The 144,179-nt window shown below is 44.2% G+C and overlaps 4 protein-coding genes across 6 annotated transcripts; 2 read left to right on the forward strand and 2 right to left on the reverse strand.

The window, feature by feature from the left end:
- Nucleotides 1-9,491: 9,491 nt before the first annotated feature.
- LOC130294963 (embryonic protein UVS.2-like) lies at nt 9,492-17,375 on the reverse strand. Its single transcript, XM_056545119.1, has 11 exons — nt 17,348-17,375; nt 15,767-15,901; nt 15,275-15,392; nt 13,605-13,783; nt 13,445-13,520; nt 13,192-13,319; nt 12,936-13,051; nt 11,998-12,223; nt 11,229-11,347; nt 10,097-10,307; nt 9,492-9,496 (listed from the first exon to the last, which is right to left on the reverse strand). The coding sequence occupies exons 1-11, from the start codon at nt 17,373-17,375 to the stop codon at nt 9,492-9,494; spliced, it is 1,341 nt and encodes a 446-aa protein (XP_056401094.1).
- Nucleotides 17,376-26,279: 8,904 nt separating this feature from the next.
- LOC130294964 (embryonic protein UVS.2-like) lies at nt 26,280-59,870 on the reverse strand. The gene is made up of 12 exons (XM_056545120.1): nt 59,534-59,870; nt 58,368-58,427; nt 45,113-45,247; nt 44,604-44,721; nt 43,240-43,418; nt 43,074-43,155; nt 42,822-42,949; nt 42,562-42,677; nt 40,405-40,630; nt 39,621-39,739; nt 33,721-33,931; nt 26,280-26,485 (listed from the first exon to the last, which is right to left on the reverse strand). The coding sequence occupies exons 1-12, from the start codon at nt 59,868-59,870 to the stop codon at nt 26,481-26,483; spliced, it is 1,716 nt and encodes a 571-aa protein (XP_056401095.1). The 3' UTR covers nt 26,280-26,480.
- Nucleotides 59,871-65,328: 5,458 nt separating this feature from the next.
- LOC130294965 (embryonic protein UVS.2-like) lies at nt 65,329-83,032 on the forward strand. The gene is made up of 13 exons (XM_056545121.1): nt 65,329-65,409; nt 66,421-66,448; nt 68,463-68,507; nt 71,035-71,169; nt 71,261-71,378; nt 75,462-75,637; nt 76,520-76,601; nt 76,727-76,854; nt 78,141-78,256; nt 78,549-78,774; nt 79,453-79,571; nt 80,526-80,736; nt 82,862-83,032. The coding sequence occupies exons 1-13, from the start codon at nt 65,329-65,331 to the stop codon at nt 82,864-82,866; spliced, it is 1,470 nt and encodes a 489-aa protein (XP_056401096.1). The 3' UTR covers nt 82,867-83,032.
- Nucleotides 83,033-90,324: 7,292 nt separating this feature from the next.
- On the forward strand, nt 90,325-121,072 carry LOC130295480 (embryonic protein UVS.2-like). 3 transcript variants are annotated; one of them, XM_056546287.1, is made up of 14 exons: nt 90,325-90,753; nt 93,940-94,018; nt 95,585-95,797; nt 96,822-96,849; nt 100,060-100,194; nt 100,340-100,457; nt 100,991-101,169; nt 101,261-101,342; nt 103,659-103,786; nt 103,897-104,012; nt 105,023-105,248; nt 107,165-107,283; nt 116,475-116,685; nt 120,350-121,072. In XM_056546287.1, exons 3-14 carry the CDS (start codon nt 95,711-95,713, stop codon nt 120,352-120,354), a joined length of 1,434 nt encoding a protein of 477 aa, XP_056402262.1. In that variant the 5' UTR covers nt 90,325-90,753; nt 93,940-94,018; nt 95,585-95,710; the 3' UTR covers nt 120,355-121,072. The 3 variants fall into 3 exon arrangements, with proteins under 3 accessions (XP_056402262.1, XP_056402261.1, XP_056402263.1); XM_056546286.1 differs by having other exon boundaries at nt 95,659-95,797; XM_056546288.1 differs by lacking the exons at nt 90,325-90,753; nt 93,940-94,018; nt 95,585-95,797; nt 96,822-96,849 and having other exon boundaries at nt 100,066-100,194; nt 100,368-100,457.
- The last annotated feature ends 23,107 nt before the right edge of the window (nt 121,073-144,179 follow it).

Consider the following 144,179-nt stretch of genomic DNA (forward strand, 5'->3'; position numbering starts at 1 on the left):
AAAAATGGGGAAATCTAAGGCCCAAAAGCAGCCAAGGATGCCAATATCCTTCCAATGGACTTTTAACCTATCTATGTTTATTTTCATTTTGTTGGAGAGACTTGCAAAAAGGTCAATGCAGGACGTGCTAACATGGCACCTTAGTCTGACTCTTGTCCCCTGGCACTGGAACTGCAGAAGATGAGCGCTATATGTTGTACTAATCTTACTCAGCACAAGTTAGCTCTGGTGACATTACTCCCTCCTCTGCAGCTGCTGCTGACACCCGAACCAACAAAATGCAAATACAGAGACTCTTCACAGAAGCTGAAAGAACAATATCTGGTAAGGCCATGTTCACATGTCTGGAATTTCCGCATCGGAATTCCACCATAAATTCCGCAGCTGCAGTCTCATTGTTTTTGGGACGCAGAAATTCTGATTTCCGTGTCCACAGAAAGAATTAACTTGTCTATTCTTTCTGCGGAATCTGCACAGAATGCATTGCTATGGCGCTTCCCCGTGCAGTCGTAGCATCAATATACCGGATGTGTGAAAATATCCCAAGGCATTACTGCCTCTTTACTCTTTTCTTGATGCCCGGTCTTCCCTCTATATTTTAGGAGTCTGACTCAGTGCTCTGGCCCCCTCAAACCCCATTTACCTCTACAATCCTGGGACTCCTCTTTTGAGGCAGACATACTTGCTTTACAAGGGCATCCAGAGCTCTCCAGACATTATTGAGGGGACAGAACATTACAACTGTTTGATAGGCTTTGCACTTACTACTTTACAAGTAGAAAAGTCCAAATTGGGCCCAAAGTGTCAATATTTTGTGTGGTAATTTTTTTTCAGCATTGTCTTAAAACTTTTGGGCATGGAGTTCACCAGAGCGTCACAGGTTGCCATTAGAGTCCTCCTTTAATACTCCATGATGACATAATGGAGCTGGTGGATGAAAGAGACCTTGCACTCCCCCACCTACCATTTGAGGATGGCCCACAGATACTTAATAGGGTTTAGGTTTAAGACATGCTTGGCCAGTCCATCATTTTTCATCTCAGCTTTTTAGCAAGGCAGTGGTGGTCTTGGAGGTGGGTTTTGGATCATTATCATGTTGGAATACTGCCCTGTGGCCCCGCCTCCGAATGAAGGGGATCAGGCTCTTCTTCAATATGTCACAGTACATGTTGGCATTCTTGGTTCCAGTTGAGTAGAATATTTTTTTCCACTGGAGTACTCCTTTAATCAATTGAACATCACCAGTGCAAGCAGCACTTAATGCAGCCCCATACAAAGACACTCCCCCCACCATGCTTGACTGTAGGCAAGACACACGTGTCTTTGTACTCCTCACCTGGTTGCTGCCATGGACACTTGACACTAAATGAGTTTATGGTTGTCTTATCAGACATGGTTCTGGTTCCAGTAATTTACATTACAGGACATGGTTCCAGTAATTCAAGTTCTTAGTGTGCTTGTATTCAGCAATGAGATGCTATGTAATGCTATGCTGGCAGAGCTCATGCACACGCTGAGCATGTGTACTTAACTTCTTTTGACAACTATGGCAAGACCTGTTCTAAGTTTAACCTGTCCTGTGAAACTGCTATATGGTCTTTCCCTCTTTCTGCAGACTAATTAAGGGACTTGACAATCCACTTATAGCCTAGACTGTCTTATTGTAGAGCAACAATTTCTTTTTCAGATCCTAAGAGAGTTCTTTGCCATAAGGTGCCATGTTGAATTTCTTGTGACCAGTATTAGAGTGAGTAAGAGCGACACATGCTCCCCTTTCAGACCTCAGACTTTGTAACACTATTAAGTTACATGACACTGGGGAGCAAAAATGCCTTATAAGGCCCAATTTGGACATTTCCACTCAGGGGTGTGCTCGGGGTGTGTGTTGAGTTATTTTTAGGCGAAACAACATTAAACTGTCACGATGCCGGCTGGCAGGTAGTGGATCCTCTGTGCCAGAGAGGGATTGGCGTGGACCGTGCTAGTGGATCGGTTCTAAGTCACTACTGGTTTTCACCAGAGCCCGCCGCAAAGCGGGATGGTCTTGCTGCGGCGGTAGTGACCAGGTCGTATCCACTAGCAACGGCTCAACCTCTCTGGCTGCTGAAGATAGGCGCGGTACAAGGGAGTAGACAGAAGCAAGGTCGGACGTAGCAGAAGGTCGGGGCAGGCAGCAAGGATCGTAGTCAGGGGCAACGGCAGGAGGTCTGGAACACAGGCTAGGAACATACAAGGAAACGCTTTCACTGGCACGATGGCAACAAGATCCGGCAAGGAAGTGCAGGGGAAGTGAGGTGATATAGGGAAGTGCACAGGTGATAACACTAATTGGAACCACTGCGCCAATCAGCGGCGCAGTGGCCCTTTAAATCGCAAAGACCCGGCGCGCGCGCGCCCTAGGGAGCGGGGCCGCGCGCGCCGGGACAGGACTGACGGAGAGCGAGTCAGGTACGGGAGCCGGGGTGCGCATCGCGAGCGGGCGCTACCCGCATCGCGAATCGCATCCCGGCTGGAGGCGGTATCGCAGCGCCCCGGGTCAGTGGATCTGACCGGAGCGCTGCAGTGAGGAGAGTGTAGCGAGCGCTCCGGGGAGGAGCGGGGACCCGGAGCGCTCGGCGTAACAGTACCCCCCCCCCTTGGGTCTCCCCCTCTTCTTAGAGCCTGAGAACCTGAGGAGCAGACTTTTGTCTAGGATGTTGTCCTCAGGTTCCCAGGATCTCTCTTCTGGACCACAACCCTCCCAATCCACTAAAAAAAAGGTTTTCCCTCTGACCTTTTTAGATGCCAGAATCTCTTTGACGGAGAAGATGTCCGAGGAGCCGGAAACAGGAGTGGGAGGAACAGATTTGGGAGAGAAACGGTTAATGATAAGTGGTTTAAGAAGAGAAACGTGAAAGGCATTAGGAATACGAAGAGAAGGAGGAAGAAGAAGTTTGTAAGAGACAGGATTAATCTGGCACAAAATTTTGAAAGGACCAAGATAGCGTGGTCCCAACTTATAGCTAGGGACACGGAAGCGGACATATTTAGCGGAGAGCCATACCTTGTCTCCAGGGGAAAAAATGGGAGGAGCTCTTCTTTTCTTATCCGCGAACTTCTTCATGCGTGATGAAGCCTGTAAGAGAGAATTTTGGGTCTCTCTCCATATGATGGAAAGATCACGAGAAATTTCATCCACAGCGGGCAGACCAGAGGGCAAGGGGGTAGGGAGGGGGGGAAGAGGGTGACGGCCGTACACCACGAAAAATGGGGATTTGGAGGAAGATTCAGAGACTCTGAAGTTATACGAGAATTCGGCCCATGGTAGAAGATCTGCCCAGTCATCCTGGCGGGAGGAAACAAAATGTCGTAAATAATCACCCAAGACCTGGTTAATTCTTTCTACTTGTCCATTGGATTGAGGATGATATGCAGAAGAAAAATTTAATTTAATCTTGAGTTGTTTACAGAGAGCCCTCCAGAATTTAGACACGAATTGGACGCCTCTATCCGAGACGATCTGCGTGGGCAACCCGTGAAGACGAAAAATGTGTACAAAAAATTGTTTAGCCAACTGAGGCGCTGAAGGAAGACCAGGAAGAGGGATGAAATGTGCCATTTTGGAGAATCGATCAACGACCACCCAAATAACAGTGTTGCCATGGGATGGGGGTAAGTCAGTAATAAAATCCATACCAATCAGAGACCAAGGCTGTTCGGGGACAGGCAGAGGATGAAGAAAACCAGCGGGCTTCTGGCGAGGAGTCTTATCCCGGGCACAGATAGTGCAGGCTCGCACAAAGTCCACAACATCCGTCTCCAGAGTCGGCCACCAATAGTAGCGAGAGATGAGTTGCACAGATTTCTTGATGCCCGCATGACCTGCGAGATGGGAAGAGTGGCCCCATTTGAGGATTCCGAGGCGTTGGCGTGGAGAAACAAAGGTCTTTCCCGGAGGAGTTTGCCTGATGGAGGCTGGAGAAGTGGAAATCAGGCAGTCAGGAGGAATGATGTGTTGCGGAGAGAGTTCAACTTCAGAAGCATCCGAGGAACGAGAGAGAGCATCGGCCCTAATGTTCTTATCGGCAGGCCGAAAGTGAATTTCAAAATTAAATCGGGCAAAGAACAGAGACCACCTGGCCTGGCGAGGATTCAGCCGTTGGGCAGACTGGAGGTAGGAGAGGTTCTTGTGATCGGTGTAAATAATAACTGGAAATCTTGATCCCTCCAGCAGATGCCTCCATTCCTCAAGTGCTAATTTAATGGCTAGAAGCTCTCGATCCCCGATGGAGTAGTTCCTCTCCGCCGGAGAGAAGGTCCTAGAAAAAAAAAACCACAAGTAACAGCATGCCCGGAAGAATTTTTTTGTAGAAGGACAGCTCCATCTCCCACAGAGGAGGCATCAACCTCCAATAGGAAGGGTTTAGATGGGTCAGGTCTGGAGAGCACGGGAGCCGAAGAAAAGGCAGACTTGAGCCGTTTAAAGGCGTCTTCCGCTTGAGGAGGCCAAGACTTGGGATCGGCATTTTTTTTGGTTAAAGCCACGATAGGAGCCACAACGGTAGAAAAATGTGGAATAAATTGTCTGTAATAATTGGCGAACCCCAAAAAACGTTGGATAGCACGGAGTCCGGAGGGGCGTGGCCAATCTAAGACGGCAGAGAGTTTGTCTGGATCCATTTGTAGTCCCTGGCCAGAGACCAAGTATCCTAGGAAAGGAAGAGATTGGCATTCAAACAGACATTTCTCTATTTTGGCATAGAGTTGATTGTCACGAAGTCTCTGAAGAACCATACGGACATGCTGGCGGTGTTCTTCTAGATTGGCAGAAAAAATCAGGATATCGTCCAGATATACAACAACACAGGAGTATAAAAGATCACGAAAAATGTCATTAACAAAGTCTTGGAAGACGGCAGGGGCGTTGCACAGGCCAAAGGGCATGACCAGATACTCAAAGTGTCCATCTCTGGTGTTAAATGCCGTTTTCCATTCATCCCCCTCTCTGATGCGGATGAGATTATAAGCACCTCTTAAGTCCAGTTTGGTAAAGATGTGGGCACCTTGGAGGCGATCAAAGAGTTCAGAGATGAGAGGTAGAGGGTAGCGGTTCTTAACCGTGATTTTATTAAGACCGCGGTAGTCAATGCAAGGGCGTAGAGAGCCATCTTTTTTGGACACAAAGAAAAATCCGGCTCCGGCAGGAGAGGAGGATTTACGGATAAAGCCCTTTTTTAAATTTTCCTGGACGTATTCAGACATGGCAAGAGTCTCTGGGGCGGACAGAGGATAAATTCTGCCCCGGGGTGGAGTAGTGCCCGGGAGGAGGTCGATAGGACAATCATAAGGCCTGTGAGGAGGTAGAGTCTCAGCTTGTTTTTTGCAAAAAACATCCGCAAAGTCCATATAGGCCTTAGGGAGACCGGTTACGGGAGGAACCACAGAGTCACGGCAAGGGTTACTGGGAACCGGTTTTAGGCAGTCCTTGGAACAAGAGGGCCCCCAACTCTTGATCTCCCCAGTGGACCAATCCAGGGTTGGGGAGTGAAGTTGAAGCCAGGGAAGTCCAAGGAGAATTTCAGAAGTGCAATTGGGAAGGACCAAAAGTTCAATCCTCTCGTGATGAGGTCCGATGTGCATTAGAAGGGGCTCCGTGCGGAAACGTATGGTACAGTCCAATCTTTCATTGTTTACACAATTGATGTAAAGGGGTCTGGCGAGACTGGTCACCGGGATGTTGAACCTGTTGACGAGAGAGGCCAAAATAAAATTTCCTGCAGATCCGGAGTCCAAGAAGGCCACAGCAGAGAAGGAGAAGGCAGAGGCAGACATCCGCACAGGCACAGTAAGACGTGGAGAAGCAGAGTAGACATCAAGGACTGTCTCACCTTTGTGCGGAGTCAGCGTACGTCTTTCCAGGCGGGGAGGACGGATAGGACAATCCTTCAGGAAGTGTTCGGTACTAGCACAGTACAGGCAGAGATTCTCCATGCGGCGTCGTGTCCTCTCTTGAGGTGTCAGGCGAGACCGGTCGACCTGCATAGCCTCCACGGCGGGAGGCACAGGAACAGATTGCAGGGGACCAGAGGAGAGAGGAGCCGGGGAGAAGAAACGCCTCGTGCGAACAGAGTCCATATCCTGGCGGAGCTCCTGACGCCTTTCGGAAAAACGCATGTCAATGCGAGTGGCTAGGTGAATGAGTTCATGTAGATTAGCAGGGATTTCTCGTGCGGCCAGAACATCTTTAATGTTGCTGGATAGGCCTTTTTTAAAGGTCGCGCAGAGGGCCTCATTATTCCAGGATAATTCTGAAGCAAGAGTACGGAATTGTACGGCATACTCGCCAACGGAAGAATTACCCTGGACCAGGTTCAACAGGGCAGTCTCAGCAGAAGAGGCTCGGGCAGGTTCCTCAAAGACACTTCGAATTTCCGAGAAGAAGGAGTGTACAGAGGCAGTGACGGGGTCATTGCGGTCCCAGAGCGGTGTGGCCCAAGACAGGGCTTTTCCAGACAGAAGGCTGACTACGAAAGCCACCTTAGACCTTTCAGTGGGAAACTGGTCCGACATCATCTCCAGGTGCAGGGAACATTGGGAAAGAAAGCCACGGCAAAACTTAGAGTCCCCATCAAATTTATCCGGCAAGGATAGTCGTAGACCAGAAGCGGACACTCGCTGCGGAGGAGATGCAGGAGCTGGCGGAGGAGATGATTGCTGAAGCTGTGGTAGTAACTGCTGAAGCATAACGGTCAGTTGAGACAGCTGTTGGCCTTGTTGCGCTATCTGTTACGACTGCTGGGCGACCACCGTGGTGAGGTCAGCGACAACTGGCAGAGAAACTTCAGCGGGATCCATGGCCGGATCTACTGTCACGATGCCGGCTGGCAGGTAGTGGATCCTCTGTGCCAGAGAGGGATTGGCGTGGACCGTGCTAGTGGATCGGTTCTAAGTCACTACTGGTTTTCACCAGAGCCCGCCGCAAAGCGGGATGGTCTTGCTGCGGCGGTAGTGACCAGGTCGTATCCACTAGCAACGGCTCAACCTCTCTGGCTGCTGAAGATAGGCGCGGTACAAGGGAGTAGACAGAAGCAAGGTCGGACGTAGCAGAAGGTCGGGGCAGGCAGCAAGGATCGTAGTCAGGGGCAACGGCAGGAGGTCTGGAACACAGGCTAGGAACATACAAGGAAACGCTTTCACTGGCACGATGGCAACAAGATCCGGCAAGGAAGTGCAGGGGAAGTGAGGTGATATAGGGAAGTGCACAGGTGATAACACTAATTGGAACCACTGCGCCAATCAGCGGCGCAGTGGCCCTTTAAATCGCAAAGACCCGGCGCGCGCGCGCCCTAGGGAGCGGGGCCGCGCGCGCCGGGACAGGACTGACGGAGAGCGAGTCAGGTACGGGAGCCGGGGTGCGCATCGCGAGCGGGCGCTACCCGCATCGCGAATCGCATCCCGGCTGGAGGCGGTATCGCAGCGCCCCGGGTCAGTGGATCTGACCGGAGCGCTGCAGTGAGGAGAGTGTAGCGAGCGCTCCGGGGAGGAGCGGGGACCCGGAGCGCTCGGCGTAACATAAACACTGTTATACAGGCTTTGCATCGACTACTTTACATTATAGAAGAATGTAATTTCTTCAGTGTTGTCACATGAAGACATATAAAATATTTGCAAAAACTATGAGGGGTGGACTCATTTATGTGAGCTAGTGTATGTGTTTCGGCTATTGGTAAAGAACAGGTAGTGTAGTTGACACTGACAGTCACCATATTTACCTGCTCTCGTTCCATACTCCTGTTCTTCCGCCATCTTCCTTTGTATTTACTGACTTGGAGCATGGGCGGAGCTTCCTGATGTCACTGCTGCTGCTTTTCTGCTGGGTCCCGCTGCTAGCAAACAGCAGCGGTGATTTCAGGAATCTCCGCCTATGCTCCAAATCGATTGTGGAATAGAAAATACAGAGGAAGATAGCAGCATGGAACGGGATCAGGTAAGTTTGGTTGTCATCAGTTTCACCTGCTTTTCCTGTCTGCACCGACAGGTTGGTGAAGGTGATACTGATGACAAATTTCCTTTAATTCCGTTTAAATAGATTTTGTTTTGTTTTACTACTTAAACATTTTTTTTTAGGAAAATGAGTATGCTTAATATTGTCCTGTTCTGACCCCCATAACACTTTTATTTTCCGTATACGGGGGGTGTATGAGAAATCATTTTTATACCATAATCTGTAGTTGTTTAAAGGTATCATTTTTGTTTTCATGGGACTTTTTGATCACCTTTTATTCATTTTGTTTTCTGGTATTTGTCGGGACCAAAAATCTGCAATTCTGTTTATAATTTTTTTTTCTTCTTTACATTTGTGTAATTTATTGTGCATTATATTTTACTAGTTTGGACATTTCTGCACGTAGCAATGCCAAATTGTTTTCATATTTATTTTAGTTCACATAATTGAATTTAAAAAATGGGAAAGGCTGTCTATGTTGTCTATATTCAAAGAGCATAAGATTGTGTGTGCGCGTCATACACATGCCCCAGGAAGCCAGTTATTCGGAAATAGTTGGTGTATGCAGCTCCTCAGCAAATGATCCCTTCTTACAAGGTAATGTCACCAACATTGCTCTCTACCCTCAGAGTGTAAAAGGAACCAATCATTCCGCCCTTCTCACCATTCCTCCCCTGCCTCATCATTCCCACCCTTTGTCTCATCATTCCCCCCCCCCCCCCCCCCCCCCCCGACTCATCATTGCCGCGCTCCGGCAGTCTCAGGTCAGGCGGCGGGTCATGCGGGCTGTGCGGACAGTAAAAAATGCTGAGTGACGTCCTCTGCCAGCTTCTCTGCGTGGCATCCGGGATGTTACTCGTCATTACTAGAGACTGTTCTAAAGTGGCTAAGGCCGGGCTGCTGAACTTTAACAAGCAGCCGGCACTGTGGCCACTCTGTCCAGCGGTGGCTGCACGGAATGACAAGAGATGTCCCTGATGCAGTGAGCTTGCAGAGGACATCACTCATTATGCTGGAAGGTAAGGAGAATAAAAAGCAGAGCATGAGATAAGTGTTGCGTCCGAGCCCACAGGAGCCGCCACTGGTCACTGTTTTAAAGTGGCCACGACTGGGCTGCTGATCCTTAATGAGCAGCAGGCACTGCGGCCACTTTGATATATCTGTGACCAGCACATTTATCGGAAAATGCAGGTAGGGTTTTAGTGTGTGTTATACGCTGATAGATATGGTATATTGATGCATTTAAAACAACTGAATATGGGACAAAATATTGATCCAATAAGAGACTTTATTAGAATTTTCTTCAACAAACTACACACGTGTATAAGTAACCGAGAAATCATTTGGAATCAATTCTTAATATCTAGGTCCTTTTCAACTACAATTCACTAAAGTAAAAGGAAATCCAGATGAATATTCCATAGGTTTATCCTCAGGAGTGATGTCCAGTCATTTCTTCAATCAACTGTTTGAGATAAATAGTTTTCCGGGGTCTAGAGACCTTCAGTTACACTGTAAAGAAAAATAAAGACAGAGAAAGATGTATTAGAAAATCAAATACATCCAATTCTATAGAAATGTGTCATGGTCAGTGACATATTTTAAGATTAAAAGATAAGAAAAGAAAAAAAAGAAGAAAACTTTTTTAGTTTTGAATGTACAGTATGTATAATAGGGGTTGTCTTGTTTAAATAGATAGACAAAATGAATACATTAGGTAAAATAATTAATCCTACAAATATAGAGTATATATATATATATATATATATATATATATATATATATACACATCCTCTAGGACCATGTGATAATTTCATATGGATAATAATATCTAGCATACAACTGCAGTCTATAGTTTAGTGATGGGGCCCGGTTATATGTGAATTCCTCAGGTATTTAGCCCTTCTTGCCAGAAGCAGGGCTAAATACCTGAAGAATTCACCTGCCCGGCGGGCCGGATAAATGTCCTCGGCGGGCCGCATGTGGCCCGCGGGCCGTAGTTTGAGGACCCCTGCTCTAGGATAATAATAACATTTTCAGTGAATTCTTACATACATTGTATAATGTGCTGTGTATGTGAAGACTATATAAAGATCAGGCTGTAGGACTCACCAAATGTATATGATGCTGTGAATCCTGTCTTCTGATTGAATCCATCGCTACGAAAGGTCAGCTTCATGGTATTGGACTTAGTTTTAATCACAAATGGGTTACGGTCACCACAAAATGGACCTCTTGAGACCGTCCCATCCAACCACCTTATGTTGTCATATATGCAGAAAGGACTATCCTCCAGATGGAAATCACTGAAGCTCAGGGAAATCTGTAAGGATTAGACACATACATGATAATGTTATTATACACCATGGTAATACAGGATAGCTGATCACATTATGACAATTAATAAGGCAGACATGATAGAAACATATAAAGTATTTATGACTTTGAGGAATCATGTGGATATGTCACTCAATGGTTTGTCCTATCCCATTATGACTAGGCATGCCTGCTGTTTTGGGGTCCTGTTTGGCTCAGATCTGTCCCTATATTTACTCCTGTATACGTTTCTGTCACTTGTATCTCAAAAACCATCTCCAGAAGCCGCCATTTTATTGTTGTAAAAGAGCAAAACCTCTTATTGTTGTATTGATTCATTCTCGCCTTGAATACTGCGACTCATTACTATTTATTCTCCCTACATTTAACTCTTCCCTCTCCAGTCCATTGTGGATGTCAGTCTCTGCGTTGGTTTTCCTTCCAGTATAGAATATCATTTACACTCCTTACTCTCATCCACAGAGCTCTCCCCAGTGCTGCACCTCCCTACATCTCCTCCTCATCTCTATCCACCACCATACCCATACCATTCATTGGGAAAATAATCCCCAAAATCCAAACCTCACATTTCCCTCTCCAAGACTTTTCTAGAGCTGGGCCAGTTTTCTGGAGTTTTCTCTATGGATGATGGGATTATTCCTAATATTCTCAGTTTTGTATTCACACATACAGGATCTGCTACATATGTGATGTTGTGTTCAATCATTTAGTTACATTGATATCTGCAACATTAAATCTGAGGCAGAACCTGTATGTACTCCCTATCCATAATAATATAATATGTTGTGATCGATAAAAATATTGATAATGATAGTAAAGATAATCAGAATGGGGATAGATAAAAACTAAAGTTAAAAACGAAAACCCTTTTGGCGTCTTTAGACAATCTTATAAGAAGAATCCTTACCGTCTTGCCAGCAGGAGCCGCGATTGTGTAGACGCAGTTCAGATATGGTCCATAGTTATTGGGATAACCGGGGGAAGTAAAGGATCCTTGGGGCATATAGAAGGTTCCTCCACATTGCACTGTAGGTAACAGTTTTAGTATAGTGAATGAAGTACACAAATACATGTATACAGTATCTTATAACATTTTTGAATCTTTTTCTTAACGGTACTCTTAATATAAGAAAAAAAAACCATAACAGCAATAAAACGGTGTGCTAGACAAAGTGGCATCTCTACTGTGTTGTAAATGGCTGATCCTATTGCTACAACTCATTTCACATTTTACCACAACTACATTAAAGGGATTACCGTGACTTTCCATAGGATAGGCTATTATTCGCTAGTTTTTTGGGTGCCAATATCGGGCAACTCCACTGTTGGCTTGTTTATTGCCCAGCACTATATTGTGAACGGGACCAGAAGCTTAGCACCATTCATTTTATACTGCTTGCTCTAGTTACTTGTGGCTTTTATGAGAGTTGAGCTGTAGTTGCCTGGTGCCACCACTATACAATGAAGGGCGCTATCCTTCCGGCCTCAATAACTGTATAGTGCAGCATGCTGAACAGATGATCAGTGCAGGGGGTGGGGGGAACCCCTGTGTAATTGGACAATAAGGATAGGTCATCATTGTAAATAATTGGAAACCTCTTGATTTATAGCAATGAAAAATTTACTAAATTTAAAAATATATAATACGAGGACTAGAATGTACCGTAATACTGTACCTGTGCTGTACACAGCTTTGAACCCGACCCCAGTAACACTGCTATCACTGGAAAACTCAACCAATAGTTGGTTAGTAGATCCAATAATTGGAGGAATCAACCCAGTCCCGCAGGTTCTGTCCAATAACAGAGGATAATTCTTAGTGGGTCCATTATAAATCCTAATATAGTCCGACATACAATTAGGAGATGACTGGACATCAAAAGCCACAAAGTTCAATGCAACCTATAAAAAGTAATAAAGAAAGGCATAAATAAAATAAATAAATCCCTTTTAGTGCTTAATTCACATAGAAATATCATTCTTCATTGTAGAGGGACCTTTTGTTACATCAAGTGGATTATAGTAGAAATGTTAAAGGCATAAGACCTGGGCATCAACATTATTAACAAAAATATAAAAAATTAAATAACATCAATGTGATGGATAATATGGAAATAAAAACAGTATAGATATAGATGTGAATAATATATAATATATAACCTGACATATTTGTTGGGTAATTTGGGATCAGTAAGGACAGGTTTTCATGTGGGGCCGACCCTTTAGGGGCAATTACTTTTCCTAGCTCTAGGGTAGGGGCAGTAGGGATTATATTAGGATTATTTAAGTATCAGTTGTTCCTTTTGTTACCTACTTAACCTTTACACATAACTATTCTTCCCAACAGGACAATTTTTTACAAGGACACAAACCCTTGAGTATTACTTTTAAGTGATTTTCGTCAACCTTTCTTTATTAGTCAGGAAGATGAATATACAATACATATATTTTTTTTTTATCTTGTTTTTACAAACTATTTACCAACTAAGAAAACAGTAGATTATAAAACTTGATAATGGTGTTTTACATTGTGTGTTTTTTTTTTTTCTATCCTAAAAAATCACTGGTGCTTTATATGTAAAGGTGATTTAAAAGTTAAAGGAGTTTACTTTACCTGTTGTGATGGTGTTCTTATGAGCCAGACACAGCTGGCATTATTTGGGTAGGCTGATGGGTAGTTGGCTGAGGTCAGGCTTCCGCTGTTATTATTCAGTAAATTTGTACAAACATCTAAAAAGAAAAAAAAGTAATCAATAATTAAAATGTATATGTCTGAAAATGATCTTTATTGGTCCAATATGGTTCCATTGTGTTGATGAGATAGATCTGGGACACAAGTTCTTAAAACCTCTAGACCTGTAAGAACTTACCACATTGATAGAGTTTGTTGATCTTAGACATATCTAGAGGGCTTATTCCATCTTTTTGTCCAATTGGGACATTTGGGTCAGGTTTGGGCACAATGGTGGGTTGTCCTGAAGTGTTACCGAACGCATAGCTGTCCGATACGGGAGAGAGGAACAAGGTAAATGTCCAAGATGGTGGCAGAATAATATATCTCAGAAGAGTAGTAATAAAATATTATTTAAAAAAAATATTAATTAAACAACAAAACAAACTTACTTGTCATAATGCATCATTGGTCCATACTCCAGACCAAGATTATTGCTGTTTGCTTTGTTAAAATTTGAAACAACACCTATAAGATAATACATTTTAATTAGACTGGATTTTGTAATGTTTAATAGAATATTTAAATATGTATTTATGGCGGGGACATTACCTGGTGAGATATACTGGTACATGATGGTGACATAGTCATCACGGTCACTTCTCGTATGTTCATGGTAGAAGCCCAGGGCATGGTTTATCTCATGCTGTATAATTCCTCTGTACATGCAACCAGCTGAGTCTAATCCAACCATCTGACCTCCACCTATTCCTCCTAAATAAGCTACACACCTGAATAAAGGAAACAAGAAGAAACAAGACATTATTATAATACTCCTATCAGGACATTGGTCAATTGAAATGATTTGGTTTTATAGTCAGGAAACAAGATACCGGTAATCCCTGAGATCCTCCTGATAATATCGCGTCATACGGCAGAATGGGTCATTTCAATAAATGTTTTGTTTCTTTTTTTTTTTTAATCCGTCAGGAAAGTACCATCTGTCAATCTGATTTGACAATCTGCCATGGACATAAGTTCTGATTCTGATCATTTACGCTCCATGCAGAAGATAGCGGATCCATTAAGTTAATTGAGCATTAAAAATTTTACAGAATTTTCTCTGTGTGAACATCCCCTTAGGTATGAGAACCTTTACTCCCCTCCCCAATATCAAAAGATTAAACTGTGTCTTACAAATAACAAGTATAAACATAAAGTATAAGGCTCGTAATTTAAATCTTTCACTGCTTAAAATCCTTTGCATTTCCACAAAGAAATCCGACAGCAGAAAATCTCACAAGATTGAGCATATTTGATGCAAACATTATTCTTCATCCAAAGATGTTTGTTGAATATTCTTTGCATTCTATTTTAATCTTTAGTGTTTCTGGAAACAAAATAGTTTTTTTTTTAAATAGATTTTTGTTTACATTTAGTTGATATTTTTGTCAAAATACTAAAGTCAATAATCAATGTCAAAGGCTATCATTGTCTTGCGTTTTGTCCCATGGTGTTTGGTCAATTTGCTTGAATTGGCTGTTGGATTAGATTTATATTCAAAAGCCCATTTGGGCTTGGCAGTGCCTGACAGGAGTAGAGACTCTAGTCTTGTACAGAACTAAACTGCTTTATACATTGACTAGATGGTGCCAAGTGCCAAGTGCCAAGCCCAGCTAATGTACTTGTATAGAGGAGCAGAGGCTGCTGCTTTTGACAGAGGTATTTGCTTCTGTATGTACTTTCTGCTGGGCCCTACATTATAGTTATAGGGTGCTAAGCAAAAAAAGAAGTACAGGAGCAGGGACTCCTGTCAAAAACAAGAGTCCATGTATATGAACACTGAACCGCAAACATACACTGTATCTCTTGTCTTAGAGTAACAGAACCAGGTGCTGAGTAATCAAACCAACCAATGTGGAGGATAAGTCATGATACCAAAGCATGGTCACCTTCTGTACCTCCACTAAGCCACACACATTCGCTGGGCCATGATCTCTGTATCTGTGTCCCAGCAAATGTTATTTAAGGATTGAGTTCTACAGTTTTTGCTTTGACACTCAGTGTACAGATACAGAGACTCATGCCTTTAAAAGGAATCCCTGCTCCTGTATGCAATTCAAACAAAACTAATCCTTAAAAATCTGATTTTGATGAAGTTGATATTTTTGCGAATTTCAGAATGAATATTATTTTTTAACAATTGATTTGGTCATTTTAATCTATAAGCATTTATAACATTCTTCATGAACTAGCATAAGTGTTATTTCAACCAAACTTACCCCTGTGAAGACATTATGTTGAGGAAGTCTTTCTCTGTTGTCCGGGGCATAAGCCTCACACAGGTAAGTGTTTCATATTCCTCGAAGGTAGTCTTAAGTAGGTTTAGCTCCCAATCACCTGACAAAGAAAATGTATTAAGTTTTATGGTGAAAACAAAATACAAATAGTGCACGGTGCTTCAACTGGTGGACATCAGTTTGGCGAACATTAGGGTGAGCAAAAGATTTTATCTCACGATGATGTCCCACAATAGTCAACAATAAGAATCAACAACAAACTATTGGGGAGGAAGAGAAAGAAAAGGGAGAAGTAAGGGGGAGGTAAGAAATTATGCCAGAAGGAGAAGGAGATCAATTAATATAGAGCAGTACAGAAGCACTCCAATAACCGCCCAGTCACATTGAGGAGGGGATAGGGATATTCCTAGGTGCAGGGATAGATCAAGTATAAAATATATTTATAGGTATATCATTGTTGGACATAAACCTTACTATAATTTGAGGAAAAAGAGTAGGGCACAACAACCATTCCATTTTCAGCCTTGGGCCACAGGCATTGTGTACATTTCATAGCACTGCGTCCAGGAGTTATCAGCATGTCATCTTCCCGTAAAGCCCAGGTATTGTCTAAATGAAGAAGACAGTGACTTATGTTTATTTTCCCAACAAATATGTATTGCAATAATAATACAACTATAAATGCGTAATCTAAGATATTATCAAGTCTTACGGTTTTATGAACAACACAGAAAGGCAAATCAATGGTCATATTGTAAAGAATGATTGAAACTTTATTAAAACTAGAATCTTATATAATACCGTTGTACATTTCTTTCATTTGACTTGTTAACCGAACTCAACCCAGAGATGTTTCTGAATTCTTAGTAATAGATTACTAGTAAGGTGCTGTAATATTTTCTGTCTATTACTAGATTTAAAGGGGTTATCCACCATAAGGTGATTTTAGTACGTACCTGGCAGACAGTAATGGACATGCTTAGGAAGGATCTGCGCTTGTCTTGGGGCTAAATGGCTATGTTGTGAGATTTCCATAACACTGTGACTAGCTTTTTGTGAACTTGTTTTTCCTGTTTAACTTTTTTTTTTTTACTACAAATCCCACAATTCCATTTTCCTCCCTCCCACACATCAGCCACCCCACCCATTGAAACATAAATGAGCTGCATCCATTTATGCAAGACCTGTGGTTTTCAATCAGGGTGCCCACAGCTGTTGCATTAGTTGCAGATTGATCTCTCTCCCACCAAGCGATCCCTCCACCCATTGAAGCAGACAGAAGGGGGTTGCCCATTGTTTATCTCCATTTTATTGAAAGTGCTCAGGCTGAAAAAAAAAGCAAACTGTATTCAACAGATACCCCACCACTGCTGTATGTTTAAAGGTGTTCTCCAGGCTTTTCTTTTTATTGGTGGTATATTTTAAGTAATGTTGTAACTTAGAGTAGGAAATGTCGGCTGAGAGGAAAATAAGTGTTGCAGTGCTTGCATAAGACCTGCAACCCCTTCACTCATCTGATTGGTGGGAATGCCAGGAATATGACCTTCACCGATCAAATATTGATGGTCTATTCTAAGGATAACTGAATTGAGAATCTTCCACCATTTTTTAGCCTATTTGTGACCAATTAACTTTTATTGGTGAAGTCTCCAGTGTAGAACATGGTCTGCCAAATGTGATCTCACTAGAGTTCTATTTAGCTTTATAAAGCATCAGAGGTAGAAGAAGTATTGTGGATGTTGATGAATGTCATACGAATGGCAGTAAAATGCCCCAATAATTCTGATAAAGCCTCTCTGTTAATTCTGTCCTCAGCACAGTATTGATCTAAACACTTATCTATTTATTTTTTTATATACAGAATGTTACTTAGGACAGATCAAGCTTGATTAAGGCTAACTTCAAGCCGAAACTTTGCATTTGGGAACCAATAAATAGCAGCTCTTTCTTATGCAAAACTGAGTTTTCCATTTTTGGTGCAGTGACTTGGACTTCTTTTGTATATCACAGGCCGGGATTTTCTCCCAACTATCATGAGTCAGATTTTTTTTTTACTTTGATCAGACTTTTCAATGTTCTTCATCTCGTTTAACTTATTTTCTGTTGAAAAAAATGAGAAAAAAATCATAATTCCTCAAGGAGAAAGCACTTATCTTTTGATGACAAGAAGAAAATGCAGCATGTGACCAGCACGGCTACAATCTTGTATGCTTTCTCGCTGTCTTTATGCCAATGCAATGGTTTTATAGATCGGAGGTACCTACCCGATTACCTTTTGTAAGCATTTCAACTGATTGTTGTTTGTTACTGCACAACTGTTTATTTGTTTCTCTTAAGGAAAATAAAAATTTCTACTTTAAAAAAATAAATAAATACAGGGCACCATGAAAAATCTATTAATTTCCAGGATTCCTGTACAGATTTACTGTCTGAACAACTATGACCGTTATGCTTGCATGCAACCTCCAGGACTTCAACCCCCACCTCTCTTTTCCACCCAGTGTTCTTTTTTTTAGGTTTCATAGATCTAAATGTAACTACTGTAAATTAGAGCGTAACCATTTAATATGCCTTCTTATTGGCATGAAAGGAGCAAAACAAAGGTTTTTCCTTTTTTTTTGTAATTCTTAAAATTATTTCTAATAAAAAGAATTAAAATGTAAAAAAAAGAAGAAAATGCAGAAATAGTGAAATATTAGAACATTATATAATAGGAGAGATCAAGTGTTTCCTTCCTTATCATAGTACTATCTGAGTACCTACCATTGTCTAGTCTTCCTACATACATTTTTGAGTAAGAGAAACGGCAACAATGACAATTATGTCCTTATATCATGTCCTCATATATTCAGCTATTTGTAAGTTGGGCTGCAGCATTCATACATATATACATCTTTCCAGTCTGACCACAGTGCTCTCTGCTGACACCTCTGTCCCTGTCAGGAACTGTCCAGAGCATGAGAGATTTGCTATGGGTATTTGCTCCTACTCTGGACAGTTCCTAAAAACAGACAGAGGTGTCAGCAGAGAGCACTGTGGTCAGATAGTAAAGAACTACACAACTTCCTCTGTAGTATACAGCAGCTGATAATTACTGGAAGGATGAAAATTTTGATATAGAAGTAATTTACAAATCTGCTTAACTTTCTGGCACCAGTTGATTTAAAGACATTTGTTTTCTACTGGAGTACCCCTTTAATCGCTCAAGTAAAGTTTGAACAACTGTATGGGCCAATATGGACTAAAATGTGTATGACTGTGTCAATGAAACAATCGTTCTGTAAACAGTCCCTTGTTAAACAGTTGTTCAACCATCAATTATCTAATGTGTATGCCCACCTAAAGACTCGAGAGCATTTCGGGCCACCATATTCCTTAAAGATACAATTTGGCTAAATTTAAGAATTTTTGCTGCTACATAACATAGTGAAACAAACCATTTTCTATGCTTTTTGCATTATCTAAATCATGATCAAAGACCGGAGCTGTGCTCCTCAATCAGTGGCTTGGTAGCCCCCCCTCCCCTCCCCCCCAGGTTATTTGGGCCCCTACTTATAGCTTTACTTATAGCTTTACTCTACATTTTTTATGTTGTCCACTAAAATAATTAGAAATTGTTCCTGGAGTTAAAAATTGTATCATAGGCAGTTAGTGCTGGGGAAAAAGCCCAATGAATCGCTCTTGTCTTTATTAGGATTTATTTTCTGTTAGATATGAGTTAAAACCATAAGTTAGAAAGTATCTTTAAAAGTTGAAAATCATCAGAATTAGAAGATCCTGCACCAATTTTTTAAATTACATATTTAGTAGAATCAAAAAATTATGGTAAGTATACAGTAAATGTTTTGAGCTAAGCCATTTAGTTAACGTTCTCTCTTACGTGCTGCCTGTATTGTTAATAGGATATATAAAAAAAATAGAAATATTATTAGTAATTATTTTTATATGTAAAAAATAAACATGGCAAACTATCTGAATTATGGTTGTATCTTACAGTAGCAGTAAACATGTACGTGTAAAATCAGAAACTTTGATAACAAAAACACTTTTAGGGCATGTTCACACTCAGCTGATAAACAGCAGAATTGCTAAAGATTTGTTGCTGATTTTCACTATTAATTTCAATAGGGAAGTCAAAATCCCCAGTTAATCCCCCCAAATTTGCAACAATCACGTAGCTTATCCATCATATATGAACATAAACCTTAAGAAAATGGAAGAGGAGAGCGCGTTTACCATATTCACTTACCGTATTTTTCGCCCTATAGGACACACCAGCGTATGAGACCTGGGATCCAGGACACTAAAACTTGGGAGTTAAAAGTTCAATTTCAAAATCATTAATTTAAATTTCAAAATCTTAAATTTAAATTAAAACATCATACATTTCAATGGTCTCCTCATGCTTCAGCCAACTCCAGGCTGTGTCATTCAGGCAATATATGGTTTACTGATACTGCTGCTGGGCCTGGATCTGGGAATAAAAATGTTGTTATGGTAGGTAGCACTAGCTATCCAAAATCTTCATTTTAAATTTCAAAAATTCTTGTGTTTTTTTCTTGGGGTTGTGAAGCCCTGGTGTGTACTCATGCTTCTGCCAACTCCAGGCTGTGTCATTCAGGCAATATATGGTTTATTGATACCGCTCCTGGGCCTGGGTCTGGGAATAAAAATGTTGTTATGGTAGGTAGCACTAGCTATCCAAAATCTTCGGTTTAAATCTCTGAATTCATATATTAATCTTAGGGATTTTGAAGGCCTAGTGTCTACTCATGCTGCTGCCAACTCCTGGCTGTGCCATTCAGCCACTATATGGTCTCCTCATGCTGCCAACACCTCCACGCTGTGTCATTCAGCCACTATATGGTCTCCTCATGCTTCAGCCACCTTTAGGCTGTACCATTCAGACACTATATGGGCTCCTTATGCTTTCCCCACCTCCAGGCTGTGTCATTCAGCCAATATATTATTTTCTGATGCTGCTGGGACTGGGATATTAACTCAGTATATGTTATGGTTGCACTAGCTAACATAAATGCTTAATTCACATTTCAACATTTCAATGTAAGGGGTTATTAAACCCTCGGGTGTACTGCTGATACCTGCGCCTGACTACTCCTGTGTCTTTCAGGAATTACTTGGCTTACTGATGCTTCAGGGGTTGGGCTTTACATTTTTGGATGTTTAGCATGAGCTAAATACATGCTTATTAGATATTTCAACATTGATGTTTCAATGTAAGGGGATAGGAAAACCTCTGGTGTACTGCTGATGCCTGCTCCTGACTGTGTGTTTCAGGAACTACTTGGCTTTTTGATGCTTCTGGGCTTGGGCCTTAAATTTTTCAATGTATAGCATGAACTAAATACATGCTTAATAGAAATTTCTACTTTTATCTTTCTATGTAAGGGGTTATGAAACCCTCAGGTGTACTGCTGATGCCTGCTCCTGACTGTGTGTTACCGGAACTGCTTAGCTTATTGATGCTGCTGGGCTTGGGTCTTACATTTTTGGATGTTTAGCACAAGCTAAATACATGCTTAAAGGGGTATTCCAGGCCAAAACTTTTTTTTATATATCAACTGGCTCCGGAAAGTTAAACAGATTTGTAAATTACTTCTATTAAAAAATCTTAATCCTTCCAATAGTTATTAGCTTCTGAAGTTGAGTTGTTGTTTTCTGTCTAACTGCTCTCTGCTGACTCACGTCCCGGGCGCTGTGCAGTTCCCATGGGGATATTCTCCCATCATGCACAGCTCCCGGGACGTGACATCATCATTGAGCAGTTAGACAGAAAGCTTCAGAAGCTAATAACTATTGGAAGGATTAAGATTTTTTAATAGAAGTAATTTACAAATCTGTTTAACTTTCCGGAGCCAGTTGATATATATATATTGATATATATATAAGTTTTGCCTGGAATACCCCTTTAATAGAAATTTCAACATTGATTTTTCAATGAGGGGTTATGAAACCCTCGGGTGTACTGCTGATGCCTGCTCCTTACTGCTCCCTGTAGCACTAGCTAACATGTATCTTCAATAGAGATTTCAACATTCAACTTTTAATGCTAGGGGTTGTGAATCTCTCTTGTGTACTCATGCTGCTGCCTGCTCCTGTATGTGTCATATAGCAACTACATGGTTTAGTGATGCTGCTGAGACATTACGTATATATGTTTATCTTTTACAATTAGAGATTGTGAGGCCCTATTGTCTCCTCATCTGCCGCCAACTCCAGGCTGTGTCACTCAGCCACTATATGGTCTCTTCATACTGATGCCACCTCCAGGCTCTGTCATTGTGCCGTGATTCTCTGCGGCAGTGATTCTAAAAGCGATGTCAATAATCTGAATGTTATTCTGAATAACAGTATTATTTCACTATCCCAGCACACTCGATATGCATTTTAGAACACAGCAAAGTGTTCTATACCCCTATTGAGGCTCTCTGTAGTCCTGAAATAGCCGTTTTAATATAGATTTGCCGCAAATAAATTCGGATCAAAACACATTTTTTCAGAAAATTAGAAAAATCGGTCAAATAAAATTCTTTTAAAGTTCGCTCATCTCTAATTGTCGGCTACATTTTTAGTGCCCTGCCTGCCCACATAAATTGATCTCTATTTAAAAATTAATTTAAATTTCGTTATAATAAAGATACATTTCTTGAATATAATTTTTTGCCATCACTACTGTATCTTTTTTATATATTTTTTAATGGAATCCTACAAAATTTTATTAAAAAAGGTATCTCTTTTTTGGATCTTTAAAGTTCATATTTTCTCCATTATTGCCTCCTAAATGGACTATTCTAATAACGGATGCAAACTGATGCAAAGGGATGCTATTTATTGGCATCCATTTGCATCAGTTTTTCATCCATTAGGCACTGTTACACTTCGTACTCCGGCCACTGCTTTGTCCCGTTCTCCCCTGCTGCTCATGGGGCTGGGATTTGCATCGCAGGACGCGCTTGCAATCGAATCCCAGCCCGTCACTTACCTCAGTCCTCCGCTGCCTCTTCTTCTGCCTCTCAGCTCTGGCAAGCGTGTCCACGCCTCTTAGGGCTCGCACGTGCCGGAGCTCGGAAATTTAAAGGGCCAGTTCGCCTATGATTATGTGTTACACCTGACACTAGTCTATATATTCCCTGCACCTCCCACTCTTCCCTGACAGATCTTCACTGCCATTTGCCTGAGATTAAGTGTACCCTTTGTCTGTTTGCCTAGCCCGTGTTCTGACCCTTCCGCTAAGTTATTGACTACGCGCCTTTGCCGCCTGCCCTGACCTTCTGCTAAGTCCGACTTTGTCTCAGCCTCATCCTACTGTACTTCGCCTCGCCCAGCTACCTGTGTGGTCGAGTCGTATCGCGGGTAGTGACTTTGGAGTAGCCTGCCGTAGCAAGCCCATCCTGCCTTGCTTCGGTCACTGGTGAAGATCAGCGGCACCTTAGACCCAATCCCCGATACGGCCCGTGTCATCAACCACGCAGGTCAGTGGATCCACCTTCAGCAACGTTACAGGCCCCTTTTAACAATAAAGTTGCTCCGTTAAAAGACCCTTTATGATTATTCATCCATTATCAAACATCCATTTTCTGTGTAAAAACAGATGTATAACAACAGATGAAATAACGTGTGCTAACTGCTGAATAACGTCCTTCAAAATAACAGGCATATTCATCCATTAAGACACGTTATAACATCCGTCATGTACGGCCGTTTTCACACCTCTGCCTACAGACTCCCACAGCTGGGACTACTATTACTTCCATCATGGAACAGACTTGTTTCCATGATGGGAGTAGTAGTTCCCTGGCTGTGGGTGTCTGCCGGTTGCTGGGGAGGCTACATTAGTGTTTGTACTACTACCTCCATCATGGAACTGACTCTGTTCCATGATGGGGGTTGTAGTAAATGGGCTGAGGGAATGATCGCAATGGGTCTCACTTCTGAGACCCAATGCGATTAGAAATTATGAAACAGGGGAGAAGGCGGCATGCTGTGCTCCCCTGTGATGTATGATGTTACTTTCAGTTTTAAATTGCCTGCCGGTAGCCCTAAATGGCAGGTGCGGATGAGCCATTCAGGGCTTCCGGCAGGGTTTTTAAACTTTAGTGTTCCTTACTGTATAATCACATTCCCCCTTAAGTGTATTAATTTTATTCCCTCCCTATGTATATGCATGATTTCCTCCCTGCCTGCTGCCTGGTCATCTTCTAGCGCTGTCACAGCGCACAGCAGGAACATGCCATTCCATTCCCTGCTTGTCATCTCCGTATCTGGCAGAGAAGCAGCGGAGAATGGATGGACCTGTCCCCCCTGTACGCTGTTATAGCGCTCCATTTCCCGCTGCCACCAGTTCCTGACCTGTACCCCAATGCGCTGCCTCATTCATATATTCCCCACCGCCGCCTGACATGTCAGTCTAATCCCCACTGCGCATCTCCTTCAGGAGCCCTGAATGGCTCATCTGTGCCAGCCATTCAGGGCTCCCAGCGGGGAATTTAAAAAGGAAAGTAAAATACATGGCGCATCGCATGGGAGTGCAGCATGCCCCCCACCCCCCTGTTTAATAACTTCTAATTGCATCGGGTCTCAGAAGTGAGATACGGTGTGATCAATCCCTCAGCCCCTGTACTACAACACCCATCATGGAACTGAGCCTGTTCCATGATGTGGGGTACTAGTACAAAAAATAATGTAGCCTCCCCAGCTACCGGCAGACTCCCGCAGCTGGGGAACTACTACTCCCATCATGGAAACAAGTCTGTTCCATGATGGGAGTAGTAGTAGTCCCGGCTGCGGGAGTCTGCCGATGGCTGATACTAATGGATGAAAAACTGATGCAAATGGATGCCACTAAATGGCATCCCTTTGCATTAGTTTGCATCGGTTATTAGATTGGTCCATTTAGGAGGCAATAATGAAGAAAAAATGAACTAGCGATCCAAAAAAGTGATGGAGATACCTTTTCAATAGAATTTTGCAAGGTACCATAAAACAAAATATATAAAAAAAATACAGTAGTGATGGAAAAAAATGTATTTAACGAAATGTATTTTTATTATAACAAAATGTTTATTAATTTTTAAATAAGGATCAATTTATGTGGGCAGGCAGGACACAAAAAATTTAGACGACAATAATAAAAATGTAGTGTGTATGTTTTTCACTTTTTTTTTTAGGTAGCACTACTACTCCCAGCATGGAACACACTGTTCCATGATGGGAGTAGTAGTACCTGTACTAATTGACAGATACCTGTGTCACCTCTGTATAATATATAGATGCGGTCGGCGGCTCTTCTATGGTCCCCTGCACTGCCATATATAGATATACCTATTCATATTTCCTGCAGAGAGCTGTGATTGGCCAGATGGTTCCAGCCACTCACAGCTCTTTGCGGGAAAAATAAATAATAGGTATATATACGGCATATACTCATACTACAGTGGGACCATAGAAGAGCGGCCGGCCGCATCTATACATTTTACAGGACGATCATATCGGGTGTTAGAAGTGAAACTCGCTGTGAGCTGTCTATTAATGCAGGTACTACAGCTCCCAGCATGGAGCAGAGTGTGCTCCATTTTGGAAGCAGTAGTACCTGCAGTTGAGGACAGATCACAACAGGTATCACTCCTGACACCCACTGCGATCGTCCTATCTATTGCAGAGATGCCAGCGCAGGAGAAAGCCGCTCACATCTATACATTATACAGGACAATCACAAAGGGGTCACTAATGAAGAAATTCGTTATTTAGAATCGAGTACATTTTTCATGACATTCGGAATGAATTTGACTTCATCAGATTCGATTCGCTTATCTCTAATTAGGAGTTATGTGTTGTGCCCCTGAATTGTACCTACATAACTCACTGGAGAGCATTAATGTGGCCGACATTATCACATACCTTTACATATATATTGATGGATTAAAAACAAATGAATATGGGACAAAATATTGATGCAATAAGAAACTTTAGTGGAATCTTTTTCATTAAAGGGTACCTCTCATTAAAAAAAACTTTTGAAATATTATAGATTAATGTATGCAGAATAACTTTCCAATTGCATGTAATTAACAAATATGCTTCTTTCTATTTAATTTTCCACTTTGAAAAAAAATGACCACTAGAAGTCTCCCTACCAGTCCTGGCCGCAAGCCTTTTTTTTTTTTTTTTTTAGATTTCAGACTCATGCTGGAGTCCTAAATCTCAGACTGCAGCCGGGACACAGACAAGCTCAGCTGGCAGCTCTGAATCTTCTGTGCTCTGTTTACAACTGCATGTGCAGAGAGAAGAATGGTCAGAGCTCAGATATAATAAAATAAAAAAATAATGTTATTAATAAAAAAATATAATGTTAATAAAATATAATGTTATTAATCCCGTAGGGGGGACCGCGTGAACATAAAAAATAAAAAAAACACAACATTGCTGCTTTTTTGGTCACATTTTATTTAAAATAAAATGTATTAAGTAATTAATAAAAGTTTTATATACAGAAATGGGGTATCAATAAAAAGTACAGATCATGGCACAAAAAATTAGTCCTCTTACCGCCGCTAATACGGAAAAATGAAAAAGTTATAGTTTTTTTTTAGGTGGAACAATAATAGAAAAGCATGTAATCATGGATATCATTTTAATTGAACTGACCCACAGAATAAAGAACACGTAATTTTTACCGTAAATTGTACGGCGTGAAAACGAAACCTTCCAAAATTCGCAAAATTGTGGTTTTCTTTTTAATTTCCCCACACAAATAGTATTTTTTTGGTTGCGCCATACATTTCATGGTAAAATGAGTGATGTCATTACGCAGGACAACTGGTCGCAAAAAAAAAATAAGTCCTCATACTAGTCTGTGGATGAAAATATAAAAGAGGTATGATTTTTAGAAGACAAGGTGGAAAAAACAAAAATGCAAAAATAAAATTGGCCTGGTCCTTAAGGTCAAAATGGGCCTGGTCCTCAAAGGGTTAAACAACACACGTGTATAAGTAACTAAGAAATCATTTGGAATCAATTCTTAATCTCTAGGTTAATTTAAACTTCAATTTACTAAAGTAAAAGGAAATCCAGACGAATATTCCATAGGTTTATTCTTAGGAGTGTCCAGTCATTTCTTCAATCAACTGTAGGAGATAAATGTTTTTTTCCGGGGTCTAGAGACCTTCCGTTATACTGCAAAGAAAGATAAAGATAGAGAAAGATGTATTAGAAAATCAAATACCTCCAATTCTATAGAAATGTGTCTTGGTCAGTGACATATTGTAAGAATAAAAGATAAGAAAAGAAAGAAGAAAACTGTTCTAGTTTTGAATGTATGCATAATTGGGGTTGTCTTGTTTGAATAGATAAATAGATAGATATGAGATAGTTAGATGGATAAATAGATAGATATGAGATAGATAAACAGATAGATACAGTATTAGATAGATAATGCTTGATAAAGGCGGTGTGATACTGCCGAAACTTTGCATTGTTTGACATGGGTCAATAAACCACTGTTGGTGTTTTACTCCATTTGGGTGTGTTGCTGGATTTTTTCCTGTGGATCTCTGCATACAGTATGCGACTGGGACTGTGTTCTTTGCCTGCACTCCGATACTTTATTACCTACTTGGTGTGCTGCCTTTCCACCTCTGTATAGATAGATAGACAGATAGATATGAGATAGATAGATATGAGATAGACAGATAGATATGAGATAGATAGATATGAGATAGATAGATATGAGATAGATAGATATGAGATAAACAGATATGAGATAGATAGATAGATATTAGATAGATAGATATGAGATAGATAGATACCGTATTTTTCGCCGTATAAGACGCACTTTTTCTTCCCCAAAACGGGCGGGGGGAAAAGTTATAAAGTCTTATATGGCGAATACACACCTATCGCAGTGGTCCCTGCGGCCAAAGTGACACTAACCTGGCTGCTCAGTAGGGCTGTTCGGGACCGCCGCGGTGAAATCGCGGTGTCCCGAACAGCTTACAGGACACCGGGAGGGACATTACCTGCCTCCTCGGTGTCTGCTCCGTGCCGGGATTCCCTGCATGGCGGCGCTCTCCTTCGACGTCATCACATCGTCGCGCATGTGATGACGGCGACGGAGAGCGTGGATCCCGGGGAAGAAGACGTCCGGAGCGTCGGGAACGCGGCAACAGCGATGGAGCGACATCCAGGGCAGCGGTGACGAGTGGTGATGGGTCCGGAGCGGCGGGGACATGTGAGTACTACCTCCTATATCAGTGGTCTTCAACCTGCGGACCTCCAGATGTTGCAAAACTACAACTCCCAGCCGTTGGCTGTCCGGGCATGCTGGGAGTTGTAGTTTTGCAACATCTGGAGGTCCGCAGGTTGAAGATCACTGTTGGGTGCAGAATATTTTTTTTCTAGATTTTGCACCTTTAAAATTGGGTGCGTCTTATATGCCGGTGCGTCCTATAGGGCGAAAATTACGGTAGATATGAGATAGATAGATAGATAGATAGATATGAGATAGATAGATATGAGATAGACAGATAGATATGAGATAGATAGATAGAAGATAGACAGATAGATATGAGATAGATAGACAGATAGATAGATAGATAGATAGATAGATAGAAATGAGATAGACAGATATGAGATAGATAGATATGAGATAGATAGAAGATAGACAGATAGATATGAGGATACAGTAGGCAGACGTCAACAATTGGAGGCTCCCTCTTTAGGAACACACTGCAGTATGGGCGCACTCCACAGGGGAGAGCGCCAAAAATGTACTAACCTTTTTTATTTTTTGTGATTTTTTCCTTTCTTCTCAGTTCAGATACGTGATTGTGGAGGACTTTGTCAGGTTCGGGAGATTGCGACGATAACCAGCATTTTGTTAATTTCAATAAAAGGGTTAACGAAGGCTGTCAGGGAGCGTTTTTTTAAATAAACATTTTTTTTTTGATGTGTCATGTTTTTTTTTATTGAATTATTAGGCTTAGTAGTGGAAGCTGTCTAATAGACAGAATCCATAACTAATGAATTTGGGTAGAAAAACAGACATGGTGCACATCTACAATCTTGTATAATGATCTGATTGCTTCTCAGCATAATATCAAAAACTAACAGGTTGTTAGTATACATTTTTGATCAAAAAGTACAAGCCCACTCGCCACGTCAAGGCCACCTATCCAGAGTGGGTCCCTAACGTCCCTAGCATTAAATGGCGCAGCACCGTGTGGCGACCACCACCGCCGCAACACAAATGCCCACAGGGGGGAACGACCCACCGGCAGAGCGGCCCCAATGCCACTAAAACCAGCCTATGGGCCGCACCCCCCCGCAGACACGGCGCCACGGCAGCAACGGACGCCGCACAGCACCACACCAGTGTGAACAAGGTGTAATAGCTCACTTACCATGCTCTCCCAGTCAGACTGGGAGGCTGCTAGGAAAGAAATGGCCCATGTGTAGCTAACTACTACTTATATAGGGTTGGGCTGAGGGGGTGGGGAATCCATAACTAAGCTGGGGCTTAGCGTTAGCCCCAAAAACAGCTAGCGCTAACCTTCAATTATTACCCCAGTACCCACTGCCCCAGGGGTGCCAGGAAGAGCCGCTACCAACAGGCCCGAAGCATCAAATATGGTGCTCTTGGGCCTAGGCGGTAACAGGCTTGCATTATTTATGCTGGGGAAGGCCAGTAACAATGGTCCTCGCCCAGCGGTAATGTCAGGCTGTTGCTGCTTGGTTGATATCCGGCTGATACTGAAAATAGGGGGAACCACACACATTTTTTATTTATTTATATAAAGAAACACAAAGGGTTCCCCTTATTTTCAGTATCAGCCAGATACCAACCAAGCAGCATCAGCCTGACATTACCAGGGTGGGCAAGGACCATTGTTACTGGCCCTCCCCAGCCTAAATAACACCAGCCTGTTACCGCCTAGACCCAGGAGCGCCATATTTGATGCTCTGGTCCTCTTGATACCAGCTCTTCCAGGCACCCCTGGGCAGTGGGTACTGGGGTAATAATTGGAGGTTAGCGCTAGCTGTTTTTGGGGCTAACGCTAAGCCTCAGCTTCGTTATGGATTCCGTCGATTAGCTTCCAATACTAAGCATAGTAATTCAATTATAAAAAAACAAGACGCATTTCTAATGTAAGGCTGTTTTTTTTTAATTAAAAAAAGACACTCCCCCCACAGCCCTCATTAACCCTTTTATTGAAAAAAAAATTTAAACGCTGGTCATCGTTGCAATCCACCGAATCTGACCTAGTCCTCTGCATTCACGTATCTGAAATGATAAGAAAAGGAAATAAAGGTTAGTACATATTTGGCGCTCTCCCTTGCGGAGAGTGCACATAATGCTGTGTGTTCCTAAACAGGGAGCCTCCAATTATTGCTAAACTAAAACTCCCATCATGGGGGGGTATAGTTAAACAACAGTTTGAGTCTTCCTGTTTGAGAACACACTGGCAGAAAGGCTCTGTTCCCATTATGCAAAACACAACGTCATCACTAGGGGGTGGAGCAGTAAAGGTCGCAGGAGTGAGCCCCCCTTTCGATCTGCACCTCTGCCCCTGGACTATAACTCCCATCACGGACAGAGTCTGCCTGAGACCCCTGCAACCTTTACTGCTCAGCCTCCTAGTGATGACATCATCGGGGGGCAGAGCTATACAGTCCAGGACTGACTCTGTTCTCATTTTGCGTTTTCCATAATGGATCACATCAGGTCATTCTCCGCTGTGATCCACATTTATTAACATGTGGCTCCACTGAACTGCCATATGGCTCCAGGCTACTGTATACATTTTTTATCGTCATATAACACGCACCCTCATTTTCACAGGAAAATTCTTGGGAAAAAAAATGAATGTAAAATAAATTACTTGGAAGCTCTTAACCTTATGCCTCATCATCCCTGAACTTTGATTCCCCCTGCTCCTCAGTTTGCCCCCCCCTTTCCTGTGAAACTTCATTCCTCCCCTTTTATCAGTCCACATTTACCTGTGCCACATTTACCCCCCCTCTGATGATCCCCTGTGTGCCTCCTTTCACCTGTGATTCCCCTTGCTCATCATTTCCCCGGCTCCTCTGCGCGGCGTCAGGGACGTCACTCCTCATTCTCTGCAGCCGCCGCTGGTCAGAGTGGCCGCAGCGCCGGCTGCTTGTTTTAGGTCAGCAGCCCGACCGCGGCCACTTCAGAACAGTCACCCGCGGCGGCTGCAGTAAATGAGGAGTGGAGTGACGTCCCTGATGCCGTGCAGAGGAGCCGGCACTGAACATCACTCGTCATATTATCCACACAGCCCACAAGACCTGCCGCATTACCCGAGCCTGCCGGAGCGCAGCCAGGCAAGGAGAAGTGTCCAGGCCCGCAAGAGCCGCTGCTGATCACTGTTTTAAAGTGGCCATGGCCGGGCTGCTGATCTTTAACAAGCAGCTGGCACTGCGGCCACTTTAAATCAGTGACCAGAACATTTATCGCCAATTCATAATCCCCACCACCAGGAGACGGAAGCTCTGATTGGTGAATAGCTATGCACCAATCAGAGCTCCCATCTTCCCGCAGCGGCAATTATGAATTATGAGAGCTGTATACAGGAGCCTGGAGCCGGCGACCAGCGCTGTGTAGCCGCATGTTCCACCGGCTTGTTAACTTAATAAATGCGGATCGCAGCGGGTCTCTGGAGAATGACCTGCTGCGATCTGCACCTCAGCCCCTGAACTATAACTCCCATCATGGGAAGAGTCTGTCCATGATGGGAGTAGTAGTCCTAAAAGTCCTGCAGCTGTGGGATGTGCAAGTGCCATCCCTCAGCAGCGCTGTGGTACTACAACTACTCCCATCATGGGACAGACTCTGTCCCATGATAGGAGTAGTAGTCCAAGGGCAGAGGGGCAGATCGTAGCATATCAGTCTCCGGAGACCCGCTGCGAACCTCATTTATTAACTGTAAAAGCAGACGGCACATGCGGCTACACTCCTACATACAGTTCTTATAATTCATAATCCCCATCGGGAGACGGGAGCTCTGATTGGTGGATAGCTATTCATCAATCAGAGCTCCTGTGTTCCGGCGGTGGGGATTATGAATTATGACAGCTGTATACAGGAGCAGCGAGCAGCGCAGGGTAGCCACATGTGCCACCGGCTTTTACAGTTAATAAATGCGGATCGCAGCGGGTCTCTGTATAATGACCTGCTGAGATCTGCACCTCAGCCCCTGGACTATAACTCCCATCATGGACAGAGTCTGTCCATGATGGGAGTAGTAGTCCTAAATGTCCCAAAATAGACACTTTGGTACGAGTCCTCCAAAGTGGTGTATATTTGTGCAAGAAAAGTGCTTTTGCACATTTTCTTTTGCGTAATAAAAAACGCAGTTAATAAATTTGATTCTACAGTAGAAAGTGTTCTATGGTAAACTTAACCATAGACATGGCTATGGAGAATCAGATTTTGCGCAAAAAAAATGAGCAAAAAACCTCTTGCACAAATTTTTGCATTAAAAAATACACCAAAAAAATCTCTATATACAATGATAAATTCCCCTCAATGTGTGTGTGTATGTAAGTATGTATGTATGTGTGTGTTCCAGCATCACGTCCAAACGGCCAAAGATATTAACATAAAACTTGGCACACATGTTACTTATATGTCAACAACAAACATAGGATAGATAATTTAACCCTTACTCACCCCCATTTGCCATGGTCGGGGTTTCTGTTTAAAGTCCCATACAAGTCTATGGGAAATATATGTGACTGCATAATTTCCAAACGGCTGGAGATATTTCGATAATACTTGGTCACATGTTACTTATTTGTCCACTTAAAATATAGGATAGTTAATTTAACCCTTAACTACCCCCATTTGAGAGGGCCGGGGTTTTTTCAAGTCCCATGCAAATCTATAGGAAATGTATGTTCCCACATAACTTCCATACAGCTGGAGATATTTCAATAATACCTGGTACACATATTACTTATATGTCAAATAAAAAGATATGATAGTTAAATTAACCCTTACATACATCGTTATATAAAAAGATGTTTTTTTGTTTCAACTCCCATGCAAGTATATGGGACTTCCAGTACCTCACTCCACAAGCTCCGCTCTGCATCTCCTGGTGAATGTGTCAATCCGGATTTCAAGCCACACCCCATCTCACAAAGAAATGCCCACATTTTAAGCCCCACCCTTTTTATTATCTACCCTTTTTGTGCATCAGTCTGGCTTGCAAATCATACCCAGTCCCACAAAGCCACGTCCCCTTCTATTTTCAGTTTACAATATCTTCATCACAAATCAGTCCTACCTGAGGACAGGATATGAGGATGGGACATTGGGATGGGATATGAGGACGGGATATTAGGATGGGATATAAGGATGGTGTATGAGGTCGGCATATGAAGAAGGGATATGAGGACGGCATATGAGGTCGGGATATGAGGACGGGATATAAAGACGGGATGTGAGGACAGGATATGAGGATGGGATATGAGGTCGGGATGTGAGGTCGGGATGTGAGGACGGGATGTGAGGACGAGATGTGAGGACGGGATGTGAGGATGGGATGTGAGGACGAGATATGAGGATGAGATATGAGGAATGGATATGAGGACGGGACATGAGGACGGGACATGAGGACAGGATATGAGGATGGTATATGAAGTCGGGATGTGAAAACAGGATGTGAGGACGGGATATGAGGATGAGATATGAGGAATGGATATGAGGATGGGATATGATGACAGGACGTGAGGACGGGACATGAGGACAGGATATGAGGACGGGACATGAGGACAGGATATGAGGACGGTATATGAGGACAGGACGTGAGGACGGGACGTGAGGACGGGACATGAGGACAGGATATGAGGACGATATATAAGGTCGGGATAGGAGGACGGGAAATGAGTTTGAGATAGGAGGCCAGGATATGAGGATGGGATAGGAGGTCAGGATAGAGGACGATATATGAGGACAGGATAGGAGGTCAGGATATGAGGTTGAGATATGATGGCGGGATATGAGGTCGAGATATGAGGACGGGATATGAGGTTGAGATATGAGGACGGGATATGGGGTTGGGACATGACAACAATATATGAGGACGGGATATGAAGTCAAAAGCTTCCACCTTTGTTGATTTTCCTCCCCAACTAGGATTAGGAAAGAAAAACCGGGCAATGCCGGGTACTCAGCTAGTAGATAGATCTAGATAGATAGATAGATATGAGAAGGATAGACAAAATGAATGCATTACATAAATATATATATATATATATACATCCTCTAGGACTGTATGATAATATCATCTGGATAATAATACAGTTGTCAGTGAATTCTCATATACATTGTATAATGTGCTGTGTATGTGAAGACTATATAAAGATCAGGCTGTAGGACTTACTAAATGTATATGACGCTGTGAATCCTTTCTTCTCATTGGATCCATCGCTACGAAAGGTCAGCTTCATGGTATTGGACTTAGTGTTAATGACAAATGGGTTACGGTCACCACAGAATGGACCTTTTGAGACCGTCCCATCCAGCCACCTTATGTTGTCATGTATGCAGAAAGAACTATCCTCCAGATGGAAATCACTGAAGCTCAGGGAAATCTGCAAGGATTAGACACATACATGATAATGTTATTATAAACCATGGTAATACAGTATATCTGATCACATTATGACAATTAATAAGGCAGACATGATAGAAACATATAAAGTATTTATGGCTTTGAGGAATCATGTGGATATATCACTCAATGGTTTGTCCTATCCCATTATGACTAGGCATGCCTGCTGTTTTGGGGTCATGTTTGGCTCAGATCTGTCTCTATATTTACTCCTGTATACGTTTCTGTCACTTGTATCTCAAAAACCATCTCCAGAAGCCGCCATTTAATTTTTGTAAAAGAGCAAAACCTCTTATTGTTGTATTGATTCATTCTCGCCTTGAATACTGCGACTCATTACTATTTATTCTCCCTACATTTAACTCTTCTCTCTCCAGTCCATTGTGGAGGTCAGTCTCTGCGCTGGTTGTCCCTCCAGTATAGAATATCATTTACACTCCTCACTCTCATCCACAGAGCTCTCCCCAGTGCTGCACCTCCCTACATCTCCTCCTCATCTCTGTCCACCACCATACCCATACTGTCACGATGCCGGCTGGCAGGTAGTGGATCCTCTGTGCCAGAGAGGGATGGCGAGGACCGCGCTAGTGGACCGGTTCTAAGCCACTACAGGTTTTCACCAGAGCCCGCCGCAAAGCGGGATGGTCTTGCTGCGGCGGTAGTGACCAGGTCGTATCCACTAGCAACGGCTCACCTCTCTGACTGCTGAAGATAGGCGAGGTACAAGGGAGTAGGCAGAAGCAAGGTCGGACGTAGCAGAAGGTCGGGGGCAGGCGGCAAGGATCGTAGTCAGGGGCAACGGCAGGAGGTCAGGAACACGGGCTAGGAACAAACAAGGGAACGCTTTCACTAGGCACAAGTGCAACAAGATCCGGCAAGGGAGTGCAGGGGAAGTGAGGTGATATAGGGAAGTGCACAGGTGGAAACTAATTAAGCTAATTGGAAGATTGGGCCAGGCACCATCATAGGTGCACTGGCCCTTTAAATCGCAGAGACCCGGCGCGCGCGCGCCCTAGGGAGCGGGGCCGCGCGCGCCGGGACAGGCCCGACGGAGAGCGAGTCAGGTACGGGGACCGGGGTGCGCATCGCGAGCGGGCGCCACCCGCATCGCGAATCGCATCCCGGCTGGAGGCGGGACCGCAGCGCACCCGGTCAGTGGATCTGACCGGGGCGCTGCAGCAACGAGGATGAGGCGAGCGCTCCGGGGAGGAACGGGGACCCGGAGCGCTCGGCGTAACAGTACCCCCCCCCCCTTGGGTCTCCCCCTCTTCTTGGGGCCAAAGAACCTGAGGAAAAAAAAGTCAATTTTTCCGTGATGAGGTCCGATGCACATTAGGAGGGGTTCTGTGCGGAAATGCATGAGACAGTCCAATCTTTCATTGTTAATACAATAGATGTAGAGGGGTCTGGCGAGACTGGTCACAGGGACGTAGAACCTGTTGATAAGAGAGGCCAAAAAAAATTTTCCTGCAGATCCGGAATCCAAGAAGACCATAGTAGAGAAGGAGAAGGTAGAGGCAGATATCCGCACAGGCACAGTAAGGCGTGGAGAAGCAGAGTTGACATCAAGAACTGTGTCACCTTTGTGCGGAGTCAGCGTACGTCTTTCCAGGCGGGGAGGACGGATAGGACAATCCTTCAGGAAGTGTTCGGTACCGGCATAGTACAGGCAAAGATTCTCCATGCGGCGTCGTGTCCTCTCTTGAGGTGTCAAGCGAGACCGGTCAACTTGCATAGCCTCCGCGGCGGGAAGCACAGGAACGGATTGCAGAGGACCAGAGGAGAGAGGAGCCGGGGAGAAAAAACGCCTCGTGCGAACAAAGTCCATATCCAGGCGGAGCTCCAGACGCCATCCGGAAGAACGCATGTCAATGCGAGTGGCAAGATGAATGAGTTCATGCAGGTTAGCAGGAGTTTCTCGTGCGGCCAGAACATCTTTAATGTTGCTGGATAGGCCTTTTTTAAAGGTCGCGCAGAGAATCTCACTATTCCAGGACAACTCGGAAGCAAGAGCACGGAACTGAATGGCGTACTCGCCAACGGAAGAAACACCCTGGACCAGGTTCAGCAGGGCAGTCTTGGCAGAAGAGGCTCGGGCAGGCTCCTCGAAGACACCACGGACCTCAGCGAAGTAGGACTGGACTGTGGCTGTGGCAGGATCATTGCGGACCCCATCAAATTTGTCCGGCAGGGACAAGCAGGGGTTAGGAGCGGCCGGTTGCTGCGGAGGAGTTGCAGGAGCCGGCGGAGGAGATGGTTGTTGCAGCTGTAGCTGTGACTGAATTTGCTGTATCTGTGACTGAAGATGCAGTGTCACGGAGGTCAAGTATGCCAGCTGTTGATTTCGTTGGGCGATCTTTAGGGCTTGCTGGGCGACCAGTGTAGGGAGGTCGGTGACAACTGGCAGAGGAACTTCAGCGGGATCCATGGCCGGATCTACTGTCACGATGCCGGCTGGCAGGTAGTGGATCCTCTGTGCCAGAGAGGGATGGCGAGGACCGCGCTAGTGGACCGGTTCTAAGCCACTACAGGTTTTCACCAGAGCCCGCCGCAAAGCGGGATGGTCTTGCTGCGGCAGTAGTGACCAGGTCGTATCCACTAGCAACGGCTCACCTCTCTGACTGCTGAAGATAGGCGAGGTACAAGGGAGTAGGCAGAAGCAAGGTCGGACGTAGCAGAAGGTCGGGGGCAGGCGGCAAGGATCGTAGTCAGGGGCAACGGCAGGAGGTCAGGAACACGGGCTAGGAACAAACAAGGGAACGCTTTCACTAGGCACAAGTGCAACAAGATCCGGCAAGGGAGTGCAGGGGAAGTGAGGTGATATAGGGAAGTGCACAGGTGGAAACTAATTAAGCTAATTGGAAGATTGGGCCAGGCACCATCATAGGTGCACTGGCCCTTTAAATCGCAGAGACCCGGCGCGCGCGCGCCCTAGGGAGCGGGGCCGCGCGCGCCGGGACAGGCCCGACGGAGAGCGAGTCAGGTACGGGGACCGGGGTGCGCATCGCGAGCGGGCGCCACCCGCATCGCGAATCGCATCCCGGCTGGAGGCGGGACCGCAGCGCACCCGGTCAGTGGATCTGACCGGGGCGCTGCAGCAACGAGGATGAGGCGAGCGCTCCGGGGAGGAACGGGGACCCGGAGCGCTCGGCGTAACACATACCATTCATTCGGGAAATAATTTCCAAAATCCAAACCTCACATTTCCCTCTCCAAGACTTTTCTAGAGCTGGGCCAGTCTTCTGGAGTTCTCTCTATGGATCATGGGATTATTCCTAATATTCATAGTTTTACATTCACACATACAGGATCTGCTGCAGATTTGATGTTGTGTTTAATTATTTAGTTACATTGATATTTGCAACATTAAATCTGAGGCAGATCTTGTATGTGTGAATGTATCCTTAACCCCTTAAATGGGCACTGTTATGAAGTAAAAAAAAAAAAAGTACTTAAGTACTACAACATATCTCTAATATACTTTAATTAAAAAAAGTGATTTTAAACAAGTTTAAAATCACTTTTAAATTCGGCCACTAGGGGTCGCCCTCCTAGTGGCCGAATGCATTCAGCAGTGACGTCACCACTGAATTTCGACTCATTTCAGCCTGGCAATGAGTCGAAATTCAGGCACTGCTGTGCTCGCTCCCGCCTGTCAATCAAACAGGCAAGAGCGAGCACGCTGATAGCTGGGGCTGCGTGCATTGGCCAGCTCCACTGGCCTCGCGCGCGGCCCCGCCCGCCCGCCCCCGTTACCCAGTCCGGAGGCAGCACGCGCACTCATTGCTGCGCTGATCTTCCGGATGGGTAAGTCTGATCTGAGGTCTTATATTAGCCGGGTCTCGGCTGTAATATCGTGCACGGCAGGCCGGCGATGCTCCTCTACTCTTCCTCCCTGGATAGCACATGCACAGGTAAACAGGGAGGAGGAGAACCCGGAGCTGCCTGCCGTGCTATTGGCAGATCATCTATGCACGCTCCCGACAGGAGCGCTGCATAGACGATCTGAGGGCGGAAGCAAGCGCCCAGCAAGGAATCAGTGACGTCGTGCCTGCTGGGAAGCGCTGCTTCCTGCCCTGCTTTATAGAGCAGATTTAGAAGCACTAAATCTGCTCTATTAAAGCGATTTAAATTTTTTTTTTAAAGCCAGGTAGGGGGTTAGGGCTAGATTACTAATAGGTAGGGACATATTAGATTATATATTACTTGGTGGGAGCTACACTTTAAGGACACATGACGTACTGGAACGTTATATGTCCTCTCCCGATCTATAACGCGGGGCCACGGCGTGTCAGAGCTGGTCGGGACCCGTGGCTAATAGCATGCGGCATTGATTGCGGTGCCGCGCGCTATTAACCCTTTAGACGCGGCGTTCAAAGTTGAACGCCGCGTCGAAAGTGAAAGTATGCCGGTTAGCTCAGGGAGCTGTTCGGGATAGCAGTGGGGAAATCGTGGCATCCCGAACAGCTTACAGGACAGCAGGAGGATCCCTACCTGCCTCCTTGCTGTCCGATCGCCGAAAGACTGCTCAGTGCCTGAGATCCAGGCATGAGCAGTCAAGCGGCAGAATAGATCAGTGCGTGCAGTGTTATAGGCCCCTATGGGATAACAATGATCAGTGTGTGCAGTGTTATAGGTCCCTATGGGAGCTATAACACTGCAAAAAAAAAAAGTGGAAAAAAAAGTGAATAAAGATCATTTAACCCCTTCCCTATTAAAAGTTTGAATCACCCCCCTTTTCCCATAAAAAAAAAAACACAGTGTAAATAAAATAAAAATAAACATATATGGTATCGCCGCGTGCGGAATGTCTGAATTATAAAAATATATCGTTAATTAAACCGCACGGTCAATGGCGTACGCGCCAAAAAATTCCAAAGTCCAAAATAGTGCATTTTTGGTCACTTTTTATATCATGAAAAAATGAATAAAAAGTGATCAATAATTCCTATCAATGCAAAAATGGTACCGTTAAAAACTTCAGATCACGGTGCAAAAAATTAGTCCTCATACCTTCCCATACACGCAAAAATAAAAAGTTATAGGGGTCAGAAGATGACAATTTTAAACGTATTAATTTTCCTGCATGTAGTTATGATTTTTTCCAGAAGTACGACGAAATCAAACCTATATAAGTAGGGGATAATTTTAATCGTATGGACCTACAGAATAAAGATAAGGTGTCATTTTTACCGAAAAATGTACTACGTACAAACGGAAGCCCCCAAAATTTACAAAACAGCGTTGTTTGTTTTTTTTTCAATTTTGTCTCACAATTATTTTTTTTTTCCGTTTCGCCGTAGATTTTGGGGCAAAATTACTGATGTCATTACAAAGTAGAATTGGTGGTGCAAAAAAATAAGTCATCATATGGATGTTCAGGTGCAAAATTTAAAGAGTTACGATTTTTTAAAGGCAAGGAGCAAAAAACAAAAATGCAAAAACGGAAAAACCCTCTGTTAAAGGATTTTCCAAATCTTACTTCCTATCCACTAATATGTTGTTATTGATAAAAGGATATATAGATAGATGATATATAGATAGATGTATAGATAGCTAGATAATCAGAATATAGATAAAAAAGGGTTAATATTTCTATTATATAAACAATGTTAAAAACTAAAACCCATTTTGGCGTCTTTAGACAATCTTATAAGGAGAATCTTTACCGTCTTGCCAGCAGGAGCCGCGATTGTGTAGACGCAGTTCAGATTTGGGCCATAGTTATTGGGATAACCGGGGGAAGTAAAGGATCCTTGGGGCATATAGAAGGTTCCACCACATTGCACTGTGGGAAACAGTTTTAGTATAGTGAATGAAGTACACAAATACATGTATACCTCTTCTTTTAACATTCTTGAATCTTTTTCTTGATGGTAGTCATAATGTTACAAAAAACAAACAAACATAACAGCAATAGCACAGTGTGCTAGACAAATTGGCATCTGTACTGTGTAGTAAATGGCTGATCCTATTGCTATAGCTCATCCCACATTTTACCCCAACTAAATTAAAGGATTTTCCGTGAATTTCCATAGGATAGACTATTATTCGCTAGTATTCTGGGTGACAACATGCGGCACCTCCACTGTTGGCTTGTTTAATGCCCAGCACTATATTGTGAACGGGGCCAGAAGCTTAGCACCATTCATTTTATACTGGTTGCCCTGGTTACCTGCGGCTTTTATGAGAGCTGAGCTGTAGTTGCCTGGTGTAACCACTATACAATGAAGGGCGCTATCCTTCTGGCCCCATTAACTTTTTTGGTGCAGCATGCTGAACAGGAGCAGCGGGGGGGGGGGGGGGGGGCGGTATGCTGTGGGGACCCTGTGTAATTGGACAATAAGGATAGTTCAACATAGTAAATCATTGAAAACCTCTTCATTTATAGCAGTAAAAAATAAACCAAACTATAAAAATATATAATACAATACCTAGAATGTAATACTGTACCTGTGCTGTATACAGCGTTGAAGCCAACCCCAGTAACACTGCTATCACTGGAAAACTCAACCAATAGTTGGTTAGTAGATCCAATAATTGGAGGAATCAACCCAGACCCGCAGGTTCTGTCCAATAACAGAGGATAATTCTTAGTGGGTCCATTATAAATCCTAATATAGTCCGACATACAATCAGGAGATGACTGGACATCAAATGCCATGAAGTTCAATGTAACCTATAAAGGATAATAAAGAAAGACATATAAATAAAATGAATAAACCACTTCTAGTGCTAAATTCACATAGAGATATCCTTCTCCATTATTGAGGGACTTTTTGTTACATCAAGTGGATTATAGTAGAAATGTTAAAGCAATAAGACCTGGACATAAACATTAATGACAAAAATATAAAAAGTTAAATAACATCAATGTGATGCATAATATAGAAAGAAAAACAGTATAGATTTAGATATGAATAATATATAACCTGACATATCTGTTGGGTAATCTGGGATCAGTAAGGACAGGTTTTCAGTGTGGGGCCGACTCTTTAGGGGCAATTACTTTTCCTAGGTCTAGGGTAGGGGCAGTAGGGATTATATTAGGATAATTTAAGTATCCATTGGTTCCTTTAGTTACCTACTTAACCTTTATACCAGGGGTCTCAAACTCCTGGCCGTGGCGGGCCATTTGCATCCTGTGTAACGAAATTTTGCTGCCTGCATCAGGGATCTGGAATTTGTATCTCTGAGGCCCGGGACATGCACTTCCTGGTGCCGGGCAGGTGATTTCTTCAAGCATTTAGCCCTGCTTCGGGCAAGCAGGGCTAAATGCCGGAAGACTTCACACACTTCGACAAACACTGCTACATGGGACCCGGTGCACATGTGATGGGGCAACCAGTCTTGCACGGTCACTAAACTGCAACTTACGCCTGCCTGCCGGGACTTCCTGGCGGATGTGTGCGTGGTGAGTGACATCATCGCAAGCGCTGCGCAGGGATGCCTTCGTCCTGCACAGCACGTGCGATGACATCACTTATAGCGAGCACCTACGCCAGGAAGTCCCCGCAGGCAGATGTAAGTAGTGCTTTCCAGGTGGGAATTCTGTCCTAAGGCTACCTAATGTGGGGTAACTGTGCTAAGGCTACCTAATGTGGGGAAACTGCTAAGGCTACCTAATGTGGGGAAACTGCTGCGATACCTAATGTGGGGAAACTGTGCTGCACTACCTAATGTGGGGAAACTGTGCTGCGCTACCTAATGTGGGAAAACTGTCCTGCGCTACCTAATGTGGGGAAACTGTGCTGTGGCTACCTAATGTGGGGAATCTGTGCTAAGGCTACCTAATGTGGGGAAACTGTGCTGCGCTACCTAATGTGGGGAAACTGTGCTGTGCTACCTAATGTGGGAAAACTGTGCTGTGCTACCTAATGTGGGAAAACTGTGCTGCACTACCTAATGTGGGGAAACTGTGCTACAGCTATCTAATTTTGGAAATCTGTGCTAAGGCTACCTAATGTGGGGAATCTATGCTAAGGCTACCTAATGTGGGGAATCTGTGCTAAGGCTACCTAATGTCGTGAAACTGTGCTATGGCTACCAAATATGGGGAAACTATACTACCTAATGTGGAGAAATTGCTACCTTCTTAATGTGGGGAAACTGCTGCCTACCTAATGAGGGTACTTCTGCTGGTGGGGGGTGTTGCTGGTGGATGATGAGGGGCACAAGATGGGGACATTATATGTGATGGGTGCATGATGGGGGCATTATATGTGAGGGGCGCATGCGGCGCAGCCTCACCCAGCCGCTACTTCCAGTGGCCCCCAAATAATTTGAATTTGAGACCCCTGCTTTATACCGAACTATTCTTCCCAACAGTACACACACACCCTTGAGTATTGCATTTAAGTGATTTCTGCAACCCCAATTTATTAGTTAGGTAGATGAATATACAATGGTTTATCTTGTTTTTCCTCTTTATTATTATTATTTTTATTTTGTTTTTAAAAAACATTTCTAACTAAGAAAACTGCAGATTATAACACTTGATAATGGTGTTTTACATTGTGTGTGTTTTTTTTTTTTTTTTTTTTGCATCCTAAAATATCACTGGTGCTTTATATGTAAAGGTGATTTAAATTTTAAAGGAGTTTACTTTACCTGTTGTGATGGTGTTCTTATGAGCCAGACACAGCTGGCATTATTTGGGTAGGCTGATGGGTAGTTGACTGAGGTCAGGTTTCCACTGTTATTATTCAGTAAATTTGCACAAACATCTAAAAAGAAAAAAAAAATGTGATCAATAATTAAAAATTTATATGTCTGAAAATGATCTTTATTGGTCCAATATGGTTCTATTGTGTTGATGAGATAGATCTGGGATACAAGTTCTTAAAACCTCTAGACCTGTAAGAACTTACCACATTGATAGAGTTTGTTGATCTTCAACATATCTATAGGGCTTATTCCATCTCTTTGTCCAATTGGGACATTTGGGTCAGGTTTGGGCACAATGGTGGGTTGTCCTGAAGTGTTACTGAACGCATAGCTGTCCGATACAGGAGAGAGGAACAAGGTGAATGTCCAAGATGGTGACAGAATAATATATCTCAGAAAATTAATAATAAAATGTTAATAAAAAATATAATAATAAAACAACAAAACAAACTTACTTGTCATAATGCATCACTGATCCATAGTCATACTCCAGACCAAGATTATTGGTGTTTGCTTTGTCAAAATTTGGAGCGTCACCTATAAAATAAGACATTTTTATTAGACTGGATTTTGTAATATTTAATGGAATATTTAAGCATGTATTTATGGCGGGGGCATTACCTGGTGAGATATACTGGTACATGATGGTGACATAGTCATCACGGTCACTTCTCGTATGTTCATGGTAGAAGCCCAGGGCATGGTTTATCTCATGCTGTATAATTCCTCTGTACATGCAACCAGCTGAGTCTACTCCAACCATCTGACCTCCACCTATTCGTCCCACAGATGCTGCACACCTGAAAAGAAGAAACAAGACACTATTACACTGCTCAAAAAAATAAAGGGAACACTAAGATAACACATCCTAGATCTGAATGAATGAACTAATCGTATGAAATACTTTCGTCTTTACATAGTTGAATGTGCTGACAACAAAATCACACAAAAATTATCAATGGAAATCAAATTTATCAACCCATGGAGGTCTGGATATGGAGTCACACTCAAAATCAAAGTGGAAAACCACACTACAGGCTGATCCAACTTTATGTAATGTCCTTAAAACAAGTCACAATGAGGCTCAATAGTGTGTGTGGCCTCCACATGCTCTTATGACCTCTCTACAATGCCTGGGCATGCTCCTGATGAGGTGGCGGATGGTCTCCTGAGGGATGTCCTCCCAGACCTGGACTAAAGCATCCGCTAACTCCTGGAAAGTCTGTGGTGCAAAGTGGCATTGGTGGATGATGCGAGACATGATGTCCCAGATGTGCTCAATTGGATTCAGGTCTAGGGAACGGGCGGGCCAGTCCATAGCATCAATGCCTTCCTCTTGCAAGAACTGCTGACACACTCCAGCCACATGAGGTCTAGCATTGTCTTGCATTAGGAGGATCCCAGGGCCAACCGCACCAGCATGTGGTCTCAAAAGGGGTCTGAGGATCTCATCTTGTTACCTAATGGTAGTCAGGCTACCTCTGGCAAGCACATGGAGGGCTGTGCGGCCCCACCAAAGAAATGCCACCCCACACCATTACTGACCCCCCGCCAAACCGGTCATGCTGGAGGATGTTGCAGGCAGCAGAACGTTCTCCACGGCGTCTCAAGACTCTGTCACGTCTGTCACATGTGCTCAGTGTGAACCTGCTTTTATCTGTAAAGAGCACAGAGTAAAGAGTGTAAAGAGTGCCAGTGGTGAATTTGCCAGTCTTGGCGTTCTCTGGCAATTGTCAAATGTCCTGCACGGTGTTGGGCTGTAAGCACAACCCCCACCTGTGGACTCCTGCATTTAAAAGGAATCCCTGCTCCTGTATGCGATTCAAACAAAACTAATCCTTAAAAATCTGATTTTGATGAAGCTGATATTTTTGGGAAATTCAGAATGATTATTATTGGTTAACAATTGATTTGGTTATTTTAACCTATAAGCATTTGTAACATTCTTCATGAATTAGCATAAGCTTTATTTCAGCCCAACTTACCCCTGTGAAGACATTATGTTGAGGAAGTCTTTCTCTGTTGTCCGGGGCACAAGCCTCACACAGGTAAGTGTTTCATATTCCTCAAAGGAAGTCTTAAATAAGTTTAGCTCCCAATCACCTGACAAAGAAAATGTATTAAGTTTTATAGTGAAAACAAAATACAAATAGTGCAAGGTGCTTCAACTGGAGGACATCAGTTTGGAGAACATTAGGGTGAGTAAAAAATTTTATCTCACGATGATGTCCCCCAATAGTCAACAATAAGAATCAACGACAAACTAATGGGGAGGAAGAGAAAGAAAAGTTGGAGAAATTATGCCACAAGGAGAAGTAGATCAATTAATATAGAGCAGTACAGGAGCACTCCAATGACCACCCAGTCACATTGAGGAGGGGATTGGGATATCCCTAGGTGCAGGGATAGATCAAGTATAAAATATATTTATGGATATATCATTGTTGGACATTTAAATATGGCCAATGTATGGATATAAAAAAATATAACTTACTATAATTTGAGGAAAAAGAGTAGGGCAAAACAACCATTCCATTTTCAGCCTTGGGCCACAGGCATTGTGTACATTTCATAGCACTGCGTCCAGGCATTATCAGCATGTCATCTTTCCGTAAAGCCCAGGTATTTTCTAAATGAAGACGATATTGACTTATGTTTATTTTCCTAACAAATATGTATTTCAATAATAATAAAACTGTAAATGTGTAATCTAAGATATTATCAAGTCTTACGGTTTTATGGACAACACAGAAAGGCAAATCAATGGTTATATGTGCCTGATAACTTATTTTGTAAAGAATGATAGAAACTTTATTAAAACTTGAATCTTATATAATACCGTTGTACATTTCTTTCATTTGACTTGTTAACAGAACTCCACCCAGAGATATTTCTGAATTCTTAGTAATAAATTACTAGTAAGGTGCCGTAATATTTTCTCTCTATTACTAGATTTAATATATGCTGACCATACAAATTTTGAAAGCATTTTACCATCTACTGAAAACATATCTCCAATGATGGATCCCAGTGGCAAGATATATCCGAAGCCTTTTGCCTGAGACTTTAGCGATATAGAGACTGATTTGCCGAAGCCCCTTACACTCACATTGCACTTCCGGCAAAATAAAGTCTCCTGGGGAAGTCTTGGGCTCCAAAATTGCTGAAAAGTGTAAACTGCCACAAGGACAATCATCGGAGATACACCAATAGGGGGTTGTCCATTGTTTATCTCCATTTTATTGAAAGCGCTCAGGCTGAAAAATGCAAACTGTATTCAACAGATACCCCACCACTGCTGTATGTTTAAAGGGGTTCTTTGGCTTTTTCTTTCCATTGGTGGTACATCTTTAGCATAAGACAACTGCCATAACAAGTAATGTTGTAACTTAGAGTAGGAAACTTTGGCTGAGAGGAAAAGAAGTGTTGCAGTGCTTGCATAAGAGCCGCAACCCCTTCACTCATCTGATTGGTGGGAATGCCAGGAATATGATCTTCACGGATCGAATATTGTTGGTCTATTCTAAGGATAACTGAATTGAGAATCTTCCACCATTTTTTAGCCTATTTGTGACCCATTAACTTTTATTGGTGAAGTCTCCAGAGTAGAACATGGCCTGCCAAATGTGATCTCACTAGAGTTCTATTTAGCTTTATAAAGCATCAGAGGTAGAAGAAGTATTGTGGATGTTGATGAATGTCATACGAATGGCAGTAAAACGCCCCAATAATTCTGATAAAGCCTCTCTGTTAATTCTGTCCTCAGCTCAGTCAGTATTTTTAAACAGAATGTTACTTAGGACACATCAAGCTTGATAAAGGCTAACTTCTAGCCGAAACGTTGCATTTGGGGAACCAATAAATAACAGCTCTTTCTTATGCAAAACTGAGTTTTCCATTTGTTAGTGTAGTGACATTGGACTTCTTTTGTATATCACAGGCCTGGATATTCTTTTTACCTGGATCAGACTTTTCAATGTTCAGGATCTCGTTTAACTAGTACTACTACTAATACTACTATCTGACTACCTGGCATTGTCTAGTCTTCCTTCATAAACCTTGTGGGAGAGAAATGGAAACAATGATGATCATGTCCTTATATCATGTCCTCATATACTCAGCTATTTGTAAGTTAAGCTAGAGCATTTTTACACATATATATATATATATATATATCTTTCCAGTCTGACCACAGTGCTCTCTGCTGACACCTCTGTCAGTGTTAGGAACTGTCCAGAGCAGGAGAGGTTTTTCATAGGGATTTGCTCCTACTCTGGACAGTTCCTGACACGGACAGAGGTGTCAGCAGAGAGCGCTGTGGTCAGACTGGAAAGAGCTACACAACTTCCTCTGGAGCATACAGCAGCTGATAAGAACTGGAGGGGTTAAGATTTTAATACAGAAGTAATTTAGAAATCTGTTTAACTTTCTGGCGCCAGTTGTTTTGAAAACATTTGTTTTCTACCTGAGTACCCCTTTAATCGATCAAGTAAAGTTTGAACAACTGTATGGGCCAATATGGACTAAAATGTGCATGACTGTGAGTCAGTGAAACAATCGTTCTGTAAACAGTCTGTGGTAACGGAGTGTGATGAGGGCAGATGTTGTTATCCTAGGGGCAGATAGCATTAACCCTTGTATTAGTGACGCCAGGGTGTGATTGGCTAAATGGGCTATATAACCACCCGAAGGTATAAAGCTGGATCCTGGGCTAGGCACGGGGGCAATAATGACCATGACACCAAGTTACGGACAATGGTAGCTTTACTGAGGGTAGACAGGTGGAAAAGTCTATACAGTTCAGCTAGGGCCCACAGAGGTGACCAGTGACTCTGAGACCTTAAGAGCTTGCTGGGACTTGTAGTAAGACTGGACAATTGAATGCAGACCACGCTGACTTGACAGATGACAGGGACTGACTTGACGTGACTCATAAAGCTGTGACTTTAGCTTACTTTAATTGATGGTGGCTGCAGGACCTGACTTTGATGTCTCCAACACTCTGGGCACACACTAGGCGACTGCACTGGACCTCAGCAGAAAGCAAGAGCTAAGAGAGAGAAGCTCCACCCAGGGCTTATATAGAGGAGACTAGCAGGGAGCCCATAGGTCACTCTTGGGATAACCAGGTCACTGATACCTCCTGGGTAACAAACACACAACATAAATCTTAAAGATACAACACATTTTAAAATACAATACGCTGCAGAACATATGTAGAGGAGGGAAAGAGGTGCAAGGGGCCCATGGAACACAGAAGGAGGCTGCCTGACAGGGCAGCAAGGGTATGGGGTAACATTTCCCATACTGGGCCACCTCAATTTTCATTTTTTATTGCGGGAGGGGATTTTTCACTTTTTTTTTTTTTTTTTCAACTTTTATTTTACACTTTTTATGTCCCCATAGAGGACTATCTATAGCAATCCCTTGATTGCTAATACTGTTCAGTGCTATGCATAGGACAAAGCACTGATCAGTATTATCAGTGATCTTCTGCTCTTGTCTGCTTGATCTCAGACCAGAGCAGAAGACCCCGGGAGATGGCCGGAGCCAGGTGAGGGGACCTCCGGCCGCCACGATGGATGATCGGATAGCCGCGGCAGCGTTGCGGGCAATCCGATCATCCATTTAAAGTACCGTACTGTCGCAGATGCTGTGATCTGTATTGATCACGGCATCTGAGGGGTTAATGGCGGACATCTGCGCGGTCACGGATGTCGGCCATTACTGGCGGGTCCCCAGCTGCTGCAATCAGCCGGAACCTGCCATGTATGACGCGAGCACCGTTCCGTTGCTCGCGGTCATACACAGGACGCAAATGTACGTCCTGGTGCGCAAAGTACCGCCAAACCAGGACGTACATTTACATCCGTGGTCGTTAAGGTGTTAAGCTAAGCCATTTAGTTAATGTTCTGTCTTTTTTTGCTGCTTTTATAAACTAATTATTTTTATATGTAAAAAAATAAATATAGCAAACTATTTGAATTATGGTTGGCCCTTACAGTAGTAGTAAACATGTACATGTAAAATCAGAAACTTTATGAGAACAAAAACACTTTTAGGGCATGTTCACACTCAGCTGATAAGCAGCAGATTTGTTGCAGATTTGTTGCAGATTTCTACTATTAGTTTCAATAAGGAAGTCAAAATCCACAGTAAATTCCCCCAAAATTTGCAACAATCCCGTAGCTTATCCATCATATATGAACATAAATCTTAAGAAAACGGAAGAAGAGAGCGCACTTACCATATTTACTTAAACCCGGTATAGAAAGCTGCAGAAAAGAAATAAGAAATAATTACTAATACTTCTATATATGCTCAGAAGTTACAGATACATACAGAAATGTTTCATATAAGAAAATGTATGACTATGAGATATAACTATACACCTTTCCTTGATACTAAATTCATGGTGGATTTACTGCATCTACATCATAAACTATTCATTTAGTGTAAAGAAAATTCTTCACTAAAATGGGAAGATAATAAAGAAAATTCTAAAAACAATGTCCTCAAAAAGTATTTATAAAAAATTACATTGCCTGGTTGTGTGACAGGAATTTACATAGATCAATGAAAGCTATGAAGTTATGGAGAACCTAAGGTCATTTCAAAAGAACTAGAGATTATTGCACTAACTCAAATAAAACATTAATGCTTAAAGGGGTACTACCGTGGAAAACTTTTTTTTTTTAATCAACTGGTGCCAGAAAGCTAAACAGATTTGTAAATCACTTCTATTAAAAAATCTTAATCCTTCCAGTACTTTTTAGGAGCTGTATACTAAAGAGAAATCCAAAAAGAAATGCATTTCCTGTGATGTCCTGACCACAATGCTCTCTGCTGACCTCTGCTGTCCATTTTAGGAACTGGAGAAAATCCCCATAGCAAACATATGCTTCTCTGGACAGTTCCTAAAATGGACAGCAGAGTTGATTTAAAAAAAAAAAAAAGTTTTCCACGGTAATACCCCTTTAAAGGGGGTACTCCGCTGCTCAGCGTTTGGAGCCGGCGCCGGGAGCTCGTGACATCATAGCCCAACACCCTCATGACGTCACACCCCGCCCCCTCAATGCAAGTCCCATAGACTTGCATTGAGGGGGTGGGGTGTGACGTCATGAGGGGGCGGGGCTATGATGTCACCAGCTCCCGGAGCAGCTCCAACACAACAGTTTGTTCCAAACACTGAGCAGCGGAGTACCCCTTTAAGGAAAATGAAACATTCTAAGAGCAGATATTGACTTCTGTTTTGGTTGTTCGATTGAGGCCCTCAGTCACAGACACCGGACTGTTTTGGCATTGCACGCTACTACTTTTCTGCTACTTCATCTGCCAAGAAGAGGGAGAATTTGGACCAAACTAAAGGTCATTGTGGTCCAGTAGGCACCTAAGAAATCTTGTCATATTGTAATGTTGCCCATTTAATGCCATCCTAACATCTCAGCGATTATATTGAATCGTAAACTTGCAGATAATATTGACATAAAATTAAATGTGTTCTGTAATGTGAGCAGTTATTGTTAAAACATATGATAAGATAATGTGTATATGAGTCTGATCTTACCTGTAATGATGGAGGCAGAGGGACACCTGCTACCGGTCCTAATACAGAAAGGAGGAGGAGGAGGAAGATCTTCTCACCCATGTTGTTGAGATTTCTCTACAATATTGGAACAATTTGCTCTTGGCCTAGATATATGCTAACCTTCATGTCAGGAAAGCCTTATATACATGTAAAGGACAGAAATGTATCCAATCACAAAGCAGAAATAAAGAGATCTGTAATGGTCATATGAAAAGCCTGGGGCCGGTATATGCCTATTACAGATGTATAATTATCTTTATATGTGACCACATGATGACAACCATGTCCTACAATTCATTCAATAGTTCTAGTGAAGGTGCACGTAGGTCATTTTCTATGTGAACATAATCATTTTGTGTACGTGTGCCTGATCACTGACACATAAAGTTTATTATTTCCTTTGTTACGCTTAAATTTTGTTGTAAAATTATTTTTTGTTTATATAAGAAATTGAGAAAGGTTATTTCCTTCAGACTTTAAATGGGTACTCTGCCCCTAGACATCTTATCCCCTGTCCAAAGGATGGGGGATAAGATGTCAGATCGCCAGGGTCCCGCCATGGGGACCCCCGGGATCTCTGTTGCGGCACCCCGCTATCATTACTGCACAGAGCAAACTCGCTCTGTGTGTAATGACCGGCGATACAGGGGCCGGAGCAGCGTGACGTCACGACTCTGCCCCCTCGTGACATCATGGCCTGCCTATGCAAGTCTATGGGAGGGGGCATGATGGCCGCCATGCCCCCTCCCATAGACATGTATTGAGGGGGCGGGTCGCGATGTCACGAGGGGGCAGAGCCGTGACGTAACGATGCTCCGGCCCCTGTATTGCCCGTCATTACGCACAGAGTGAGATTGCTCTGTGCAGTAATGATAGCGAGGTGCCACAACGGAAGTCCCGCCGCAAGGGACCCCCGCGATTTGACATCTTATCCTTTGGATAGGGGATAAGATGCTAGGGGTGGAGTACCCCTTTAAATTAACACAAGGTGTGAGAAATTTTAGGTAACACAAAGAAGAAAGGAGGCTCAGCTGATATAGATTAATACATTTTTCTATTTATATGTTTACGGGTGCAAAGCCATGCATTCAGATAAACTAGATGCTACCAAAAAGACAAAGCCAATACTCTATAGTGCGATGATCACCCTTGAAAAATGGCAACAATCATATACTGTATTTCAAAAATAATCTTTATTAACTTGTATACAAAAAATAAATAAAAAATTCTCGAACCTAAGCAATCTGTTACGCCGAGCGCTCCGGGTCCCCGCTCCTCCCCGGAGCGCTCGCAGCATCCTCTCATTCGCAGCGCCCCGGTCAGACCTGCTGACCGGGTGCGCTGCAATATCACTCCCAGCCGGGATGCGATTCGCGACGCAGGAGGCGCCCGCTCCCGTTCCTGGCCCGTTCCCCGTCTGTCTTGTCCCGGCGCGCGCGGCCCCACTCCTTAGGGCTCGCGTGCGCCGGGTCTCTGCTATTTAAAGGGCCACTGCGCCACTGATTGGCGCAGCAGGCCTAATCAGTGTTTTCACCTGTGCACTCCCTACTTATACCTCACTTCCCCTGCACTCCCTCGCCGGATCTTGTTGCCATTGTGCCAGTGAAAGCGTTCCCTTGTGTGTTCCTAGCCTGTGTTCCAGACCTCCTGCCGTTGCCCCTGACTACGATCCTTGCTGCCTGCCCTGACCTTCTGCTACGTCCGACCTTGCTCTTGTCTACTCCCTTGTACCGCGCCTATCTTCAGCAGTCAGAGAGGTTGAGCCGTTGCTGGTGGATAGGACCTGGTTGCTACCACCGCTGCAAGACCATCCCGCTTTGCGGCGGGCTCTAGTGAATACCAGTAGCAACTTAGAACCGGTCCACCAACACGGTCCACTCCAATCCCTCTCTGGCACAGAGGATCCACCTCCAGCCAGCCGAATCGTGACAGTAGATCCAGCCATGGATCCCGCTGAAGTCCCGCTGCCTGTTGTCACCGACCTCACCACGGTGGTCGCCCAGCAGTCGCAAAAGATAGCGCAGCAAGGCCATCAGCTGTCTCAACTGACCGTGATGCTACAGCAGCTATTACCACAGCTCCAGCAATCTTCTCCTCCGCCAGCTCCTGCACCTCCTCCGCAGTGAGTGGCCGCTTCCAGCCTTCGATTATCCTTGCCGGATAAATTTGATGGGGACGCTAAGTTTTGCCGTGGCTTTCTTTCGCAATGTTCCCTGCACTTGGAGATGATGTTGGACCAGTTTCCTACTGAAAGGTCTAAGGTGGCTTTCGTAGTCAGCCTTCTGTCTGGGAAAGCTCTGTCATGGGCCACACCGCTCTGGGACCGCAATGACCCTGTCACTGCCTCTGTACACTCCTTCTTCACGGAGATTCGAAGTGTCTTTGAGGAACCTGCCCGAGCCTCTTCTGCTGAGACTGCCCTGCTGAACCTGGTCCAGGGTAATTCTTCTGTTGGCGAGTACGCCATCCAATTCCGTACTCTTGCCTCCGAATTATCCTGGAAAAACGAGGCCCTCTGCGCGACCTTTAAAAAAGGCCTATCCAGTAACATTAAAGATATGTTGGCCGCACGAGAAATTCCTGCTAACCTGCATGAACTTATTCATCTTGCCACCCGCATTGACATGCGTTTTTCCGAAAGGCGTCAGGAGCTCCGCCAGGATATGGACTCTGTTCGCACAAGGCGGTTTCTCTCCCTGGCTCCTCTCTCCTCTGGTCCTCTGCAATCCGTTCCTGTGCCTCCCGCCGTGGAGGCTATGCAAGTTGACCGGTCTCGCTTGACACCTCAAGAGAGGACACGACGCCGCATGGAGAATCTTTGCCTGTACTGTGCCGGTACCGAACATTTCTTGAAGGATTGTCCTATCCGTCCTCCCCGCCTGGAAAGACGTACGCTGACTCCGCACAAAGGTGAGACAGCTCTTGATGTGAACTTTGCTTCTCCACGCCTTACTCTGCCTGTGCGGATATCTTCTTCTACCTTCTCCTTCTCTGCTATGGCCTTCTTGGATTCCGGATCTGCAGGAAATTTTGTTTTGGCCTCTCTCATCAACAGGTTCAACATCCCGGTGACCAGTCTCGCCAGACCCCTCTACATCAATTCTGTTAACAATGAAAGATTGGACTGTACCGTGCGTTACCGCACGGAACCTCTCCTAATGTGCATCGGACCCCATCACGAAAAAATTGAATTTTTGGTCCTCTCTAACTGCACTTCAGAAATTCTTCTTGGATTACCGTGGCTTCAACGCCATTCCCCAACCCTTGATTGGTCCACAGGAGAAATCAAGAACTGGGGTACTTCTTGTCACAAGGACTGTCTTAAACCGGTTCTCAGTACTCACAGTCGTGACCCTGTGGTTCTCCCGGTATCTGGTCTTCCTAAGGCCTATCTGGACTATGCTGATGTTTTTTGCAAAAAGCAAGCAGAGACTTTGCCTCCTCACAGGCCTTATGACTGTCCTATTGACCTCCTCCCGGGTACTACTCCACCCGGGGCAGAATCTATCCTCTGTCTGCTCCAGAAACCCAAGCCATGTCGGAGTACATCCAGGAGAATTTAAAAAAGGGGTTTATCCGCAAGTCCTCCTCTCCTGCGGGAGCTGGATTTTTTTTTGTGTCCAAAAAAGATGGCTCCCTACGTCCTTGCATTGATTACCGCGGACTTAATAAAATCACGGTAAAAAAACGCTACCCCTTGCCTCTTATCTCGGAACTCTTTGATCGCCTACAAGGCGCCCACATCTTTACCAAACTGGACTTAAGAGGTGCTTATAATCTCATCCGCATCAGGGAGGGGGACGAATGGAAGACTGCATTTAACACCAGAGATGGACACTTTGAGTATCTGGTCATGCCCTTTGGCCTGTGCAACGCCCCTGCCGTCTTCCAAGACTTTGTGAATGAAATTTTTCGTGATCTCCTATATACCTGTGTTGTGGTTTACCTGGACGATATTCTGATTTTTTCTGCCAACTTAGAAGAACACCGCCAGCATGTCCGCATGGTTCTTCAGAGACTTCGGGACAATCAACTTTATGCCAAAATGGAAAAATGTCTCTTTGAATGTCAATCTCTTCCTTTCCTAGGATACTTGGTCTCTGGCCAGGGACTACAAATGGACCCAGATAAACTATCTGCCGTGTTAGATTGGCTACGCCCCTCCGGACTCCGTGCTATCCAACGTTTTTTGGGGTTCGCCAATTATTACAGAAAATTCATTCCACACTTCTCCACTATTGTGGCCCCTATCGTGGCTTTAACCAAGAAAAATGCCAATCCTAAGTCCTGGTCTCCCCAAGCGGAAGACGCATTTAAACATCTCAAGTCTGCCTTTTCTTCTGCTCCCGTGCTCTCCAGACCTGACCCATCTAAACCCTTTCTATTGGAGGTAGATGCCTCCTCAGTGGGAGCTGGAGCAGTTCTTCTACAAAAAAATTCTTCCGGGCATGCTGTTACTTGTGGGTTTTTTTCTAGGACCTTCTCTCCGGCGGAGAAAAACTACTCCATTGGTGATCGAGAACTACTGGCCATTAAATTGGCGCTTGAGGAATGGAGGCACCTGCTGGAGGGATCAAAATATCCAGTTATTATATACACTGATCACAAGAATCTCTCCTATCTTCAGTCTGCCCAACGACTGAACCCTCGCCAGGCTAGGTGGTCGTTGTTCTTTGCCCGTTTTAATTTTGAAATCCATTTTCGCCCTGCTGACAAGAACATTAGGGCCGATGCCCTCTCTCGTTCTTCTGATGCCTCTGAAGTAGAGGCCTCTCCGCAACACATCATTTCTCCGGACTGTCTGATCTCCACTTCTCCAGCTTCCATCAGGCAAACTCCTCCAGGGAAGACCTTCGTTTCTCCACGCCAGCGTCTCGGGATTCTCAAATGGGGACACTCCTCCCACCTCGCAGGGCATGCGGGCATCAAAAAATCCTTTCAACTCATCTCTCGATTTTATTGGTGGCCGACTCTGGAGACTGATATTGTTGATTTTGTGCGGGCCTGTACTGTCTGTGCCCGGGATAAGACTCCTCGCCAGAAGCCTGCTGGTCTCCTTCATCCTCTGCCTGTTCCTGAACAGCCTTGGTCACAGATTGGTATGGACTTTATTACGGACTTGCCCTCATCCCGTGGCAACACAGTTGTTTGGGTGGTCATTGATCGATTTTCCAAGATGGCACATTTTATTCCTCTTCCTGGTCTTCCTTCAGCGCCTCAGTTGGCAAAGCAATTTTTTATACACATTTTTCGCCTTCACGGTTTGCCCACGCATATCGTCTCGGATAGAGGCGTCCAATTCGTGTCTAAATTCAGGAGGGCCCTCTGTAAACAGCTCAAGATCAAATTAAACTTCTCTTCTTCTTATCATCCCCAATCCAATGGGCAAGTAGAAAGAATTAATCAGGTCCTGGGTGACTATTTACGGCATTTTGTTTCCTCCCGCCAGGATGACTGGGCAGATCTTCTACCATGGGCCGAATTCTCATACAACTTCAGAGTCTCCGAATCTTCTGCTAAATCCCCATTTTTCGTGGTGTACGGCCGTCACCCTCTTCCTCCCCTCCCTACTCCCTTGCCCTCCGGTTTGCCCGCTGTGGATGAAGTGACTCGTGATCTTTCCACCATATGGAAAGAAACCCAAAATTCTCTTTTACAGGCTTCATCCCGGATGAAAAAATTTGCTGGTAAAAAAAGAAGAACTCCCCCCATTTTTGCTCCCGGAGACAAGGTATGGCTCTCCGCTAAGTATGTCCGCTTTCGTGTCCCCAGTTACAAACTGGGACCACGCTATCTTTGTCCTTTCAAAATCTTGTTCCAGATTAACCCTGTCTCTTACAAACTCCTTCTTCCTCCTTCTCTCCGTATTCCCAATGCCTTCCATGTCTCTCTCCTTAAACCACTCTTCCTTAACCGCTTCTCTCCCAAAGTTGTTTCTCCCACTCCTGTTTCCGGTTCGTCTGACGTCTTTTCCGTGAAGGAGATTCTGGCCTCCAAGATTGTCAGAGGTAAAAGATTTTTTCTGGTGGATTGGGAGAACTGTGGCCCAGAGGAGAGATCTTGGGAACCTGAGGACAACATCCTAGACAAAAGTCTTATCCTCAGGTTCCCAGGCTCCAAGAAGAGGGGGAGACCCAAGGGGGGGGGTACTGTTACACCGAGCGCTCCGGGTCCCCGTTCCTCCCCGGAGCGCTCGCAGCATCCTCTCATTCGCAGCGCCCCGGTCAGACCTGCTGACCGGGTGCGCTGCAATATCACTCCCAGCCGGGATGCGATTCGCGACGCAGGAGGCGCCCGCTCGCGATGCGCATCCCGGCTCCCGTACCTGACCCGTTCCCCGTCTGTCTTGTCCCGGCGCGCGCGGCCCCGCTCCTTAGGGCGCGCGTGCGCCGGGTCTCTGCTATTTAAAGGGCCACTGCGCCACTGATTGGCGCAGCAGGCCTAATCAGTGTTTTCACCTGTGCACTCCCTACTTATACCTCACTTCCCCTGCACTCCCTCGCCGGATCTTGTTGCCATTGTGCCAGTGAAAGCGTTCCCTTGTGTGTTCCTAGCCTGTGTTCCAGACCTCCTGCCGTTGCCCCTGACTACGATCCTTGCTGCCTGCCCTGACCTTCTGCTACGTCCGACCTTGCTCTTGTCTACTCCCTTGTACCGCGCTTGTCTTCAGCAGTCAGAGAGGTTGAGCCGTTGCTGGTGGATACGACCTGGTTGCTACCGCCGCTGCAAGACCATCCCGCTTTGCGGCGGGCTCTGGTGAATACCAGTAGCAACTTAGAACCGGTCCACCAACACGGTCCACGCCAATCCCTCTCTGGCACAGAGGATCCACCTCCAGCCAGCCGAATCATGACACAATCTTCTACTAAACAGGAGGGGGCTCATACTTCCACCCTCAACCGGGGACATGTATACAAAATTCGTAGTACTCTCTGTCCCAAGCCCCAATCACACATGCAAAAAATACCTATGGCAGCAATCCAAGAATTCTTATAAAGCAAGGAAATGACTATAGATGCTACCTCATGTATATGTGCAAGGGCTGGGCAGTCTATCTCTAAATGCACAATTGTGTAATAAACGAAATGTTGGATAGGCAAACCAAAGTGCAAGATGCCAGTCAGGGGATCAAACAGAAACAGGTAGATAATAGTCGCAACATTTGCAAATTTTGTTAAAGAAAGGTTTATTTCCTAAAGACTTTATTAAGTTAAATAAATGTGTTAGAAATTTTAGGGAAAACTTTTTAAAACATAATATAAATAGTCACTCATTCCCATGGATGGCTCTATTTTTTTAATTTAATTCCTCATGGTTTTTTTTCTATCTCACTTTAGAAGCTAAGGGTAAAGGTGATGGACCGACCAGGCGTGTCTTCGGACCTAAACCCTACCAAGCATTTGTGGAACATCCTCAAACAGAAGGTAAGGGAGCTCAAGGTCTGTGAAGATCTGGTGAGCTCTATGTCCAAAAGGCTTAACAGCCAGTAAGAGCAAATAATAATGGTATCCTTAGTGGTCTGGGGTAGTTCAGTCAAGGAGTTAGATATTGACTGAAGGCTTATGACCACGTGGCCGGAGTATCGTGACGTCACAACTCCACCCCCGCTATGCAAGTCTATGGGAGGGGGCTTGCATAGTGGGGGTAGGGCGTGATGTCACATGGGGGCGGAGTCATGACATCACAATACTTCGGCCTCGTGGTCATCACATGGCAGATTCTTAGCTGGCAGCGCGGCGTGCAGCTCCCCGAGGTGGGTGCTGAATGCATGATTGCCGGGGTCCCCAGCGGCAGGACCTCCGCGGTCAGACATCTTATCCCCTATCCTTTGGATAGGGGATAAGATGTCTTAGGGCCAGAGTACCCCTTTAAGTCTCTTGTTGATCCTTGTGTGACTGTCTATATGGTCTTTAAAGCAAACATGTTTAGCTAGCACATCTATTCACCCTATGCATGCAGCCTGAATGTAAGATTTGTTAAGGATCCCGATTTAAATTCCGATCGTCCTGCGATTCCCACCAAAGTGTATTCAGAAGCAGGGACTCCTGTCAAAGCTTCCTGCTCCTGTATAGTACACTGTGTGGCTGGGCTTGCTGCAGAGGACCTAGCCCAGTGAATGTGTGGAGCCTTTACTGTTTGCTGTATACCGAAGATCACTTACCAATCTCCTGCCGGCCCTCCTGTAGCTCCGCCTCTAATGATGATGTTACTAGAGGCAAAGCTACAAAAGAAGATGATCACAGAGGAATGATGTCGGTAACTATAGGTCTCTTCACATCGTAAGTTTTTAGCATGCTTTTAAAAGGCATGTTATAAATGTATAATGTGAATAGACCCTGCAAGAAGCCAACAGTGTTCACACAATGTTGACTTGCTGCAAATTGCCCACTGCTTTGAGGTCCTCTGTCCAGAAGTAGAAAGTATTTCTTGCTGTGAACCAGAAATTGTCGGCTCCTGGCTTAAAGCCCCTTAGCAGTAAGTATGAAAGTCCCTGGAGAGAGTAGAAGTAAATATAGCTTTCATTTCTTCTTTTTACAGGAATAAAACCAGGTCTTTTATTTTAATAAAAAATGGGATTAATTAGAGGCTTCGTGGTGGGGAGTTATTTTAATAAAGTTTTCATTAATCCTGGTATTTTGGCTAAGTTGTTAAAACCAATGTCAATTCCTAAGCTATGGTTTAGAGTTATGTTTGTAAAATGGCAAATGCTAACCCACCCAGATGATATTACCCCAATACTTCCCAGCACCAATGGTATTGGGAAAAGCCTAGCACTGTCAGGCCTGAACCATCGAAAAAAGGGCACTCTAGGACTGGGAGGTAACATTCTGGTATTAGAAGACTGGCAAAATCCAAAATAAATAGGTCTTGCCACCCTAGTGACACCAGCCTGCTGCTGTTTGGTTTTGTACCAGCCTAATAACACCAGCCTGCTACCGCCTGATTTGCCAGATTTTTTGAGTGGAGTTCTATCCAGAGGACCTGCAGTGTATGAGGTATGGGGGTAACCTGTGGAGGTTTCTAATAATGGCTAATTTGGGAGGTTTAGATCCTCACAGAAAAAGATCAGGCCTTGTACAGAGATGACTATGTCTTCCAGAGACTTGAAGAAATAGAAGCAATCGGGTTTTTGAGGATTAAATGTTTGCTATGGTCATGGTTTGACCTTTAGTCTTACAGTGAACCACTACCATGTCCTTGGAACCACTACCATGTCCAGAAAAAGGGAATCATGGGATTATGAGGGGAAGCTACAGAGTTAGATCCTTGAAATATGGAGGAGAAACCAGGCATCGGGTAGATGGAGGAGGGGCAATAATGTCTTACTAGGTGTGGTACTTTCAGATTCTGTAAGGAGTCTCTGTGTTGGCACTTTATTGGCTCGGGTATCAGCAGAAGCTGCAGAGGAGGGTGTAATTTTACCGGTGCTTACTTTTGCAGGGGTCACCTGGCTACAAAATATAGTTCCTATTTCCTTCAGTTCCAGTGCCAGGGGACAAGAGTCAGACTCAGGAGAGGTATACAGTGCCATGTTGGCATGTCCTGCAGCATTGTTCAGCTTGAAAGTCTCCCCGACAAAATAGAAATAAGCAGAGATGGGTTGAAAGTCCATTGGAGGGATGTTGGCGTCTTTATCTGCCTTCTTTGCCTTAGATTTCCCCATTATTAGGATTCTCTAGTTAAGTAGGGGCCTCAATAGGAACTCAATTCAAGTGCAGCATGGCCAGCAATTTTTTTGACAGCAGGCATTTTAGATGTTATCTCGATAAGGTGAAAAACGTTGTTCAGGGCTTTAACCATTAATTTTCTTAATGGTAAATTGCACAGAAAATTTACAAAGATACTAATTATCTAATAATGAGTCCAAAAAATAGATTTTATTTGTCACCTCCAGGGAAGGGCTGGGCTGTAGGGCTGCAGTGATGTTATTCATATATATATATATATATATATATATATATATATATATATATATATATATATATATGTGTGTGTGTGTGTGTGTGTGTGTGTGTGTGTGTGTGTGTATATATATATATATATATATGAATAAATATATAATGTTGCTCTTTAACCTCTTAAGGATGCAGGGCTAACAGTAGCCAGGACCCATGGCTAAAACAGACATAACCGATCGCGGTGTCACATTGATGTCCGGTATTAACCCCTTAGACGCGGCGATCAAAGTTGATCGCCTTGTTTAAAATAATAAGAAAATCACATCCTGGCAGCTCAATTGGGCTCTATCGGGACCACCATGGTAAAACCGTGGTGTCCCGATCAGCTGAGGACACACGAGGAGGGTCCCTACTTTCCTCCTCCTCTGATTGGCGATTGATTTCCCTAAGCCTGAGATCCAGGCTTGAGCAATCGACAGCTGAAAACACTGATCAATGCAATGCTATGGCATAGCATTGATTTGTGCCTGCAATCAATTTACTGCATGTTATAGTCTCCTATGGGAAGTAGAAAATGTTTTAAAAATGTGAAAAAAAAGTTAATAAAGATGATTCAACCCCTTCCCTAATAAAAGTTTGAATCACACCCCCATTTCCCATTTAAAAAAAAAAACTGTGTAAGCATAAATAATTATAAACGTATGTGGGATCGCCGCGTGCATAAATGTCTGAACTATAAAAAAATATAATTAATTAAACCAATTAAACCACATGGTCAATGGCGTACACATAAAAAAAATCTAAAGTCCAAAATAGCGTATTTTTGGTAACTTTTTATACCATAAAAAAAGAAAAAAAATGTCTGATCAAAACAAAAATGGTACCGATAAAAACTTCAGGTTACATAACAAAAAATTAGCCCTCATGTATCCCGATATCGGGGGGAAAAAAAGTTGTAGGGTCAGAAAAGGACATTTTTAAACGTTTTAATTTTTGTGTATGATTCTTTTCAGAAGTAATGCAAAATCAAACCTATATAGGTAGGGTATCATTTCAATCATACGGACATACAGAATTCAGAGAATGTGTCACCTTTACCGAAAAATGTACTGCGTAGAATCGAAAGCCCCCAAAATTTACAAAATGGCGTTTTATTTCTTCAATTTTGTCGCACAATGATTTTTTTTTTGTTTTGCCGCAGATTTTCTTTGAAAAATGACTGATGTCATTACAAAATAGAATTTGTGGCGCAAAAAAAAAAAATCATCATATGAGTCTGTAGGTGAAAAATTTAAAGGGTTATGATTTTTAGCAAAGAAAGCAGCACATACGCTCAATTGAATGCAACATTTCTTCTTTCTTTATATATAATTCAATAATTTACAAAATTTCAACAAGTATTCACCCAAAGTGTATCAGCAAAGTCTGCATAATGTTGAAAGGGAGACATAAATGGTTCTTAAGGTATTCAGGTACAGCCGCACTAGTGTTCACTTATTCGGCCATCTCCATTCACTGCCGGTAAAGTAGGAACGTCTGCCATATTTCAGAGGCAACTCCTCCTTTGTCAAGCTTGACAAAGCTGCCCATTACTCCAAAGTTTTGGAATTCTGCATAGAGTCAAACAAGTCTATGTAACAGCCATCGTGTGTAGGACCCCATTGGGCCATTTAAGTGAACTACCACTAATGGGTGGTCCCAATCGAGGTGACAGGTGGCCTTTTAAGCCAAGGGACACCAGTGTGAAGCATGAAGATTCAGGCAAGATAGGAGTCAGTTAAAGGGGTACTCTGCTGCTCAGCGTTTGGAACAAATTGTTCCGAATGCTCAAGTCGGCGCTGGGAGCTCGTGATGTCATAGCCCCACCCACTCATGGCGTCACACCCCACCCCATCAACGCAAGTCTATGGGAGGGGGTGTAATGGGTGTCACGTCCTCTCCAATAGACTTGCATTGAGGGGGCGGGTGTGATGTCATGAGGGGGCGTGGCTATGATGTCACGAGCTGCCAACTCCAGCGTTCGGAACAGTTTGTTCCAAACACTGAGCAGCAGAGTACCCCTTTAACAGGTTGAGGTCTGGTTTGGCAAAATTTGTCCATAAATGACCACTTTAGGGAGGGAAAGCTAGCACCTATTGCTCAAGTCATGGTATATTGTAAAAGCTTGACAAAAATAGCTGATGCCAGTCAAAAGATAGGATTTGGAAAGTTGTGGGTGCATGCTGGCTCACTAAGAAGCACATGTGAACCCTAGAGCAGAGCCAGGAGCAGCATCAATAGGAAAAGAGCATGGCAGCTGAGTGGGACAGACTGCAGACTGTGGAGCAAAGGTAACCGGGCATCTGTGGATTCTGGAATCAGTGAATCCTGGCATCTGTTGATCCTGGCATCAGTGGATCCTGGCATCTGTGGATCCTGGCATCTGTGAATCCTGGCATCTGTTGATCCTGGCATCAGTGGATCCTGGCATCTGTGGATCCTGGCATCAGTGAATCCTGGCATCTGTGGATTCTGGCATCAGTGAATCCTGGCATCTGTGGATCCTGGCATCTGTGGATCCTGGCATCAGTGGATCCTGGCATCAGTGAATCCTGGCATCCTTCAGCCTTGTTAAGAAAAAAAAGATTTGATTTCCTGCTACAAAGTGATCCTGATCACAGTCATCGAGAAAATCTACATTTACCTATGTGATAAATCAAATTAATATTTTGTGCTCACAACAACAAGAACATAAAATAACATAAATTTAACAAATTAAATTATAATAAAATACAATTTTCATCCATGGGAACCACTGGCTATTTACATTGGTGCCGATTTATCATTCTGTCCAAGATGAGAACTTACACCCGTGGAAAACTTTTTTTTTAAAATCAACTGGTGCCAGAAAGTTAAACAGATTTGTAAATCACTTCTATTAAAAAATCTTAATCCTTCCAGTACTTTTTAGGGGCTGTATACTAAAGAGAAATACAAAAAAGAAATGCATTTCCTGTGATGTCCTGACCACAGTGCTCTCTGCTCACCTCTGCTGTCCATTTTAGGAACTGTCCAGAGCAGCATATGTTTGCTATGGGCATTTTCTCCTTTTCTGGACAGTTCCTAAAATGGACAGCAGAGGTCAGCAGAGAGCACTGTGGTCAGGATGTATTTCTTTTTGTATTTCTCTTTAGTATACAGACCCTAAAAAGTACTGGAAGGATTAAGATTTTTTAATAGAAGTTATTTACAAATCTGTTTAACTTTTTGGCACCAGTTGATTTAAAAAAATAAAAAAAAGGTTTCCACAAGAGTACCCCTTTAACGACGCAGGACGTATATTTACGTCCTGCGCCGGCTCCCGCGATATGAAGCGGGATCGCGCCGCGATCCTGCATCATATCGCGTCGGTCCCGGCGCTCATCAACGGCCGGGACCCGCGGCTAATACCACACATCGCCGATCGCGGCGATGTGAGGTATTAACCCTTTAGAAGCGGCAGTCAAAGCTGACCGCCGCTTCTAAAGTGAAACTGAAAGTGACCCGGCTGCTCAGTCGGGCTGTTCGGGACCGCCGCGGTGAAATCGCGACGTCCCGAACAGCTGACCGGACACCGGGAGGGCCCTTACCTGCCTCCTCGGTGTCCGATCGACGAATGACTGCTCCGTGCCTGAGATCCAGGCAGGAGCAGTCAAGCGCCGATAATGCTGATCACAGGCGTGTTAATACACACCAGTGATCAGCATAGGAGATCAGTGTGTGCAGTGTTATAGGTCCCTATGGGACCTATAACACTGCAAAATTTTTTTTTTTTTAAAGTGTTAATAAAGGTCATTTAACCCCTTCCCTAATAAAAGTTTGAATCACCCCCCTTTTCCCATAAAAAAAAAATAAAACAGTGTCAAAAAATAAATAAATAAACATATGTGGTATCGCCGCGTGCGTAAATGTCCGAACTATAAAAATATATCATTAATTAATCCGCACGGTCAATGGCGTACGCGCAAAAAATTCCAAAGTCCAAAAAAGCGTATTTTGGTCACTTTTTATACCATTAAAAAAAATGAATAAAAAGTGATCAAAAAGTCCAATCAAAACAAAAAACATACCAATAAAAACTTCAGATCACGACGCAAAAAATGAGTCCTCATACCGCCCTGTACGTGGAAAAATAAAAAAGTTATAGGGGTCAGAAAATTACATTTTTAAACGTATAAATTTTCCTGCATGTAGTTATGATTTTTTCCAGAAGTGCGACAAAATCAAACCTATATAAGTAGGGTATCATTTTAACCGTATGGACCTACAGAATAATGATAAGGTGTAATTTTTACCGAAATATGCACTGTGTAGAAACGGAAGCCACCAAAAGTTACAAAATGGCGGTTTTTTTTTCAATTTTGTCGCACAATTATTTTTTTTCCTGTTTCGCCGTGCATTTTTGGGTAAAATTACTAATGTCACTACAAAGTAGAATTGGCGACGCAAAAAATAAGCCATAATATGGATTTTTAGGTGGAAAATTGAAAGGGTTATGATTTTTAAAAGGTAAGGAGGAAAAAACGAAAGTGCAAAAACGGAAAAACCCTGAATCCATAAGGGGTTAAGTGATTTTACCATAACAACCAATCACAGCTCAGCTTTTATTTTACCAGAGCTCGATAAATTATGAAGGTGAGCTGTGATTGGTTGCTGCAGATCAATCACTCCAGTTTCTGTTTCGGACAGATTGATAAATTTGGATTATTGTTTTAAAAAATATTTTACCTACGATTTTTACCACCACATGTAAAGTGAACTAAGTCTAACGGAAATAAAAAACCTTTTATAGAAGTCTGATTGTTACAAGGAGAAAATATAATTCACTATAAACCACCAAACAAAAAGTGTAAAAAAGACCTAAATAAAACTTTAGGTGTTAGTGATCAGGTATAAAACTATTGTTTTTTTTAAGCATACATATGTAAAATGCTGAATGTGACATAAAAAATGGCATACGTGCACCTTCACTAAAATTATGATGGTTGTCATCATGTGGTCACATATAAAGATAATTATACATCTGTAATAGTCATATACCGGCCCCAGGCTTTTCATATGACCATTACAGATCTCTTTATTTCTGCTTTGTGATTGGATACATTTCTGTCCTTTACATGTATATAAGGCTTTCCTGACATGAATATTAGCATTCATCTAGGCCAAGAGCAAATTGTTCCAATATTGTAGAGAAATCTCAACAACATGGGTGAGAAGATCTTCCTCCTCCTCCTCCTTTCGGTCTTAGGACCGGTAGCAGGTGTCCCTCTGCCTCCATCATTACAGGTAAGATCAGACTCATATACACATTATCTTATCATATGTTATACCAATAATTTTTGACATTGCTGAACACATAGACATTTAATTTTATATAAATACTATCTATCTTTGAACAGTAGAAGAAGACTTTACTAGTTCAATATAATCGCTGAGATGTTAGGATGGCAATAAATGGTTAACATTAGAATATGACTAGACCTACTGGACCACAATGACTTTTAGTTTGGCCCAAATCCTCCCTCTTCTTGGTAGATGAAATAGCAGCAAATTAGTAGCCTGTAATGTTATTTATGGATTGTAAACACTGGTGTCTGTGACTGAGGGTGTGAATGGATGTGAATGGAGCCTCCAGAGCAGAAGTCAACACTTTATAACAGAATGTGTCATTTTGCTTAGGGCTCGTTCACACCGCCGGGAGGTTCTTCTACAGGAAGCTCTGTCAGGCAGTCCATCAAAAGGATTGTGTATGTCCTTTATTTTTTCTCTGCTCAACTCCTGGAAAATATGGACACCAAACAGACCCATTTAAGTCAATGGCGGTGTCACTTGTCCCGATAAGGGTCCATTCAGCGCACAATCGGCATGTGTAAACTTTGCCTTAGAAATCAATGTTTTTATCTGAGTTTATGCAAGAATCTATTTTTTATTGTCTCCTAAAATAACTAAGTTCTTCATAACTTCATAGCTTCCATGTCTGAAGTGTTTATCTTTGTAAATTCCTGAATTCCTGTCAAACAACCAGGCAATGTCATTTTTATAAATATTTTTTTGTGACCATTGTTGGTAGCATTTTTTTTTCTTACCTTCCTCTTTCTGTGAAAAAAAATTCTTTACGCTAAATAAGAAGTTCTAAATGTAGATTGCAGTGAATCCACTATGTATTTAGTATTAAGGAAAGGTGTATAGTTCTATCTCATAGTCATACTTTTTATCTTATATGAAACATTTCTGTATTTATCCATTTTTGTACATATTTAGAAGCCTTAGTAATAATTATTTATGTCTCTTCCTCAGGTTTCTATACCGGGTTTAAGTGAATATGGTAAGTGCTCTCTTTTCAGTTTCCTAAGAATATATTAACACCTGGCGAATATGAAATTGTTGGATTTTGACTTCCTTATTGAAGTTTTTTTTGTGAAAATCCATCGAAAAAATTTTGCCCTAACAGTTTCTCATTTTAAATGTATATGTTTACTGCTATACTAGTAAACGCTCTATATGTAAGAGTAAACACATTTTTTAAAACATTAAAGAATTTTAAAACACAAAGTAAATACCGTAGCTAAACTCTAAACATTCACTTTATAATAAACATACCAACTGATTTAACAAATATGTTTTGGGTCACACAAAAAAAGAGAAAAATTCTCATAAAGACATGACCGGTTAATAGGGCTTTTACCACTAACTGCTCATGATATGGTTTTTGACTTCAGCTTAATTTTCGTGGACCACATCGAAAAGGTAGAGAACCATAAGTAGGGACCCAAATAACTATGTGTGGTCATCAAGTCTCTGGTTGAGAAGTACAGCTCCAGTTATTGATCATAATGTAGACAAAAAGCCCCTATTATAAGAAACGGCATAGAAATCTAGAAGATTTGTTATACAATGTCATGTAGAAGCAACACTGCTGGAGACAAAGTGTATCCTTTAGGAACATGGAAGCATGGTTTGCTCTTAAGAGTATTTATGTAGCCATATACATAAGATAAAAGTAAGTTCATGGTTGAACAACTATTGAATAAACAATGGTCTGAAGAAAGATGGTGTCATACACATTTTAGTCCATATTGACCATTAGAGTTGTTCAAATTCACATGATCATTTACATCAGGCTAAGGACAAGGAACATTTCTGGGAATATTCTAGAAACGTTCTGAGAATATTCTCACCTGAAAGAATGTTCACGAACAGAGAATGTTCCATCCGACTGAAGTTTTTTAAGGCTGGGTTCACATAAGTCTAGGATCCAGCATAGGTGTACTCTGCCTAGAATTCGACGCAACTGATGCCACAACTGATGCCACATCTGATGACAAGATGTCATCAGTTGTATGGCATCCAGCTTCCATTGTTTCTGGATGGCGGACAGCAAGCTGTGTTCCCCTGACCGGTGTCCTTCGGCATGTCCAACTATCTGGTGTCAAAATTGAGACACTGGATAATTGTTAACTGTCCCATTCAAATGAATGGGATCAGTTTTAGCATCAGTTTTCCTCCAATGCACACCTAAGCAAACTATGCTAGACGCCTGATATATGTGAACCCAGCCTAACACAGCTGACTTTTTTTCAGGCATTATTATCAGCCAGGTAAACAATCATTTATGGTTAAAGGAGATGTCTGGGGCGGGCTATTCATTTTCCATCCTGCCCAGGCTGCAAAAAAAGACAAAACAAACTTTCACAATGCCTTCCTAAGTTCCCCAGGTACTCCGCAACAGCTGATCGGTTGGCCGAGCTGTCTGCTTCCTACTTCCTTTAGCCCGGGACGTCACACAGTGCTTCAGCCTATCACCGGCCGCTTCCTAGCCCGGGACATCACGCAGCACTTCAGGCTATCACCGGCCGCAGTGATGTCCCGCTTTGGCCAGTGATAGGCTGAAGCGCAGTGTGACGTCCCGAGCTAAAGGAAGTAGGAAGCAGACAGCCCGGCTGACTGAACAGCTGCTGCAGAGCTCCGGGGGAACGTAGGAAGGTAAGTGAAAGCTTGTTTTCTCATTTTTTGCAGCCCAGGCAGGATGGAATAGTAATAGCCCGCACCGGACATCTCCTTTAAGAGTCAGCCACTGAACAATGGTTTTGGTTAAATGACTCTAATCTAAGGTGTTTGGACACCTTTTGCACATAAGGTAATATATTCAGTTGGTGTCAAGAGCTTGTAGCCACTAATTCAGTAACACTATAATAAGGTAGGAAACATGTTCTCTTAAGATACTATTATACGAAGTTCTAATATTTCACTATTTCTTAAAGTTTTTTTCTTGCCATGAACATTTGAGTTCTTTCTCCATGAGGAATTATGATCAATATACTTCTCATTTATTTCTACAGAAAATAAGTTAAACGAGATTAAGAACATTGGAAAGTCAGATCCAGGTAAAAAAAAAAAAGTCATGCTTATGATAGTTGTGAGAATATCCAGACGTGTGATATATATATATATATATTACACAGGTTTTACAATTGAGTTTATCTTTTGATAAATCTCCACAATGATCTGAACTGGAGAAGATTCTTCTCCATCTCTGCAGACAGTAAAGAGATAACTGTAACGTCTGACAGTCTTAGGCATCAATCCTATTATCTGGTCCTATCAGAGAACTGGTGAATCATTAGAAAAATCATAGAGAAAGTTAGTCTTTGATAATTGACATAGGGCAGAGCACACGTAGACAGACTAAAATGAGGGAGGAGATAACGTTTTTAGGGTTTTTGCCTTCTACAAGGGCATGTGAGGCAATGCGACCTTCTAAGTAACAGGCATTAGGCTACAACATGGTGGAATGCTTTTTTTCAGCTGTTGCCAGAAAGTTATACATATTTGTAAATTACTTCCATTAAAAAATATTAACCCTTCCGGGGCTTATCAGCTGCTGTATGATCCACAGGAAGTTCTTTTCTTTTTTGCATTTCCTTTCTGTCTGACCGCAGTGCTCTCTGCTGACACCTCTGTCTGTGTCAGGAACTGTCCAAAGTACAAGCAAATCCCCATAGCAAACCTATAATGCTCTGGACAGTTCCTGACATGGACAGAGGTGTCACCAGAGAGCACTGTAGTCAGACAGAAAAGAACTTCCTCTGTAGTATACAGCAGCTTTTAAGTACTGGAAAGATTAAGATTTTTTAATAGAAGTAATTTAAATATACAGCAGTGGTAGGATATTTGGTGGATAAGAAGTTTTTAATGAATTTTTTTTTGTGTGTGTTTTTTATCCCAGCCTGAACACTTTAAATAACATGGAATTAAACTATGAACAACCCCCTTAAAGCGAGTCTCTGTTGATGGTCCCAGCAGCAGGATATCTGTTTTAATCTTACTGCAACTGACTAACACATGGCTATTATAAGGTTGAGCACGAATATTCGTGATGCGAATTTTGATCGCAAATATCGGCACTTTGTGATTTCACGAATATTTAGAATATAGTGCTATATATTCGTAATAACGAATATTCCTTTTTTTTCTTTTGTTTTGTTTTTTTCGCATGGAAAAAAAGTGAACGAACATAGCGAATATGCCAATTTCGCTAACATAGGGCTAATAATGGGCAATATATTCATGAATTCGAATATGGCCCCTGCCGCTCATCACTAATGACTAACACAATCTGGAGATCTACTTGCCGGAAGTCCCATGCAAGTCTATGGGACTTTTGGCAAATCTGTCTCCAGAATATGTTGGTCTTGGGTCAAGTCTTGTGCTCCACAGTTGCCACAAAATTTAAACAGTAATCCTGCCATCGGGACCATTATCGGAAGTTCGCCTTAAGTAGATTGTAAAATAGTATCATAATTTGTACGGGCACTTCATGTTATCAACATACAATATATTAAGACAACATTATCCCATCCCTTCCCCACACCCCTACCCTTCAATTCCCTGGTTGAACATGATGGACGTATGTCTTTTTTCAACCATACTAACTACCGTATTTTTCGTCCTATAGGACGCACCGGCGTATAAGACGCACCCTATTTTTAGGTGCAAAATCTAAAAAATTTAAGATTTTGAACCCAATAGTGGTCTTCAACCTGCGGACCTCCAGACGTTGCAAAACTACAACTCCCAGCATGCCCGGACAGCCGTTGGCTGTCCGGGCATGCTGGGAGTTGTAGTTTTGCAACATCTGGAGGTCCGCAGATTGAAGACCACTGCATAGGAGGTAATACTCACGTGTCCCCGCCGCTCCGGACACGTCACCGCTGCCCTGGATGTCACTCCATCGCTGTCGCCGTGTCCCCGTCGCTCCGGAACGTCTCTGCTGCCGGCCGGGCATCCTCGCTCTCTGTCGCCGCCATCACGTCGTTACGCACGCCGACGCACGTACGCGACGACATGATGACGAGGAAGGAGAGCGCCGGCCATACAGGGGATCCCTGAACGGAGAAGACACCGAGGAGGCAGGTAAGGTCCCTCCCGGTGTCCTGTAAGCACTAACCCGGCTATTCAGTCGGGCTGTTCGGGACCGCCGCGGTGAAATTGCGGCGGTCCCGAAAAGCCCGACTGAACAGCCGGGTTAGTATCACTTTCCCTTCAGACGCGGCTGTCAGCTTTGATCGCCGCGTCTGAAGGGTTAAAACAGGGCATCACCGCGATCGGTGATGTCCTGTATTAGCCGCGGGTCCCGGCCGTTGAGGGCCGCAGGGACCGCCTCCATAGGGATGTATTCGCCGTATAAGATGCACCGACTTTTTCCCCCCAGTTTTGGGGAAGAAAAAGTGCATCTTATACGGCGAAAAATACGGTATGTAACTATGTAACATAAATAAAAATTACTGTTTTACCCAACCAGAATTACCGAAATTATTATTATTATTATTTCCAGTTCCAGGGCACTGTTTAAGAGGCTAAAGTAAATTTTTAAGGTGAAAATAAACATAAGTCAATATCGTCTTCATTTAGACAATACCAAGGCTTTACGGGAAGATGACATGCTGATAAGTCCTGGACGCAGTGCTATGAAATGTACAGAATGTCTGTGGCCCAAGTCTGCAAATGGAATGGTTGTTGTGCCCTACTCTTTTTCCTCAACTTACAGTAAGTTTTTCTTGCTCTTTTATACATATGGCAGCCATGCTAAATGTCCAACAATGATTCATTATTATATAAATATATTTTTCACCTTCAGATGATTGGGAGCTAAACGTATTTAAGACTTCCTTCGAGGAATATGAAACACTTACCTGTGTGAGGCTTGTGCCCCGGACAACAGAGCAAGACTTCCTCGACATTATGTCTTCACAGGGGTACGTTTTACTATTCTTTCTTCTTCAAATTTTCTTGAAATGAAGCTAATGCTAGTTCATGAAGAATGTTATAAACTTTAATAGGTTAAGATGAGAAAATCAATGATAAAAAAAAAAAATCCAATTCATTCTGAATTTCCCCCCAAAAAACATTGTCTGATTTATCCAAATTGAAAACTTTTGGTATTAGGTTTTAGTGAATCGCGTACCACTGCAGGCATTCCTCTTAAATGTAGGAGCTCTAGTATCTGTACACTGAGAAGCAACACAAACACTGGATGGCTCAATCCTCAGTTAAAGGGGTAACCCCGGTGGAGTTTCTTTTTTTTTTTTTTTAATTAAATGGTTCCAGAAAGTTAAACAGATTTGTAAATTACTTATATTTAAAAATCTTAATCCTCTGCCACCTCTGTCAATGTCCGGAACTGTCCAGAGCAGAAGCAAATCCCCATAGTAAACCTATCCTGCTGTGGACCATTCCTGACATGGACAGAGGTGTCAGCAGAGAGCACTGTGGTTAGACAGAAAAGACTTTCAAAAAGAAAAGAGCTTACACTGGGGCATAAAGCACCTGATAAGTATTGGAAGGATTAAGATTTTTAAATAAATAGAAGTAATTTACAAATCTATTTAATTTTCTGGCACCAGTTGATTTAAAAAAAATTATTCTACCGGAGTGCTGCACTTTTCCTCTACATTTGCTAGGATGAGCATACGGTGAATGCTTTGTTACTCGGCATAAAGGAACAGGGACTTTTGTTTTTGACCGAAGTCCTTGCTCATTTACTTTTCGTTTCCTTGGCACACCATGACAATAACGTAGGGCCAAGCAGAAAGTACATACAGGAGAAAGGACTCCTTTTTTTCTTTTTTTTTAAATCAGATAGTTTTTATTAAGTTTTTTAAACACAGTTTAACAATAACATACAGTCCCCAACAGCCCCCCCCCCCACACACACAGAACCATTTCGTCTCAGCCCCTCCCCACCAATGCCCCACAACCCTCCGTGTACATAAGTCAGAAACCATAAACCAGCTCCAGCAAATCCACATCAAGAACATAGTTGAATAAAAAAGAACAAAGGAAAAAAAAAGGAAAAAAGAAGGATATAAAAACTCAGTCCCCCGAAGCCATGGAAAATAGCGTTCGCAATCGCATTCCACTAAATCACTCACACAGCCATCCTCATACACGTCAGGGAGGGAGACGCAGCATACCAGGGCACCCCAATATTAGCTCTCTTGTCAGCCCTTCCATTCAGAACCACATATTAGAGGAACCATACTAAGTTAAGATATGTCTGCAGGGGGATGGAATCCCTGCACCCAGGGACCCCAGACACCATCAAACTTCCTCTCCACTTTGCGCTTAGTATAGATCCCCTTTTCCAGTTTCACTACTTGAGCTACTCTTGCAATGAGATCAGCCACTCCCGGAGGAGAGGATCTGATCCAAAACTGTGCGATCAACTTCCTGGCTTGATACAAGATTCTCAGGATCCCAACCTCTGCCAGGGAGGGTTCCCGACCACAACCTATAAGTCCAAGTAGGCATTCCTTGGGAGCTATGTTAATGGTCACCCCATACACTGTTCTAATGAGCTGCAGCTTCAGTCCAATAAGTCAGCAAACAAGGGCACGTCCACATTATGTGTACCAAGTATGCCTCCAGCTCACCGCATCGCGGACAAGCCGAGTCAGACCTTACCCCTATCATATGAAGAAATGAGGGAGTCTTATATACCCTGTGAATAAAGAACAGTTGAGACAGCCTATTAGATTCCGATAGAGACAAACATGAGGTAAGTGCCAGCACAGTACTCCAGTCCTCATCAGTCAGGATCCCAAGGTCCCTCTCCCACTTAGACCGAACCGTCAGAGGGAAACCCTCATGATGAAAGCCAAGTAGTTCCCCATAAAGCCAAGAAATCACACCAGCAGAATCACGTTTAGTCACAGTAGATTCCAGAACCCTATTAGACTGTACCCGTAACACCCTCACCCGATTCTGCGACTCATAGGCATGGCGGATCTGAAAATAGCGGTAAAATGAGGAACGCGGTAGGGCAAACTCCTCCCTTATTTCCTCAAATGACCGAACAACCCCCTGATCAGCTAACTGACCCAACTCACAAAGTCCCCTCCTCTCCCAGAACTCAGCATTGGCATAGGAATTAAAGACCGGCAAGCCAGGGTTATGCCACAGCGGAGTAAATTTGAAATAACTGGTAATACCCAAGAGTTTTCTCGCGTGGCCCCAGAGCTTACACAGTAGGTGAGTCGTAGGAGAGGAGTCAGGAGGCCTGGTAAGGGCCCCAATCTCTAAAATGTGCAACGGTATCCTACCCCCATGTTTGGCCATAAACAATCGACCAGTAGGTCCCAATGTGGAGTGCGCTGCCCATCCTCTCACCTGATGCAACTGTGATGCAAGATAATACAACCATGGATTCAGTAATGCAAGCCCCCCTGAAGATTTACCCCGCTGTAATGTTTCCAATTTAATCCTAGCGGCCCCCCCCCCCCCCCCCAAACCAGTAACCTGAATAGTCTCTGAATCCTCTGAAATTGAGCCATCTCTATCCACACCGGGGAATTCTGCAATATATATAACAGTTGCGGCATAAGAACCATTTTAGCTAGATTAGTACGTCCAACTACCGAGAGTGGGAGCTTACACCATACGGACACTTTTTGGGAGCTCTTATCTAGAAGGGGGAGTAGATTGCGAGGAACAAAATCATGTAAGGAGGGAGTAATGTAAATTCCTAAATATTTAAAGCTAGAAACTACTTGTATCTTAGAGATAGCTATCTGAGGCACCTCTGGTAAAGGGTCTAGAGGCAACAGGACCGACTTGTCCCAGTTAATGAGTAAACCTGAGTATGACCCAAATTCTGTAATAAGGGACATCACCGGGGCTAGTGAGTGAGCTGTGTCTCCCAAAAACAACAACATGTCATCAGCATATAGGGCCACCCTTTCTTCCATATTCCCATACCGAAACCCCCTTACATCAGGTGACATCCTTAGTATGTTAGCCAGAGGCTCAATAGCTATGGCAAAGAGCAGGGGTGACAGGGGACACCCCTGTCGCGTGATTCTGGGTTTCTTAGTCGTGGCATCACTTCCCCCCCCCCCTCTCCATTCATGTCTATTGGAGGGGATGCAATGGCCGTTATGGCCCACTCCTATAGACATGAATGGAGGGGGTATGGTGTGACATCATGAGGGGGCGTGGCCTGATGTCACGCCTCTGTCTAGAAACCCAGTGTAACCTTAAAGGGATATTCCAGGCAAAAACCTTTTTTTATATATATCAACTGGCTCCGGAAAGTTAAACAGATTTGTAAATGACTTCTATTAAAAAATCTTAATCCTTCCAATAGTTATTAGCTTCTGAAGTTGAGTTGCTGTTTTCTGTCTAACTGCTTTCTGATGACTCACGTCCCGGGAGCTGTGCATGATGGGAGAATATCCCCGTAGGAACTGCACAGCTCCCGGGACGTGACATCATCATTAAGCAGTTAGACAGAAAACTTCAAAAGCTAATAACTAGTGAAAGGATCAAGATTTTTTAATAGAAGTAATTTACAAATCTGTTTAACTTTCCGGAGCCAGTTGATATATAAAAAAAAGTTTTTGCCCGGAATACCCCTTTAATGTTTCTATTCACTTTTATTCACTGAAAAAGTGTTGTTGACTAAAACTATGACAAAAATTATTACAAAAATCAACGAAATTAACGTGGATGTTCCTCAGTATTTTACACCTGGGTGACCTTCACCATGTACTATTGTCACTTCTCTACATCTGATAGAATATGGTCTTTAACCTGCCCTTGTATTCGTAAGTTTGGCCTTTTTTGTTTTTCCCAGTATATATACCCCAGTGTGTCTCCCTGAGCTTAGAAAAAATAATAAATATATTAAATTGACCCATTTTGCATATGACACGATGGGAATCAGAATATCAGGGATTACCTGTATTAAAAAATGGATTATTACTTATCATTTTAATTTATCAATGTTCAAAAAGAAGTATTATAATATTGTCTTGTTTCCTCTTGTTTCCTCTCTTCAGGTGTGTAGCCTATGTGGGGCGAATAGGTGGAGGTCAGATGGTTGGAATAGCTGGTGGTTGCATGTACAGAGGAATTATACAGCATGAGATAAACCATGCCCTAGGCTTCTACCATGAACATATGAGGAGTGACCGTGATGACTATGTCACCATCATGTACCAGTATATCTCACCAGGTAATGCCCCTGCCATAAATACATGCTTACCGTATTTTTCGCCCTATAGGACGCACCGGCATATAAGACGCACCCAATTTTAAAGGTGCAAAATCTAGAAAAAAAAGTTTCTGCACCCAACAGTGATCTTCAACCTGCAGACCTCCAGATGTTGCAAAACTACAACTCCCAGCATGCCGGGGCATGCTGAGAGTTGTAGTTTTGCAACACCTGGAGGTCCGCAGGTTGAAGACCACTGGATAGGAAGTAATACTCACGTGTCCCCGCCGCTCCGGACCCGTCACCACTGCCCTGGATTTCGTTCCATCGCTGTTGCCGCGTCCCTGTGGTGTCCCTGACGCTCTGGAAGTCTTCTTCCCCGAGATCCACGCTCTCCGCCGCCGTCATCACATCGCTACGCACGCCGATCCTATTGGATGACGGGACGGTGTGCGCGACAACGTGATGACGTCGAAGGAGAGCGCCGCCATGCAGGGGATCCCGGCACGGAGCAGACACCGAGGAGGCAGGTAAGGTCCATCCCGTGGTCCTTTTAGCTGTTCGGGACGCCGCAATTTCACCGCAACGGTCCCGAACAGCCCGACTGAACAGCCGGGTTACTGTCACTTTCGCTTCAGATGCGGCGGTCAGCTTTGATCGCCGCGTCTGAAGGGTTAATACAGGGCATCACCGCGCTCGGTGATGTCTTGTATTAGCCGCGGGTCCCGGCCGTTGATGGCCGCAGGGACCAACCCGATAGGTGTGTATTTGCTGTATAAGACGCACCAACTTTTCCCCCCTAGTTTTGGGGAAGAAAAAGTGCGTCTTATACGGCGAAAAATACAGTAAATATTTCATTAAACATTACAAAATCCAGTCTAATAAAAATGTCTTATCTTATAGATGACGCTCCAAATTTTGACAAAGAAGACAGCAATAATCTTGGTCTGGAGTATGACTATGGATCAGTGATGCATTATGACAAGTAAGTTTGTTTTTATGTTTTATTAATATTTTTTTTAAATAATATTTTATTACTACTCTTCTGTGACATATTATTCTTTCACCATCTTGGACATTCACCTTGTTCCTCTCTCCTGTATCTGACAGCGATGCCTTCAGTAACACTTCAGGACAACCCACCATTGTGCCCAAACCTGACCCAAATGTCCCAATTGGACAAAGAGATGGAATAAGCCCTCTAGATATGTCTAAGATCAACAAACTCTATCAATGTGGTAAGTTCTTACAGGTCTAGAGAAATTGTGACATAATGATAAATAACAGAGAAAACAAGGACATATTGGCCCTGATTTACTAAGAGGGGAGTGTAGGTTTTGTTGTGTTTTTTGCTGTTCCAACCTTTTTTTTTCCATGGAATTTACTAATTTACTCCGCTTTCGGAAACTTTATACCTGCTTTAAAGTGTAGGGTTTTCTTACCAGAAAATCCCCATGATTTTCAGAGTGGTTTTCAGAAAAGACAAGTGATTTTGGATGAAATGTAGGGAACACGCCTCTTTTCTTGAAAACCACGCCCATTTTGTAGGTTTATTTTTCACTCTGAGTGTTTCTGATTCTATTGGGTTTTTTCTGTCCCACATTCAGAATTTACACAGGATTTTGGCGCACAACCTGACAAAAAGAGTTGGAATGCTGTTAGTAAATGAGGGCCATTGTATCAATGGTTGATATCTACAGTTTTGACTAGGTAAAAGGAGTGCTACTGCGGCACTGCGATATACAAGTAAAGAGCCGCCCCACAGGCTAGGATAGATTTAGCAAAACCAATGTTGGTGGTGCTCAGGTATTATAAAGTAGCAGCAAGTATTCACATGAAGAAAGGAAACAACCGGCCACTCTCCATATTCATCTTCTTGCTTTCTTCCATGGTAGAATACTCCCATGGATACAAAGGGAGAGAAGGAGCGGGGGGTACACAGGCAACAAGCTCCGTTTTGCACTGAACACAGTGCTTCTCCCGGCCATCGGGTTTTGATCCTTGTTTGCAAAGTTCTTTATTGTTACATTATGACTGCTTACATTATTTATGTTATTTAGGAGGAAGACGTTTTTTTTTTTTTATCAACCAGCAGCACCTAAGGTTTAGTGTTAATATAGTTTTTAAAATCTTGTATCCCAGATCTATTACATTCATAAAATAGAACCTGGTTTCCACCACTCGGGCGGTAAACAAATGTTTTCAAATCAACTGGTGCCAAAAAGTTATGCAGAATTGTAAATTAAATCAGTTGCTGTATGCTCCAGAGGAAGTTGTGTAGTTCTTTCTGGACTGACCACAGTGCCCTCTGCTGACACCGTGTCAGGAACTGTCCAGAGTAGGAGAGATTTGCTATGGGGATTTGCTTGTACTCTGGACAGTTCCGGACACAGACAGAGGTGGCAGCAGAGAGCGCTGTGATCAGACTGGAAAGAACTACACAACCTGCTCTGTAGTATACAGCAGCTGATAATATACAGATATAAAATCTTTAGTTATTGATTTGATGTATTTTCTCTTCTAGATGTCTGTGCAAATTTACTTAATAAAAACAGCGGAAGCCTGACCTCAGCCAACTACCCATCAGCCTACCCAAATAACGCCAACTGTGTCTGGCTCATAAGAACACCATCACAACAGGTAAAGTAATAAACAAGCAGAACGACTAACCTAAGACCTCAGTTATTATTATTATTCACATATTTATCTATACTGCCTATATTTCTATATTGTCCATGAAAATGATATTTAACATTTTATATTTTTGTTATTAATGTTGTTGTCCAGGTCTTTTCCCTTGAACATTTCTACTATAATCCACTTTATGCAACAAAAGGTCCCTCTACAATGGAGAAGGATATCTATATGTGAATTTAGCACTAGAAGTTATTTACTCATTTTATTTATATGTCTTTCTTATTACTCTTTATAGGTTGCATTGAACTTTGTGGCGTTTGATGTCCAGTCATCTCCTAATTGTATGTCGGACTATATTAGGATTTATAATGGACCCACTAAGAATTATCCTCTGTTATTGGACAGAACCTGCGGGACTGGGTTGATTCCTCCAATTATTGGATCTACTAACCAACTATTGATTGAGTTTTCCAGTGATAGCAGTGTTACTGGGGTTGGCTTCAACGCTGTATACAGCACAGGTACAGTATTACATTCTAGTTCTTGTATTATATATTTTTATATTTTGGTTCATTTTTCATTGCTATAATTGAGGAGGTTAATATATGATGACCTATCCTTATTGTCCAATTTACACAGCCCCCCCCCCCCCCCAATCAGCTGTTCAGCACTCTGCACTATATAGTGAATGGATCCAGAAGCATAGCACCCATCATTGTATAGTGGTGGCACCAGGCAACTACAGCTCAGCTCCCATTCACTTGAAAGAAAGCCTAGCTGCAGTTGCCCAAAACCACCATAATGTAATAAACCGTGCAGGGCTTCCAGACCCATTTACTATAGGATGCAGGGCGTCAAACAAGTCGATCAGTGGGGGTGTGGGCATCCTGCCAAACAGTGATTGAAAGACCATCCTGTGGATAAACCATCAATCATACATCGTTTTAATGTAGTTGTAAAATGTAAGATGAGCTGTAGCACTCGGATCAGCCATTTACTACATCGTACAGAAGTCACTTTGTCCAGCACATGAGGCTTTGCTATCATATATATATATATATATATATATATATATATATATATATATATATTTTTTAGAATGTAGCCATCAAGAAAACGATACAAAAAAGTTACGATACAAAAAACTGTATACATGTATTTGTGTACTTTATTCACTTCATTAAAACTGTTTCCCACAGTGCAATGTGGAGGAACATTCTATATGCCCCAAGGATCCTTTACTTCCCCCGGTTATCCCAATGAGTATGGCCCAAATCTGGACTGCGTCTACACAATCGCGGCTCCTGCTGGCAAGACGGTAAGGTTTCTTCTTACAAGATTGTCTAAAGACTCCAAAAAGTTTTCTCTATCTATCGTCCACAAAAGGGCAACACATCCACCTACAATAGTTCCCAGTATGGTGCACACAGTTTTACGGGCCTTGGCCAGGGGCCCCAGTGAAACGTTGCTACTCTGTGAACATGTTGGAGATGGAATCAACTCTTGGTGCGGTGGATACCCTATGTGCTGTGTTGTTTTTTAAACTATCTATCTATCTATCTATCTATCTATGTAAGACACTTATTATGGGAATAAACACACTTTGAGGAATTGAGTGCTGCAGAGAGCTTCTGTTTATCTATCTATCTATTTATCTATCACAACATATTAGTGGATAAGGAGTAAGATTTGGAGTTGGGAATTCCTTTAAGGATACATTCACACATACAGGTTCTGCCTCAGATTTAATGTTGCAAATATCAATTCAACTAAATGATTGAACACAACATCAAGTTCTGTGGATGAGAGTGAGGAGTGTAAATGATATTCTATACTGGAGGGACAACCAGCGCAGAGACTGACCTCCACAATGGACTGGAGAGGGAAGAGTTAAATGTAGGGAGAATAAATAGTAATGAGTCACAGTATTCAAGGCGAGAATGAATCAATACAAGAATAAGAGGTTTTGCTCTTTCACAAAAATTAAATGGCGGCTTCTGGAGATGGTTTTTGAGATACAAGTGACAGAGACGTATACAGGAGTAAATATAGAGACAGATCTGAGCCAAACATGACCCCAAAACAGCAGGCATGCCTAGTCATAATGGGATAGGACAAACCATTGAGTGACATATCCACATGATTCCTCAAAGTTATAAATACTTTATATGTTTCTATCATGTCTGCCTCATTAATTGTCATAATGTGATCAGCTATCCTGTATTACCATGGTGTATAATAACATTATCATGTATGTGTCTAATCTTTACAGATTTCCCTGAGCTTCAGTGATTTCCATCTGGAGAATAGTTCTTTCTGCATATATGACAAAATAAAGTGGCTGGATGGGACGGCCTCAAGAGGTCCATTTTGTGGTGACCGTAACCCATTTGTCATTAACACTAAGTCCAATACCATGAAGCTGACCTTTCGTAGCGATGGATTCAATCAGAAGAAAGGATTCTCAGCATCTTATACATTTGGTGAGTCCTACAGCCTCATCTTTATATAGTCTTCACATACATAGCACATTATACAATGTATGTAAGAAATCACTGCTAATTGTATTATCCGGTAAAGAGCTTTATATGGTCTTAGAAGATGAGATGTCAAATATAAGTATTTATAGAATTAACCATAGGAGTTACTTACTTTGGACAATGCCAACTTGTTTGAAGGGTCACTCAACAATAAGGAGATGAAAAGTGTCCTACTGCTGAGAACCCTGGCGATCAGCTCTTTAAAGGGGGGAAATGTATTAATATGTGTCTTCCTGGGAGTACTACGACAGGGGAAATAGAGCATTACACAGTAGAACATTACCCAGAACACAGAATATAAGTCTAGGGCAAAAGATGAGGATTCTGACTCTACTCTCTCTATGAAATCAGATTTTTTTTTAAAATAAACTTTACTAATAGAATGGCCCCTTTTGCTTTTAGACTAGCCTTCTCCATTACATTGCACTATAGATGATAAACTCATCACATTGTGACCCACTGCTTGGGGCCGAGAGATGACGAATCAGAATGCATCTCTTCAACCACATAGGGAATCAGAGAGGTATTGTTTTCATTTTATTTTTATTTTTTTTATCTCCACCATCCATGAGCCATCAATTTTTTTGATCTATCAACATACTGGGCTTGGGTTTTTGCAGGACAAGTTTAATTTAGTTTAATTTTTAACGTCATTCTGATGGTGTTGGTGTTTTTTCTGGTCCAAGACTGTGGCGGCGGGTGTCAGCTGTTATTGACACCCAGCACTCACCGCATATAGCATAGATCCTAAGACTGCATCACATTTCCCTAGCACAGATCTGCTCTATATTCTAGGCGTATGTGGCTAAGAGACTATAGCATAGTCCTTATTATAATTGGTGTTATGTCTGTGGAATGCCTGGGAATTGTAGGTATTCCAAAGAAATTATTTGTGGGTATTCCACTATGGCCCCAATCTCTCTCTCTGTATATATATATATATATATATATATATATATACAAAAAGTAAGCTGCAGCACTCGAGGCTTCCAAAGTGAAAAATGTTTATTCCATGTTAATACAAAGCAAGCATCGCTTGCTTTGTATTAACATGGAACAAACACTTTTCACTTTGGAAGCCTCAAGTGCTGCAGCTTACTTTTTGGATGTGCCATAGGCCTTGACCGGGGCCATCTTGCTGCGGGCACCACCCACACAAAGAACCTGATGTGCTGCTCTACAAGTTTACTTTTGCCTATATATATATATATATATATATATATATATGTATTGTGATGACTCGCTCTTGCAGATAGGTGCGGTTGCAGTATAGAGGCAAGGAAACAGTATTTATCAAATCAAAGTTCAGTGTTTTATTCACACTTGGCACACAGCAAACAGTCTTTAAATGCAGAACAGAGGAAACATAACAAAAGTCCACCTGTATTCCTTAGGTGTTTGTTCACACCTGAGTCCATGCCATACGGCATCAAGCAAGTCTTTTCCAGGCCTCCAGGCAGGCTGCTCACCAGCTTCCAAACTTGGAGAAAACGTAGGGAAGAACTCCACTCTCAGCTCTCTCTGGCAATGTGAGCTGCAACTAGCAAATCCCCCTCAGCTGGTGAAGCAGGCTGCCTTTAAGGCCAACAAAAGGCGGCCTGGATTGTGGGGAATGGCCCCCACCCTACACTGGATCATTCCCAGTAAGAGCCGTCCCGGATTGGCCTTCCAGCCATGCTACGGCCATAGTGTCAGTCTGCATCCCAGCACAGACACTGAATAAATACCAGCTCTTACCTCCCCCACGATGCCTTTCACCTTCTCACAATATATATGTATATATATATATATATATATATATATATATGTATATATATATATATATATATATATATATTTATATATATATATACATATATACACACACACACACATATATATATATATATATATATATTTACACACACACACATACACATATACATATATATATATATATATATATATATATATATATATATATATATATATATCTTATAAGGATGTCACTGACCAAGACACGTTTCCATTGAATTGGATGTATTTGATTTTCTAATACATCTTTCTTTATCTTTTTCTTTCTTTACAGTATAACTGAAGGTCTCCACACTCCGGAAAAAAAACATTTATCTCCTACAGTTCATAGAAATGACTGGACATCACTCCTGAGGATAAACTTATGGGATAGTCGTCTGTATTTTCTTTTAATTTAGCAAATTATAGTTAAAATTAACCTAAAGATTAAGAATTGATTTCAAATGATTTTTCGGTCACTTATACACTTGTTTTATTAGATGAAAAAAAATTCAATAAAATTTCTTATTGCATCAATATGTTGTCCCATATTCAGTTGTTTTAAATGCATCAATGTATACGTGATAATGTGAACGTGTGAGATAATGTCGGCCATATTAAAGGGAAACTCAGGTGGAAACAAGTAGAAAACAAATGTTTTCAAATCAACTGGTGCCAGAAACTTAAACAGATTTGTAAATTACTTCTATAAAAAAATCTTAATCCTTCCAGTACTTATCAGCTGCTGTATGCTATAGAGAAATTTGTGAAGTTCTTTCCAGTTTGACCACAGTGCTCTCTGCTGACACCTCTGTCCATGTCAGGAACTGTCCAAAGCAGGAAGAAATCCCCATAGAAAACCTCCCCAGCTCTGGACAGTTCCTGCCAGTCTCCTTCTGTGCCACGCCACCTCCTAGCTTCCTGTGTGGACGAGTAGTGCCAGGGGTGGCGACCTGGGTGCCGCATGCTGCAGCAAGACCATCCCGCTTTGTAGCGGGCTCTGGTAAAAAACAAGCGGCACCTTAGACTCTGCTCCCTGGCACGACTCCAGTCTTCATCCACACAGGCCCAGAGGATCCACCACCTGCCGTCCCCGTAACAGTCACTTGCCGTGACCGTAACAGTAAGATCCGGCCATGGATTTTGCTGGGGTGCCTTTGCTAGATGTCTCAGATCTTCCCACCGTCGTTGCTCAACAGGCGCAACTATTGAATCAACTCTCAGCCATGGTGCAACAGCTTCTTGCCGCTCAGCAGCAACAACAGCAACAGCAGCGCAGCCACTTGTTCCTGAGCCTCCTCCTGTGTCTGCAGCTTCTCCTGGGACCAAGCTTCATTTGTCCTTGCTTTCTAAGTATGACGGAGATCCCAAGCTGTGTAGAGGCTTTGTGACACAGTATTCTATCCATCTTGAACTCATGGTTCCCGACAGAGCGTGATCTGTTCCCGACAGAGAGTGCTAAAGTGGCATTTATGTTCAGTCTACTGTCTGGAAAAGCTTTGGCCTGGGCTACTCCTCTCTGGGATCGTAGAGAGTTGGTCTCCTTGAACTTGTCAGCCTTCCTTGCAGAATTCCGCAATGCATTTGTAGAACCCGCGCGAGCCTCCTCTGCCGAGACGGCTCTACTGAACCTCTGCCAAGAGATCTCCTCCGTTGGCGACTACGCGGTTCAGTTCCGCACACTTGCCTCTGAACTTTCTTGGAATGACGAGGCCCTGTGTGCTACCTTTAAAAAATTACTTTCCTCTAGAATCAAGGATGCTTTCGCTGCACGAGATTCTCCGGCTAACCTAAGCGAACTTATCCATTTAGCCACTCAAATTGATGTGCGTTTTGCCGAGAGGCAGGAGGAACTTCCTTTGGAAAAAGAACCTGCCCAAACACGGCGATTACCTCGTCTGGCACCCGTGTTCCAACATCCATCCCTACTCTCTACTTTGTCTCTTGCCGAAAAGGCTATGGAAGTGGACCGTTTTCACTTAACGCAGCAGGAAAAATCCAGTTGACGCAATGAGAACTTGCGCCTATATTGTGCCAGTCCGGAGCACTTTCTCAAAGACTGTTCTATACGTCCTCTGCGTCCGTGAGAACGCTCTCAACTTAGACCTTTCCTCACTTGACCACCCCGGTTCAAGTATTTTCCTCTGCCAAGTTGTCTTTCATCGCTTCTGCTCTTTTGGACTCTGCTGGCAACTTCATTGGTGCCTCCTAGGTCCATAAACACCGTCTTCCAGTGTCTCATCTTGCCAAGCCCTTCTACATCTTTTCTGTTAATGGACAAAATCTGAACTGTAAGGTGCAATATTGCACGGAACCCCTCGTCATGCAAGTAGGAAATTTGCATTAGAAAATAATTTAATTCTACGTGCTACCACTTCGGAGCTTCTTCTTGGTCTTCCTTGGTTTCAACGTCATTCTCCACAACTTGACTGGAAAACTGGTGAAATCACTTGTTGGGGAGAATATTGCCAAGATCACTGTCTTGTTACCCTGTGTTATCTTCTGTGCCTATTAACCTCAGATATAAAGTCTTGAATTGGTCACCTTAGAAGACGGAAGACTCCACGACAGAAGCCTGCAAGTCCCTTATGCCTTTGCCCATTCCAGAAACCCCCTGGTCTCATGTAGTGGGGAACTCTCTGAATTCCAAAGAAGAGGGGAAGACCAAAGGGGGGGGGGGGTTATTGTAACGCATGCGCTCAGGACGGACACGCCGGCCATGAGCGTTCTTTGCTTATGTCCCCCTGCTGGAAGCCCTGGGATTCGCATTGCGGGACGCGCCCGCATGCGAATCCCAGTCCGTCACTCACCTCACTCATCTTCCGCCTCTCTGTATCCTCGCAGTCCCGTCACACGTGCCCCCACCTCCTAGGGCACGAGCGCGCCAGAGCTCTCACTCTTAAAGGGCTAGTGCTCAATAATCAAGTGTCTACACCTGTCTCCTGTTCTTAAATATCAGCTCCTCCCTTGTTTCCCTGCAGGATCTTTGGTTGCCTATTGCCATTGTGAAAGTCCTGTGTCTCTCTTACTGTGTACCTGTTCCTTGCTACCTTACCTACCCTACACCTGTGTTACCTGCCCTCAGTGCCCTGACCTACTGCCATCTTGCTATGTCCTGCCAATCTCCTTCTTGATATAATTAAGTTTTCTATGTCTGAACATAACCTAAGACTAACCACCAACATAATCTGAACCTCATATTCCCATCTCCGAGGCCTTTTTTGAGTTGCAGCAGTTCTAAGGCACAGGCTGTGTACTACTTTAGGAAATAGGCCTCTACGTCAGCACAATACCTGCTGAGTAAAATCAAAATGGTGTTTAAAACCTTAACATTAATAGATGTGTGTACAGATGTTGTGTCCCCTTTCTTTCTCCTTGGCTCAACATATTCTAATTCTCAGTTCTTCGAGAATTAAAGCGGTACTCCGCTGGAAAACTTTTTTTAAAATTTTTTTTTTTTAAATCAACTGGTGACAGAAAGTTAAACAAATTTGTAAATTATTTATTTAAAAAAATCTTAATCCTTCCAGTATTTATCAGCTACTGTATGCTCCACAGGAAGTTCTTTTCTTTTTGAATTTCTTTTCAGTCTCACCATAGTGCTCTCTGCTGACACCTCTGTCCAAGTCAGGAATTTTCCAGATAATTAGAGGTTTGCTATGGGGATTTGTTCCTGCTCTGGACAATTCCTAAAATGGACAGAGGTGTCAGCAGAGAGCACTGTGATCAGACTGAAAATAAATTAAAAAAGAAATGAACTTCCTCTGTAGCATACAGCAGCTCATAAGTACAGGAAGGGTTATGATTTTTAAATAGAAGTACCGTATATACTCGAGTATAGGCCGAGTTTTTCAGCACGATTTTTCGTGCTGAAAACACCCCCCTCGGCTTATACTCGAGTGAACTCCCCCACCCGCAGTGGTCTTCAACCTGCGGACCTCCAGAGGTTTCAAAACTACAAGTCCCAGCAAGCCCGGGCAGCCATCGGCTGTCCGGGCTTGCTGGGAGTTGTAGTTTTGAAACCTCCGGAGGTCCGCAGGTTGAAGACCACTGCGGCCTTCAACATCATCCAGCCCCCTCTCACCCCCTTTAGTTCTGAGTACTCACCTCCGCTCGGCGCTGGTCCGGTCCTGCAGGACTGTCCGGTGAGGAGGTGGTCCGGTGGGATAGTGGTTCCGGGCTGCTATCTTCACCGGGGAGGCCTCTTCTAAGCGCTTCGGGCCCGGCCTCAGAATAGTCACGTTGCCGTGACAACGACGCATAGGTGCTTCTGCGTCATTGTCAAGGCAACGGCTCTATTCCGGGCCGGAAGCGCGGAGAAGAGGCGCCCCCGGTGAAGATAGCAGCCCGGACCACCTCCCCACCGGACCACCTCCTCACCGGACAGCCCTGCAGGACCGGACCAGCGCCGAGCGGAGGTGAGTACTCAGAACTAAAGGGGGTGAGAGGGGGCTGGATGATGTTGAAGGCCGCAGTGGTCTTCAACCTGCGGACCTCCGGAGGTTTCAAAACTACAACTCCCAGCAAGCCCGGACAGCCGATGGCTGCCCGGGCTTGCTGGGAGTTGTAGTTTTGAAACCTCTGGAGGTCCGCAGGTTGAAGACCACTGAGGGCGAATGATGAGAAGAGGATGATGAAGGGGGGGTGTGGGGATGATGAAGGGAGGTGGGGATGATGAAGGGGGGGGGTGGGATGATAAGGGGATGATGAAGGGGGGATGTGCGGCATGATAAGGGGATGATGAAGGGGGGATGTGTGGGATGATAAGGGGATGATGAAGGGGGGATGTGTGGGATGATGACAAGGGGATGATGAAGGGGGGGGTGTGGGATGATAAGGGGATGATGAAGGGGGGATGTGCGGGATGATAAGGGGATGATGAAGGGGGGATGTGTGGGATGATAAGGGGATGATGAAGGGGGGATGTGCGGGATGATAAGGGGATGATGAAGGGGGATGTGCGGGATGATAAGGGGATGATGAAGGGGGGATGTGTGGGATGATAAGGGGATGATGAAGGGGGGATGTGCGGGATGATGAAGGGGGGATGTGCGGGATGATAAGGGGATGATGAAGGGGGGATGTGTGGGATGATGACAAGGGGATGATGAAGGGGGGATGTGTGGGATGATAAGGGGATGATGAAGGGGGGATGTGTGGGATGATAAGAGGATGATGAAGGGGGGATGTGTGGGATGATGACAAGGGGATGATGATGAGGATGTTAATGACGGGTCTGGATGATGACAGGGGGGGATGAGGTATTTCCCACCCTAGGCTTATACTCGAGTCAATAACTTTTCCTGGGATTTTGGGTTGAAATTAGGGGTCTCGGCTTATACTCGGGTCGGCTTATACTCGAGTATATACGGTAATTTACAAATCTGTTCAATTTTCTGGCACCAGTTGAGTAGAAAAAAATGTTTTTCAGCAGAGAACCCCTTCAAAACTCCTATTCTTTTGCAGAAACCAGAAGACTAATGCACTAAGAAACCTCACAGACTTTCACAATGACCAATAAATGACCCAATAATAACATAATAACCCATGTGTAGAGACCGGCACAAATATAACCAACATATTACACATCACCGATCAATTTAAAATGAAATATATATATATATATATAAAACTCAATGGGCCTCATTTACTATGAGTGTTGTGTAGGTTTCTTTGTGGGTTTTAATTCCCTAAAATTTAGTTTCCACGGTATTTACTAAGGTTTCCCCACATTTTCCACTTTCCCTACACTTTGCTTTTTTTTACACATGTTCTGATCTGTAGGGTTTTCCTCAGTTCAAATCCACCACATTTTATGTGGAAACCTTAGTAAAAATGTTTTGTTTTTGTGAAAATGTCGGAACACGCCCCTTTTCTGAGACCACGCCCCCTTTCCCAGCGACCAGGCCCCTTTTCCGAGTTTTCATAGCAAAATGGAGAGTTAGTCGGGTTTTTTCAATTCTGGCGCAAATTCTGGCCCAAAATCTGGCGCAGACAGAATATCTGGCGCAATGAGACAGAATCTGGCGCACAACCCGACAAAACATGTTGGGTTTGCAATAGTAAATGAGGGCCAATGTGTGTGTGTGTATATTCCCACATTACGTCCAAACGGCTAAAGATATTAACATGAAACTTGGCACACATGTTACTTATATGTCAACAACAAACATAGGATAGGTGATTTAACCCTTACTCACCTGCATTTGACAGGGTCGGGGTTTTTGTTTAAAATCCCATACAAGTCTAGGGGAAATCTATGTCACTGCATAACTTCCAAACGGCTGGAGATATTTCGATAATACTTGGTCACATGTTACTTATATGTCCACTTAAAATATAGGATAGTTTATTTAATTCTTAACTACCCCCATGTGTGAGGGTCGGGGTTCTTGTTTAAATTCCCATGCAAATCAATGGGAAATTCATGTTCCGACATAACTTCTGTATGGCTGGAGATATTTCAATAATACCTGGTACACATATTATTTATATGTCAAATAAACATATAACATAATTAAATTAACCCTTACCTACACCCTTATATAAAAGATGGGTTTTTGTTTCAAGTCTCATGCAAGTATATGGGACTTCCAGTACCTTACTCCACAAGCTCCGCTCTGCATCTCCTGGTGAATGTGTCAGTCCAGCTTTTAAGCCACACCCCATCAAACAAAGACACACCCACTGTTTAAACCCCACCCCTTTTATTCTCTACCCTTTTTGTGCATTGGTCTGGCTTGCAAATCACGCCCATTCCCACAAAGCCACGTCCCCTTCTATTTTCAGCTTACAATATCTTCATTACAAATCAGTCCTACCTGAGGACAGGATATGAGGATGGGATATGAGGACGGGATATGAGGACGGGATATGAGGACGGGATATGAGGTCTGGATAGGAGTTCAGGATAGGAGGTCGGGATAGGAGGTTGGGATATGAGGTCGTGATATGAGGTTGAGATATGAGAATGGGACATATGGACAGGATATGAGGATGGGACATTAGGATGGGATATGAGGACAGGATATGAGGATGGGACATAAGGACTGGATATGAGGACGGGATATGAGGATGGGACATAAGGTCAAGAAATGAGAACAGGATATGAGGTTGGGATATGAGGACGGGAGATGAGGATGGGACATAAGGATGGCATATCAGGATGGGATATGCGGTCGGGATATGAGGACAGGATATGAGGTTGGGATATGAGGTTGGGATATGAGGACGGGATATGAGGTTGGGATATGAGGGTGGGATATGAGGATAGGACATAAGGACAAGATATGAGGATGGTATATGAGGTAGGGATATGAGGACGGGATATAAGGTTGGGATATGAGAACTGATATGGGGTTGGGATAGGAGGTCGGGATAGGAGGTCTAGATATGAGGACAGGATATGAGGACGGGATATGAGTACAGGATATAACAACAATATATGAGGATGGGATATGAAGTCGAAAGCTTCCTCCTTTGTTGATTTGTACTCAGCTAGTTTACTATAAATTGAAGACTATTTGGAATAGAAAGCTGTAATGGTGTAAACAATCGGTCAGTTTTTTTTATTTAAAAAATATAGGGGGAGATTTATCAAAACCTGTGCAGAGGAAAACTTGCCCAGTTGCCCATAGCACCCAATCAGCTTGCTGCTTTCATTTTTATGAAGGCCTGTGAAAAATGAAAGAAGCGATCTGATTGGTTGCTATGGGCAACTGAGCAAGTTTTCCTCTGCACAGGTTTTGATAAATCTCCCCCATAGTGAATTGTACTTTTCAAGGCAGTTGAGGCAAAGGTTGAGGCTATATACCGGTGAACCATTTGCCGATAAGAAACTAATTTGGATAGTCAAAGTATATGAGGACTTTAATGAGGTTTGCAGTGTTCTAGCAATTTTAATGGCAACGATAACATCGCCAACTGTGCTATTTTTGCAGTCAAAAATATCAGAAGACAAGACAGAAAACCTGATGGAGTAATGTTGAACAGATGGAAAAACCCTATTAGTTAAAGTTCTGCTCAGTACTAATGGTTCCCTCGGTTATCTACTGTAAAATTGACTGGGGATAATCCTGTTCAGTGCATGCCTAATTAAAATAGGTGTAACAACTACAAACACCCTGGGGGGCAACTTCCTGTAATGACCCCATGATGGGTGAAGAACCAAAATCTGCATAAGTACAAGTAAGTGGTGGGGAACGGGACACCTGTTGTAGCTCTAGGAGGAGGAGTGCTCTGCTAACTAATCTGTATTATAGTTGTTGCTGATAGTCTGAACTATTTGACTAGTTGGAGCCCGGAATTTCCAAATTGGAGCCCGGAATTTCCAAATTGTATTTGCACACTGTCTACAATCTGATCTGCATCTGTGAGGGGGACGAGCGAAAGACATAGTTTAACACTTGTGACGGCCCCTACGAGTACCTTGTCATGCCTTTTGGTCTGTGCAATGCTCCGCTCTTATGCATATTAAGATAAGATGTCTTAATGCGGGGGTCCCCCCGCTGCGGCCCCCCAGACATCCAGTGCATGGAGCAAACTTCGCTCCGTGCCGGATGACTGGCGATGCGGGGGGAAGGTTCGTGACATCATGGTTACGCCAAGCTTGTGATGTCACGGCCATGCCCCCTCAATGCAAATCTATGGGAGGGAATGTGAGGGCCGTCACGCCCCCTCCCATAGACTTGCATTGAGGGAGTGTGGCTGTAACGTCACAAGCGGCCGCTGCCGTTAAGTCATGAGCCTCCGGCACTGAACTCGGGTGCAGCAGGGAGCTCTTTGGATAGAATTAGAAAGTCTAGGGGCAGAGTACTTCTTTAACCAATCTGCAATCTGCTCAGTACTTGAATCCTTGAAAAGGCAGGTGGCTTCTTTTCTTCTGTCCTGATGTCTTTTGGCTTCACAGGTCAGATAAAAGAAGTTCAGTACATCATAGATCTCACTCGATAGCAAGCAAAACTACCTAATACATGGGTGCACGCTGCCGGGGCAAATACAAAGAAGAAGGTTGCAGCAGCACTCTTAGTCAAAAAAGGTAGGCTCTTAGTGCACTTTTTGATCAAAACGTGTCCCCCATCCACCACGCAGAGATGGCCTCATTTCGGATGGGACCCTAACACTCATTCCACTCACCTCTGCTGGGCATATGGCTTCTGACTGGGTGACATGCTGGATCCACTATCAATTTCAATAACCTCCTGTGAAACAGAGAGGGGTGCATGGCTACAGAGGATGCCACTCCCCCTAAATGTCTAAATTGCACAGCAAAAACAGAAAGAAAAATAGCCAGCACAACTCCCTAATACACAGGTGCATGCTGCTGTGGCAAATAGAAAGTATACAAAAAAGAAGGTTGCAGCAGCACACTTGGTCAAAAAATGGAGGCTCTTAGCGTACTTTTTGATCAAGCACACCCTCTGTAGCCGTGCACCCCTCCCTGTTTCACAGGAGGTTATTTAAATTGATAGTGGATCCAGCATGTCACCCAGTCAGAGGCTATGTGCCCAGCAGAGGTAAAGAAATGAGTGTTAGGGTCACGTTTTGATCAAAAAGTGTGCTGAGAGCCTCCATTTTTTGAGGAAGAGTGCTGCTGCAACCTTCTTTTTTGTATACTTATTATTATTATGGGCACACTTTGTGTCAGGGATATATTCACAGCCAAGGCAGGGTAAGGGGGTTGTCAGGGATTGAGGATGCAGGTCATGGGGGGGGGGGGGGGGGAATAGAGTGCCCAGGACAATTTTTCACACCGGGGCCCTGTAATTTCTAGCTACGCCCCTTGGGCTGCCTCTCTATATTGTGTCAGGCTAATTTTTGTAGTTCACATCTATATTATGGAGAGAACTTTGCGGTCTGCTCAAGATCAGGCTGGATGTGTTCTCCGGATACCACTTACAGACAAAGTACCTGATGAAGAGACCAGAGAAGCCCAAAAAGGCATTGAAGATAAACAATATAAATAAGGGGAAACTCTATCTCTGCTGCCTGCACCTACTGGGGGGACTCTAACTCTGCTGCCTACACCTACTTGGTGGGACTCTAGCTCTGCTGCCTACACCTACTGGGGGGGGACTCTAACTTTGATGCCTACACCTACTGGGGGGACTCTAACTCTGACGCCTACACTTACTGGGGGGGACTCTAACTCTGCTACCTACACCTACTAGGGGGAACTCTAACTCTGCTGCCTACACCTACTGGGGGGGGGACGCTAACTCTGCTGTCTATACCTACTGGGTGGACTCTAACTCTGCTGCCTACACCTACTGGGGGGACTCTAACTCTGCTGCCTACACCTACTGGGTTGGCTATAACTCTGCTGTCCACACCTACTGGGGGAGGGGACTCTAACTCTGCTGTCTACACCGACTGGGGGGAACTCTAACTTTGCTGCCTACACCTACTGGGGGGGACTCTAACTCTGCTGCCGGCACCTACTGGGGAGGACTCTAACTCTGCTGTCTACAACTACTGGGGGGACTCTAACTCTGCTGCCTATGCCTACTGTGGGGGGGACTGTGCTGCCTACACCTACTGTGTGGGGACCCTGCTTTCTACACCTACTGTGGGGGGACCCTGCTGCCAACACCTACTGTTGGGAGATCCTGCGGTGTACACCTACTTTCGGGGGACATTGCTACCTACACCTACTATGGGGGTATTCTGCTGCCTATACCCAAACTGGGGAAATTGTGCCGCCTACACCCACTGTGGGGGAACTCTGCTGCCTACACCAACTCTGGAGGATCTGCTACCTACACCTACTATGGGGGAACTCTGCTGCCTACACCAAATGTGAGAAGCTATCTACTATGTTCCCTCCTAGCTAATATGGGAACAAACTACCAAACTAAAAGAAGGGCTACCTACTACCTACATAGGGGATTTTCATAGTGCCCCTCCCGAGACATGACTGTGGATTCACCACTGGGTGGATGAGATGCTAGCTGCCTACTTGACTTACTCCATGGCTACCTAACTTTGTACCTGGATGCCTAACTACTTACCTACATACCTGGTAATCTAACTACCTAAATACCTGGTTGCCTAACTACCTACCTACATATCTTGCTACCTACCTAGATACCTTGCTACCTAACTATGCACATACCTTGCCTTCATACATGGCTGCCTAACTACCTAGCTAGCAACCTACCTACCTACCTGGCTATTCACCTACCTACATATCTGGCTTCCTGATCTACCTAACTATTTACCTGGTTACTATTTTCCTGGCTACCTACCTACCTGCTCTTTTACTGTGCTGGACACCAGGGGGTGGCATTATTACAGTTTGTGGGCTTATAGATGAAAAGATCGTGTAGAGGAGGGGACTGCACTGGAAAAATGTCTAACATGTTTGTCCTGCAGATGGTAAGAGATCGACATGGCGGTCTGATCCGGACGGAGAGGAAAAGGAAAAAGGACACCGCCGATCAGAAAAGTAGTCGTGAGTCCCTTGCTGTAACTGTAATCACTTATACGGTATACAGATCCTGTGTACAGCTGATATCTACCGCCATATGGTCCTGTATATCATTACTTATATGGTGTACAGATCCTGTATAGTATAGTGGTCTGTGTATAGTGGTATTATTGCGTTATTATCCAGTTATTGTGCGGGGGTATATATATTTACTCCTTGTATACAGGTATTATGGGTCATGGAAAATTATTTTACCTACCTTAAAGTGTTTCTTATATATAAAATGTAGTTTATTTTGTGTATAGGATTTGGGTAGAATAGGGGCAGAAGTGTGACCAGCAGCAGAGCATCACAGGGGGCCCTTACTTTTTTTGGTCCAGGGGCCCTGAGTGTTGTCAGTCTGCCCTGGAGTGTTCCATGGTGCAGAGCACCATTTGTATTTTGGTTTGGTTTTGTTTTTTTATGAACCCCTGTGTCAACTATGGGTTTTTATATATCTTTTCTTTCTTTCTTCTATCAAAATGGATCAAAAAAATTTGGATATAGAAATAATATTTTACATAAATGCTGAATAAAGATTTTGTAGTAACTTAAAGGATGTCTTTATATCATAAATTTACAATGGTAAAAAAAAAAAAAGAAAAGATACAATTAAACTACAACAAAAAAAAACTGTCCCCACTCTATCACAATCCCTGTGATCTACTAAAAAAATCTCATATGGTTGTCAAAACTACTTAAAATTTCCAAATTTGTACTACTTATTGTTTAAAGGGGTACTCCGGCTCTAAGACATCTCATCCCTTATCCAAAGGATAGGGGATAAGCTGCCTGATCAGGACCCCGTGATCTTGCAAGCAGCACTCCGTTGCAATCAGTCCCCGGAGCATGTTCGCTCCGGGTCTGATTACTGGCAATCACAGGGCCAGAGCATTGTGACGTCACGGCTCGGCCCCCGTGTGACATCATGCTCCACCCCCTCAATGCAAGCCTATGGGAGGAGGCGTGACATCACATGGGGGCGGGGCCATGATGTCACAATGCTCCGACCCCGTGATCGCCAGTAATCAAACCCGGAGCTAACACGCTCCGGGGACTAATTGTAATGGGGTGCAAGATCACGGGGGTCCCCAGCGGCGGGACCCCGTGATCAGGCATCTTATCCCCTATCCTTTGGAGTACCCCTTTAATGAACATCTTTGAAAGGAAAGCATTGCATTTCTCTTTCGAAACCCTGACATAACTAAAGTTTGACTTAAAGAACTAAACAATGTAAATTGAAAGAATTATATATATCATAGAAATTTTATTTAAATTCCCCATGACTGTAGTATTGTGTATACTGTACAATTGACCTATTGTTTTTTAGCGTTTTTAAGTCTTAGCATAACAGAGACATTTTTAAAACTTTAGGTATCAGGCTTAAAAAGTCAGCATAGATTGGACACAAAATTATTTGACACAGCAAATGATTCCAGTAAACCATGAAATGTAAATTAACCTGTTAAAGGAATTGTAGAACACATTAGCATCTCATTATGTGGTCACAAATAAAGATATAGATCTTTGGAATGCCCACGCCTGCCCCAGGCTCTTCTTTTGATCACAGATCTCTTTACTTCTGCTTTGTGATTGGATGGCTTTGGATCCTTAACGTATGTAAGGTTTCCTGACCAGCAGCAAATCCTTCTGTAGACTGTAGAGATATCTCACAACATGGGAGAGAAGACCTACCTCCTCCTACTATTACTTTTTGTATTGGGACCTGTAGCAAGTGTCTCTCTGCCTCCGTTAATACTAAAGGTAAGATGGCAAAGTTCTTTCCAGATTAACAATCCCTTTTTTTTAACATCTATTTAGTTTTATTTAAATACTATTTGTTAATTTATTTTTTATTTTTTATTTTTTTTGGAGAAAAAGAAGAGTCTATTCTTCAATGTCTTTTCGGAAAAGCTTGGATGGCATTAAATAGATACAATTTAACATCTGCATCATGGCTTCTGTCATAAGTAGGACTAATTACCTCAGGCTAATTACCTCACAGTAGACGCATGATGGACCCCATTGACTTAAAGTGTAACTGTCATAAAAAATAACTTTTGGATATGTGGCTTTTTTTTTTACCGTACTATCTATGTAACTATGACATGTCACATGTCGCAGTGCTGAGACCCCCACCCATCAGCAGAACAAGTCAGGAGAAGCGTATGCTGTAGCACTTCGCTTAAGTCTTTGGGGCCATCCAAAAAAGCTGGTCTGAAATCACTGTGAGCCATGGAGTGCAGCTCTATTCTCAGTTCATTCTGCTGATTGTGGGGGTCTCAACACGGAGACCATAACTGACCAATAAGTTTTTGTTGTTGTTGTTGTCTTATGACAGGTACACTTTTAAATATGGCTAATAAATGTCTGCCATTCCCGCATGTATTTAGTATTAAAGGAGTACTCCAGTGAAAGTTAACTTACCCCCTATCCACAGGATAGGGGATAAGTCGCTGATTGCTGGGGGTCCAACCGCTGGGACCCCTCACCATCTCAGGGATCCTGGTTCTCTCAGTGGGAGAGAGAATGAATGGAGCATGTGCCGTCTGCAGCACACGCTCCTCACTGAGCACCGGGTCCCGTCCCGAAGATCGCAGGGGCCTCAGCGATCGGACCCCCGCGATCAGGTCCCTTATTCAGTAGCTAGGGGATAAGTAATTTTTGCCATAATTCTCCTTTAAGGGAATGTAGACAGTTAAGTCTTAATTATATGACAGATAGCCTTTTCTGTACAAATATGTTACTGTTGTGTATTTACTAAAAATGATATTCGTCTCTTCCACAGTTTTTCAATCCTGACTTTAACCAATATGGTAAGATGTCTCTTAGTGTTATTGGGGCTATTCTTTAGTATTTGTTTCTCTCTTTATTCATTATAACTGTCTTTACGTTTATGGTTTTAACCCCTTAAGGACACATGACGTACTGGAACGTCATGTGTCCACTCCCGATCTATAACGCGGGGCCACGGCGTGGCCCCGCGTCATAGCGGGTCGGGCCCGGCCTCTAACAACGGCCGGGACCCGTGGCTAATAGCGCGCGGCATTGATCGCTGTGCCGCGCGCTATTAACCCTTTAGACGCGGCGTTCAAAGTTGAACGCCGCGTCTAAAGTGAAACCGAAACCATGCCGGCTAGCTCAGTGGGCTGTTCGGGATAGCCGCGGTGAAATCGCGGCATCCCGAACAGCTGACAGGACAGCGGGAGGGCCCCTACCTGCCTCCTCGCTGTCCGATCGCCGAATGACTGCTCAGTGCCTGAGATCCAGGCATGAGCAGTCATGCGGCAGAATCATCGATCACTGGTTTCTTATGAGAAACCAGTGATCAATGTAAAAGATCAGTGTGTGCAGTGTTATAGGTCCCTATGGGAGCTATAACACTGCAAAAAAAAAGTGCAAAAAAAAAGTGAATAAACATCATTTAACCCCTTCCCTATTAAAAGTTTGAATCACCCCCCTTTTCCCATAAAAGAAAAAACACAGTGTAAATAAAAATAAAAATAAACATAAATGGTATCGCCGCGTGCGGAAATGTCCGAATTATAAAAATATATCGTTAATTAAACCGCACGGTCAATGGCGTGCGCGCAAAAAAATTCCAAAGTCCAAAATAGTGCATTTTTGGTCACTTTTTATATCATGAAAAAATGAATAAAAAGCGATCAATAAGTCCTATCAATGCAAAAATGGTACCGTTAAAAACTTCAGATCACGGCGCAAAAAATGAGCCCTCACACCGCCCCATACACGGAAAAATAAAAAAGTTATAGGGGTCAGAAGATGACAATTTTAAACGTATTAATTTTCCTGCATGTAGTTATGATTTTTTCCAGAAGTCCGACAAAATCAAACCTATATAAGTAGGGTATCATTTTAATCGTATGGACCTACAGAATACATATCAGGTGTCATTTTTACCGAAAAATGTACTACGTAGAAACGGAAGCCCCCAAAAGTTACAAAACAGCGTTTTTTTTAAAATTTTGTCGCACAATGATTTTTTTTCCCGCTTCACCATAGATTTTTGGGCAAAATGACTGACGTCATTACAAAGTAGAATTGGTGGCGCAAAAAATAAGCCATCATATGGATTTTTAGGTGTAAATTTGAAAGAGTTATGATTTTTTAAAGGCAAGGAGCAAAAAACGAAAATGCAAAAACGGAAAAACCTCCGGTCCTTAAGGGGTTAAATTTATTTCATTATTTTCTTTTTTTAATGAGTTCTACATTAACTATACTGGTAAAACTAGAGGCTGAGGCATAGCTTACATGGCTTACTATATAGGTACTTACATCTAAAAAAAAAAAAATAGATAATTTTTAGTGAGTTTAACCCCTTAACCCCTCAACCACACCACTTTTGTGTATATGTAACTTTGTAATCGTTTTTTTATAAATTTTTAGGGGGAATGTGATGTAACAAAAAAGAAGCAGTTTTGGACATGGGGCAATACCAAATATGTTTATTAATTATTTTTTTGATGTGTTTGGTATACAATTGCAAAAAGGGCCATTAACCCCTTAAGGACGCAGCCCTTTTTCACCTTAAGGACTGAGCCCTTTTTGGCAATTCTGACCACCGTCGCTTTATGAATTAATAACGCGAAAACGCTTTTACCGAATATTCTGATTCTGAGATTGTTTTGTCGTGACATATTCTACTTTATTTTGGTGGTAAATTTTCGGCGTTACTTGCATCCTTTTTTGGTGAAAAATCCCAAAATGTCATGAAAATTTTGAAAACGTTGCATTTTTCTAACTTTGAAGCTCTCTACTTGTAAGGAAAATGGATTCCCCCCCCCCCCCCCAAATTTTTTTTATTCACAAATACAATATGTCCACTTTATGTTGGCATCATAAAATGGACATATTTTTGCTTTTTGAAAAAAATTAGAGGGCTTCAAAGTAGAGCAGCAATTTTCAAAAATTTCATGAAAATTGCTAAATCTGAAGGGACAGATGTTACAGAACTACAACTCCCAGCATACCTGGGCAGTCCAGGCATGCTGAGAGTTGTAGTTTGGCAACATCTGGAGGGCTACCGTTTGGGCACCACTGTAACAGTGGTCTCCAAACTGTGACCCTCCAGATGTTGCAAAACTACAACTCCCAGCATGCCCAGACAGCCTTTGGCTGTTTGGGCATGCTGGGAGTTGCATTTTGGCCTTCCTAGTGGTTGCCACAGTAAAGATCACTTTACATTCACTTTCAATCCCCCCCCCCCCCCCCACTGTAGTTTCCCTACCTGTGCCAGGATCCAGTAGTCTCCAGCGAAGATCGGGTGTCCCCAGGCATCTTCGCCGGCAGGTACTGGCCTCCATCTTCTGTCCATGTTCCCCTCGACATCCAGGGGTGGACAGAACAGGGGGTTGCCATGGCAACCCACTGTCCTGCTCTGCCATTGGTCAGAATCAGTTCTGACCAATGGCAGGGAATAGGAGGAGATCGCAGCACTGCAACCTAACTCCTAGCCCTCAGGATGATCGGGGCTGTCCCTGATAGCTCCGATCATTGCTATTTTCCGGGTGATCGGAGACCTGATCAGCGCGGAATAGCAGAAGATCGCATGTCTAAATTGACATGCGATTTTCTGCGATCGCTGACATGGGGGGGTCTCAGGACCCCCCTGGGCGATGTGCCGGGGTGCCTGCTGAATGATTTCAGCAGGCATCCCGGTCCTGTCCCCAACCGGCTAGCGGCGGGGACCGGAATTCCCACATCCTTAAGGACTCGGTGATGACCATTGGACACTGCAGGACTGGCAGGGGGACCCCTAGTGGCCAGTTTTTTTATGGGCTTTTTCAGTATGAAATATTGAAAATTTTCTAATGAAAGCAATTGCAAAACCTATTGGTTATACATGCTTTACAACATATCAAACGTTTTTATATCTGACAGTGCCCGTTTAATGATCAAGTTTAGTCTTTGAGTGATTTATTGGTTGTTGTCCAAGAATGTGTAAAACTTAGTCAAAAGCAATATTTGTAAATAGCAAACAATAAGTCACTATCTTTTTCATTTAGAAAATAAAATGGCTGAACATGATGATGACATATTGCCCGTAACTGGACGCAGCGCTATGAAATGCAAACAATGCTTGTGGCCCAAATCTGAGGATGGGACGGTTGTTGTGCCCTATAATTTTTCTTCTAAGTACAGTAAGTTTTTCTTGACATCTTGACATAGAGCGGCCATGCTTAATATCTAACAATTAATATGCTATATATATATATATATATATATATATATACATATATATATATATATATAGATAGATAGATAAAAAAAAAATTTCTCTATTAGGTGATTCGGAACTTAACTTGTTTCAAAGTTCTATGCAGGACTATGAAACACTTACCTGTGTGAGGTTTGTGCCTCGTACAACAGAGAAAGACTTCCTCAACATTAAATCTTCAAAGGGGTAGGTTCTACTGTTAAGAATTCTTCAAAGTTGGTTGACTTTTGCACATGGCTTATGCTAGATCATGTATCATGTCATTAACTATAAATTAAGCTAGAATATACACAAAAATACGTAGATGTAGACTTAGACTTAGACGTAGACATAGACTACTACTCTGATGGTATACTGATGTGTATGAAGCTTGGTGTACCTGTAGTAGTGTACCTGTAGTCTGATTCTTTAACCTTATTTTGCCTTAATTTAGAACATTCTTATGAAGGGTTTAAGTGTCCCTGTCGTTAAACAAAACTTTTGTAAATTTGTTGGAATTTTTCAAAACTGTCAGTGACACGCCCCATTTTCAGTTAACTCCTCCCCCCCCCTTTCCCTAGAGGCCATGTCCCCTTTCAGGTATTTTGAGAAAAGTGGAGAGTTAGAAGGGCTTTTGGGATTCAGGCGCATGATACATGCAACACAAAAAAACCGTACAAAATCTACTCGGAAAGGCCTTCGTAAATGAGGCCCAATATCTTGTTTCCTCTCTTTTTCAGGTGTGTAGCCTATGTAGGACGAATAGGTGGAGGTCAGATGGTTGGATTAGACTCAGCTGGTTGCATGTTCAGAGGAATTATACAACATGAGCTAAACCATGCCCTGGGCTTCTACCACGAACATACGAGAAGTGACCGTGATGACTATGTCACCATCATGTACCAGTATATCCCACCAGGTAATATCCCCACCAATAAATATTGTCCTCTACACTTGATAATTTCATCACAATATCGAGTTTAATTAAAAAAAAATGTCTTATCTTCTAGCTAAACTTGAATTTTTCAAAAAATTAGACACCAATAATCTTGGTCTAGCGTACGACTATGGATCAGTGATGCATGTTGGCAAGTAAGTTTATTTTTATTTAATTTTTGTTTTATTAGCAAAAGTAATAATATGTGATTACTATACAGACAAAAAAAATCTTAAAATCTATAAAATAGGTGTAAATTGGCTGCAAAGGTGTATGCAAACCATACACTCAACTCTATTGAATAAATAATGATCTAATACAGCAAATATTACCAGTAGAGATTCCTTCTGTAATTAAGAAAATTAATCCTGCCCCAGCTCCCCTGCTGAATAAAGTATCAAAGCTTAACTTAAAGATCTAAGAAAGTAGTAAGACTCAGTAGCCAACTGGGTGAATCAATATTTCAATGGTGGTTGCAGTGTAACAGCTCAGGCCCGTTCTGGCCAATTGTCTAATTGATGTCACTCGCAGATGAACGAGTACCATGGATGGGCACAAAACTACAACATTTTTCAGAAAGATTTGTTTTCCATCTTCTAAAAGATCCCTACTCCTAAAATCTAAAGTATTACATAGTTACCTAGTTAGTACAATTGAAAAAAAAAACATGTCCACCAAATACAACCGGAAGGGGAGGAGATGGATGAAGAGAATTGTGTAAGGTTGGCAGGAAACGAATAACAACACTCAGGGCCCCTGGACCAAATAAAGCTCCATAGGTAAGATAAGATTCCATGACCAATAACACCAGTACAAGGAGGAAATATATACCACCACACAATAACTGGATAATATCGCCATACTGTACAGAACAAAACCACTACACACCGACCAGTATTCCCCTATTCCTCTATACAGTGACCATATAGAGGGAGATACCAGCTGAACACAGGATCTGTATATAATATAAGGGAATATATACAGGACCATAAAGAGGTAGATACCAGCTGTACATGGGATTTGTATACACTATAAGTGATTTTATATATATATATATATATATATATATATATATATATATATATATGACCATATAGATGTAGAGACCAGCTGTACACAGGATCTGTATACCATATAACTGATTATGTACAGGACCATATAGAGGATACTATCTGTACATAGGATATATACATCATATAAGTGATTATTTGTCTCTTTTGTTCACCGTCGTCCTCTTTCCTTTTCCACTCCGTCCAGATTTGATCGCCATCATGACCACTTTCAGCCAAAACTTATCTCTTTGGCATCTTCAGGACAAACATATTAGACTCTGCATTTTGCAGTGCCGTCCTTTCCTCTGCACAATCTCCTCCTCTATTGGCCCCGAACTGTTATAATGCCCTTCTTGGTGACCTGCACAGAAAAGGGGGTAGGTAGGTAGATAAATATGTAGTTAGGTAGCCATATATGTAGGTAGATAACTAGCCAGCTAGGTAGCCATGCATGTAGGTAGGTAGGTAGCTAGCCTGGTAGTTAGGTAGCCAGGTATGAATGTGTTGGTATCCATATAGCTGTGTAGCCAGGTATTTAAGTAGGTAGTTCTGTAGCCAGGTATGTAAGTAGGTAATAAGGCAGCCAGGTATGTAGGTAGGTAGACAGGTATGCAGTTTGGAAGCTAGGTATGTAGGTGGTCAGGTAGTTATGTAGCTTGGTATGTAGTGTGGTAGCCAGGTATGTAGGTAGGTAGTTAGGCAGACAGGTATGTAGGCCAGGTATGAAGGTACATAGGAAGTTAGGCAGGCAGGTATGTGGGCCTGGTTAGCCTCCCAGGTATGTGGGCCAGTTTAGGCAGTCATGTATATGGGCCAGGTATGTGAGCTAGGTATGTGGGGGCAGCCAGGTATGTGGGCCAGGTATGTGAGGGGCAGCCAGGTATGTGGGCCAGGTATGTGGAGGTAGTCAGGTATGTGGGCCAGGTATGTGTACCCTCCCTGCCTCCCCTCCCTGCCAAGTTTAATAAAAAAAAAGTAAAAAACAAAACAAAACATATGCTCACCTGTCCCATGCAGCAAGTGACGTCATTGGCGCCTGCACTGCGTGCTGCATGGGGGCTGAGGTCAAATCTTCTCTCTGTGTAGCTAACAGAGAGGAGGCTTTGCAGCTGTGCACGTGTCAGCCGTGCACACAGCTTAAAGCAGTGCTAGCCTGGGGATCTGGGACGAGTGTCCTAGATCCCCAGGATTTGCGGCAGCGGGCCCTTTACCAGGCCAGCCCTCGGATGACGTCCATTTGTACAGGCTGGTCAGTCCACCCCTGATGGGTGGAAAAAGATTGGTGGGGGGGGGGGGTGCAATACAATGTTCCTACGTATGCATTAAGGTTATTTAATGTTACTTCTGTTCTTTGGAACAGTATATAGTTTTATAACAATGAAGCGTATCCACCGTGTTTTTCTGTCCTGTATCTGACAGAAATGTCTTCAGTAACACTCCAGGAAAACTCACCATTGTGCCCAAACCTGACCCAAATGTTACAATTGGACAAAGAGATGGATTGAGCCCTCTAGATGTGGCTAAGATTAACCGTTTGTATCAGTGTGGTAAGTTCTTGCAGGTCTGCTGGTTTTAAAAGCTTGAATCCAAGATATGTTCATACACATGAAGACATGTTCCTACATAATTCATTGATTTCACTTATTTCCCCTTCTAGATGTCTGTGCAAATTTACTTAATAATAAAAATGGAAGCCTGACCTCAGCCAACTACCCATCAGCCTACCCGAATAATGTCAACTGTGTCTGGCTCATAAGAACACCATCACAACAGGTAGAGTAGTCAACAAGCAGAAATATTCATACAGAAACCTTATAGCGTGCTACCAATCATGTTGGTGGCCATTACAACCTTTGCTCTTTGTGCAATTATTGGGACCTGATAATTTCAGGTCCAGAAAATAGTGCTGGGACCAAAGGCTTTTATTTACGCAATAGGCAACATTTGTAAGCCAGGACATTAGTGTGTTCAGGAAGTGGTTACAGCTGTTCCTGTAATCAGCACTTCAATAGACCGTTAGTGCTGATAGCATGAAACAGCTGTAACCACTCCCAAAACACACTGGTGTCCTAGCTGGTTGCAGCAAGACACACATATCCTGCACAGAAAAAAAAATTCCATAATGTTTAAAATTAATAAAAGAACCAAAACCAGAAAATCTGTGAGTAAGGAAAAAACAGGGAGACCCGAGGGGGCGCCTCGTGTGATACCATAGGGATAATAAAAGTCACAGATAGAGAAGTAGCAGGGCCTATAAGACCCCTAGGTAGTGGCTGCTCACCTTGAGGCAAGTAAAAACCTGCATATCAACCCGCGATTGGGGTTATAGAAGAAGGCTGGAACCGCTGCTAAGCCTCAGGTTGCAGGAGAGGTAGAACCATTTCCTGGGAGAAGACCAATAGTAGTACAGCAAAATAACCTTAGGATGGTGCTGCTGATTCTAACGGTGGAGATAACAAACTGTAGCAAGAGATGTAGGTAATACAAAACACTGGACAGTTTATTTAAAAGTGCATAAAAAACAATAAAACAGAAAGATTACGTGTTTCGTGGGAGTCTCCCCCTTCATCAGATCAGTAACCAGAAAATGGTTGAGTGCCATTGTGTTTTTTAAACTTTTCTAGATGAATTGCCCCCTTGAAAAACTTCACACGATAGAGTACCACCGCATTATGCATGTATATAGCATCAGTGCAAAGGCTGCATAAGGATAGTGAGTAAAATAACAGTGCCAGCTAACTTCTTTCTAAAACATAGTTTGTTTGTTTTTAAATCTTTGTTAGGTTACATTGAACTTTGAGGCCTTTGATGTCCAGTCATCTCCGGATTGTATGTCAGATTATATTAAGATCTATGATGGTCCCACAAAGAATTATCCTCTGTTATTGGACAGAACCTGCGGGACTGGGTTGATTCCTCCAATAATCGCATCTACTAGACAATTATTGGTTGAGTTTTCCAGTGATAGCAGTGTTACTGGGGTTGGTTTCAAAGCTTTATATGGCTCAGGTACAGTATTACATTCTGGCTATTTTATTGCAATTTAATCATCTTAACTTCTGAAAGTTATTTTACTGAAGATGCATCCTTAGTTGTTATCAAACCACCAGGACTCTCATGTTTAACAGACTTAGAAGAGCCAGGCCATTGCTGGAGCTCATCAGCCTTTATAAATCTATTCTAGTTATAATGGTGTTCCTTAACCCCTTAAGGACCGAGCGTTTTTCTGCTTTTGCACTTTCGTTTTTTCCTCCTTACCTTTTAAAAATCATAACCCTTTCAATTTTGCACCTAAAAATCCATATGATGGCTTATTTTTTCCCTATGGGACCTATAACACTGCAAAAAAAAAGTAAAAAAAAAGTGTTAATAAAGGTCATTTAACCCCTTCCCTAATAAAAGTTTGAATCACCCCCCTTTTCCCATAAGAAAAATAAAACAGTGTAAAAAAAAATAAAAATAAACATATGTGGTATCGCCGCGTGCGTAAATGTCCGAACTATAAAAATATATCATTAATTAAGCCGTACGGTCAATGGCGTACGCGCAAAAAAATTCCAAAGTCCAAAAAAGCGTATTTTGGTAACTTTTTATAACATTAAAAAATGAATAAAAAGTGATCAAAAAGTCAGATCAAAACAAAAATCATACCAATAAAAACTTCAGATCACGGCGCAAAAAATGAGTCCTCATACCGCCCCGTACGTGGAAAAATAAAAAATTTATAGGGGTCAGAAAATGACATTTTTAAACGTATAAATTTTCCTGCATGTAGTTATGATTTTTTCCAGAAGTGCGACAAAATCAAACCTATATAAGTAGGGTATCATTTTAACCATATGGACCTACAGAATAATGATAAGGTGTAATTTTTACCGAAATATGCACTGCGTAGAAACGGAAGCCCCCAAAAGTTACAAAATGGCGTTTTTTTTTCGATTTTGTCGCACAATGATTTTTTTTTCCGTTTCGCCGTGCATTTTTGGGTAAAATGACTAATGTCACTGCAAAGTAGAATTGGCGACGCAAAAAATAAGCCATAATATGGATTTTTAGGTGGAAAATTGAAAGGGTTATGATTTTTTAAAGGTAAGGAGGAAAAAACGAAAGTGCAAAAACGGAAAAACCCTGAGTCGTTAAGGGGTTAATAGCCGGCTGCGTCAATCACAGCATGTCGGCTATAAGCGCCAGCCCCCAGCTACAGGAATCAGCTGGGGGCCGGCCGTTATGACGCGGGCTCTAGTCCGGAGCCCGTGCCATACAATGGTTGCCGTCTCCGGACAAGCCGGCTCATCCTTAGACAGCAACCGGTTAAAGGAGAAGTATCATGGAAGAAAACGTATCCTTCGGATAGGGGATACGTTTTAGATCGCGGGGGATCCGAGCTCTGTGGCCTTTGCGATCTTTTGTTTGTAGCCCCTGCTCTCCTTCATAGTGCTGCGTCACGACCCCCGCCCGAAGCGGGGGACGCCACGCACCCTCTATATAGCTCTATGGGAGAGCCGAAGATTGCCGAACGGTGGGAGGTAAGAGACTTCCTGTGGACATTTGCACTTAAAGGACCCAATGATTGCTCAGCAGGGGTCTGTTAAGCCCACCGGAACCTCCGGTTTCATTATAGATGCCGTGATAGGCATGAATCATGGCATCTATGGGGTTAATGGCGGACATGAGCAGGATTGCTGATGTCCGCCATTGTCAGTGAGCCCCAGGCTTCTGATAGCAGGTGGAGCTTTCCCATTATGTAGCGAGCGCAGCTCCTGTGCTTGTCAGATATCCGTGCTGTAAATCTATTGCGCTGTGCGCAAAGTTACTCCCTGCAGCGCGTACATTTACAGTGCATGCCTTAAGGGGTTAAACATATAATTAATTGTGTACTTCCATGTTTTTTGTTTATTCACAATATTATAATGTATTTCCCACAGTGAAGTGCGGAGGAACATTTTATATTCCCAAAGGAACTTTTCAATCCCCTGGGTATCCCAATGCCTATGGTCCAAACTTGCGCTGCATCTTTACAATCACAGCTCCGGTTGACAAAAAAGTACGTTTTTATAAAATGAAATACTGCTATTAAGTGCATCGAGTATATGTGAGTATATATATTTGTGTGAGTGTGTGTGTGTGTGTGGTGTGTGAGTGTGTTACTGTTAAATGAATAATTTGGAAGGATGGGTGTAAAATGGAGAGTAGTTGGTTTAGGGTGCGTTCAAACGCTCTTTGTTTTGGCGGGTTTTCCGCTGCGTATTTGAAAGGGGCGGGCTCTTCTCGGCTGTCCATAGAAGATCTTCCAAGGCGGAATTTATGCTGCGGAAAATCCGCCGCAGTCCCTACTGACTTCTAGGGGGCTTGCGGCGGATTTTCCGCAGCGTAAATTCCTCCGTGGAAAATCAGCTGCGGATAGCCGAGAAGAGCCCGCCCCTTTTCAAATACGCAACGGAAAACCCGCAAAAACAAAGAGCGTGTGAATGCACCCTTAAAGTTGAGTGTCCTTAACCGATAATGCAGTTTTTATTTTTTATTTTTTATGCTAATTTTTTAATTTGTTTTTTTTTCTCATATCTATTTTATGTCTATCTCAAATCTATCTATATATCTATCTCATATCTATCTATCTTATATCAATCTATCTTATATCTATCTCATATCTTTATTCTATCTATCTATCTATCTAGTAATAAAGGGCAGTGGCACTCTAATTATGGTGAAGAAAAAGGGTCTTTATTCAACCCAATGTGCATTGACTTCTCGACAGTCTCACACAAATGTGGCAACAAGTGAATATTTATGGCCACGCAGGGCCAATCAAGTAATTAACATAATGAAGTGCATAAACATAAAAAATATATACCGTATATATTTCACCCCAATAACCCAGGAAAAGTTATTGACTCGACTATAAGCCTAGGGTGGGAAATACATCATCCAGACCCCCGTCATTAACACCCGCATCATCATCACCTCGTCATTAGAGATGTCGCGAATTGTTCGCCGGCGAACTTAGCATGTTCGCGTTCGCATCGCCGGGCGAACATATGTGAAGTTCGATTCGCCCCCTATACTTTAACATTGCGGTAAACTTTGACCCTGTGAGTCAGAGTCAGCAGAAACATTACAGCCAATCAGCATCAGTCCCTCCCTTCCGGACCCTCCTACCTGTTGCGCGGACGCCATTTTACCTTCATTCGGCATGCTGCAGGGTTAGAAAGTGGAGGGACAGAAAAGCTGCTCCTGCTGTATAGGGAAAGCGATAGCTAGGTTGCTGCTAGGTGGTGTATTCAGGGTCCAGTTTACTTCTAAAGCACTAGTGTAACATCTGCTTTAAGGACAGCACCCAAAAAAGCCCTTTTTAGGGCTCAAATATCAGTCCGTGTGTCTTGCAACAGCTGGAGGCACCATGGTTGGGAGGGAACCGCTGGTTAAAAGGGGTACTCCGGTGTAAAACGTAATTTCCTTCAAGCAACTAACTACGGTATTAAAAGGGCTATAAGTTCAGTCCGTGTGTCTTGCAACTGCTGGAGGCACCCAGGTTGGGGACCTCTGCTTAAAAGGGGAACTCCGCTGGCAACCTTTTTTGCTCATTGTCACACTAGTGCAAATCACATTTGGTGTGACAGTTGTTCAAATAAAATAAAAAAACTTTTTTGGCTGTGAAATAAAACCAGTGCTGCCTAAAGGGGGCTCTAACTATGTGCTTCCTAATATGGGGGATCTATGTGCTGCCTAAAGGGGGCTCTATGTGCTGCCTAAAGGGAGGCTCTAACTATGTGCTGCCTAATATGGGGGAATCTATGTGATGCCTAAAGGGGGGCTCTAACTATGTGCTGCCTAATATGGGGGAATCTATGTGCTGCCTAAAGGGGGGCTCTAACTATGTGCTGCCTAATATGGGGGAATCTATGTGCTGCCTAAAGGGGGGATCTAAATATGTGCTGCCTAAAGGGGGCTCTATGTGCTGCCTAAAGGGGGGCTCTAACTATGTGCTGCCTAATATGGGGGAATCTATATGCTGCCTAAAGGGAGGCTCTACCTATGTGCTGCCTAAAGGGGGGCTCTAACTATGTGCTGCCTAATATGGGGGAATCTATGTGCTGCCTAAAGGGGGGGATCTAACTATGTGATGCCTAAAGGGGGGCTCTATGTGCTACCTAAAGGGGGCTAAAGCACATTATTCCAAATAATTTAGGAATAATAGGGGATTTATGCCCTTTATGGATTAAAACCAGACTCTGCATCAACTATGTAATTTTCCATGGGAGTTTTGCCATGGATCCCCCTCCAGCACGCCACAGTTCAGGTATTAGTCCCCTTGAAACAACTTTTAAATCACTATTGTGGCCAGAAAGAGTCCCTGTGGGTTTTAAAATCCGCCTGCCCATTGAAGTCAATGGCGGTTCACCCGGTTCGCGAACATTTGCGGAAGTTCGCGTTCGCCGTTCGCGAACCGAAAATTTTATGTTCGCGACATCACTACCCGTCATCATCCAGACCCCCATCATCATCACCCCGTCATCATCCAGACCCCCGTCATTAACACCCACATCATCATCCCCCCTGTCATCATTCAGACCCCCTTCATTAACACCCCCATCATCATCACCCTGTCATCATCCCCCTCTCAATCCCTTCAATCAGTGATCTTCAACCTGTGGACCTCCAGATGTTGCAAAACTACACCTCCCAGCATGCCCGGACAGCAACTCAAAATCTGCAGAAATGTGTAAACAAAAAGGGGCAAAAAAAAGGTGCAAAAAACCCTGCTTGCTCCTTTTTTTTGCCCCTATTTAGACACAAAAAAACAGTCTAAAGACAATTATAAATGTGGCCTCTGTGTGTACGGACCCTGAGCCGGGGGCCGGGCGTGTTGGGAGTGCTGCTTTCTTTGTGTGGATATCTATCTATCTCATATCTATCTAATTATCTATCTACCTATCTGTCTATTTATTTATCATCTATCTCATATCTATCTATCAATCAGTCAATCATATATCTCATATCTATCTATTTATCGCATATTTTTCTAACTTATGTATATTTATCTATCTATCTCATATCTATCTATCTATCTATCTATCGACACCAGCAAGAGAATTACAGCAACACACTGCTAGCACAAAGCTATATATGAAATATCAAAACAAAGGAGAATGTCCAACCTTCCAGCTTGTGGATGCGATGTTTGACTTTATTCACAGGATAGCTTCATAAAAACACAGGTAGGGAAACAAAGTGACGCGTTTCAGCTTGTGTTCTAGGCCTTACTCATACTAGTATGAGTAAGGCCTAGAAAAGGGGCAGAAACGCGTCACTTTGTGTCCCTACCTGTGTTTTTTATGAAGCTATCCTGTGAATAAAGTCAAACATCGCATCCACGAGCTGGAAGGTTGGACATTCTCCTTTGTTTTGATATTGGTTTCGGTGGGGTCCACACCGTTCCGCGCCTCTGAGACGGTATCTGGAGTGAGCTTATTCACCTGCCTTGCTTTTAATACATGAAATGTGATATGCTATACTGGTATAGTGAAAAATAGAGGTTCTTTGCTCACCATTTGGCCAAATAGCATGTACCATCCCACCATGATAAGGTGACCTCATTGTGACGGACCCTACACTATGAATATGCCTCTGAGCATTCAGTTATCCAGGCCTGAAACATCCAGCACTTTATAAAATGGATGGGGTACACAAACCAACATGGAGGCAGCCACTCCCCCCACATTTGCAAAGCAATTAAAGTTGGTTAGCACATTCTGATACACAACCATTGCATCTCTCTATCTATCTATCTATCTATCTATCTCATATTTATCTATCTATCTATCTCATATCTATCTCCTATCTATCTATCTCCTATCTATCTATCTATCTATCTCATATCTATCTATCTATCTCATATCTATCTATCTATCTATCTCATATCTATCTATCTCATATCTATCTATCTCATATCTATCTATCTCTTATCTATCTATCTCATATCTATCTATCTATCTATCTCATATCTATCTATCTATCTATCTATCTATCTCATATCTATCTATCTATCTATCTATCTATCTATCTATCTCTTATCTATCTATCTCATATCTATCTATCTCTTACCTATTTATCTATCTATCTCATATCTATCTATCTATCTCCTATCTATCTATCTATCTATCTATCTATCTCATATCTATCGCATATCTATCTCATATCTATCTATCTATCTATTATCTATCTATATATCTATCTCATATCTTTCTATCTATCTATCTCATATCTATCTATCTCATATCTATCTATCTATCTATCTATCTATCTCTTATCTATCTATTTCATATATATCTATCTCTTACCTATCTATCTATCTATCTATCTCATATCTATCTATTTCCTATCTATCTATCTATCTATCTATCTATCTCATATCTATCGCATATCTACCTCACATCTATCTATCTATCTCTTATCTATCTATCTATCTCATATCTGTCACGATGCCGGCTGGCAGGAGGTGGATCCTCTGTGCCAGAGAGGGATGGCGAGGACCGTGCTAGTGGACCGGTTCTAAGACACTACTGGTTTTCACCAGAGCCCGCCGCAAAGCGGGATGGTCTTGCTGCGGCGGTAGTGACCAGGTCGTATCCACTAGCAACGGCACCTCTCTGGCTGCTGAAGATAGGCGAGGTACAAGGGAGTAGGCAGAAGCAAAGTCGGACGTAGCAGAAGGTCGGGGGCAGGCGGCAAGGTTCGTAGTCAGGGGAGATAGCAATAGTTCTGGTACACAGGGTATAAACACACAAAGAACGCTTTCACTGGCACTAAGGCAACAAGATCCGGCAAGGGAGTGCAAGGGAGGAGACTAGATATAAGCAGGGAACAGGTGGGAACCAATTAAGCTAATTGGGCCAGGCACCAATCATTGGTGCACTGGCCCTTTAAGTCTCAGGGAGCTGGCGCGCGCGCGCCCTAGAGAGCGGAGCCGCGCGCGCCAGCACATGACCGCAGGAGACGGGAACGGGTAAGTGACCTGGGATGCGACTCGCAAGCGGGCGCGTCCCGCTGTGCGAATCGCATCCCCAACGGCCATGGCAGAGCAGCGCTCCCGGTCAGCGCTGACCGGGGAGCTGCAGGGAGAAGAACGCCGTGAGCGCTCCGGGGAGGAGCGGGGACCCGGAGCGCTAGGCGTAACAGTACCCCCCCCCTTAGGTCTCCCCTTCTCTTTATCGGGTAACTGCCTCCCCTGGGATGAGGACACCGGGAAAGGATGGAGGGATTCCTCAACGGCAGGCAGAACCGCAGGAGTAGGAATGGGGAGAGAGGGCAGAGGGCGGGACCTGGCACGGGGCAGTGTGACACCAGGACGAGGGCCATGAGGGGACACAGAAGCTTGCCTGATGGAACTGGGAGGGGGGGAGGGGCATTTCCTGTGGCAGGCAGAGTCCTTAATGACCTTAGGGGGACCAGATACAGGAGGAACCACAGAGTTACGGCAAGGGTTACTGGGAACCGGTTTTAGACAGTTCTTGGAACAAGAGGACCCCCAACTCTTGATCTCCCCAGTGGACCAATCCAGGGTTGGGGAATGAAGTTGAAGCCAGGGAAGTCCAAGGAGAATTTCCGAGGTGCAATTGGGGAGGACCAAAAGTTCAATCCTCTCGTGGTGAGATCCGATGCTCATAAGAAGGGGCTCCGTGCGGAAACGTATGGTACAGTCCACCCTGGCTCCGTTGACCGCGGAAATGTGGAGTGGCTTGACAAGACGGGTCACCGGAATCCGGAATTTATTCACAAAGGAGTCCCGAACAAAATTCCCAGAAGCTCCAGAGTCCAGGCAGGCCACGGCTGAGAGGGGAGAGCTGGCTGAAGTGGAAATCCGAACAGGTACCGTGAGACGTGGAGAAGCCGACTTGGCATCAAGAGACGCCACACCCACGAGAGCTGAGTGCGAGCGTGCGTTTCCCAGACGTGGAGGACGGATTGGGCAATCCACCAGAAAATGTTCAGTACTGGCACAGTACAAACAAAGATTCTCTTCCTTACGGCGATTCCTCTCTTCCAGGGTCAGGCGAGACCGATCCACTTGCATGGCCTCCTCGGCGGGAGGCCTAGGCGCAGATTGCAGTGGAGACTGTGGGAGAGGTGTCCAGAGATCTAAGTCCTTTTCCTGGCGGAGCTCTTGATGCCTCTCAGAAAAACGCATGTCAATGCGAGTGGCTAGATGAATGAGTTCATGCAGGTTAGCAGGAGTCTCTCGTGCGGCCAGAACATCCTTAATGTTGCTGGATAGGCCTTTTTTAAAGGTCGCGCAGAGAGCCTCATTATTCCAGGATAGTTCAGAAGCAAGAGTACGGAATTGTATGGCGTACTCGCCAACGGAGGAATTACCCTGGACCAGGTTCAGCAGGGCAGTCTCAGCAGAAGAGGCTCGGGCAGGTTCCTCAAAGACACTTCGAATTTCCGAGAAGAAGGAGTGTACAGAGGCAGTGACAGGGTCATCGCGGTCCCAGAGCGGTGTGGCCCATGACAGGGCTTTTCCAGACAGAAGGCTGACTACGAAAGCCACCTTAGACCTTTCAGTAGGAAACTGATCCGACATCATCTCCAGATGCAGGGAACATTGGGAAAGGAAGCCACGGCAAAACTTAGAGTCCCCATTAAATTTGTCCGGCAAAGACAGGCGGAGGCTAGGAGTGGCCACTCGCTGCGGAAGAGGTGCAGGAGCTGGCGGAGGAGATGGTTGCTGCTGCTGTAGCTGAGACTGAATCTGCTGTAGCTGCGACTGGAGTTGCTGAGTCATGGTGGTCAAGTACGACAGCTGGTGATCTTGTTGGGCAATTTGTCGGGCTTGCTGGGCGACCAGTGTGGGGAGGTCGGCGACAACAGGCAGAGGAACTTCAGCGGGATCCATGGCCGGATCTACTGTCACGATGCCGGCTGGCAGGAGGTGGATCCTCTGTGCCAGAGAGGGATGGCGAGGACCGTGCTAGTGGACCGGTTCTAAGACACTACTGGTTTTCACCAGAGCCCGCCGCAAAGCGGGATGGTCTTGCTGCGGCGGTAGTGACCAGGTCGTATCCACTAGCAACGGCACCTCTCTGGCTGCTGAAGATAGGCGAGGTACAAGGGAGTAGGCAGAAGCAAAGTCGGACGTAGCAGAAGGTCGGGGGCAGGCGGCAAGGTTCGTAGTCAGGGGAGATAGCAATAGTTCTGGTACACAGGGTATAAACACACAAAGAACGCTTTCACTGGCACTAAGGCAACAAGATCCGGCAAGGGAGTGCAAGGGAGGAGACTAGATATAAGCAGGGAACAGGTGGGAACCAATTAAGCTAATTGGGCCAGGCACCAATCATTGGTGCACTGGCCCTTTAAGTCTCAGGGAGCTGGCGCGCGCGCGCCCTAGAGAGCGGAGCCGCGCGCGCCAGCACATGACCGCAGGAGACGGGAACGGGTAAGTGACCTGGGATGCGACTCGCAAGCGGGCGCGTCCCGCTGTGCGAATCGCATCCCCAACGGCCATGGCAGAGCAGCGCTCCCGGTCAGCGCTGACCGGGGAGCTGCAGGGAGAAGAACGCCGTGAGCGCTCCGGGGAGGAGCGGGGACCCGGAGCGCTAGGCGTAACAATATCTATCTATCTTATATCTATCTATCTCATATCTATCTATCTCATATCTATCTATCTCTTATCTATCTATCTCATATCTATCTATCTATCTATCTATCTCATATCTATCTATCTATCTCATATCTATCTATCTATCTATCTCATATCTATCTATCTATCTCATATCTATCTATCTATCTATCTATCTCATATCTATCTATCTGTCTCTTATCTATCTATCTCATATCTATCTATCTCTTACCTATCTATCTCATATCTATCTATCTATCTATCTCCTATCTATCTATCTATCTATCTCATATCTATCTATCGCATATCTATCTCATATCTATCTATCTATCTATCTCTTATCTATCTATATATATATATATATATATATATATATATATATATATATCTCATATCTATCTATCTATCTATCTATCTCATATATATCTATCTATCTATCTCATATCTATCTATCTATCTATCTCTTATCTATCTATTTCATATATATCTATCTCTTACCTATCTATCTATCTCATATCTATCTAACTATTTCCTATCTATCTATCTATCTCATATCTATCTATCGCATATCTATCTCACATCTATCTATCTATCTCATATCTATCTATCCATCTATCTATCTATCTATCTCTTATCTATCTATCTATCTATCTATCTCATATCTATCTATCTATCTCTTATCTATATATCTATCTCATATCTATCTATCTATCTATCTCATATCTATCTATCTATCTATCTATCTATCTCATGTCTATCCATCTATCTCATATCTATCTATCTCATATCTATCTGTCTATCTCTTATCTATCTATCTATCTCATATCTATCTATATATCTCGTCTCTATCTCATATCTATCTATCTATCTCGTATCTATCTATCTCCTATCTATCTCTTATCTATCTATCTATCTATCTCATATCTATCTATCTGTCTATCTCATATCTATCTATCTCTATCTATCTATCTCATATCTATCTATCTATCCCATAGATCCCCCCCCAAAAAATGTAAAAAAGCAGCACATCAAAATTCCCATGAAAAAAGTGTCTGGTGCAGAGCCGCTTCTGGAGTATTGGCCAAATCTACCCCACGTTCATACAGCAAAAGGATCTTACTGCAGCGCAGTCCATAGGAAAGTGCAAAAAAGTGAATGTATTCTATTTAAAAAAAAAAAATGTTTCCAAAAAATAAGCAGCAACGTTTCAGCTGGCTCACCCAGCCATTCTCAAGGAGTATATCTATCTATATATCTATCTATTATCTATTTATCTCATGTATATCTATCTTTCTACCTCACAATATAAATATTAAAATCCTAAGTAAAAAAAATTATAATAATAATAATAATATATATATAGAAAAAAATAACGGAGGGCAGCACACCATATAGACAATCATGCCACTGGTCCCCAAATGTAGAGGAAAAAAAGCGGTTGCAGCCACACATGACTCTCTCTCTCTCTCTCTCTCTCTATATATATATATATATATATATATATATATATATATATATATATATATATATATATATATATATCCATTAGTTACACATAATTTCAGTGTTGTCTGACAAAATAATAACATGACATAATATTCTCCTGTTGTTTACAGATTTCCGTGACTATTAGTGGTTTTCAAACAGAGAGCGGCACTTACTGCACACATGACTATTTATCCATGGCGGATGGGACCTCCAGATGGGGTCCATTCTGTGGTGACCGTACAATACCTGTCATTAAATCCGAAACCAACTCCTTAACTCTGACCTTTGTGAGTGACGCTACAGTTCAGAGGAGAGGATTCCAGGCATCGTATATATTTAGTAAGTACTACAGCCACGTCCTTCTATATAAGTCTGTGACACATTATACATTCATATGAACTGTGACGCTTCAAGTAAGAATTGTAATAATATTTGTATCATCCAGTAAAGAGATTGATACAGCCCTACAGAATATGTCATTGGGGGGCATCAATAGGGGCATAGATGCCCACCACATGGAAATAATTCTACCACTGTACAAATCACTAGTCAGACCACACATAGAATACTGTGTACAGTACTGGTCAGACCACACATAGAATACTGTGTACAGTACTAGTCAGACCACACATAGAATACTGTATACAGTACTGGTCAGACCACACATAGAATACTGTGTACAGTACTGGTCAGACCACACATAGAATACTGTGTACAGTACTGGTCAGACCACACATAGAATACTGTGTACAGTACTGGTCAGACCACACATAGAATACTGTGTACAGTACTGGTCAGACCACACATAGAATACTGTGTACAGTACTGGTCAGACCACACATAGAATACTGTGTACAGTACTGGTCAGACCACACATAGAATACTGTGTACAGTACTAGTCAGACCACACATAGAATACTGTATACAGTACTGGTCAGACCACACATAGAATACTGTGTACAGTACTGGTCAGACCACACATAGAATACTGTGTACAGTACTGGTCAGACCACACATAGAATACTGTGTACAGTACTGGTCAGACCACACATAGAATACTGTGTACAGTACTGGTCAGACCACACATAGAATACTGTGTACAGTACTGGTCAGACCACACATAGAATACTGTGTACAGTACTGGTCAGACCACACATAGAATACTGTGTACAGTACTGGTCAGACCCACACATGGAATACTGTGTACATTACTGGTCAGACCACACATAGAATGCTGTGTACAGTACTGGTCAGACCACACATAGAATACTGTGTACAGTACTGGTCAGACCACACATAGAATACTGTGTACAGTACTGGTCAGACCACACATAGAATACTGTGTACAGTACTGGTCAGACCACACATAGAATACTGTGTACAGTACTGGTCAGACCACACATAGAATACTGTGTACAGTACTGGTCAGACCACACATAGAATACTGTGTACAGTACTGGTCAGACCACACATAGAATACTGTGTACAGTACTGGTCAGACCACACATAGAATACTGTGTACAGTACTGGTCAGACCACACATAGAATACTGTGTACAGTACTGGTCAGACCACACATGGAATACTGTGTACAGTACTGGTCAGACCACACATAGAATACTGTGTACAGTACTGGTCAGACTACACATAGAATACTGTGTACAGTACTGGTCAGACCCACACATGGAATACTGTGTACAGTACTGGTCAGACCACACATAGAATACTGTGTACAGTACTGTCAGACCACACATAGAATACTGTGTACAGTACTGGTCAGACCACACATAGAATACTGTGTACAGTACTGGTCAGACCACACATAGAATACTGTGTACAGTACTGGTCAGACCACACATAGAATACTGTGTACAGTACTGGTCAGACCACACATAGAATACTGTGTACAGTACTGGTCAGACCACACATAGAATACTGTGTACAGTACTGGTCAGACCACACATAGAATACTGTGTACAGTACTGGTCAGACCACACATAGAATACTGTGTACAGTACTGTCAGACCACACATAGAATACTGTGTACAGTACTGGTCAGACCACACATAGAATACTGTGTACAGTACTGGTCAGACCACACATAGAATACTGTGTACAGTACTGGTCAGACCACACATAGAATACTGTGTACAGTACTGGTCAGACCACACATAGAATACTGTGTACTGTACTTGTCAGACCATAGAATACTGTGTACAGTACTGGTCAGACCACACATAGAATACTGTGTACTGTACTTGTCAGACCACACATAGAATACTGTGTACAGTACTGTCAGACCACACATGGAATACTGTGTACAGTACTGGCCAGACCACACATAGAATACTGTGTACAGTACTGGGCCCCAGTGTACAAGAAAGATATAGTGGAGCTGGAGAGGGTTCAAAGACGGGCAACCAGGGTAATACGGGGAATGGGAGGACTACAGTACCCAGAAAGATTATCAGGATTAGGGTTATTTATTTTAGAAAAAAGAAGGCTTAGGGGAGACCTAATAACTATGTATAAATATATCAGGGGACGTACAGAGATCTCTCCATGATCTATTTATACCCAGGACTGTATCTATAACAAGGGGGCATCCTGTACGTCTAGAGGAAAGGAGGTTTCTACACCAGCACAGATGGGGGTTCTTTACTGTAAGAGCAGTGAGACTATGGAACTCTCTCCCGGAAGAGGTGGTCATGGTGAACTATGTAAGAGAATTCAAAAAGGGTCTGGATGCATTTTTGGAGAGTAAGAACATCGCTGGTTATGGATTCTAGATTTATAGGGACAGAGGGTTGATCCAGGGATTTATTTTGATGCCATATTTGGAGTTGGGAAGGAATTTTTACCTCTAGTATGAGTTTTTTTTTTTCGCCTCCTCTGATCAACTCAGTAGGGACTCATTAGGGATATAGGATGAACTTAATGGACTCTGGTCTCTGTTGACATCTCTGTCCATTTTAAGAACTGTCCAGAGTAGGAGAAAATCCCCATAGCAAATATAGGCTGCTTTGGACAGTTCCTCAAATGGACAGAAATGTCAGCAGAGAGCACTAAGCTCGTGATGTCAGCAGAGAGCTCTGTGTTCCAAAAAGAAAATAATTTCCTACGTAGTATTCAGCAGCTAATAAGAGCTGGAAGGATTAAGATTTTTTAATAGAAGTAATTTACAAATCTGTTTAACTTTATGGCACCAGTTGATTTTTTTCTCAAAGTTTTCCACCGGAGTACCCCTTTAAATTTTATAATCCTCCTAGTTCACTGCCCCCATTATGATAAACAACCCCCTGCCTTTATATTTTATTATTTTTTAGTTTTCTACCTTGATATCGCTCTGTATTTTCTGCTCAGTCTCAGTCAGATTCACAGACTGGGAAGGGGCGTTCCCCAGCAGGCGTGACATCATCCGAAGCCATACAGGGGAGAACTTAATCCCTCACTCTGCTACACACAGCCCACTGCTCAGTCTCAGTCAGATTCACAGACTGGGAAGGGGCGTTCCCCAGCAGGCGTGACATCATCCGAAGCCATACAGGGGAGAACTTAATCCCCCACTCTGCACACACACCCCTCAGCATTTCCTGCTTTTGGACTTCTGCCAGGCCAGCAGGAGTCCAAAGTCTGTGCAAAAGATGGGGGGGAAATGGCTGCTTTTTTAAACACAAATAAAACATAGAAAACTTCATTTTTTTTTAACAAAGTATATTAGTAAGATTTTTATTTACCATAAGGAGTGCAATAGCAAAAATTAGTTTTAATGATAGTGCCAATTTAATTTTTTTTTGTAAAACAGAATAAAACCCTCTAATAAACCTGCTTATATATAAAATAGTTTACCTTTTTTATTAATAATATTTTTTTTTTTTTTGAAGGGACATCATTGATTATTGACTATGTCTTTATTGCATGTCACATATATATTGATAATACAGAATGGCTAGAACTGGACATATTTGATTTCCTAATAAATCTTCCTGCATCTTTTTCTACAGCATAACTGGAGATGACTGCACTGGAATGCATTTTAACTCTCACAGTTCATTCAATTGACTTTTCCATCTCTGAAGATAATAAATCTGGGTCGTCTTCCAAACTTCCATTTACTTTATCACATTATAGCAAATGATATGGAAATGAAGAATAAGTATTATAAAGTAGCTTTTTATAGAAAAAGATTATAAAAAAAAAAAATAAAAAGTTATTTTTTATATTGTCATTTGTAGTAGTGTTTTACATTTATCTAAAATGCATAATATGTACAGTATATCATGATGTGTGTGATACTTGTTATATAAATCAAGTAAAGGCTGTTAAATTGTTTAATCAGATTTAACTTTTAGGGCATTCAATGTCCCAAGTCCTTTGCATGAGTACATCAGATGTTTTCCACAAGTGATCCCCCTGAGGAAGCATTAGGTGAAATGTGCATAAGGGCTGTTGACGATTTTGTCTTATCTGCTGACAGTGGACTTTTCACTACTTTATTCAAATTGCGGATTCACATTTGGTTACTAAACATTTTTGGACACTTCTGACATGATTTTGGTTTCGTATCGTTGTCCGTTTAGCAGCAGATGTCTATAAAATGCCGCTTTTTTTATCCCCATTCTTTTTATGTTTTTTCAATATCACAGAAAGTTTTTTTTGTAAGCATATACTAATATTGATTGTCAGGACTTGATTAATGCAGTATTATTTTTATATGTAGCCTTTTATAATAAACAGTTCAATAGTTTTTTATGGAAATTTTGTTTATTGGACAATACAGTATGTTTGCTTACGAATTATCCTGTGTCTGATGTATTGTATTGATGTAATAAGATGTAATTACACTGTCAGATAATTGTAAAGCCTGCAATGGGCCTTCATTATCTTTGACAGCCTCAAACATACCGTATTTATCGGGGTATACCATGCACCGGCCTATAACACGCACCCTCATTTTACCAAGGATAGTTGAGTAAAAAAAGTTTTTTACCCAAATATCCATGGTAAAATGAGGGTGCGTGTGTGCGCGTGTATACCCCGATACACCCCCAGGAAAGGCAGGGGCACTGCCTGCCTAATTTGGGGGAACACTGCCAGCCTAATGTGGGGGAACACTGCCTGCCTAATGTGGGGGAACACTGCCGGCCTAATGTGGGGGAACACTGCCAATCTAATGTAGGGGAACACTGCCTGCCTAATGTGGGGGGAACACTGCCTGCCTAATGTTGGGGAACACTGCCTGCCTAATGTGGGGGGAACACTGCCTGCCTAATGTTGGGGAACACTGCCTGCCTAATGTGGGGGGAACACTGCCTGCCTAATGTGGGGGAACTCTGTCTGCCTAATGTGGGGGAGCACTGCCTGCCTAATGTGGGGGAACACTGCCTGCCTAATGTGGGGGAACACTGCCTGCCTAATGTGGGGGAACATTGCCTGCCTAATGTGGGGGAACACTGCCTGCCTAATGTGGGGGAACACTGCCAACCTAATGTGGGGGAACACTGCCTGCCTAATGTGGGGGAACATTGCCTGCCTAATGTGGGGGAACACTGCCTGCCTAATGTGGGGGAACACTGCCTGCCTAATGTAGGGGAAAACTGCCATTGTTGCGAAAATTACATGAGAGTGGCACTTGCCAAGGTAAAGCCGCGCATTTCTGAACTGGTCTCTGAAAGACAACAGCAGAAGTCACTGATTTGCAGTAAATATTCATTATATGTTTTTGTTTTTGTGTGAAAATAATGTTTTCATGGTTTTGTTCTTAATGGTTTTGTTTATTTTGTGCACCAATGTATTAATATATACTTAAATAGATACCTCCTATGTTTTGAATTTGAAAAAATCATATTTTTCCAATTAAGAGGGGTTTGGTGAATGCGCATATGAAACTGGTGGGGTTCAGTACCTCCAACAAGGTTAAGAACCACTGCCCTAGAGGGATGAACCAAAAAAATCAACAAAGTTATCTTGTCAGCTTTTATTTTATTATTTTTTTGTTTTCTACCTTGATATTGCTCTGTATTCTCTGCTCAGTCTCAGTCAGATTCACAGACGTGAAGGGGCGTTCCCCAGCAGGCTGTGACATCATCTGAAGCAATACAGGGGAGAACTTCCTCCCTCACTCTGCTACACACAGTCCAGAGCAGTTCAGTGCGTGAGATGAGCTATTATTGGCTTAGGCTGCACCCCCCACCTCAGCATTTCCTGATTTTGGACTTCTCCCAGGCCAGCAGTAGTCCAAGGTCTGTGCAAAAGATGGGGGGGGGGGGGGGGGGGGGAATGTGTTCTGGGCAAGTAGGGAGACACCTAGTGGCAGCTTTTTTAAACACAAATAAAACATAGAAAACTTCATTTTTTTTTATAAACAAAGTACATTAGAAAGATTTTTTTTATTTACCATAAGGAGTGCAATAACAAGAATAAGTTTTAATGACAGTGCCCATTCCCCCTTCATTCATCTCTATGGGGGAGGCGGAGACACAGCATTGATGTGTCTCCGCCTCTCCCAAAGTGATAAATCGAGGGGGCGTGTTTTGACCAGCTGACATGCTGACTATGAAACACGCATTGGCAGAGCCAGGGCCGAGCTGAGGCCCTGTACTGGACATCGCGGGGGGTTCCAGCAATCGGACCCCCTGCGATCAGACAATTAACCCCTGTCCTGTCCCTGATTCATGCTGAATTTAGTAAAGACAGCTTAAAAAACAGAGCTGTATTTTAAAAACTGCGCCACTCTCATCCTCAGGTTGTGTGTAGTATTGCAGCTCAGTTTGATTGAAGGTAGTGGAGTTGAGTTGTAATACCACACACAACCTGAGGACAGTTGTGGTGCCGTTTCAGAAGAAAGAAGCTCTGTTTTTCAAATCCTGGATATAACCCCTTTAAATCTTTTGTTTTTGACCTGAATGCAAATACAATCTGTTTCCAGTAAATGAATTGAGTTAAGAAAATTGTTTATAGATAATGTTTCCCATTTGCATCAGTCAGATATTACATTACACAGCACTTCTGCCTGTTTGACTACCAAACATATCCCTTTCAATTGAACCTTTAACTCTTTCTCCTTTCTTTTAAATTGAATGTTTAAATAAATGTGTTCTCCAATTTTATGTTAAGGGGGTATTCCAGGGGAAATTTTTTTTATATATATATATATATATATATATATATATATATATCAACTGGCTCCAGAAAGTTAAACAGATTTGTAAATTACTTAAAAATCTTAATCCTTTCAATAATTATCAACTGCTGAAGTTGAGTTGTTGTTTTCTGTCTGGCAACAGTGCTCTCTGCTGACATCTCTGCTTGTCTCAGGAACTGCACAGAGTAGAAGAGGTTTGCTATGGGGATTTGCTTCTAAACTGGGCGGTTCCCGAGACACGTGTCATCAGAGAGCACTTAGACAGAAATTAACGACTTAACTTCAGCAGCTCATTAGTACCGAAAGGATTAAGATTTTTTTAATAGAAGTAATTTACAAATCTGTTTAACTTTCTGGAGCCAGTTGATATATATATAAAAAAGTTTATTTCATGGATAACCCCTTTAATTTTTGTTGATGTATAAGAAAAGCTACTTTCTGACAGCTTTTCTACTAACCCCCCCGATACCATAATAATCCGCATTCTTCAGCCTGCTGGAGGAGCGCAGTGCCACCTCCGAGGCCGTCCAGCAACACACCTCCATACATCCGCCCCATGAGGAGAAGGTTTGTTACAGTGTGTCACCCCAGTAGTAAGGTGGGGAGTGTCGAAGGGCGGAGCCAATGGGTGCGGTCAAAATGAACTTTCGACTAGGGTGGCAAAAATCCTTGCACCAGCCCTGAGTGTAAATGGGCCCTAATGTTCTACTATATACAGATGTGGAGTCTGGGTTGCCCGGCACTGCTAGCCAGATGTCCAGTGGAAATCCGACTTGGTGGGTAGGTTGGCGCATGCCCTTGGGCATGCGCCAACCTAGCCACCAAGTAAGATTTCCACTGGACATCTGGCTAGCCCTGCCGGGCAACCCAGACTCCACATCTCTATATCACTTTCATGCCGCTTGTTAAGCGGGACCGACGGCCAGCTACCTCCCAACATTTACATTCAAAGTGTGCATCAGTGTTGTGCCTGCTCGCACAACAAAAAAAGGTGAGCATCTTTTGATTTCTCAAAAAAAAAACACCTATTCTTGACATACTACACCATCGGAGTGCCGTCTCTGTGTTTTTTTTCTCCCTGCTGTCTCTAATGTTCTCCGAGGAAGCCATAATTCCGCCCCCTCCCATAGACTTGCATTGAGGGGGCGGGACGTGACACCATGAGGGGGCGGGGCTTTGACGTCACAAGCTTCCAGCTCCGGCTCCAGCATTCAGAACAGTTTGTTCCACATGCTGAGCAGCGGTGTACCCCTTTAATGGTTACCTCATAACCTACTGTAAAACTGACTGGGGAGAATCCTTTGTGCGTGTCTGATAAAAACAAGTGTAACAACTACTAACAGCCTGGGGGGCAACTCCCTGTAAGGGCAGGGTCACACGTGGCATATTTTGCTGCATATTTGCTGATTCATGGGAAGCTAAATCAGTTGCAGCAAATACGCAGCAGAATACGCAGCTAAAGAGTACCTGTCATCAAACCATATTTTCTAAACTAACTCAGATTATATTCCCTAACTACTCCCAACATCCTCCTGCCATAAATTTTTTTCCCCAAGCTTAAAAAATCTCTGTATCATACCTTTCCCCTTGCTCACATTGTGTGAGCTCCGGGCAGGAGAAAGTGGCCGTTCCTCAGCAGGCGCGACGTCATTGAAGCTTGTGAGAGTTGTGCCTCACCATGCCCCACACACACTTCTTGAGTTTGGTCTCCTGCCAGGCCAGGAGGAGACCAAACTAACTGTTTGACTTGCTCAGGGAACAAGACAGAGCCACCTAGTGGCCGTTTTTTCAATCAAATTTAAAACATATAAAGGTTGAGAATTTTAACTGCAAGTAAATAGCAAAGTGTCTTATAATTACATAAGAAACAATATATTAAAAGTTTAGTTGGTGACAGGTACTCTTTAAATACGGCACATGTGACCCAACCCTAAGGCTTTGTTCACACGGCAGAATTTCTGAGCGGAATTCCCCATAAGAATTCAACACGAACATTCCGCAGCAGAGTCCAATTGATTTCAATGGGATTCTGCTGCATTGTGCCTAGGCCTAGTACATGTAGCAGCAGCCATGTGCCCAGGCCTAGTACAAGTAGCAGTAGCCATGTGCCCAGGCCTAGTACAAGTAGCAGCAGCCATGTGCCCAGGCCAAGTACAAGTACCAGCAGTAGCCATGTGCCCAGGCTTAGTACACGTAGCAGCAGCCATGTGCCCAGGCCTAGTACAAGTACCAGCAGTAGCCATGTACCCAGGCCCAGTACAAGTAGCAGCAGTCATGTGCCCAGGCCTAGTACAAGTAGCAGCAGCTATGTTCCTAGGCCTAGTACAAGTAGCCGTAGCCATGTGCCCAGGCCTAGTACAAGTAGCAGCAGCCATGTGCCCAGACCTAGTACAAGTATCAGCAGTAGCCATGTGCCCAGGCCCAGTACAAGTAGCAGCAGCCATGTGCCCAAGCCTAGTACAAGTAGCAGCAGCTATGTGCCCAGGCCTAGTACAAGTAGCCGTAGCCATGTGCCCGGGCCTAGTACAAGTAGCAGCAGCCATGTGCCTAAGCCTAGTACATGTAGCAACAGCCATGTGCCCAGGCCTAGTACAAGTAGCAGTAGCCATGTGTCCAGGCCTAGTACAAGTAGCAGGAGCCATGTGCCCAGGCCTAGTACAAGTACCAGGAGTAGCCATGTTCCCAGGCCTAGTACACGTAGCAGCAGCCATGTGCCCAGGCCTAGTACAAGTACCAGCTGTAGCCATGTACCCAGGCCCAGTACAAGTAGCAGCAGCCATGTGCCCAGGCCTAGTACAAGTAGCAGCAGCTATGTTCCTAGGCCTAGTACAAGTAGCCGTAGCCATGTGCCCAGGCCTAGTACAAGTGGCAGCAGCCATGTGCCCAGGCCTAGTACAAGTACCAGCAGTAGCCATGTGCCCAGGCCCAGTACAAATAGCAGCAGCCATGTGCCCAGGCCTAGTACAAGTAGCTGTAGCCATGTGCCCGGGCCTAGTACAAGTAGCAGCAGCCATGTGCCTAGGCCTAGTACATGTAGCACCAGCCATGTGCCCAGGCCTAGTACAAGTAGCAGTAGCCATGTGCCCAGGCCTAGTACAAGTAGCAGCAGCCATGTGCCCAGGCCTAGTAAAAGTACCAGCAGTAGCCATGTGCCCAGGCCTAGTACACGTAGCAGCAGCCATGTGCCCAGGCCTAGTACAAGTACCAGCAGTAGCCATGTTCCCAGGCCTAGTACAAGTAGCAGCAGCTATGTTCCTAGGCCTAGTACAAGTAGCCGTAGCCATGTGCCCAGGCCTAGTACAAGTAGCAGCAGCCATGTGCCAAAGCCTAGTACAAGTACCAGCAGTAGCCATGTGCCCAGGCCCAGTACAAGTAGCAGCAGCCATGTGCCCAGGCCTAGTACAAGTAGCAGCAGCTATGTGCCCAGGCCTAGTACAAGTAGCCGTAGCCATGTGCCCGGGCCTAGTACAAGTAGCAGCAGCCATGTGCCTAGGCCTAGTACAAGTAGCAGCAGCCATGTGCCTAGGCCTAGTACAAGTGGCAGGAGCCATGTGCCCAGGCCTAGTACAAGTAGCAGCAGCCATGTGCCCAGGCCTAGTACAAGTAGCCGTAGCCATGTGCCCAGGCCTAGTACAAGTAGCAGCAGCCATGTGCCCAGGCCTAGTACAAGTAGCCGTAGCCATGTGCCCAGGTCTAGTACAAGTAGCAGCAGCCATGTGCCCAAGCCTAGTACAAGTAGCAGCAGCCATGTGCCCAGGCCTAGTACAAGTAGCAGAAGCCATGTTCCTAGGCCCAGTACAAGTAGCAGCAGCTATGTTCCTAGGCCTAGTACAAGTAGCAGCAGCCATGTGCCTAGGCCTAGTACATGTAGCAGCAGCCATGTGCCCAGGCCTAGTACAAGTAGCAGTAGCCATGTGCCCAGGCCTAGTACAAGTAGCAGCAGCCATGTGCCCAGGCCTAGTACAAGTACCAGCAGTAGCCATGTGCCCAGGCCTAGTACACGTAGCAGCAGCCATGTGCCCAGGCCTAGTACAAGTAGCCATAGCCATGTGCCCAGGTCTAGTACAAGTAGCAGCAGCCATGTGCCCAAGCCTAGTACAAGTAGCAGCAGCCATGTGCCCAGGCCTAGTACAAGTAGCAGAAGCCATGTTCCTAGGCCCAGTACAAGTAGCAGCAGCCATGTGCCCAGGCCTAGTACAAGTAACAGCAGCCATGTGCCCAGGCCTAGTACAAGTAGCAGCAGCCATGTGCCTAGGCCTAGTACAAGTAGCCATGTGCCTAGGCCTAGTACAAGTAGCCATAGCCATGTTCCCAGGCCAAGTACAAGTAGCAACATCCATGTGCCAAGGCCTAGTACAAGTAGCAGAAGCCATGTGCCTAGGCCCAGTACAAGTAGCAGCAGCTATGTGCCCAGGCCTAGTAAAAGTAGCAGGAGTAGCCATGTGCCCAGGCCTAGTACACGTAGCAGCAGCCATGTGCCCAGGCCTAGTACAAGTACCAGCAGTAGCCATGTACCCAGGCCCAGTACAAGTAGCAGCAGCCATGTGCCCAGGTAGGGTTGCCACCCTGCCGGTATTTTACCGGCACAGCCGGTATTTTCATCTACATTCCGGGCTGTGCCGGTAAGTTTGGATGAAAAATACCGGCCATGCAATGGCCGGTATTTTTCATTCACTGACAGGGGCGGACGGAGCAGCATCCCCAGAAGAGAACTTCTTTCATGACCGGCAGTACAATGCCCAGGTCTGACACCAGCAGCCTGTGACAGGGAGAGCTCCATGCGATGACAGGAAGAGACTGTACAGTGCTGGGGAGGGGGCGTGACCTCCTGTCTCCTCTCTCCCCCTCCCCCTCCTTCCCTCTGCCCCATGCAGTCTTACAACCCTCCATAGGCAGAGCAGGGAGGGGAGAGAAGGAGAGGCCGTGTATCCTGTCTCCCTCTGCTGCACAGGGCGGGTGAGTGTCTGTGTATATATGTGTGTGTGTGTGTATATATGTGTCTGTGTATATATGTGTCTGTGTATATATGTGTCTGTGTATATATGTGTGTGTGTATATATGTGTCTGTGTGTATATATGTGTCTGTGTATATATGTGTCTGTGTATATATGTGTCTGTGTATATATGTGTCTGTGTATATATGTGTGTGTGTATATATGTGTCTGTGTATATATGTGTCTGTGTATATATGTGTCTGTGTATATATGTGTCTGTGTATATATGTGTCTGTATACATGTGTCTGTGTATGTGTCTCTATGTGTCTGTGTAAATATGTGTATATGTGTGTGTGTGTGTGTGTGTGTGTGTAGGGGGGGGGGGGGTAAACTGCCTAATCTGGGGGACAACTATGCTGCCTAATCTGGGGGACAACTATGCTGCCTAATCTGGGGGACAACTGGGGGACAACTATGCTCCTAATCTGGGGGACAACTGGGGTACAACTATGCTCCTAATCTGTGGGACAACTGGGGTACAACTATGCTCCTAATCTGGGGGAAAACTATGCTCCTAATCTGGGGGACAACTATGCTCCTAATCTGGGGGACAACTATGCTCCTAATCTGGGGGACAACTATGCTCCTAATCTGGGGGACAACTATGCTGCCTAATCTGGGGGACAACTATGCTCCTAATCTGGGGGACAACTATGCTCCTAATCTGGGGGATAACTATGCTCCTAATCTGGGGGACAACTATGCTCCTAATCTGGGGGACAACTATGCTGCCTAATCTGGGGGACAACTGGGGGACAACTATGCTCCTAATCTGGGGGACAACTGGGGTACAACTATGCTCCTAATCTGGGGGACAACTATGCTCCTAATCTGGGGGACAACTATGCTCCTAATCTGGGGGACAACTATGCTCCTAATCTGGGGGACAACTATGCTCCTAATCTGGGGGACAACTATGCTGCCTAATCTGGGAGACAACTATGCTCCTAATCTGGGGGACAACTATGCTCCTAATCTGGGGGACAACTATGCTCCTAATCTGGGGGACAACTATGCTCCTAATCTGGGGGACAACTATGCTCCTAATCTGGGGGACAACTATGCTGCCTAATCTGGGGGACAACTATGCTCCTAATCTGGGGGACAACTATGCTCCTAATCTGGGGGATAACTATGCTCCTAATCTGGGGGACAACTATGCTCCTAATCTGGGGGACAACTATGCTGCCTGATCTGGGGAAAAACTACCCGGCCCTCCACAATCTTTTTAGTTTCTCATGTGGCCCCATGGGATAAATAATTGCCCACCCCATTCCTCCTCAACCCCGGACATTCCTTAACCTGGAGCCGCCCGGGGAAAGGAGACAGTGAAGACAAGAGACTGGTGAGACCTCTCTGCAAAATTGTGTATTTAATGCAGTGTTTCCCAACCAGGGTGCCTCCAGCTGTTGCAAAACGATTACTCCCAGCATGCCCAGACAGCCTTTGGCTGTCCGGGCATGCTGGGAGTTGTAGTTTTGCAATAGCTGGAGGCACCCTGGTTGGGAAACACTGATTTAATGTTTTAATGTGTGAAACTATCTGCTGCGCTCTGTATCTAATCCTGTCATGTGCGATACTGTCTGCTGAGCCTGTGTATCTAATTCTGTCATGTGTGATACTGTGAGCTGAGCCTGTATATCCAAATCTGTCATGTGGGATACTATCTGCTGAGCCTGTGCATCTATATCTGTCATGTGTGATACTGTCTGCTGAGCCTGTGTATCTAATCCTGTTATGTGTGATACTGTCTGCTTGTCACGATGCCGGCTGGCAGGTAGTGGATCCTCTGTGCCAGAGAGGGATTGGCGAGGACCGCGCTAGTGGACCGGTTCTAAGTCACTACTGGTTTTCACCAGAGCCCGCCGCAAAGCGGGATGGTCTTGCTGCGGCGGTAGTGACCAGGTCGTATCCACTAGCAACGGGTCACCTCTCTGACTGCTGATGATAGGCGAGGTACAAGGGAGTAGACAGAAGCAAGGTCGGACGTAGCAGAAGGTCGGGGGCAGGCGGCAAGGTTCGTAGTCAGGGTGGATAGCAGAAGTTCTGGTACACAGGCTTTAGACACACAATACGCTTTCACTAGGCACAAGGGCAACAAGATCCGGCAAGGGAGTGCATGGGAGGAGGTTAGATATAGTCAGGGACCAGGTGGAAGCCAATTAAGCTAATTGGGCCAGGCACCAATCATTGGTGCACTGGCCCTTTAAGTCTCAGGGAGCTGGCGCGCGCGCGCCCTAGAGAGCGGAGCCGCGCGCGCCAGCACATGACAGCAGGGGACGGGAACGGGTAAGTGACCTGGGATGCGATTCGCGAGCGGGCGCGTCCCGCTGTGCGAATCGCATCCCCAACGGCCATGACAGTGCAGCGCTCCCGGTCAGCGGGACTGACCGGGGAGCTGCAGGGAGAAAGACGCCGTGAGCGCTCCGGGGAGGAGCGGGGACCCGGAGCGCTAGGCGTAACAGTACCCCCCCCCTTAGGTCTCCCCTTTTTTTTGTCCGGTGACTGCCTCCCCTGGGATGAGGACACCGGGAAGGAATGGATGGTTTCCTCAATGGCAGGCAGTACAGCTGGAGTAGGAATGGGGAGGGAGGGCAGAGGGTGAAGCTTGGCACGGGGCAGGGAGACACAAGGACGGGAGCCATGAGGGGACACAGAGGCTTGCCTGAAGGGACTGGGAGGGGGGGAGAGGCATTTTCTGTGGCAGGCAGAGTCCCTAACGACCTTAGGGGGACCGGAAACAGGAGGAACCACAGGGTCACGGCAGAGAGTACTGGGAACTGGTTTAAGGCAGTCCTTGGAACAAGAGGGACCCCAACTCTTGATCTCCCCAGTGGACCAGTCCAGGGTTGGGGAATGGTGTAGAAGCCAGGGTAGTCCAAGGAGAACTTCGGAAGTGCAATTGGAGAGGACCAAAAACTCCATTTTCTCGTGATGAGGTCCGATGCACATTAGGAGGGGCTCCGTGCGGTAACGCACGGTGCAATCCAACCTGGCTCCGTTGACCGCGGAAATGTGGAGTGGCTTGACAAGACGGGTCACCGGAATGCGGAATTTATTCACCAAGGACTCCCGAATAAAATTCCCAGAAGCACCAGAGTCCAGGCAGGCCACGGCTGAGAGGGAAGAGCTGGCTGAAGTAGAAATCCGTACAGGCACCGTGAGACGTGGAGAAGCCGACTTAGCATCCAGAGACGCCACACCCACGAGAGCTGGGTGCGAGCGTGCGTTTCCCAGACGTGGAGGACGGATAGGGCAATCCACCAAAAAATGTTCGGTACTGGCACAGTACAGACAAAGATTCTCTTCCTTACGGCGATTCCTCTCTTCCAGGGTCAGGCGAGACCGATCCACTTGCATGGCTTCCTCGGCGGGAGGCCTAGGCGCAGATTGCAGTGGAGACTGTGGGAGAGGTGTCCAGAGATCTAAGTCTTTTTCCTGGCGGAGCTCTTGATGTCTCTCAGAAAAACGCATGTCAATGCGCGTGGCTAGATGAATGAGTTCATGCAGGTTAGCAGGAGTTTCTCGTGCGGCCAGAACATCTTTAATGTTGCTGGATAGGCCTTTTTTAAAGGTCGCGCAGAGGGCCTCATTATTCCAGGAAAGTTCAGAAGCAAGAGTACGGAATTGTATGGCGTACTCGCCAACGGAAGAATTACCCTGGACCAGGTTCAGCAGGGCAGTCTCAGCAGAAGAGGCTCGGGCAGGTTCCTCAAAGACACTTCGAATTTCCGAGAAGAAGGAGTGTACAGAGGCAGTGACGGGGTCATTGCGGTCCCAGAGCGGTGTGGCCCATGACAGAGCTTTTCCAGACAGAAGGCTGACTACGAAAGCCACCTTAGACCTTTCAGTAGGAAACTGGTCCGACATCATCTCCAAGTGCAGAGAACATTGCGAAAGAAAGCCACGGCAAAACTTAGAGTCCCCATTAAATTTGTCCGGCAAGGACAGGCGGAGGCTAGGAGTGGCCACTCGCTGCGGAAGGGGTGCAGGAGCTGGCGGAGGAGATGATTGCTGCTGAAGTTGCTGCACAATGGTGAACACTTCCGACAGCTGGTGGGTTAGATGGGCGATCTGTCGGGATTGCTGGGCGACCACCGTGGTGATATCAGAGATATAAGGCAGAGGGACGTCAGCGGGATCCATGGCCGGATCTACTGTCACGATGCCGGCTGGCAGGTAGTGGATCCTCTGTGCCAGAGAGGGATTGGCGAGGACCGCGCTAGTGGACCGGTTCTAAGTCACTACTGGTTTTCACCAGAGCCCGCCGCAAAGCGGGATGGTCTTGCTGCGGCGGTAGTGACCAGGTCGTATCCACTAGCAACGGGTCACCTCTCTGACTGCTGATGATAGGCGAGGTACAAGGGAGTAGACAGAAGCAAGGTCGGACGTAGCAGAAGGTCGGGGGCAGGCGGCAAGGTTCGTAGTCAGGGTGGATAGCAGAAGTTCTGGTACACAGGCTTTAGACACACAATACGCTTTCACTAGGCACAAGGGCAACAAGATCCGGCAAGGGAGTGCATGGGAGGAGGTTAGATATAGTCAGGGACCAGGTGGAAGCCAATTAAGCTAATTGGGCCAGGCACCAATCATTGGTGCACTGGCCCTTTAAGTCTCAGGGAGCTGGCGCGCGCGCGCCCTAGAGAGCGGAGCCGCGCGCGCCAGCACATGACAGCAGGGGACGGGAACGGGTAAGTGACCTGGGATGCGATTCGCGAGCGGGCGCGTCCCGCTGTGCGAATCGCATCCCCAACGGCCATGACAGTGCAGCGCTCCCGGTCAGCGGGACTGACCGGGGAGCTGCAGGGAGAAAGACGCCGTGAGCGCTCCGGGGAGGAGCGGGGACCCGGAGCGCTAGGCGTAACACTGCTGAGCCTGTGCATCTAAATCTGTCATGTGTGATACTGTCTGATTAGCCTGTTTATCTGACGTTGCGCAGGGGGACGTCACTCGTCATCACAGAGAGCCAGCGTTGCTGTCGCGCACCACCACTACCGCCGCCGCTGGCATAAATAGGGTTTTGGTAGGTATTCTCTAAATGTAAATTTTTTTGTGCGATATAGGAAAATTCCCCCCGCATAGATATTGTATCCCTCTAATCCCCTATGCCATTTCTTAAACCCCCCTCCCATCCCCCATGCCATTTCTTAAACCCCTGATCCCTCAGCCCCTGTGCAATCTGGTCCCTCCCCTTTTGTAGCTCCACCCCCACATAGCCACACCCATGACCGGTATTTTTCTGAGGGAAAGGTGGCAACCCTATGCCCAGGCCTAGTACAAGTAGCAGCAGCTATGTTCTTAGGCCTAGTACAATTGATTTCAATGGGATTCTGCTGCATTGTGCACATGGGGCTACTTGTGCCTAGGCCTAGTACATGTAGCAGCAGCCATGTGCCAAGGCCTAGTACAAGTAGCAGTAGCCATGTGCCCAGGCCTAGTACAAGTAGCAGCAGCCATGTGCCCAGGCCTATTACAAGTACCAGCAGTAGCCATGTGCCCAGGCTTAGTACACGTAGCAGCAGCCATGTGCCCAGGCCTAGTACAAGTACCAGCAGTAGCCATGTACCCAGGCCCAGTACAAGTAGCAGCAGCCATGTGCCCAGGCCTAGTACAAGTAGCAGCAGCTATGTTCCTAGGCCTAGTACAAGTAGCCGTAGCCATATGCCGAGGCCTAGTACAAGTAGCAGCAGCCATGTGCCCAGACCTAGTACAAGTACCAGCAGTAGCCATGTGCCCAGGCCCAGTACAAGTAGCAGCAGCCATGTGCCCAAGCCTAGTACAAGTAGCAGCAGCTATGTGCCCAGGCCTAGTACAAGTAGCCGTAGCCATGTGCCCAGGCCTAGTGCAAGTAGCAGCAGCCATGTGCCTAGGCCTAGTACATGTAGCAGCAGCCATGTGCCCAGGCCTAATACAAGTAGCAGTAACCATGTGTCCAGGCCTAGTACAAGTAGCAGCAGCCATGTGCCCAGGCCTAGTACAAGTACCAGGAGTAGCCATGTGCCCAGGCCTAGTACAAGTAGCAGCAGCCATGTGCCCAGGCCTAGTACAAGTACCAGCAGTAGCCATGTACCCAGGCCCAGTACAAGTAGCAGCAGCCATGTGCCAATATGCCAGTTCTTGTGTAACTTCCCAGGGGATAAAACCAGACACAGTGGCGAATCTGCAAGCAGAAAATATAATATGCCAAGGGCAAAAGTTTAGGAATTATGACTCTAAGTAACCACATGGAGCGATCACAAGGTCATGTAAGACAATCAAAAAGGCCTGACAACGTGTAAAAATCCTCACTGCTGTTTCTGCAGTTATTGCTGTATCTTCCATTCCGTGCCATTTGTCTATTAGCCTCATCCATGGGCAGTACAGTCTCTGTGTTGTCATCATCACTGTCACCTAGTGTTCCATCTCTTCCATCCCATCAGTTATCCAGTACAGAATCTACATCCTACAAGCAACAGCATTCACCTAGTCATCCAGTTGTTGTGCAGCTGAATTCACCTGGCCAAGTTGTTGGTGGTATCGTCGCTGCCGTACCATCTGGTTGAATCCACTGCTTTTAGGCAACCAATGGGGTGCACCCAGTCCAGGTGGTGTCTACCAAGTTACCATTACTCTAATCAAGCAATCCCTGCCTTGCAAAATTATGTAGAGGAGAGGATGTGCCACTCAATGTAGTTGTCAGTCTGCATGTGACGAGAGATACAGTGGGGAAAAAAGTATTTATTCAGCCACCAATTGTGCAAGTTCTCCCACTTAAAAAGATGAGAGAGGCCTGAAATTATCATCATATGTATACTTTGTTACGCCGAGCGCTCCGGGTCCCCGCTCCTCCCCGGAGCGCTCGCAACTTCCTCGCATTTGCAGCGCCCCGGTCAGACCTGCTGACCGGGTGCGCTGCAATGTCTCTCTCAGCCGGGATGCGATTCCCTTGCCGGATCTTGTTGCCATTGTGCCAGTGAAAGCGTTCCCTTGTGTGTTCCTAGCCTGTGTTCCAGACCTCCTGCCGTTGCCCCTGACTACGATCCTTGCTGCCTGCCCTGACCTTCTGCTACGTCCGACCTTGCTCTTGTCTACTCCCTTGTACCGCGCCTATCTTCAGCAGTCAGAGAGGTTGAGCCGTTGCTGGTGGATAGGACCTGGTTGCTACCACCGCTGCAAGACCATCCCGCTTTGCGGCGGGCTCTGGTGAATACCAGTAGCAACTTAGAACCGGTCCACCAACACGGTCCAGGCCAATCCCTCTCTGGCACAGAGGATCCACCTCCAGCCAACCGAATCGTGACAGTAGATCCGGCCATGGATCCCGCTGAAGTCCCACTGCCAGTTGTCGCCGACCTCACCACGGTGGTCGCCCAGCAGTCGCAACAGATAGCGCAACAAGGCCACCAGCTGTCTCAACTGACCGTGATGCTACAGCAGCTATTGCAACAATCTCCTCCGCCAGCTCCTGCACCTCCTCCGCAGCGAGTGGCCGCTTCTGGCCTACGATTATCCTTGCCGAATAAATTTGATGGGGACTCTAAGTTTTGCCGTGGCTTTCTTTCGCAATGTTCCCTGCACTTGGAGATGATGTCGGACCAGTTTCCTACTGAAAGGTCTAAGGTGGCTTTCGTAGTCAGCCTTCTGTCTGGGAAAGCTCTGTCATGGGCCACACCGCTCTGGGACCGCAATGACCCTGTCACTGCCTCTGTACACTCCTTCTTCACGGAGATTCGAAGTGTCTTTGAGGAACCTGCCCGAGCCTCTTCTGCTGAGACTGCCCTGTTGAACCTGGTCCAGGGTAATTCTTCTGTTGGCGAGTACGCCATCCAATTCCGTACTCTTGCCTCCGAATTATCCTGGAATAATGAGGCCCTCTGCGCGACCTTTAAAAAAGGCCTATCCAGCAACATTAAAGATGTGCTGGCCGCACGAGAAATTCCTGCTAACCTGCATGAACTTATTCATCTGGCCAACCGCATTGACATGCGTTTTTCCGAAAGGCGTCAGGAGCTCCGCCAGGATATGGACTTTGTTCGCACGAGGCGGTTTCTCTCCCTGGCTCCTCTCTCCTCTGGTCCTCTGCAATCCGTTCCTGTGCCTCCCGCCGTGGAGGCTATGCAAGTTGACCGGTCTCGCTTGACACCTCAAGAGAGGACACGACGCCGCATGGAGAATCTTTGCCTGTACTGTGCCGGTACCGAACACTTCTTGAAGGATTGTCCTATCCGTCCTCCCCGCCTGGAAAGACGTACGCTGACTCCGCACAAAGGTGAGACAGTTTTTGATGTCAACTCTGCTTCTCCACGCCTTACTGTGCCTGTGCGGATATCTTCCTCTACCCTCTCCTTCTCTGCTATGGCCTTCCTGGATTCCGGATCTGCAGGAAATTTTATTTTGGCCTCCCTCATCAACAGGTTCAACATCCCAGTGACCAGTCTCGCCAGACCCCTCTACATCAATTCTGTTAACAGTGAAAGATTGAACTGTACCGTGCGTTACCGCACGGAACCTCTCCTAATGTGCATCGGACCTCATCACGAAAAAATTGAATTTTTGGTCCTCTCCAACTGCACTTCTGAAATTCTTCTTGGATTACCGTGGCTTCAACGCCATTCCCCAACCCTTGATTGGTCCACAGGAGAAATCAAGAACTGGGGTACTTCTTGTTTCAAGGACTGTCTTAAACCGGTTCCCAGTACTCCCTGCCGTGACCCTGTGGTTCCCCCTGTATCCGGTCTTCCTAAGGCTTATATGGACTATGCTGACGTCTTTTGCAAGAAGCAAGCGGAGACTTTACCCCCTCACAGGCCTTATGACTGTCCTATTGACCTCCTCCCTGGTACTACTCCACCCCGGGGCAGAATCTATCCTCTGTCTGCTCCAGAGACTCTTGCCATGTCGGAGTACATCCAGGAAAATTTAAAAAAGGGGTTTATCCGCAAATCCTCCTCTCCTGCCGGAGCTGGATTTTTTTTTGTGTCCAAAAAAGATGGCTCCCTACGCCCTTGCATTGACTACCGCGGACTTAATAAAATCACGGTAAAAAACCGCTACCCCTTACCTCTTATCTCGGAACTCTTTGATCGCCTACAAGGCGCCCACATCTTTACCAAACTGGACTTAAGGGGGGCTTATAATCTCATCCGCATCAGGGAGGGGGACGAATGGAAGACTGCATTTAACACCAGAGATGGACACTTTGAGTATCTGGTCATGCCCTTTGGCCTGTGCAATGCCCCTGCCGTCTTCCAAGACTTTGTTAATGAAATTTTTCGTGATCTCTTATATTCCTGTGTTGTGGTTTATCTGGACGATATTCAGATTTTTTCTGCCAACTTAGAAGAACACCGCCAGCACGTCCGCATGGTTCTTCAGAGACTTCGGGACAATCAACTTTATTCCAAAATGGAGAAATGTCTTTTTGAATGTCAATCTCTTCCTTTCCTAGGATACTTGGTCTCTGGCGAGGGACTACAAATGGACCCAGATAAACTCTCTGCCGTCTTAGATTGGCCACGCCCCTCCGGACTCCGTGCTATCCAACGTTTTTTGGGGTTTGCCAATTATTACAGACAATTTATTCCACACTTTTCCACTATTGTGGCTCCTATCGTGGCTTTAACCAAGAAAAATGCCAATCCCAAGTCCTGGTCTCCACAAGCAGAAGACGCATTTAAACATCTCAAGTCTGCCTTTTCTTCTGCTCCCGTGCTCTCCAGACCTGTCCCATCTAAATCCTTCCTATTGGAGGTAGATGCCTCCTCAGTGGGAGCTGGAGCTGTCCTTCTACAAAGAAATTCTTCCGGGCATGCTGTTACTTGTGGTTTTTTTTCTAGGACCTTCTCTCCAGCGGAGAGAAATTACTCCATCGGGGATCGAGAACTACTGGCCATTAAATTGGCGCTTGAGGAATGGAGGCATCTGCTGGAGGGATCAAAATTTCCAGTTATCATATACACTGATCACAAGAATCTCTCCTATCTCCAGTCTGCCCAACGTCTGAACCCTCGCCAGGCCAGGTGGTCGTTGTTCTTTGCCCGTTTTAATTTTGAAATTCATTTTCGCCCTGCTGACAAGAACACTAGGGCCGATGCCCTCTCTCGTTCTTCTGATGCCTCTGAAGTAGAGGTCTCTCCGCAACACATCATTCCTCCGGACTGTCTGATCTCCACTTCTCCAGCCTCCATCACGCAAACTCCTCCAGGGAAGACCTTCGTTTCTCCACGCCAGCGTCTCGGGATTCTCAAATGGGGACACTCCTCCCATCTCGCAGGCCATGCGGGCATCAAAAAATCCTTGCAACTCATCTCTCGTTTTTATTGGTGGCCGACTCTGGAGACGGATGTTGTTGATTTTGTGCGGGCCTGTACTGTCTGTGCCCGGGATAAGACTCCTCGCCAGAAGCCTGCTGGCCTCCTTCATCCTCTGCCCGTTCCCAAACAGCCTTGGTCACAGATTGGTATGGACTTTATTACAGACTTGCCCTCATCCCGTGGCAACACAGTTGTTTGGGTGGTCGTTGATCGATTTTCCAAGATGGCACATTTTATTCCTCTTCTTGGTCTTCCTTCAGCGCCTCAGTTGGCAAAGCAATTTTTTTGTACACATCTTTCGCCTTCACGGTTTGCCCACGCATATCGTCTCGGATAGAGGCGTCCAATTCATGTCTAAATTCTGGAGGGCCCTCTGTAAACAGCTCAAGATTAAATTAAACTTCTCTTCTTCTTATCATCCCCAATCCAATGGGCAAGTAGAAAGAATTAATCAGGTCCTGGGTGACTATTTACGGCATTTTGTTTCCTCCCGCCAGGATGACTGGGCAGATCTTCTACCATGGGCCGAATTCTCATACAACTTCAGAGTCTCCGAATCTTCTGCCAAGTCCCCATTTTTCGTGGTGTACGGCCGTCACCCCCTTCCCCCCCTCCCTACTCCCTTGCCCTCTGGTTTGCCCGCTGTGGATGAGGTGACTCGTGATCTTTCCACCATATGGAAAGAGACCCAAAATTCTCTTTTACAGGCGTCATCCCGGATGAAAAGATTCGCCGATAAGAAAAGAAGACAAGGTATGGCTCTCTGCTAAATATGTCCGCTTTCGTGTCCCCAGTTACAAACTGGGACCACGCTATCTTGGTCCTTTCAAAGTCTTGTGCCAGATCAACCCTGTCTCTTACAAACTCCTTCTTCCTCCTTCTCTTCGTATTCCCAATGCCTTCCATGTCTCTCTCCTTAAACCACTCATCATTAACCGCTTCTCTCCCCAATTTGTTTCTCCCACTCCTGTATCCGGTTCTTCTGACATCTTCTCCGTAAAGGAGATTCTGGCCTCCAAGACTGTCAGAGGAAAAAAAATTTTTTGGGTGGATTGGGAAGGCTGTGGTCCAGAAGAGAGATCCTGGGAACCTGAGGACAACATCCTAGACAAAAGTCTTATTCTCAGGTTCTCAGGCTCCAAGAAGAGGGGGAGACCCAAGGGGGGGGGGGTACTGTTACGCCGAGCGCTCCGGGTCCCCGCTCCTCCCCGGAGCGCTCGCAACTTCCTCGCATTTGCAGCGCCCCGGTCAGACCTGCTGACCGGGTGCGCTGCAATGTCTCTCTCAGCCGGGATGCGATTCGCGATGCGGGAGGCGCCCGCTCGCGATGCGCATCCCGGCTCCCGTACCTGACTCGCTCCCCGTCGGTCTTGTCCCGGCGCGCGCGGCCCCGCTCCTTAGGGCGCGCGCGCGCCGGGTCTCTGCATGGCGCAGCAGGCTTGATTAGTGTGTTCACCTGTGCACTCCCTATTTATACATCACTTCCCCTGCACTCCCTTGCCAGATCTTGTTGCCATTGTGCCAGTGAAAGCGTTCCCTTGTGTGTTCCTAGCCTGTGTTCCAGACCTCCTGCCGTTGCCCCTGACTACGATCCTTGCTGCCTGCCCTGACCTTCTGCTACGTCCGACCTTGCTCTTGTCTACTCCCTTGTACCGCGCCTATCTTCAGCAGTCAGAGAGGTTGAGCCGTTGCTGGTGGATACGACCTGGTTGCTACCGCCGCTGCAAGACCATCCCGCTTTGCGGCGGGCTCTGGTGAATACCAGTAGCAAATTAGAACCGGTCCACCAACACGGTCCACGCCAATCCCTCTCTGGCACAGAGGATCCACCTCCAGCCAACCGAATCGTGACATACTTCTACTATGAGAGACAGAATGGGGGGAAAGAATATAGGAAATCACATTGTAGGATTTCTAATTATTTAATTGGTAAATTCCTTGGTAAAATAAGTATTTTGTCACCTACAAACAAGCTAGATTTCTGGCTCTGACAGACCTGTAACTTCTTCTTTAACCCCTTAAGGACCAAGGATGTACCGGTACGTCCTTGGTCCTGCTCTCCTGATATAACGCGGGGTTACACAGTAACCCCGCGTCATATCACGGCGGGCCTGGTGTCATAGTGAAGCCGGGACCCGCCTCTAATAGCGTGCAGCGCCGATCGCGGCGCCGCGCGCTATTAGCCCTTTAGCTGCGTGCTCAGAGCTGAGCCGCGCGGCTAAAAGTGAAAGTTGCCGGCTAGCTCAGTCGGGCTATTCGGGATAGCCGCGGCTAATCGCGGCATCCCAAACAGCTTACAGGACAGCGGGAGGGCCCCTACCTGCCTCCTCGCTGTCCGATCGCCGAATGATTGCTCAGTGCCTGAGATCCTGATATCATTTAAAAATGAATGAAAAGCGATCAATAAGTCCTATCAATGCAAAAATGGTACCATTAAAAACTTCAGATTGTGGCGCAAAAAATGAGCCCTCATACCACCCCATACACGGAAAAAAAAAAAGTTATAGGGGTCAGAAGATGACAATTTTAAACGTATTCATTTTCCTGCATGTAGTTATGATTTTTTTCCAGAAGTCCGACAAAATCAAACCTATATAAGTAGGGTATCATTTTAATCGTATGGACCTACAGAATAAAGATAAGTGTCATTTTTACCGAAAAATGTCCTACGTAGAAACGGAAGCCCCCAAAAGTTACAAAACGGCGTTTTTTTTTTCAATTTTGTCGCATAATGATTTTTTTTCCGTTTCACCGTAGATTTTTGGGCAAAATGACTGATGTCATTACAAATTAGAATTGGTGGCGCAAAAAATAAGCCATCATATGGATTTTTAGGTGCAAAATTGAAAGAGTTATGATTTTTTAAAGGCAAGGAGCAAAAAACGAAAATGCAAAAACGGAAAACCCCCCGGTCCTTAAGGGGTTAAGAGTCTCCTCTGTCCTCCACTCATTACCTGTATTAATGGCTCCTGTTTGAAATTGTTATCTGTATAAAAGACACCTGTCCACAACCTCAAACAGTCACACTCCAAACTCCACTATGGCCAAGACCAGGCTGGGAAGACTGAATCTGCAATAGGCAAGCAGTTTGGTGTGAAGAAATCTACTGTGGGAGCAATTATTAGAAAATGGAAGACATACAAGACCACTGATAATCTCCCTTGATCTGGGGCTCCACACAAGATTTCACCCTGTGATGTCAAAATGATCACAAGAACAGTGAGCATAAATTACAGATCCACATGGGGACCTAGTGAATGACCTGCAGAGAGCTGGGACCAAAGTAACAAAGGCTACCATCAGTAAAACACTATGCCGCCAGGGACTCAAATCATGCAGTGCCAGACGTGTCCCCCTGCTTAAGCCAGTACATGTCTGGGCCCTTCTGAAGTTTGCTAGAGAGCATTTGGATGATCCAGAAGAGGATTGGGAGAATGTCATATAGTCAGATGAAACCAAAATAGAACTTTTTGGTAAAAACTCAACTTGTCGTGTTTGGAGGAGAAAGAATGCTGAGTTTCATCCAAGGAACACCATACCTACTGTGAAGCATGGGGGTGGAAACAGCATGCTTTGGGGCTGTTTTTCAGCAAAGGGACCAGGACGACTGATCCGTGTAAAGAATGATTGGGCCATGTATCGTGAGATTTTGAGAGAAAACCTCCTTCCATGAGCAAAGCCATTGAAGATGAAACGTGGCTGAGTCTTTCAGCATGACAATGATCCCAAAAACACCGCCCGGGCAAAGATGAAGTGGCTTCGTAAGAAGCATTTCAAGGTCCTGGAGTGGCCTAGCCAGTCTCCAGATCTCAACCCCATAGAAAACCTTTGGAGGGAGTGGAAAGTCCGTGTTGCCCAGCGACAGCCCGAAAACATCACTGCTCTAGAGGAGATCTGCATGGAGGAATGGGCTAAAATACCAGCAATAGTGGGTGAAAACCTTGTGAAGACTTACAGAAAACGTTTGACCTCTGCCATTGCACAGAATAGGTTTGCAATGGAGATTTTCTCCTGCTCCGGACAGTTTCTGATACGGGCATCAGGTGTCAGCAGAGAGCACTGTGGACAAGACAAAAAAGAAATTCAAAAAGAAAATAATTTCCTCTGTAGCATACAGCTGCTAAAAAGTACTGGAAGGGTAAAGATTTTTTTAATAGAAGTCATTTACAAATCGGTTTAACTTTCTGACTTATGTGACTTCTACAAGATTGTGCTGATCCAGTTCAACTTCGGACACCTGCCGTCTATCCATCTCCTCATCCAGGTCCTCCTTCATGGACATCCGATAGTCCTTCACAGAGCGAAGTGTATCTTACCCTCCTTCCACCTTTTATTGGTGTAAAGTAAAGCACTGCTGTATTACATCTGCCAAACCTGGGTGAGAAATGCCACACATTGGACAAATTGTTTTCCTGTCTCCACATAATCTGAAAATCAGGCAACTAGGTCGCTGATACTCGGAAGAACATTGTGGCTGCTCTGCATCTAGGTGGCTGACACATTTACTAGGTATGGCACATGTGGTAAATCTGGTCATAAGGTGTTTCTTAAAAATGTATTCATTCATTCAGCCAGCCACTATATGGTCTCCTCATGCTGCCGCCACCTCCAGGCTGTGTCATTCAGCCACTATATGTTCTCCTCATGCTGTTGCCAACTCCAGGCTGTGTCGTTCAGCCACTATATGGTCTCCTCATGCTTCCACCACCTCCAGGCTATGTCATTCAGCCACTATATGTTCTCCTCATGCTGCCGCTACCCCCATGCTGTGTCATTCAGCCACTAAATGGTCTCCTCATGCTGCCGCCACCTCCATGCTGTGTCATTCAGCCACTATATGGCCTCCTCATGCTGCTGCCAACTCCTGGCTGTGTCATTCAGCCACTATATGTTCTCCTCATGCTGTTGCCACCTCCAGGCTGTGTCATTCAGCCACTATGTGGTCTCCTCATGCTGCCACCAACTCCAGGCGGTGTCATTCAGCCACTATATGGTCTCCTCATGCTGCTGCCAACTCCAGGCTGTGTCTTTCAGCCACTATATGTTCTCCACCTGCTGCTGCCACCTGCACGCTGTGTCATTCAGCCATTATATGGTCTCCTCATACTGATGCCACCTCCAGGCTCTGTCATTGTGCCGCTCTGCAACAATGATTCTAATAGTGACTCCTCTGATCTGCATGTCATACTGAATAACAGTATTATTTCACTAACCCAGCACACACCCTATGCATGTTACAGGAAGGCAAAGGGTTTTACACCCCTATTGAGGCTCTCTGTAGGCCAGAAATAGCCGTTTTTAATAGCAATTTGCCGCAAATAAATTTGGATCAAACTGGCAAATCGTCAGAATAAAATTTTTCTATAATTCCCTCATGTCTAATCATCACCAAAGGGATGTTTA

The sequence above is a fragment of the Hyla sarda genome, chromosome 11 (genome assembly GCF_029499605.1).
Source record: "Hyla sarda isolate aHylSar1 chromosome 11, aHylSar1.hap1, whole genome shotgun sequence".
Taxonomy (NCBI): domain Eukaryota; kingdom Metazoa; phylum Chordata; class Amphibia; order Anura; family Hylidae; genus Hyla; species Hyla sarda.

Excerpts from the sequence above, each read along its gene's own strand:
- LOC130294963 (XM_056545119.1), bottom strand. The coding sequence starts at position 17,375 with ATGAAGAACATTGAAAAGTCTGATCAAA. Across the intron at positions 15,393-15,766 it reads CTCTTTTTCCTCAAATTATA|GTGATTGGGAGCTAAACCTA; the intron begins GTAAGGTTTATG and ends TTTCTTTGTCAG. Across the intron at positions 13,052-13,191 it reads CAACAAACTCTATCAATGTG|ATGTTTGTACAAATTTACTG; the intron begins GTAAGTTCTTAC and ends TTTTCTTTTTAG.
- LOC130294964 (XM_056545120.1), bottom strand. The coding sequence starts at position 59,870 with ATGGGGAAATCTAAGGCAAAGAAGGCAGATAAAGACGCCAACATCCCT. Across the intron at positions 40,631-42,561 it reads TAAGAACACCATCACAACAG|GTTACATTGAACTTCATGGC; the intron begins GTAAAGTAAACT and ends TATCCTTTATAG. Across the intron at positions 33,932-39,620 it reads CGGCTCCTGCTGGCAAGACG|ATTTCCCTGAGCTTCAGTGA; the intron begins GTAAAGATTCTC and ends TAATCCTTGCAG.
- LOC130294965 (XM_056545121.1), top strand. The coding sequence starts at position 65,329 with ATGGGTGAGAAGATCTTCCTCCTCCTCCTCCTTTCGGTCTTAGGACCG. Across the intron at positions 71,379-75,461 it reads GACATTATGTCTTCACAGGG|GTGTGTAGCCTATGTGGGGC; the intron begins GTACGTTTTACT and ends TCCTCTCTTCAG. Across the intron at positions 78,775-79,452 it reads CAACGCTGTATACAGCACAG|TGCAATGTGGAGGAACATTC; the intron begins GTACAGTATTAC and ends TGTTTCCCACAG.
- LOC130295480 (XM_056546287.1), top strand. The coding sequence starts at position 95,711 with ATGGGAGAGAAGACCTACCTCCTCCTACTATTACTTTTTGTATTGGGA. Across the intron at positions 101,170-101,260 it reads GTACCAGTATATCCCACCAG|CTAAACTTGAATTTTTCAAA; the intron begins GTAATATCCCCA and ends CTTATCTTCTAG. Across the intron at positions 104,013-105,022 it reads TAAGAACACCATCACAACAG|GTTACATTGAACTTTGAGGC; the intron begins GTAGAGTAGTCA and ends AATCTTTGTTAG.